General features: G+C 41.6%; 3 protein-coding genes across 13 annotated transcripts; 2 read left to right on the top strand and 1 right to left on the bottom strand.

Moving 5' to 3' along the window:
• The first annotated feature begins 29,061 nt into the window (after positions 1 to 29,061).
• LOC114665265 (eukaryotic translation initiation factor 1b-like) lies at positions 29,062 to 30,586 on the top strand. The gene is made up of 4 exons (XM_028819730.2): positions 29,062 to 29,241; positions 29,816 to 29,979; positions 30,064 to 30,165; positions 30,256 to 30,586. The coding sequence occupies exons 1-4, from the start codon at positions 29,211 to 29,213 to the stop codon at positions 30,298 to 30,300; spliced, it is 342 nt and encodes a 113-aa protein (XP_028675563.1). The 5' UTR covers positions 29,062 to 29,210; the 3' UTR covers positions 30,301 to 30,586.
• Positions 30,587 to 39,079: 8,493 nt separating this feature from the next.
• LOC114665264 (gastrin/cholecystokinin-like peptide) lies at positions 39,080 to 50,389 on the top strand. The gene is made up of 3 exons (XM_051936476.1): positions 39,080 to 39,141; positions 49,501 to 49,736; positions 50,082 to 50,389. The coding sequence occupies exons 2-3, from the start codon at positions 49,502 to 49,504 to the stop codon at positions 50,204 to 50,206; spliced, it is 360 nt and encodes a 119-aa protein (XP_051792436.1). The 5' UTR covers positions 39,080 to 39,141; position 49,501; the 3' UTR covers positions 50,207 to 50,389.
• Positions 50,390 to 51,062: 673 nt separating this feature from the next.
• On the bottom strand, positions 51,063 to 134,551 carry LOC114664492 (trafficking kinesin-binding protein 1-like). Of its 11 annotated transcripts, XM_028818612.2 has the most exons (17): positions 110,902 to 111,109; positions 90,724 to 91,166; positions 89,725 to 89,919; positions 60,653 to 60,729; positions 60,400 to 60,516; positions 60,193 to 60,293; positions 59,970 to 60,078; positions 59,631 to 59,709; positions 58,967 to 59,097; positions 58,739 to 58,813; positions 58,425 to 58,633; positions 58,053 to 58,283; positions 56,501 to 56,823; positions 55,875 to 56,093; positions 55,625 to 55,715; positions 54,348 to 54,406; positions 52,463 to 52,610 (listed from the first exon to the last, which is right to left on the bottom strand). In XM_028818612.2, the coding sequence occupies exons 1-16, from the start codon at positions 110,919 to 110,921 to the stop codon at positions 54,367 to 54,369; spliced, it is 2,460 nt and encodes an 819-aa protein (XP_028674445.1). In that variant the 5' UTR covers positions 110,922 to 111,109; the 3' UTR covers positions 52,463 to 52,610; positions 54,348 to 54,366. The 11 variants fall into 11 exon arrangements, with proteins under 11 accessions (XP_028674446.1, XP_051792419.1, XP_051792420.1 ...); XM_028818613.2 differs by lacking the exons at positions 54,348 to 54,406; positions 110,902 to 111,109 and adding an exon at positions 134,425 to 134,551 and having other exon boundaries at positions 51,063 to 52,610; XM_051936459.1 differs by lacking the exons at positions 54,348 to 54,406; positions 110,902 to 111,109 and adding an exon at positions 134,295 to 134,527 and having other exon boundaries at positions 51,063 to 52,610.
• Between the last annotated feature and the right edge of the window lie 9,628 nt (positions 134,552 to 144,179).

The following is a 144,179-nucleotide window of genomic DNA, read 5'->3' as shown; positions in this document are numbered from 1 at the left end:
ATAAAAACGACATTGGAGCGAACATCTGAGCCGTCTCCTCGCACTGAGCGAGATGGGCCCACCATTGAGATCTGCGCTCGGCGCGCTACAGAATGTCGTATTATATTACGTTACCTTATGTTACACTACGTTATCTTATACGTTACTTTACGTTATGTCATGTTATGTTACTTTATGTTACTTAATGTTATGTTGTGTTACGTTACTTTATGTTATGTTATGTCATTTTATGTTATGTTATTTTATGTTACTTAATGTTACTTTATGTTATGTTACGTTACATTACGTCATGTTATGTTATGTGAAGTTTTGTTATATTACATTACGTTACATTAGGTTATGTTTTGTTACGTTACTTTATCTTATGTTATGTTACTTTATGTTACGTTACGTTATGTTATGTTGCGTTACATTATTTTGTGTCATGTTACTTAATGTTATGTTATGTTAAGTTTTGTTATGTTACATTATATTACGTTAGGTTATGTTGTGTTACATTGTTTTATGTTATGTTATGTTACGTTACGTCACATCATGTCACGTTATGTCATGTTATGTTATGTCATGTCATGTTATGTTACATTACGTTAGGTTATGTTTTGTTACGTTACTTTATGTTATGTTATGTCATGTTATGTTATGTTACGTTACTTTATGTTACTTAATGTTACTTTATGTTATGTTATGTTACATTACGTCATGTTATGTTATGTTAAGTTTTGTTATGTTACATTACATTATGTTAGGTTATGTTGTGTTACGTCACGTTACATCATGTTATGTTATGTCATGTCATGTTATGATATGTTATGTTACTTTATGTTACTTTATGTTATGTTACGTTACATTACGTCATGTTATGTTATGGTAAGTTTTGTTATGTTACATTACGTTATGTTAGGTTATGTTGTGTTACGTTGTTTTATGTTATGTTACGTTACGTCACATCACGTTACGTCATGTTATGTTATGTCATGTCATGTCATGTTATGTTATGTTACATTACATTACATTAGGTTATGTTGTGTTACGTTACTTTATGTTATGTTACGTTATGTCATGTTATGTTATGTTACTTTGTGTCTCTGTATGCGGCGCTACCACTGATGTCTGACTAATGTCTCCCAGTAACATCGGGTGACCTCTAATCGCAAGTGTCAGGAATGAGAAGCACAAGACAACATGCAGCTCCTGCTTGACTTGATCATCCCGGACTCACCTGACAGAGCCATCCGGCTGTTTATCCAGTCAGGCCTCTCCGACATCAGCGCTGTTTCTTTTCAGTTTTGACAGGCTGGATTGCCAGCAAATTCTACAGCTGTGGACAGCCCCTGGCGACAAGAAAACATGGTTTCAGGTTGTTGTGGCTTTAGGCAGCATGAGGTATGTCAAAGAAATAAGAAACTTGACATTTGTATCTAAATTGTTACCATTTTATTTCATTTTAATTTATGCTCCGACACACCCGCACCTCTCTGAGGCCTGGACAGACTGGTTTTTTGACATTTCACTCATAGCTTTGCAAACAAAATGAAAATTCCAGATTGTTACAAAGGTCCCTAGAAACTTAAAATAAAGGAATACCAGTAAGTGTACATGTTAGTCTTTTTTAAAGAACAATAAAGTGATGGAGTGGCACCTCATCCAGGGCTGGTAAGTGACTGGTGCCCGATGCTGCCCAGTGCAGCCAGGACAGACTCTGAATTGGATTAAGCGGGACTGACAATGTAATGTTATGTCATATTGTGTTACATTACGTTATATCATAATAGATTACGTTACTTTACACAAGGTTAAGTTATGTTACAGTATGTTACTTTATTATGTTAATTACAATATGTTACTTTACATTTAAATGTTACATTACAATATGTTGTTATGTTTCATTACGTTATGTTATGTCATTTTACATTGTATTATGTTACTTTACTTTTCATTTTTGTCACAAGAGTACAGTGGCATTCTCACTGGCATGTACTGAACAGCATGTGGCACCGTGCCACCGTAAAACGTGGGGCTTCCTCACCTGACAAATCTCAGAGCACATTTTAACTTTAGTTGCTCTGCTGGTAATATTTGTGGAATGTAGCTGAGAATGTTCTGTTCTGCCATCTCTTAAGCACAATGACACATCGCTGCCCCCCTTACACGACTTAGCTGACATATCTCGCCCCCCTCTTCCATTGCCCTTCTCTCTCGGGCAGAGCCTTGCAGCTTATAAACCTTTGGAGCTTCACAGGGTTTTCAAGCAGACACCTAACCCCCAAAACAATCCCCCCACCCACCATCAGTGTTTTATCAGACGCCTCAGAGGGGCTCAAAAGCTGGCACCACCCCCACCATCCCTCAGCTCAGCCCTTTCTCTCCTCCACCAGCTTGGCTGCACCAGCAACACCTTGATGCTGATTGTGCCCACCCTGAGGTGTCTGTAACCAACTTCTTATGACTTGGGCCGCTGATTCCAAGAATCCCCAACACTCCCCAGAGTGACTGACCTAGAGAACCCCCCCCCCCCAACCAAACCTCTACGGGGAGGTTCCAGACTCTCAGTCCCCTCTGCTGGATCTCCTGGATGAGGGTCTGGTGTTTTCAAGGCTTACAGCTGCGAGTCTCCTCTGTCCTTTCTTTGCAGGACCACCTACTTCACTGCTCTCAACCAAAAGATTAGATCAAGCTGGGAGCCCGAGTTGGCGGTCTCTTCTGGAAATTTTAGTTGTCTACCAAGATCCCCCAAGTCATTTGCTGTTGTCATAATCTTTGTCACCCCAGCCTTCTTATTTGCCTTCTGGTCTGAGGAAGCAGATGAAGTGGGGGTCCCTGAACTGGAGTTTGGTGGGCTCTCGCCTTCTTTCCTTCTCCAGACCCTCGGCCAGCTTGGCCTGAACCTGATCACAGCACCATCTACACCTTCTGTCCACCAGACCTGCCTGGTATGTTGATAAGATGTCCTCCAGTTTGGTGGTCTTGCACACAAAGCACAACAGGAGCTGGAAAGAGGATGTCAGAGGTGTGAATCTGCTAGAGTAGGCCAATCTCAAACACTGAAGAAGACGAATGAGGGAGACCACCTGAAGGAGTGACAAGCTACAGTGCATGAGACTAAAGAGACCCTAAGCATAAAGCCAACGGTACAAAGGAATGGCTTCAAAGCATCAATATGAGTGACACGGAGTGGCCAAACTCTCAGTCCACTGGCTGGACGTGACTATTTACTCCTGATCCCAATGACACCCACCAGAGCCACCAGGAGACCCTCTGAGAGCCCTGAAGGAGTTACAAGCAACAGTGGCTCAGATAGGGAGCGGCCATGGAGACAACAACTGTGCCCGGGTGCTTCACCGGTTTAGGGGAGAGTGAAGATTTGTTAGAAGACCACAGGGGGAGGCTCAGCTGAAGAAGATTCTGTGGTCTGATGAGATGAAGATGGAGCTTCATACTAAATGACATGTCTGAACACTGCACATCATCCAACACACCATCCTCACAGTGAAGCATGGTGGGGGTCCTGAAGGGAAAATGAATGAAGGAGGAAAACCTGCTGGGGTCTGCAAGAAATTTTGGGCCTTGGGAGAAGAAGACCAGCAAGACAACGAGGCCAAGAATGAGGCCAGAGCTACACAGGCATGGCCTCCACACAACAAAGTGAATGTCCTGCAGTGCAGATCTGAACGCAATCAAGAGTTTGTTACAAAGGCTCTTCATTCACAGCCACTATGACACCCGACACCCACTGCTAGAGAAGGAGGAGGCTGGAGCTGTCATGGCTGCCATCTACTAAGCACTGGCGTGACGGGGCACAATGCTTCTGTGATCCATTAGTTTGTGACTTGTATTTGTAATTAATTCAGACCACTTTGCAGAGTTTGGCTTTCACGTTGGCATTAAAGCTGCAGAGAAAGCCAAATGAACTCCCCTGTGATTCAATGTGGTGTTGTAAACACTTCCCGGGGGCGAGTCCTCTTGATTGGCACACATTGTTGGTCACCAGCCTTAATTATGCAACTCAGATGCCCCCTCATTCTTCAGTCCTTTCATGTCAGGGTGCAGGTTTTGTACTAAGCGGAGATTCTGTGATCAAAGACCCTCGCAGCGGCACAATGCAGACCCAAATGTAACCCAGTGTGGTCCTGGTGGTCCAACCCTCATAAAGAGCCACCCAGTGTGGCACAAAGTAGACAGAAGGGCCCATTGTGGTATCATCTAGGACCTGGAATGGCATGGTATGGAACAATTTAAATCAAAAATCATGTGGCACATGAGAGAGTCTAACTTGGCACAATCCTGTGCAAAGCAGCACCAGTGTGGCATAATTGAAATCCTAGTGGCACAAGAATCTAGTGTGGTATAATCTGGGACCAGGAGCAGCAGAGTGTGGCACAAATTAAATCTGAAGGCAGTGCCCTTTGCTACAGTATAGATGTGAGGTTCCTGTGTGGCACAGTGTCAGTTGCAGAGTAAAACAGCCTGGCACGGTTTAATTCAGAAAGCAGTGTAGAGTGGCACGGTTTAGAGAGGAGAATATTGGAGGGCACAATCCTATGCAGAGCTGCGGAGTGTGGCAGAATTTCAATTTTGTTGCATGGCGGTGGACAGCACAGTGTGGCAACATTTAACTGCCAAAGCAGAGACATGTGGCACAGTATAAATTCAAGAATCTGGTGGGGCACAGCATGGGGCCAAATGCAGCACAGTGTGGCACAACGTGACCCCCATAGACATCCAAAGAGGAAGACTGAGAATATAATAGGATGACACTCTGACCCCCATGCCATACATATGAGTGGGCATAGCAGTGTGTGGAACAACATGAACCCAACCAGAGTGCCATGGGGCACAATGCGGACACCAGGACAACCCAGTGTGACCCAACATGAAGCCAAAAGCAGTGCGGTGTGGCACAACGGGAACCCCAAAGCAGACTGGCGAGGACCCCGACCTGCACATCTTCTTCACAGCAGCCCTGCTCTCCCCAAGTGTCTTTCATGTTCTCCTTTTTAGCACTTTGTCCATTCGCTCTCATGAATTGTCATCAGGTGAGTAATGGAGGTGGTGGGGCCGCCATGTTACGCCACGAGCTCCTGTCTGCTCCCAGCTCCAGCTTTGCATTATCTGGAGACTCCACCATGACCAGTCCAGTCTCAAGCTCCCCGGGACCCTGAAGATGACTGGATGTTTGAATTTTACACAAGTGTACGTCTCCTCTTTTGCCTGAACATTCCCCTCCTTATCTGTTGGCGCCATCTCATTAGATTATGGCGGGCGCTGCTTTACTAGTAGTGCAGGGTCATCCCAGATGGACACCATGGCACGTGAGGTGACACCTCCTTCTGAGCCTAACCCTTGGTGGGTGCAAAGCTGGCCACTGTCAGGCAGGATGTGCACCCAGGAGGTGACAGAAACTGGGAGGAATGGAATTCCAATGGAATTGGTGTTTGGTGTAGGGGGTCCCGCTTGTTCACTGTGAGGTCTCAGAAGCCCACATTTTTAATTCTGGACTTCTGACATCTCCAAAGTTTGTAGTTTCAAACCTGAAGGAGCCCAGATGTCTCCCCAGCCCCATCAGCCAGGCCCGCACATTTCTTCCTCTTTGTCTCCCCCCTGCTCCCCCCCAAGGCCAGCTGCACTTTCATCTCCTGCTATCTGTTCATTCAGCAGTAATTCCTCTGCCTGAAGGGACTTGCTAAGAATGCAGCTCGTCTGTTTTCCCATGCAGTCATCGGCCGCTCCTTGATGGCCCCGGGCGTGGAGCAGCCGGGCGGAGCTCCGTCCTCAACAGGCCGTGAAAAGAAGAGCAGAGGTGGGGGGGAGTCACATTCCAGGGCCGGACCACCTCCACCTGAGACATTAGCTTATCTGATCTGGTTTAGGGCGTGAAGGGGCTTGTGTGGTCGGCGCTCACCTTGGAGCTGTCCACCTCCTCTGAATGTGTGTGTGTGTGTGTGTGTGTGTGTGAGAGAGAGACAGCAAAGAGAGGCCCTGCAGCTGCCTGACAGCACAAATTCAACACCGGCAAGACCCCAAAAGTGTGCAGCTCTAAAGCCCACCATGTCTGAGTCTGAATCCACCCTGCATCTTTCAACGCTGCCCTCAAGAGATCTCAAATCTAAAGGCGTCTGGACCTGGGAGGTCTCACGTGCCGGTGGTCCATAGCTCCACTGGCGTTTGAGCCCCTGAGATATCAGAAGTTTGCAGTTGTGAAATCTGGGAAGCCTGAACCTGTGAGATCTCAGAGTGAACTCCATGGAGGTGATGTTTGTCTGACCTTAACAGGCGGGCAGTTTTGAGCCTCTTTAAGATCTCAGAGGTCTGCTCATTTGAAGCGTTAGCCTCAGAGACCTCAGACACCCACAGTTTTAAATCGAATGGGTTCAGGATCGGTGACGTCTCAGACACATGTGGTATATTACTCCACTGGGCATCAGAGGCTTGAAACTGTGAAAGCTTTGTGGTCTGACCCTGGGAGATCCGAGAGGCCTACACCTCCGTTAGCCAAGGAGACTGCAGATGCCAGCAGTTTGATATGTAATGGAGTCTGAGGCCCTTGAGGTCCCACAGGGATGTGGCTTATAACTCCAGTGGCGTTTGAACCCTGGAGAAGTTTGCAGTTGTGAACCTGTCAGCTCTTAGAGGCCTGCAGTGCTGAGGCAACATTCGTGTGAGACTTCAGTAAGCCTGAACCTGTGAGGACACCAAGGCCTGCACCTTCAAGCGTTAGTTAGCCTCTGAGGTCTTAAAGGCCTGTAAGTTCAAACTCAACACATTCTGGACCCCTGAGATCTCGGAAGGAATGAGAGAAGAAAGGGCAGAGCAGGCTCTTCTTCCTGAGGAGACTGTGAGCTTTTAACGTGGGCCGTGACATCCTTCACATCTTCTACAGCTCTGTGATGGCCGGTCTGTGGTGTGGTGGGCCGCTAACCTCACTGAATCCACAAGTTAATTAAAAGGGTGGCCTCAGTTATGGGATGCACTCTGAAGGTAGTGGAGGAGTATATAGTGCCTTTCATTTCTATCAATCTGCTGTTTTCCAGTCTTCACGAATGTCCCCGGTTTGCAGTGACTTTTGAGGGTTTCTGTCTGCACTCACTAACCTCCTTACGCACTCTTAGATAAATGTTCTCTCCTGGGGATTTGTTAGATTTTAGCGTATTTAATCACAGCAGCACTTCTCTCTCTTCGATTTCCAAATCACTCAGTTGTACTGCTAGGAGATCATCGACTTCTTCACTATAAACAATTAATAAGATGTCAGATCAGCGCATTCGCCATTTCACGGTCAGGCTTCAAAGACCCAGGCAAGGTGGCCCCCCGGGGGTTTGTCAGGCTCATCTTCTAAGGAGTTAAAATTCCTAGCACCTGAGATGACAGCCAATCCATCTTCATAGCCTGGCACCGAGGGGCCCACAGCGTGAGGTGTCTGCTTGGAATGCACGGCTCCCCCTCGTTCTCATTCATAAAACACACAGAGAGCCCCCCGGCCCAGGAGCCCTACAGGACCCCTTTAAGACTGCAAAAGCATCTCAGCAAACATAGCCAACCTCATGATGTTAGAAATGTGAGAAATTCTGAGGAGTTTTCAATGTTGATAACGAGCCATTGGACATTTTAAAACTTCGATATCCCACATGGACACGTGTTTAATGTTCTGAAATCTCACAGGTTCAGACTCCCTGACCTCACAGGCCAGTTCAATAGTGTAGAGCTTTGAGAGCTCACGGGCTCGGGCTTCATAGCTGGTCAGAGCTGCAGGACCCCTGGTGGGGTTGGGGGCTGCAGGCCTCTGAGATCTCATAGGTTCAGTCCACACAGTGCTCACCCTGGTAGGCTTTAGTGTATTGTATAGCAAGTTCATGTTCCATGCAACCCAACTTCGCGTGGCCACTGCGGTTACCCATTTTCACACTTCAAAGACGCACATCTCTAAATCTTCACGGGGTCAGACGCCCAGCATTTCAAAGCTGTTGAGATTTCCCAGATTCTCCTTCCCTGACAAGGTGCTGACATGACAGCGTCCAGAACTACGGGTTACAGGCCGTAGAGTTCACGTTTTACGATCTCAACGCATACCTCAAAGCTGCAGACCCCTTTTATCACTAGCAGGGTTAGACTATTTAGTGTTCTAGAACTGCAAACGCCCAGCGACGTTCGGGTTCAGACTGCTTTCAGTTCCAGACTACAGACTTCAGGGTCAGGTGCTGGCCTGTGAGACATCATAAGGTTACCATTTGAGGGGTGCACAGTTGGTACCCCTACAATATCTCGGGCTCACCCCTCCATAGAGGTCTACATCCGCTGCAGGCCCCTGAGATCTCAGATGGTCAGGCGCCACGGAGGCCTAACAGGTTTAGATTCTAGACACCCATAGATGTCATTTTTGAAATCTCATGGGTTACGTCTCCAAGACGTTCAAGGCTGATGGGATCTCTCAGGTTCAGGCTCAGGAGGGTCTCTTAATTCTCTTCGCTGGTGAAGAACTGCAGGACTGTGGGTGCATCAAGCAGCCCCGTTAATTTCAAAGCTTCTCAGATTCCACAGGATCGGACTGCGCATTCGATTTCCATCTTCTGAGATCTCATACATTGAGGTTCAATCCGGTTTACTGCTGTGTTCATCTGGGATCTCACAGGATCAGATGCCATTAGGTTCAAAACCTGAGATGGCAGTTTCAGTGCCAGTCTTCAAGGTCTGTAAACGCTAAAAGGATTAGAGGTTAGTGGGGGTCTCAGACTCCATACTGAAAGCACTTTCAACTTTCTGACACGACTAGATGAATAACCATAGGCCGTCGGAAATATCAGCGAGTCGGGCTCTCCAGAAACTTCACAGATTTGGACGTCATGACGTTTCACGCCACACACAGGATCAGACCCATTAAGTTCAAAAGTGCAGCCTCTGCGATTACAGTCTCCATCTCCTCAGCCTGAGGCCCCGAGATGTAATATGGTGAGCCTCCTCAACGTACACCACACCACAGTTCAAAGCCTCCAATGTTTAAGACTCCGGCAGTTTCAAACCTTTTAAGTGTGAAGGTGTAGGCATCTCAGATCTCACCTGTTCAGGCGCCTGAATGGGGTCTCGCAGGTTCGCATTTCATAACGTTCATAGCCTCCGAGGTTTCACACAATGAGACGGTGTGAGGTTCAAGACTGCGGGCTGCTGTCATGTCAAGGGTTCAGACAACATGAAAAGAAAAGTGGCCCGTCCCCTTATCTATACACCCCATAAGTGCCGAGCCACCTGAGAACTTCTGCAGGTGACGTGACCTGCTGTTATTTTGGGGAGTTTAGGTAGAACTTGTTGGGCTGAATGGCCCGTTCCCACCCCAACTGTTCTCATCTTCTGCTGTAAGCTCTCAGTGGGGTGCCGTTTTATAACTGTTGAGACTGGACCTGTGTGGCACTGGTGAGACCCCCATCGAGATCTCTGCCTTATAGGTGAGCCTGGAGTGCCATGGACGCTGATCCTACAAGTCTGATGCTAAACATTTACTGAGGCCTGCAGCTTTCATCCCGTTTCTTCTCCACGTTCACAGTTTCGCCCCTTTAACCCCACGGTGAGTTTTTGATGGCAGCAAATTAAACTTCACAGAGTCTGACCTTGTAGACCCTCGATGTCTCGTCCATGACGTCTCACAGGCTCCTTAGCCTTTTAAGCAACTAATGCTGACTTTGCAGCTTCTCAGAGCTCTGGGCAGCCATTCATGTTAATGTACACGTCGCTCAGTGGCACTTCATTGGCAGCCATGCAAACAGACTTTGGTTTGGTGGAGGACAGGCAGTGGAGGGTCCTACATTTGGGTGGGTGGCCATCTCATGGCGTACAGTGTGAGTCCCAGCTTTAATCTACCAAACATGGAGATGACAGGAGCCAAGAGCGCGCCTGAGTCACCCGACATAATCTCTGTTATTACTGTAAGTGATTATACAGAAGGATAGGAAGAAAAGAAAGTGTGTGCACAAAAGGCAAATGCAAGCGGGGGACATGCCAGAGGGCCCACTGGGGATAATTGTACCTCTCTGGCACGGCTGTGGGATTCTTCAGGGAAGCGTATCATTTGCTTTGAAACTTGATGACAGCTCTGCCGTTTGCTTCAGTTGGTGCTTGTCACCCGCCACACCCACCGCCTCGGGCACCATTCCTTCCATTGTCTTTGAGTTCAAAGGTCAATCCTCCAAAGTGCACTCACCTGGACGGATCAGGTCCACCCTGACCTCTGACCACCGGGAGAGGCAAACACCCTGTTTGCTTTAGATAACAAAAAAAAAAATCCTTTCAGTGGTCCGGTTGTTATTTGCCCAATGGCGGATTGAGAAAGCGGGATAGGCAGGGGTCTCAAGAGGAGAGAGGGGCACCCCAAAGAACACCCGTTCACAGCTCAGCTAAAACACACCAAATAAACAGAAAATATAAGAAGGGTAAGAGCAGGGCGAGCGACTGTCTATAAAACAGAGGATAGAAAGGTCTGAAAGGCACTATATATAATAGATAGATAGATAGATAGATAGATAGATAGATAGATAGATAGATAGATAGATAGATAGATAGATATGAAAGGCACTATATAATAAATAGATAGATAGATAGATAGATAGATAGATAGATAGATAGATAGATAGATAGATATGAAAGGCACTATATAATAAATAGATAGATAGATAGATAGATAGATAGATAGATAGATAGATAGATAGATAGATAGATAGATATGAAAGGCACTATATAATAAATAGATAGATAGATAGATAGATAGATAGATAGATAGATAGATAGATAGATAGATAGATAGATAGATATGAAAGGAAATAAATAATAGATAGATAGATAGATAGATAGATAGATAGATAGATAGATAGATAGATGAAAGTAATAATTTCCTTCACACACCCCATGCCTGCCTGATGCTCCCTTGACGTCTCTCCTGTCCTCTCCTGTCCAGCACACACAGATGGTGGGACCTGCCCGAGGGGTCAGACGTGGCCCATCTGGGCGCGGTGCCAATGATGCCTAATTCAGAGGGGGTGGTCAGGAGGGTCTGATGTTTGACTTTGAAGGTGGAGTGCAGATCGTGGAGGATGAGGATGGATGACGTGGTGGTAGCGTTAGGCAGATATAAAGACGTTTCATGAAGTGACACCACAGCCTGTGCCGGGTGGGAGTGCACATTAAAGATGCTGAGTTTATGTTTTCCACCGAGTGCGGACCCTCACTAGCGCAGGTCTGCACACGCGGCACTCTTGGCTTCTGTTTCAGGCAGGCAGGATTCTCACTTTCAGCTTTTTATTTGAAGATCTTTTGATCTTTGCCTGAACCCCCCTGACTGCCCCTGTCATCCACCGATCTGTGGGTTTTCCTCAACTTCTCATAATGTAAGGCACTATACAGCAGCATCACTCATGTTTCAGACCCTGTCCTTATCAATCCAAGTGATGATATAAAGGGAGAGCAGTTCGGGAGCGATGGTAGCACAGAGACCACCTCACAGACCCCTAATTCTGGGCTCAAGTCCTGCTCACTGCGCCCAGGGGGTCTTCCTGAGTTTTTCTCTTCACGCTCACTGGTTTTATGGAGGTCAGGTGGTCGATAAGACTGAAGGGTCTCAGTGGCGCTCGTCCAGATGGTTTTAACTCCAACTTTCATCATTCATTTTGAACATTCCTACAATATAATTTGGGGGATTCAACACTGGAATGTCCCCCTCCCCACACCCCCTATGCCTCCAGGGTCGGCTCCTGCTTTGTGCCTAAAGCTACTGGGTGAGTATTGAGGGCCTCAGAACCCGAAACTAAATTAAGAAAGCGCACGGCTGAGAGTGGGGAGGGTGGGATGGTTTGGTGGTCCCGCTGGCCTGATGGTGCTCATGTGTTTTATGTTGATTCACGAGATAATTTGGCATCCCACCTACAGTTGGTTCCTCCCTCATGTCCAGTGCTGCTGGTGGTGACCAGCCTCAAACTGAGTGACAGTGGCCATGTGAGCTCTTCAGAGCGCTATATAATAGGAATTATGAGATGCTAAGGCTACATGACCGCTACAAACGCTGCACTTCACTATGAATGGTGGGCATTGTGGCGAGACGGTTAGGGCTGTGGGTTCAGATCTCACTACTGACAGAAGAAATGTAACCAATGGGGTCTCAGATGTCATCTTGGCTAAAGTTGTCAGCTAAGTAATAACATGTAACTGATTAAGACCACCTGCTTATTCTGAAAAAGGCTTTATTATGGTGAAAGGCGCTATAAAGTATAACACAAACAACTAAGGCGCCATGTTCAAATTCTCTTGCGGTTGCTATGTATGATTATGAAGCATGTCCTGTGGACCCCCACAGACACTCAGTGGCAGCTCTAGCATTTTCCCACCGCCGAGAATTTCCACTGAGCGTGCAGCGCGATGACTCCGAGGTCAGGCGTGACACCATCATTACCGTGAGCCGACAAATTAGGCTTCTGTTCCGACGCGTTGTGCGCCCCTCGGGCACATCAAAGATTTGCTTCTCTCGCTGGCAGGGCGCAGCCGTCACACGCGCCAACGATTTGAAGATCTCTGTGTGCTTCAGTGAGGCGCAGCCGCTGTCAAAATGGAGAAGATGGGGATTCATCTGGGACCCTTGGCCTGCTCTTTGCAGCTGTTAAACCCCCCCTATCCCCCCCACTGGGATCAGGTCGTCCCACTTCCACAGTAAGCAGAAGGATGGCACAGGACATTAACCACGAAGAATGAAGGCACCGTGGCGAGTGCCACCAGGCACCTCACACCCACCTGCAGCGGGACACACTCAGGCCCAGGCGGCTGATTGGTGAACTCGAGGCCACTCCCTCTTATTGGCTAATGTTGTCACATGACTGGGCCGCTGGTGTTTGCTTCGCACTCCCTGTCAACTGGCAGAGGAAGCGAGGAGCTGGAGGGGCAGCTGGCACAAGTATGCCATCTGTCTCATCCGTGGAGACCCCCCCACCGCTGCTGTTGCTCTTCTAAACCCAGTGAGTCTTCACAAACCCGTCAGCCTCCATTCATGGAACTTGTCAGCCATCTAAAAAATGAGAAGTTCAGAAGGACCCTTCACGTGGACCCCCCTACAGCAGAAACACTCAACTACGATATGGAGGTCCGCGGTGGCTGTGGCTTTAGAACCCATTTATTGACTAATAAAGCAACACGGGGGGCTTTCTGGGCTCAGCTTTCTTGCCCTCACTTGTTACGATGTTAGTTGCCCCACTTGGGCTTTAATGGTCACCTGTTTTCTGAAGCAGCAATCAGTTATTAATGAGGTGCAAATGACAAAGGGACCACCAGCTCTCCAACTTAGGCCAATGTCACATTACGTGACTTTTTGTTGTGGGGGATCGCAGTGGCCGTCACGCTCGCCCCTTTATCTGACAGCCATCGTAGCTGTGTGCCCACAAACGGACCCCCTAGGGACAGCAGTCTACTACGTGATCACTTTGGACGCCGCGTCCAATGAGGGGTTTTTGTATTTCAGGCCCAGGTGAAGAGACCCCTCTCACTGGTTCAAGCTTGTGACTTATATAGTGCCTTTCTGCCATGAGCGTTATGCTGAGGCACTTTATTGGTATGGGGGGATTGTTTCAGTACGTCTGTGGTTTGAGAGCTGGAGGGCTCACTCACAGATTCAGGGTTCAGATTTTTATATAGCGTCTTTCAACAGTGACCACCCTCACAAGGTGCTTCACAAGCTGGGCACAGCTGGCACCCCATCATTTTTTTTGGAACCATACAGTGATTGACCCCACAGTTCATTTCATTTCGGTAGATGTGAGCACACAACCTGCACTCTGGGCCAAGACCCTGTAGAGATGGTGGTCCGGCGAACCTTGGAGCAGTCCCTGCAAAGCATGAATGTGTCCTGATGGGGCTAATGCTGTAGCTAAAGGCTGTACGCCATTACACAAAAGTAAACGCACCCAAAATCATGCCCATTAAACAGTGGGCACAGGTATAAGACCACAATCGGCCGACACAAAGCCCCCCCATTTCAATGATTCAGGGAGCAGCTGATCAAGTTAAACAAAATGTAAAGTCCCTGGAGTGCAGGGGGATCTGACGGATTGGATTAAATGGATTAAACCCCCCTGATCAGCACGAGTGGTGGGCGCCCCCTCGGTGTGGCAGTGCTTCAGAGATGATGCAGACACAGGGGGGCTCATGAACTGTGACACCATGTAGTGAATGTTAGTCAAACAAAATAAACTATAGGAGCACGGACAGCATTTACAGGAGTAACGCCAGCTGACACGAGTTGAAATGAACTAAATGGCGCCCACCCGTCCGTCCATTTTCACAGCCCACTCATGCAGCGCACGAGCGCCAGGCAGAAGGAGCCAAACCCTGCGACCTCACTCGCCCAAATGGATTTTTCAACAGGCAGAAATTCTTTCTGTCCAACAAATGAAGTCCACGACACGCCCACGGCGGGGGGATTAGGGGGCAATCGTAACAGTCTCAATCGCTTCATAGTTTGCCGAGTGAACTGAAGATTAAAACAAAGTGCTGATTCGGCACAAAGCCCACCGCCTTGGACTGGGATGGCGCCTTTTAAACGTCCACGCCGTCAGGTGGAGTCAATCGACCGGTGCGGTTTGAAACTTCAACCTATTAGCCCCCTCGATCACATTGCATAACAAACACACACCTCCGTGGCTCTGAATCGTGAGGAAAGCAAACCCATACGGCCTCCGATACAAAAGACAGCGAAGGCACAAAGCAGCCGCCATGTCGGGGTGTGCCGGCCCGGCGATGCACAGGAGAAGCGGCTGCCTTGAGCGTCGAGGAGTGCTGGCGCCATCTGCTGCTCGCTTTTAGTATTGAGTCCATTTTTTCAAATAAGGCGCCATCTGCTGCCCGCTTTTATGTTCGTTAGAATTATAATCGCTTTAAAATCACTTCAATTCGAGAAAACCCCCAACGTTGTGATACGCCGTTCGACTCGTCTTGACGAATTCTACTTATGCAAAACGTCGAGCTTTTTTAGGGGGTATTCCTCTATTTTTTCCTGTCTATATCCGAAAAATATTCATATCTGGTCATTTTTGGACAATACTTTGTGCAGGAAATTACATCCTTATTATAAGGGGTAAACTAATTGGTGTCGTCGGCAAAAAATGATCAGAAGCAGCATCTGCCGACTCCAGGGATTCACCCCCTAATGGGATACGAGGTGTCAAACTTACTGCTTTTCACAAAACGTGGAAAAACATCGGCATGCGCAGTGTCGTTTTTGATAAATGATTCTTTACTGGTGGTCTTAGCCAGCCAGAGTTAAAAATGACTAATTTCCAACATAAGTATGTGGCTATCGTTTATGACTATTTGATGGTCAATGATTACGAATATAATGTTATTTTTGATCCTTATCCTTTACAAGGGGGGTCTTAGCCCTCTACGGACCTCTATCAGAGGATGAAATGTGACACATTTCTCTTGAATTGAGAATATTTAGACTTTAAACATTTACATTGGAGTACACATTTTAATATTTTTATGTATTTCTACTTCAAGAAGTAAATCGTTACATTTCTTAAGACCACTCCGAATTAGGGCGCCTTACGCTAATTCTGACATTTGGTATTGTTGCCTGTTTTCTAATGCGGCGCCATCTGCTGCTCAGTTTTAGTGTTGCTGCCTGTTTTCTATTTAGTCGCCATCTGCTGCCCAACCTTTAGTATTGCACATCGTTTCCCATTTCCTCATACTGACACCGGGCGGCGCGGCGCAGCGCCGTCCTACGGATCCCGCATCATAATCTCGAATCCCTTGCTCGCTCGTTGTCCGTATGGACCTTACATTTTCCTCCTATTGGTCTTCCCATTGTGGCACGGTGGCGCAGTGGGTAGCGCTGCTGCCTCGCAGTTGGGAGACCTGGGGACCTGGGTTCGCTTCCCGGGTCCTCCCTGCGTGGAGTTTGCATGTTCTCCCTGTGTCTGCGTGGGTTTCCTCCGGGCGCTCCGGTTTCCTCCCACAGTCCAAAGACATGCTGGTTAGGTGGATTGGCGATTCTAAATTGACCCTAGTGTGTGCTTGGTGTGTGGGTGTGTTTGTGTGTGTCCTGCGGTGGGTTGGCACCCTGCCCGGGATTGTTTCCTGCCTTGTGCCCTGTGTTGGCTGGGATTGGCTCCAGCAGACCCCCGTGACCCTGTGTTCGGATTCAGCGGGTTGGAAAATGAATGGATGGATGGTCTTCCCATGTTAAGTTGAGGTTCCAGGTTGAGCTTGTGTGTGTGTGTTTATCATTTTTTAATTGATTTTAATTAGAAGCAGATAACATTCCATACAATCAAGTCAAACGTAATAAAGTAAAAGAAAATTTCAAATCAGTTTTTAACTGGACTGGCATAACCCGCCCCGTAATCCCAGGCCCTGAATTGGTGTTAAGAGAACGTTATGTGATGTTATGACAATTAATGCAGTCCACCAGCATGATCGTATACAGACAAAAATTAAATAAATGCGCAAATAAATATAAGTAATAATAATAATAATATTAAATTTTATTTATATACCGCCCTAATGTACCGTGAAATTTGATAATAGATAGATAGATACTTTATTAATCCCAAGGAGAAATTCACAAATATAAATTATTAAAATATTAAATATAAATTAATTAAAATATTAAATATTAATTAAAATATTAAATATAAATTAATTTTTATAAATAAATTAATAATAATAACACGAAATGTGATTATGATTTAGTAAATGTGGTAGAAAAATATATTTTGTCGCTCATTTCTTACTTAATTAACTATTTTTTGTATTTATTAATGTATTATTTACTTCAGTAACACACGCGGAACTTGAGCGGTCACTTTCACTCGGCGTTGTGAGGGCGGGCTTTTCCGAGTGCTGCGTTTTGATTGGTGAATCTCAAGCAGATGGACGTATGCGCTTGATTGATTTCAGAAGCTTGTGTTTCTTGCGCATGCTCAGACTTGTGCCCGCGCGCGTCGAATACGAGTGCAAGAAAACGTACCCCAGAATGACTGTGCGAAATGGTGACTTTAATTCAACAAACTCTAAATTCCTCACCAGGACTTTACATCTGAAGTGTAAGTTGCAAATCAAAACACACTACTCGTTAGAGGCCGCCCACTCATCTTTCATGACTGAAAGTGACAGTTCATGTTGGCGTGCGTGTCACTGAAATAAAATAACTATTTAAATAAATACATTAAGAAATAAGCAGCACAAATTTCTTGACAGGTTTCCTTATTTATGCTCACATTTCATGCTGTTATTGTGCATGTATTGTCGGATTTTACAGTACGCTAGGCATGTATTTAATGTGCGCATGTCACAGTTTCCTCCGCTCCTTTGTTACCAGCCCGTCAAACTGAACACTAAAGATGAGCTGTTCACGTTGATGGCTGTCGCTTTTATTTGTCTGAAAGCAAGTTGAGATTATCTGAGCGTTAGGATTATACTTACAGTTAACACGATGCCTAAGGAGCTGCCTAATATTGTCAGATTTGCTGTTATTTCCAGCTGTTTAGGGGCCCTTCTAAGAACATTAACCTAACAGCACCTCGAAATGTCGCAGCGTTAATGACAGTCGGCCGAGGCGCTGCTTCAACTCTCATCGTGCTTACACAAATAGATAGATAGATAGATAGATAGATAGATAGATAGATAGATAGATAGATAGATAGATAGATATGAAAGGCGCTATATAATAGCTCAATCAGGTCCTCTGCGACGTTTGCGCAGTTTCACGAAGGGTTTGTTTCGTTTCGCCCCTGCACTTAATTTTGTTGCACTGTAGAGGGCAGTAAAGCTCCACTCTATATAAATATTTTCTTTGTTTTTTTCTTTTTTTTTACTTCTTTTCTATTAGATAGATAGATAGATAGATAGATAGATAGATAGATAGATAGATAGATAGATAGATAGATAGATACTTTATTAATCCCAAGGGGAAATTCACATACTTCAGCAGCACCTTACTGATACAAAAAACAATATTAAATTAAAGATTGATAACAATGCAGGTATACAGACAGACAATAACTTTATATAATGTTAATGTTTACCCCCCCGGGTGGAACTGAAGAGTCGCATAGTTTGGGGGAGGAACGATCTTCTCAGTCTGTCAGTGGAGCAGGACAGTGACAGCAGTCTGTCACTGAAGCTGCTCTTCTGTCTGGAGATGACACTGTTTAGTGGATGCAGTGGATTCTCTATGATTGACAGGAGCCTGCTGAGCGCCCGTCGCTCTGCCACAGATGTCAAACTGTCCAGCTCCATGCCAACAATAGAGCCTGCCTTCCTCACCAGTTTGTCCAGGCGTGAGGCGTCTTTCCTCTTAATGCTGCCTCCCCAGCACACCACTGCATAGAAGAGGGCGCTCGCCACAACCATCTGATAGAACATCTGTAGCATCTTATTGCAGATGTTGAAGGACGCCAGCCTTCTAAGGAAGTATAACCGGCTCTGTCCTCTCTTGCACAGAGCATCAGTATTGGCAGTCCAGTCCAATTTATCATCCAGCTGCACTCCCAGGTGTTTATAGGTCTGCACCATCTGCACACAGACACCTCTGATGATCACGGGGTCCATGAGGGGTCTGGGCCTCCTAAAATCCACCACCAGCTCCTTGGTTTTGCTGGTGTTCAGGTGTAGGTGGTTTGAGTCGCACCATTTAACAAAGTCATTGATTAGGTCCCTATACTCCTCCTCCTGCCCACTCCTGATGCAGCCCACAATAACAGTGTCATCAGTGAACTTTTGCACGTGGCAGGACTCCGAGTTGTATTGGAAGTCCGATGTATATAGGCTGAACAGGTTCGGAGAAAGTACAGTCCCTTGTGGCGCTCCTGTGTTGCTGACCACAATGTCAGACCTGCAGTTCCCGAGACGCACATACTGAGGTCTGTTTGTAAGACAGTCCACGATGCATGCCACCAGATATTTCCACCAAGTATGAATCTACTCCCATCTCGGTCAGCTTGTCCCTAAGGAGCAGATGTTGGATGGTGTTAAAGGCGTATTAGTTGAAGTTTTAAAATGTAACCTGACTGAAGAAATAGCAGTTAAACAATTTAGTTAATGAAACACGATGCATGGTCGTTCCAAAAGCAGACAAACACATGACTTCTTTGAAGACGATCTTTGTCATTTGATTCATGATGGATGAAAGGCTGGTGAAGTAGCTGGGGATCATTAGGTGCACCTTAGAAAGGAGCAAGAAATGCCACTAAGAACAGGCCATTGAGAACTTCAGAGAACTTCAAACTTGTTGTTACACCTGATGATACGTTCTTGCTGGTAAGATGTTTCAAAGAAAACAAGCAGTGGTCTACTGAAAAGTGGAAGAGGCCTTGTGGTCTATTACGACCTTCAGTTTATTCTCAAAAAGTAAATGCTTGCTGTTATGGATGTCCTGCTCTCTCTCTCCCTTTTCCTGGTATTACTTAGATCCATGGATTTCTAAGATAAAAAGAGCAAGTCTAACAAAGGCCTGAGAGATGAACTGCTTCATAGGATTTTTCATTTGAAGTACTGTAATCCTGATGTAGGCGGCATCTTCTTGGATGACAAAGTGCCCATCCAGACAGTGCAGGTGGTTGATGAATGATTTGAAGGGTATGATGCCAACGTCAGCCAGGGTCCAAGCACCATGAGGCAGGTCCAAAGCATCAGCGTTGGACTCTGGAGGTCGCTGGTCCCAGTGCTGTTAGCTTTGAGTGCTGCTGGGTACAGCACCCGTATAAAAGAGCACAGCAGGTCCAAATCAGTTTAAGGCCCCCGGACATTCTTAGATTTTTTTTGCTATGTATTAACATGTGAAAAACATTCATTTGTTCTTATAAATAATTGAGTTCATAACTTTCCTTGGACTGTGTGTGCTTGACACGGGATTCATCTTCATGTCAGCTGCTTTAGATGGAGCTCTGTGACTGTTCTAAAAACTGTTTGAATTATTAAAGAGCTCTTCTCATTGTCATTGTCACAGATTCTTTAATTTTCAAAGACACTCAAAAAGAGCTGAAACATCAGGGGTCACTCTGGATGGCCAGGATGTACTCAGTGTGACACTGAAATGCCCCCTTGGTATCAGTGCAGTTCTATTATATAGTGCCTTTCACATCTTTATACCTTACATATGTCCCGTGCCCTGCCATCTACTTGTGCTCTTTTCAGCTGTGAAATAACAGGAAAGGTGCCACGGTGTCTCCTATTTGGCCAACACATCACTTACAAAATGAGGATATCTTAAATCTGGAGACGGAGAGCTGTTTTACATTCGGAGGACAGGCAGGTTAAGGCGTTTAGGGTTTCAAGGCCAGTGCCCTGGACATGGCAGCATACAGAATGGGCTGTGCCAGGGCTGACACTGCTGCCAGGATTCCAGTTCGATTCCCAGTTCGTAGTCTGATCGCCGTCTGTGAGGAGTTTGCACATTTGACCTCACCCTCTGAGCTCCCAATCTGAACGTTCTCTGCTGAACTTCTACTCACTGGCAGCTCCTGTTCAGCTCTTACACGCACACATCTCTGCTTGTGTTTATGAGCCCTAACACTGTTTTGTCATGGCCATCCATTAATGGCGTGGGATACATTCTTATCTTTGTAATCCTATCCATCCATCTTCCAAACCCACTTCATCCTGAGCAGGGTGACAGGGAAGCTGGAGCTCATCCCAACCAGCATCAGGTGTAAGGCAGGAGCGATCCCTGAACAGGCCGCCACTCCATAGCGGGTTGGCATCACCATTCCATCAGGCCCGGTCTTAGGTATTATGGGGCCCTAGGCGAAAGGGGGGTCCAGGGCCCCCCTGGAAGCTCTGCGAAATGCGTGAAAATTAGACCAAGGAGACGTTTTCTTGTAACATTACGAGGTCATCACCCTGCGTCCCTTTTTCGCCTGGAGTAGTTAGCTGCTACAATTTGCTGCCACTGACGAGGTGGAAGGATTTATGAGATCTTGACTTCTTCTTTCTTCTTCGACGAATGATGATGAGGGCTGATTCACTGATGTGAACGTTCGACCCATAGAGATCTTGACTCAAACCGCTCCGCTTTTATAGACAGCCGCCCACGCGGACACGCCCCCGCTGGCCCACGTGATTTTAACATGCGAGGGGAGGGGCGGGCCGGGGGCCTGGCCGCCGTCGATCCGGGGCCCCCCGGACGCCGGGGCCCTAGGCGGTCGCCTACTTCGCCTATGCCTAAGGCCGGACCTGATTCCATCTAACCTGCATGTCTTTGGACTCACATTTGGACTTCAGCACCGATGCCAGCTTTCGCACCTCAGTACCGGAATGTTTCCAAACCAAATAACGGACAACTCCTCTCCTCCTGCAGCTCTCAGGGATGCTCTGCCGTGCTGCCCTCTGCTCACCCGGGCTAAGAAGCAACCTTAGCACTCTGATAGATGCAAATACAGTACCGTTATATCGGGCAACTTCCGACCTGCGCTTAGACATCAGCGGTCCGATCAGCGCACGCGCCCAACGCGCTCGCTCTCTCTCTCTCTCTCTCTCTCTCTCCCCCACAAGAGCTTAGAAATCCCGAACAGATGACGGGACGTGACAGAAGTAACCGGACATAGCGAACACATCACGTGTAGTCCACGTCTCTTATATACAAAGTGACATGCTAGTATTGTACTGCACTTTCTGTTGTTATTGTAATGTGAACTTTCCGTATTTACAAATAAAAAGTTTACCGTATAACAGCGTGTGCTTCACGTATCGCGCGTCTCTGGCGCGTTGCAATTCTGTTAGACGCCCGCACTCTCTTTCTCACTCTTCTTCTTTTTTATTATATGACATATATATAAACTGCTCAAAAAATTAAAGGAACACTTCTTAATCAGAGTATAGCGTCAAGTCAATGAAACCTCTGGGCTATTGATCTGCTCAGGTAAGTAGCACAGGGGCTTGTTAATCAGTTTCAGCTGCTTTGGTGCACTAGAGGGGCAACAATGAGAGACCCCCAAAACAGGAATGAATGGTTTAACAGGTGGAGGCCACTGACATTTTTCCCTCCTCATCTGTTTTTTCACTAGTTTTCCATTTGGCTACGGTCAGTGTCACTACTGGTAGCATGAGGCCATACCTGGATCCTACAGAGGTGGCACAGGTAGTCCAGCTTCTCCAGGATGGCACATCAATACGTGCCTCCCATTGCCAGAATGTTTGCTGTGTCTCCCAGCACAGTCTCAAGGGCATGGAGGAGATTCCAGGAGACAGGCATTTACTCTAGGAGAGCTGGGCGGGGCCGTAGAAGGTCCTTAACCCATCAGCAGAACCCACTGGTATCTTCTCCATTGGGCAAGGAGGAACAGGATGAGCACCACCAGAGCCTACAAAATGACCTCCAGCAGGCCACTGGTGTGAATGTTTCTGACCAAACAAACAATGAGAAACAGACTTCATGAGGGTGGCCTGAGGGCCCTATGTCCTCTAGTGGGCCCTGTGCTCACTGCCTGCCTAGCACCATGGAGCTCGATTGGCATTTGCCATAGAATACCAGAATTGGCAGGTCCACCACTGGCACCCTGTGCTTTTCACAGATGAGAGCAGGTTCACCCTGAGCACATATGACGATGTGAAAGGGTCTGGAGAAGCTGTGGAGAACGTAATGCTGCATGTAACATTGTTCAGCGTGACTGGTTTGGTGGTGGGTCAGTGATGGTCTGGGGAGGCATATCCATGGAGGGACACAGACCTCTACAGGCTAGACGATGGCACCTTGACTGCCATTAGGTATTGGGATGAAATCCTTGGAGCCATTGTCAGACCCTGTGCTGGTGCACTGGGTACTGGGTTTTTCCTGGTGCACGACAAAGCCCGGCCTCATGTGGCAAGAGTATGCAGGCAGTTCCTGGAGGATGAAGGAATCGATACCATTGACTGGCCCCCACACTCACTCGCCAGACCTCAATCCAGTAGGACACCTCTGGGACTGACATTACGTGTCGATCCATCAAACGCTGCCAGGTTGCACCTCAGACTGTCCAGAAGTTCAGTGATGTCCTGGTCCAGATTTGGGAGGAGATCCCCCAGGACACCATCAGTCGTCTCATTAGGAGCATGCACACCCAAAACCACCCACCCCCCCACCCCCCACTGATGTTGTCAGGCATGCATTCAAGCACGTGGGGGTCATACAAACTACTGAGTACGATTTGGAGTTACTGCAATGAAATTTCGGCAAAATGGACGAGCCTGATGCATCATGATTTCTCTTTGATTTTCGCGGTCTCTTTGAATTCGGCCCTCTGTCGGTCGATAATTTTCATTTCCATCAAACGATGTGGCATCCTTTACACACATTACCCAGTCCATATCAGGATAGATATCCAGCAGGATTGTTTTCCCCATTGACATCTGATGTGTTTTCAAAGTGTTCCTTTAATTTTTTTTGAGCAGTTTATATTTATATTTCTTGTAGGTTTAGTTTCCCTATTATAATACCTTGTTTTAAGGGTTGCATAATGGATGGATGGATGGATATTTTTCTTTTGAACGTCTGTAAAGTTTTAATTTCCATTGGAGACAAATAAAGTATATCTATCTACAGAATCTATGACTCTGTATTTAGTCAACACGCTCACACTACAGTACGCCATGAAGTTCTTTATCCAGTATGGTGTTCACACGACGTCCAAATCCTGTTTCGCAGAACGTAACACTGACATTGAGAGCCGCACACCTGTAATTACGAAGAACGTGGTGGGGAATCAGAGCTTCTAGTACGCTATTAAATGTTTATTGTAATGGGGCACGAGGCCCCTGCGCACTGATACACACATAATGAGGAGTTAGGGGGCCACCTTGGAACTTTAAGTGTGCCAATAAAGAAATATTTGAAGAGTGTGAGTGGGAGGGGGTGAGAGGTTTCTTTAGGGGAGGCAGAATACAAAATGATTTACCACTGGTACTGAAATTAGAATAACGCTGGTAACAGAACCATTACAAAAATTTTGTATGTCAGTACTAATAATGATAACATAACATAAATGTGTCCACTGGTCTGTGCTATTAATTTGTTTTGTGTATGATTCCAATTATTTTGATCATTTTTATAGTCAAAATCACTGAATTGGCGCATTTCCTGTTCAAATACTGGGGAGAAACGCGAGGTGCTGCAGCGACGAGCCTCACCTCACCTCGGACTGCGCTCTCCCTCACACATGGGGTTGATGCGTGTGATTGTCGCGTGCCTGTTGCTGTCTCTCTGTATAAGGTTTGCAGACACGTTTATTATACTTCCTGAATTTCCACATTCTGGCTAATATCTTTAATAAATGTGTGTGACATATTTAGTGTTGCTGATCGGACATAAATCCGCAGTGAGAAGGCACAAAGTGAGGCAGACAGTACCGTGCCGCCCTGAAGGGGGCGCATATGAGCCCAACAGGTGCCTGTTGCTGCTGTTCTTCTAAGCAGAGGCACCAATAAGTTAGCGATATCAGAAAGTCAAGTGCACTGCAGCGGTCCGTTTAGTTTTATTTTTTGCTCCAACTGACTGCCAAAATTGAAGATTATATATTTAAGCTTAACAATTTATCAAACCTGGACTTTCAGTCAAAACAGGAAGTGATAAATAATGGAAGACCAACACCGCAGCTAAAAGGTTTGCTTCAAACTAAGGGACAAAAGGCAACTTGCTCTTTTCAAATGGAGTGGTACACCCGAGGGTGGCACGGTGGCGCAGTGGTAGCGCTGCTGCCTCGCAGTTAGGAGACCTGGGTTCACTTCCCGGGTCCTCCCTACGTGGAGTTTGCATGTTCTCCCCGTGTCTGCGTGGGTTTCTTCCTGGCGCTCCGGTTTTCGCCCAAAGACATGCAGGTTAGGTGGATTGACGATTCTAAATTGTCCCAGGTGTGTGCTTGGTGTGTGGGTTGGCACCCTGCCCAGGATTGGTTCCTGCCTTGTGCCTTGTGTTGGCTGGGATTGGCTCCAGCAGACCCCTGTGACCCTGTGTTTGGATTCAGCGGGTTGTAAAATGGATGGATGGATGGTACACCCGAAAAGACTGGCTGTGTGGCTGTCCTACAAGAAACCACCTTTACTGCTTTCCATTGTTCTTTACGTGTGACAATGTCTCGACTAACACGGGTTATTGTGACAAGAAAAAATTACCAAGAAGCCTGCAGTCAGTGAATAAGCTACTCCTTACAGTTCATATATTTGTAACTCTGACTCAGGAGTCCGTGCCTCACCAGCCATGAACCTCACTGCACGTCACTGGACTGGTAAGGGGAGAAGGTTAGCAGATATGATGGAGAGGAGGAAGGTTGATATATTGTGTATGAAAGAAACTAAATGGAAGGGGAGTAAGGCCAAGTGGATCGGAGGTGGATTCAAATTGTTCTATCATGGTGTGGATGGAAGGATAAATGGGGTAGGAGTTATTCTGAAGGACCAGTATGTCAAGAGTGTTTTGGAGGTGAAAAGAGTGTCAGACAGAGTAATGATTATGAAGCTGGAAATTGGAGGTGTGATGATGAATGTTGTTAGTGCATATGCACCGCAAGTTGGGTGTGCAATGGGTGAGAAAGAAGATTTCTGGGGTGAGTTGGATGAAGTGATGAACAGTGTACCCAAGGAACAGAAAGTGGTGATTGGAGCGGATTTCAGTGGGCATGTTGGTGAAGGGAACAGTGGAGACGAGGAGGTGATGGGTAGGTATGGTGTCAAGGAGAGGAATGAAGAAGGTCAGAGGATAGTGGATTTTGCCAAAAGGATGGACATGGCTGTGGTGAATACGTATTTTAAGAAGAGGGAGGATCATAGGGTGACATACAAGAGTGGAGGAAGATGCACACAGGTAGATTACATCCTATGCAGAAGAGTTGATCTGAAGGAGACTGAAGACTGCAAAGTGGTGGCACAGGAAAGTGTAATTAAGCAGCATAGGATGGTGGACTGTAGGATGACGTTGGAGATCAAGAAGAGGAAGAGAGTGAGGGCAGAGCCAAGGATCAAATGGTGGGAGTTGAAAAAGGAAAACTGCAAGGTTGAGTTTAGGGAGGAGGTTAGACTGGCACTGGGTGGTAGTGAAAAATTACCAGACAGCTGGGAAACTACAGCAGATGTAGTAAGGGTGACAGCAAGAATGGTGCTTGGCGTAACATCTGGAAAGAGGAAGGAGGAAAAGGAAACCTGGTGGTGGAATGAGGAAATACAGGAGAGTATACAGAGGAAGAGGATGGCAAAGAAGAAGTGGGATAGTCAGAGAGATACAGAAAGTAGACAAGAGTACAAGGAGATAAGGCACAAGGTGAAGAGAGAGGTGGCGAAGGCTAAAGAAAAGGCGTATGATGAGTTGTATGAGAGGTTGGACACTAAGGAGGGAGAATAGGACCGGTGGGCTACAGAGAGGGGCCGAGCTGAGAAAGATGTGCAGCAGGTTAGGGTGATAAAGGATAAAGATGGAAACATACTCACAAGCGAGGAGAGTGTGTTGAGCAGATGGAAAAAGTACTTTGAGAGGCTGATGAATGAAGAGAACGAGATAGAGAAGAGGTTGGATGATGTGGAGATAGTGAATCAGGAAGTGCAACGGATTAGCAAGGAGGATGTAAGGACAGCTGTGAAGAGGATGAAAAATGGAAAGGCCGTTGGTCCAGATGACATACCTATGGAAGCATGGAGGTTTTCAGGAGAGATGGCAGTGGAGTTTTTAACCAGATTGTTTAATGGAATCTTGGAAAGTGAGAGGATGCCTGAGGAGTGAAGAAGAAGTGTACTGGTGCTGATATTTACGAATAAGGAGGATGTGCAGGACTGCAGTAACTACAGGGGAATAAAATTGATGAGCCACAGCATGAAGTTATGGGAAAGAGTAGTGGAAGCTAGGTTAAGAAGTGAGGTGATGATTAGTTCGCAGCAGTATGGTTTCATGCCAAGAAAGAGCACCACAGATGTGATGTTTGCACTGAGGATGTTGATGGAGAAGTTTAGAGAAGGCCGGAAGGAGTTGCATTGCGTCTTTGTGGACCTGGAAAAGCATATGAGAGGGTGTCTCGAGAGGAGCTGTGGTATTGTATGAGGACGTTGGGAGTGGCAGAGAAGTACGTAAGAGTTGTACAGGATATGTACGAGGGAAGTGTGACCGTGGTGAGATCTGCGGTAGGAGTGACGGATGCATTCAAGTTGGAGGTGGGATTACATCAGGGATCAGCTCTGAGCCCTTTCTTATTTGCAATGGTGATGGACAGGTTGACAGACGAGATTAGACAGGAATCCCCATGGACTATGATGTTTGCTGATGACATTGTGATCTGTAGCGATAGTAGGGAGCAGGTTGAGGAGACCCTGGAGAGGTGGAGATATGAGAGGAGAGGAGAAGAATGAAGTTCAGTAGGAACAAGACAGAATACATGTCTGTGAATGAGAGGGAGGTCAGCGGAATGGTGAGGATGCAGAGAGTAGAGTTGGCGAAGGTGGATGAGTTTAAATACTTGGGATCAACAGTACAGAGTAATGGGGATTGTGGAAGAGAAGTGAAGAAGAGAGTGCAGGCAGAGTGGAATGGGTGGAGAAGAGTGTCAGGAGTGATTTGTGACAGACGGATATCAGCAAGAGTGAAAGGGAAGGTCTACAGGACGGTAGTGAGACCAGCTATGTTATATGGACTGGAGACGGTGGCATTGACAAGAAAGCAGGAGAGAGAGCTGGAGGTGGCAGAGTTAAAGATGCTAAGATTGGCATTGGGTGTGACGAGGATGGACAGGATTAGAAATGAGGACATTAGAGGGTTGACTCAGGTTGGACAGTTGGGAGACAAAGTCAGAGAGGCGAGATTGTATTGGTTTGGACATGTGCAGAGGAGAGATGCTGGCTATATTGGGAGAAGGATGCTAAGGATAGAGCTGCCAGGGAAGAGGAAAAGAGGAAGGTCTAAGAGAAGGTTTATGGATGTGGTGAGAGAGGACATGCAGGTGGTGGGTGTGACAGAGGAAGATGATGAGCACAGGAAGATATGGAACAAGAGGCACCACAATGTGAACCCCGGCTTCCATGTTGCGAGATAGCAGTGCTACCACAGTGCCAGTGCCACGATGCCACCCATCCTTGTAATACTGACCCTTAAAACTCTTTAATTCTGTTTTCCTTCATAGTCCTTCTTTCTTATGCTTATGCAAACATGATGATAATATTCTTCTCTTTCCCATGTTTTATTTTTGTTTGTATTACAGACTCATTTATCAGCATTGTTTTTATTCCTGCATGCACCCTGTGTGGAGCTGGCATGTTCTCCCCATGTCCAAAGGTTTGGTGGATTGGAGATGCTAAATTGGCCCCCCGATGTGTGCGTGTGTTCACCGTATGAAGGGCTGGCACTCTGGCCATGTGTTGCTTCCACCTGGTGCCCACAGATAACCCTCTGCTACCCTGTGGTAGTGCCCTGGATACGCAGGTTAGAAAGATGGACGTTTCTAAGCCACACTTCATTCAGTTTTCATTTTTTAATCATTTGGCTTTTCATTGTTTTGCCCACTTAACTCTTTTTTTGATATTTAAGATTTCACAAGCCTTTTGCGTGTATTTTTATTTCTTACTGAACTTTCTTCTCTTTTCACTACTTCTGTGTAATATAAATGTTTCTTCTTTTGTTGCTCTTTCTTTCAATCGCCCTTTACTATTTTTTCTTTTGAGATCCTGCCCTCTGATTGTACAGTTGACACTTTGTCCTTTAATCGAGTGATGTGGGGCCAATTGGCGTCCTCAGATGCCCGTAATGGACTTTCACCCCGTCCATGTTTGGTTCCTTCCTTTCTTTCTTTCGCATTTAGCTCTAAGACGGTTACATAAATGCTTGATTCTTCTAGAAACTGGTGAATTTTTGTCACATTCCTTTCTATTTTACTCGTTGAACTCCCTGCAGACTGCCAGTGATTAGAACTGCTGAACTCACCACTTGCCTTTGTTTTGTTTTTTTCGGTCAGCTGACGGACTCCATGGAGACCTTGTCTTGGAAACTCTTGGCTTTTCCGGTGCGTGATGGGCGGGCCTAACGTTCACGCGCAGTACGTGACTAAACGTTTGATGACGTCATTGCGCCACGGATGGTATAAAAGAGACGATGTCTGCGTCAGCAGCTTACAGGCGCCATCTTCTCAGCGTTATTCGGGTGTAGCTTCTGGTAGGAAGTGAGGAAGGTGATATCGAGCTCTACAACAATCCACCCTACAAAGGCGTTTAAACCCATTATCTCCCGTAAGGCAAGGGAATCTTATCGTATGTCCGCAATCCAGAACCTCCAAACCTTCGGTGAGTCTCCTTAATATCAGCCATTGTTTAGCATTCGCGTTTCCGCTAGGGCATTTCGTAAGGCGTTTGGCTCGCTTTTATGATGTAAATGTTAAATCAAAACACGCTTATTAATGCTACATTTCATAACTTCAAAGGAATGGTTATGTCGGATTTTTGGCCTTGCCCCTCGAGGCCTACTCGAATGTTCGCCAATCTGTTTTTGTACTTTAATTATTGGCTGTAAGCTAAAGGTGACACTCCATTTAAATGAGTGGTGGTTGATTTCCCCGTATGCGACTATATTTGTATTCTAAATAGATTAGTATTGTGTGGAAAGAAGGCCGCTGGCCTAGACGTTTGTTCTGACTGACTTGAGCCTTGCCCAATAGGTAGTCGGGTTTCGCAGCCATTTTAAATACGTCTGCCAATCGGGCTCGCTGGGGGGCTGGCCTTCACTCTGAGCGTCGAGCTGCTTTTTTAAGGTGTGTGGCACATGCGCGCTCGTCGGTTCCTGTAGGAAATTGTACTGGGGGGTGGGGGTTCATAAATTAGATGTCTCTACTTATTTTTTTTTTTTCTCTTCTATTTAAAGACCCCTTTGCTGATGCAACTAAGGGTGATGACCTGCTCCCGGCTGGGACTGAGGACTACATCCATATAAGAATTCAACAGCGGAACGGAAGAAAAACTCTGACGACCGTCCAGGGAATTGCAGAGGAATATGATAAAAAGAAGCTGGTAAAGGCCTTCAAGAAGGTAAGACATGACACTTTAGTTTTAAGTGAAGGTTGATGTCATTTTAAATAGATAACGGACGATATTTTTTTTTTTCTTCTTTAGAAATTTGCCTGCAACGGAACTGTGATTGAGCACCCGGAGTATGGTGAAGTGATCCAGCTGCAGGGTGACCAGCGCAAGAATATATGCCAGTTCCTTACTGAGGTGGGTTTGACTTGATGCCTCCGTGCCTGCAGATTTGATCTTTAGGCGTCTGAAAAGTATGCAGTCTAAATGTTAATTTTACATTTTCAGATTGGTTTGGCTAAGGAAGAGCAGCTGAAGGTTCACGGATTCTAAACGATGACATTACAGTGCTGACGACGAGCAGTTTCTGCTGATCTCCTGTGCATATTAAGATAATGAAGGCTTGTTATTTAAGACTCTTAACCCCGTCTCCAGTTTGGAAAAGGGGCCTGCATAATGCACTCAAGGACACAAGTAGATAACTGCCTATGAGAGTACCATTCTGGGATGAAACACTGGCATTTCTGTTCAATTTTAAATGCTTTGTCTGATATTTAGATTGTGCTTTTTGGAGCACTAATTTTTTTTGTATGTTTCAAAATAAAAACGTGTCATGCTATGTATGGTCTACTGGGAAAGTAGTGGGTTTATTTTTAAATATGCTCTAAGCTGGGCTGGTTTTCAGGGTCTTTTTGGTAGTTGTATAGGGTATGGAAGTGCTGAATTGAGGTCACTCGCGTCCATCCTGGATGTTTTAATAGTACTAGGCTCATGTGGCCCTCATCTGGAGTGATGGTACATATTGTCGCCTTGCCATGATTTTAGTTCCTCCTGGTTGCTTTGCACAAAGTTGGGGGCTTCACTCGTTTGATTTTATGCACACATTAAGGGCCCTCATCGGACTCCATTGCTTGGAGTAATTGCTAATACAGTAAGGTTGTGCAATTCACTATGAAGCGAGGGTTAATGACTGGACTATATGATCTAGAACATGGGTGAAGTGGGTACTTGCTTGGGGGGGCCATTAGCCATGAAGTTCATCCAGGAGGGCTGTGTTGGCTCATTTAGCATAATGGGACCATCAAGGTGGAGAAATAACAGGTGAACATATCGGGGGTGGACTTCTATTGGAGTTCATTTTCTTGTGTTCGTCAACATATTGAACAGCTGCTCCATTTGAAGACCAAGCAGATGGTTGAGCAGGCTGCAGTTTTAAAGTGAGCATCAAGTGAAAGGAAAGCCTTTCCCTTCCCCATTATGAAAGCGCAGCAGGTATTTTCTTCCCTTTTTGAAGGGTGAAGAGGAGGCAGGTCTTTGTGGGTTTTTAATAATTCTTTGCATTTATATAGCGCTTTTCTCCCTACTCAAAGCGCTCAGCAATTGCAGGTTAAGGACCTTGCTGAAGGGCCCAACAGAGCAGAGTCCCTTTTGGCTTTTACGGGATTCGAACCGTCAACCTTCCGATTGCCAGTGCAGATCCCTAGCCTCAGAGCCACCACTCCGTCCCTTTTAGCATTCTGTTCAGACTTCTGGACCCATATTAAAGGTTCATGTGTTTCTGTGCTCATAACTATCCAAAATGAAAGTTTGTTAAATGATCAATTACACACATTACTGGGTTTGGGTGTTGATTTTCAACAGAAGACCCATTTTTTTATTTTTGCTAGGCAGGCAATGGAAACTCTGGCACCCCTGGGATTGTTTAAAAAGAAACAATGGTGCTGAATGACCCTGTGTGCAAATGTCAGGGCAAATCTCCGTTTTTATCTGAAATCCTGCAAGTCTTGCAAAAACACTGCTGGTCAAAGTCTGTCTGGGTGAAGAGCGCCTCTGGAGAAGTGCTCTAATAAAACTGGATGTTTGATGTGCATAATCAAACATGGGGGCTCCGCCGCAGACGCCAGATAAATAGCAAGCGAAAGGTCTCGGCCGGAGCTCACTTGGCAGTAATATTACAGGGTGGGCCTTCGGGGCCTTTAGCGAACGGCAGTGACGACCACGGTGAGAGGACCGGGGGTCTTAACTAATCGAAGTCACAACCGAATGAGCCCCTGTTCAGGACGACAGTGTCGGCACAAAGATGTGCTTCAGATCGGGGCCATCCTTACGATTTCCATTTCCTTGAAACATTAGCAGGTGCTGTACAGTCAACCGTAACAATCAAATCCGATTAAGGGATACGAAGATCTTTATCTGCAATGCAGGATCGATCACTGGACAGAGGGCCAGTTCTGTAGGTACTCAGTGTGATTCTGTAAACAGGCAAATTTCCCAATGGGAACAAAGTGCTATCATATCGTGTCTTTCATTATCCATTATATAACGTCTAGTGATCTATTAGTAGTGACATTCATATCTATTAGTTTCTTTCATTAATAATAATTCTTTGCATTTATATAGCGCTTTTCTCACTACTCAAAGCGCTCAGCAATTTCAGGTTAAGGGCCCAACAGAGCAGAGACCCAATTGGCATTTACGGGATTCGAACCGGCAACCTTCCGATTGCCAGTGCAGATCCCTAGCCTCAGACCCACCACTATCTTACTTAGTGCCCTTTAAATCTATCATATATTGGCGTTTATATCATATAGTTCCTTTCATCTATTATATGATGACTTTTATGCCTATCATATAATGCCGTTCATTATCTACTATATAGTGCATTTTGTTATTTATCATAAAGTGACTTTCATAATCGAGCTATGTTATATTGTGCCTCTCGCAACGATATGCAGTGCCTTATATACAGTGAATTTTGTAAATTTCCCCTTGGGATTAATAAAGTATCTATCTAGTGGCCTTCATTATCGGGCTCTACCGCTGTATTATATAGTGCCTCTCACAACGATATGCAGTGTCACTCTACCATAAACGGACTTTCATTATCTATTATATAGTGCCTTTCCTATCTACCTATTAACCTCGAGCGCACGTTTTGAGGGATGCAGGAAGAAAACCTCACAATTTTCCAAAACCTCAAAGGTTGTTACCCCGGGATGACTTTGGCAGATCACACGATGCTGATGTGATGCCAGGCAGTGAGAAGTGAATGTCAGTCTCTCTGTTGATGGCAATCGAGTTCTGTTTTTTTTTTTATAGCGCTCATCAGTTGAGAGCTCCGCAGCCCTGAACTGCGTAATTGACGGATGGATTTAAGGACGAAGTCATTTGAACTGCGGGGTAATTGGTAGGATATAATGAGACGAAGAGTAAAGTACAAGGGTTCGCATCCTTATTGAACAGCCCTGGCACTCGCACCTGCTCAAGATCGACTGAACGCCACACCAAGCCTCCCCGCTCCATTATCCTCCCCGTCGCCCGCCGTTTAGTGTCTGTCGTGACGTCACCGCCCATTGACGAGTGCACTCCTGATCCGCACGACGATTTTTTAAATGTCACTGAAAAGGCGGATTGATTTCTTTTATTTAAAAAGTACAGAGTAGTCCATTTAAATATCAATATTAGCTTAGTGTTCTGGCGCGGCTTTTACGCTTGGGCCCCTCTGAGTGTTTTCTTGTCCAGGTGATATCGGAGGGGTTTCTTAGCTGTTTGTTTGTCACGCTCCATCTCCTGAACAGACTGTCAGCTCTGTGCCTGGCGCTTTGATACGTTTACGCATTTCCTGCTCTTACTGACTTTCATTCTAACCGAGCCTCTACTAGTAATAATAATCTGTTATAATAACACTGTTATTAGCATTATTATTGCTTTTGACTGAGTGAATGTCTTCACAGGGCTGCAGCTGGACTGACCTCAGGGGAGCGACAGGGGAGTGCGCAGTTAAGTAACGGGGGTCTCATCACCTTTATAAGTGCTGCTTCAGAGCCATTTTTGATTCTCAAAAGGACCATCCACGTGAACGTTCCAGAAAAGAAAAACACATTTAGAACTGTAGGTTCAGTAAATATGAATCGATGATTTCTGCAATCCCACTGGGTTCCTGATTTTTAAAGGCTGCACACAATAACAGCTAAGTGTGGGTTTTCTAGTCATTGAAGGGTTCTGTTTTGTCCGCGCAACATTTCCAAAGGCCAAACCACCAAAAAAAGCCCCACAGTCCACTAAAGCGCCGATGAAGAGGAGTGCAGGGTCACAGCAGGTACGCTCGGGTCAATTACGAAAAGGAAAAAAATATATCAAGCTGGAAATGTGTGGGGTTGATTTGATTTGAACTTAGTTTTGTAAAATTTGACTTGCTTGTATTGAATGTTATTTGCTTTTAATAAATTCAACAAAATGTTTAAAAAAAAAAGAAATGGAGTTATGCCAACTTGTGTTAAAAGTGAAGCAGGTTGGGCCATGTACTTAATAATTAGTAGTATAAAATATTATTGCCTGACAAAACAGCGTTTCATTATGAGAAGAGTTCTTTGTGCTTTGAAAAACTTCCGAATGTGCAGAATAAAAAACTGAACTCCTTACTGTTTGGACAGGTATAGAAAACCAGGCATATGTCTACAGCGGGGGTCCTTTGAAACTCGGGACCCTTTGGTATTTCCCAAATCTGGCCCTGATTATCTGCTGCATGGCGTCTGTCACAAATCTAAATAAATTAAAGTTCTTTCTCGATTCTTCACATGGGTGGCTCTGCTGGGAACTAAAAATGGCTTCTCTATGGCATCACTCTGGCGCTTTTATTTATTAAGAGTGTATGTAAAAGATTGACTGTTTGATGGGCGACGAAAGAAGCTTAAAAGAGTCCACTTCAAATAAAGAATACGCTATTTTGAAATGTGCCGTCTGGAAAAGTCCAACTATGAGATATAAAGAGCCATCAAAAATAAGGCAATGCTAAATAAAACCTGCAGGAGTCAAATGGAAACTGAATAATAACCGAAAGTGGCGTTTCATGATGTTTAGTATTATGAAATGGTGTCTTCTGTTTTACAGTTATTTTACAAGATTTATTTTATTACAAAAAAAATGACTGCATGTTACTTTGAAATTTGTTTAAAGAATTAGAATGAGAGACAGACCTGCGCTCGGAGTCTCTCGTATGTCTCTGTTTATTTGAACTTTTTCACAACAAACTCTCAATCCAGGGAAATATTTTACAATGAAAAAAAGGGTAAGCTACTTTTTAAAAAGGCCAGTTTATTGGGCAAACAGACCCACCTCACCTGGGGGCTGACCATGTCCCCTGGCTCGAGCTTGAAGTCGTCCTCATCACCCCAGAGGCGCCACAGAGCGATGCCATAGGGGAGCCATTTTGGGTTCCCGAAAGACGCAACGACAGGAAGGTGCCAGAATGATTCTTTCTTTCTTTTTCTTTCTTTCTTTCTTTCTTTCTTTCTTTCTTTCTTTCTTTCGCCCCGTGACAGGCACTCCACAGATGATAACCGCGAACAGAAGGTAACGGACTTGTGAGATGCGGGCGGCTCCTCACCCGACACACAGTAACGCGGCTAAGTTCGGGGTTTCTTCATCTGTTCGTGTCCTGCCATACGTACGTTGCACATTTCTTCCCCTTCACATTTGGAAGTTTTTCAAAGCAGGAAGAACCACCTTCTTGTGCAAATGTCCTGTCCTACAATCAAAGAGCGGCGTTTGGGGGTGGCAAGTGGGGCAACCCCGTCTAAGGGGGTCCCACTTTTGAGGTCAGTGTGTCCCGCTCGAGCGGATTTGTCAAGTTATATTCTTCATATTTGAGATTCTTCTAAGAGGAACCCTTTTAAAATCCCTCTTCAAGGTCAAATCCCGTACATGTACATCTTTGACAACATTTCATAGTCCACCCTCATCGCCCGAAAAGGGTCGCCAGTATAATCTCATCCTAAAATAGTTATCGCCCATTAGTCGCTGGGTTGGCTTCTCCAATCTATAGAAAAAGACATTGCATCCGGATTAGACTACGAAGATGTCATCAACGATTTTTCTAATCGGAAAGCAAGAAAAGTGGATTTTCGTCTCTGAACCTGGAAACCGGTAAGAGATTTCATGATGGTACCTCCACGTTAATTTCACACTTCCTGTCGTAACACTGAAAATCACATTTTATTTGTAGGCCATAAACATGTCCAAATATTAATGAACAAATATCGTTAATGATAACCGGCTGACATGACATCCTGCATATCGAGACTCAGAGTATCCTTGCAATTTGGGTCCTTTTCTAGACGACCTGCTAATTTAAACGCATTTCGCACTGTCGTGGTATTGTCATGAATTACGAATTGCACTTTTTTAATAGATTATATTGTTATATTTTGATATAGTCCTAGTTTTATCTTGCAAAAATTTAGCTGAATACTATAATGACAAAATCCGGTGTATGTTAACATTATTTTTATTAAATTCGCGCGCTCCACACATACCGTTAACAGCGTTTGACGTAACCGGCCGCGCGTGGGGTTGGTCAGCCGTAGGCCCCGCACACCCCTAAGGCCGCCTCCGCCCAGAATGACATGTTGCGTGGTAAAGAATCATAAAATGACACTGAAGAATTCCGATTTTTATGCGTATTAAGTGAGGGCTTCAGCGCCCCTCAGCCCGCTCCCCACAGTGTTGTCCATGGACTCGGGCAGACGTGTAAACGAGACGTCCCGTTTCAAATGAAGGTGGAGAAAGACCGTCTCACCCACCCAACGAAGCCGATGAAGTTACCACTTCTGTTATTTTACAGTATTAGTGAATAAATGACTGCTGTTATTGTGTCCACGCAACGTATTAACGAATGTGCGCAATTCAAAAAGTGTAGCAAAGTCAGAACATTTGAATTTCTGAATCGGCAGCCCTGTATTTACATACGTCTTGGCTAAAAGACCCCTGAATTATTTCTCGGGGTGTACAGAGTATTGTTACTCCGTCAACATGAGGAGACCCCTTTGTCTCCTGGTGCACTAAAGATAATGAGCTGACGGGGATTGTAGACTTTATTAGATAGATAGATAGATAGATAGATAGATAGATAGATAGATAGATAGATAGATAGATAGATAGATAGTCTAATTTAAGTTAATACAACATAACATTATATTTATGTTGACATGGTTCTCTTGGATATTTTTAGTGTTGAAACAAAACCATTAAAAGATTCTTTTAACAGAAGCATAATAATCGGCCTCGAGGACTGAGGTCTTTATTCCCCAATTTTAGGTTAATCTTACACAAAATTAACCATACCTGCTATGACTGTTTTCAGGATACACAGTTGAATCGCGTTGATTAACGACTTTAATGTGTGTGACTATTCGAGATTTGCATAAAGCTCCGCCCCCTGTGTCGCACTGGCGTCCCCCAATCTTCGTGCAGTTGGAAAGAAAGTTCCAGACTTTTATGCCGTGGGCTTTTTGTGTGTGGTTGTAGAATTTGATTTATTATTTTATTAATACACAGAAGTATCTTTTTGTCACCCATACCACTGGATTACGAATGAGAAGATTGGTCAAAAAGTGCAACCATCCAAATGAAATGGTACAAGTCTTCTCTGTGTGTGGTAACACAATGGAGGTCAGAGGAGCAGCGGCGTAGCTCGAGTTCGTGCCGCTCGGGGTGGGGCGAGGCGAGGAGGGGCGGGGCTTCAATTTGCCGCCCTCCAACATATCTGAATATGTTAACCTATTTAAATAGAAAATTAAAATGACGTATAGAGAAAAATTAGGATACATTTTGCATAGATTTATTCATATATAGATAAACACCAATAATTTTTCACATGTAATTATTTACAGTCATCAACTAGACAAGTATATAATATAGATGCACTGATAAGCCGTGTTCTAATTATTAGTTGAATACCAGTAGTGGCGCGCGTGCAGTGAATACACTTGACTTGATCATTCCTAGTCTTCATCCTCTTCCTCTGTACGTTTCCATTCGTTTGCTCAGAGGTTGATGCGCTTGCTGCTTCCTGAGCAGCTCCTCTTTTTGTGAATTTTGTGAATTTCCCCTTTGGATTAATAAAGTATCTATCTATCTATCTGTTCTCCATCCTAGCGGCTCGCTTCTTCTTTTCTTTTGTCGGCATCTCTTCACATTAAAACTGATTAAGTCAGTGTTTGTGTTGCAATTGCTTAGTACTTTTTCTATAATTTTTCACTTACGCTGGCGCTTAAGTTTTCGACCTGCCTCAAGAATGATTTAAGATATGAAGAGGTAGGGGAAGTGACGGCGAAGGTATGAGAACGGCGCCCATACGTATGCGCCACACGGCCGCCCTGCTGGCCGCAGCAGATAGTTGATACTACAATAAAATAAAACAAAAATAAAAAGAGGAATAACCTTGGAGGTCAATCATCACCCCGCAAGCGGATAGTAGACGTCACATAGTATATGTGTACCAAATTTCAGGTCAATAGTTCAAACGGTTTGTGAGCTACAGGTGATTTAAAATCCTGGACAGACAAACGAACAGCCACGGTATCCTATTATATATAAAGATTATTACACTGTGAAAAACAGAACCAGTGTAGTGTACAAGTGATAGAGCAGAGCAAGAACGCATTCGGATTGATAATGAAAATATAAATTGTAAATTGGTTGTTTATCTTCCTAGAAATTATTATCAGTGTAATGTTTAGTGGTAGCGCTGCTGCCTCCTAGTTAGGAGACCAGGGTTCACTTCCCAGGTCCTCCCTGCATGGAGTTTGCATGTTCTCCCCGTGTCTGCGTGGGTTTCCTCCCACAGTCCAAAGACATGCAGGTTAGGTGCATTGGAGATCTTAAATTGTCCCTAGTGTGTGCTTGGTGTGTGTGTGTGTGTGTGCCCTGTGGTGGGTTGGCGCTCTGCCCGGGGTTTGTTTCCTGCTTTGCACCCTGTGTTGGCTGGGATTGGCTCCAGCAGATCCCCGTGACCCTGTAGTTAGGATATAGCGGGTTGGATAATGGATGGATGTTTATGTTTATTTTTGTTATTGCCCCATAAATTTCAACTGCTGTGTCTGATGCCGTCACAGAAGGACAGTCTGAAAATTATTTTTGAAGCATCTGTGGATCAAAATACTTTTTTCATTCATGAGTGATATTTTTCCGAAACCTGCTGCTTACACACAAAGTGTACTGAGCCTTTTGGTCTATAATGCCGCCCCCAAAAATGTGCCGCCCGGGGAGGACCGCCCCATCCGCCCGCCCGTAGCTATGCCACTGTGAAGGAATTGCAGATTTTAGTGATCTGAACCAGCTGGGCTCACATGTGGAGACGGAGGGCTCTCCTTTTGCTGTAATTCTGACTTCAAGGTAAGGCTGTAGTTCTCATAACCCCAAGTAGATTTACGGTGTGTGGTCTGCTGTGGGCTCGTTCCCAGTCCACTGGTTGTTCCTGCCTTGTGCCCGATGTTTGCTGGGATAGGCTCCAGCTTCCATAGTATGGCAGGCGGTTCTAACGTTTAATCCATTTTCCTTGATATCTGATATTGTCAGTTTTAAATTTGATATCAAGCTTTTGAAATGTGAAATTCAGGCTTTAAAATTAAAAAAAAAAAAAAATCAGATTTTAAAAGCGGATATCAAATTTCTTAAACATGATATCAAAATGACAAAATATGATGTGAGAGTTTAAAATGCATATAAATTAGCATTTAAGCTAGCATATCAAATTTCAAACGTACGATAAATTATAAAAAATATCAGATTTTGAAAGCGTGTTACTCAAATTGTATACCCCTGATATCACATTTCTAAGTGCTGATATCAAATTTAAAGCTCATGATATCAATGTTTGGAAAGCAGATATCAAATTAAAGGAATGAAATGTTAAAATAGCTTGCCATACCACGCAGCCCTGGCCTGGATGAGCCGGTTAAGAATACGGGTGGTGGGTGGTGGATGATTGGTGATGTTAAACTGGTCCTTAGTGATTGCAAGTGGCGTCTCTAACGGACTGGCATGGTTTGCTGGGCAGCATGGCCTCTCGCGACCCTGAACTGGATGAACTGGAGTGTTTATTCATGATTGTGGAGATCTCGTGAGTGAACTTTTCTATGACTAATTTTGCCCTTCCACCTTCCCAGACTTGTCTGAACTGGCGACTCTAAATTGCCCGCTGCGGTGTGTCAGGCTGAGCCACTGTATTTGGAGTGACGTCCCGACCAGGATTGGGTCCTGAAACCACCCCACTTAACTCTGAACTGGGTGAAGTGAATTTGAAAGTGGATGGAGCGCTCAGTGCGTCTGTTTTACTTATTTCTTTACAAAGCTGTATGTGCAGCAGAGGGCTCACTGTTATCCACAGCCATCTTCTAGTAGTGGGTGTAGCAGTGATCTGCAGTGCCCTCCATAATGCTTGGGACAACAGCGTATTCCTCCCTGATTGACTCCTCTGCTCCACAATTGAAAATTACAAATCAAATAATTCAGACATTGTGATTAAAGTGCACATTGCAGACTTTCATTTTTGAGTATTTGCTTACATTTTGGTCCCACCATGCAGAAATGACAACACTTTTGCTACAAGGTCCCCATAATGTTTGGGACACAGCAGTGGCAGGTCTATTAAAGCCATCATATTTAGGACTTTGTCGCATATCCCTGGCATGCAATTCATAGATGTCAGCAGGCGATGCTCTGCCAGGCCTCTAATTCAGCCATCTTCAGCTCCTGCTTGTTTTGCTGGTTGTCCCCTTAAGTTTTCTCTTCAGCATATGGAAGGCCTGCTCAATTGGATTTAAATCGGGTGACTGGCTTGGCCATTCAAGAATTTTCCATTTTTACCAGTGTTTCCTCAGCAGTATGTATGGATCATCATCGTGGTGTTGGATGAAGTGCCGTCCTTTTGAGTTTGGAGACATTTACTGGAACTCGAGCAGATCAGATGTTTCTCTGCACCTCAGAATTCATTGTGCTGCTGCAGTCAGCAGTTCATCATCAATGAAGAGATATGTGCCAGGACCTGTGGCAGCCATACATGCCCAAACCATAACACACCCAGCACCATGTTTAACAGATAAGGTGGTCTGCTTTGGCTCTTGGGCAGTTCCTTTTGGTCTCCTCACTTTGCTCTTGCCATCACTCTGATGAGTTTCATCTTCATCACGTCCGTCCACAAGACCTTCTTTCAGAATCCTGCAGGTTCTTTTAAGTCCTTTTTCACAAACTGTAATCTGGCCATCTTGTTTTTTTGGCTAACTAGTGGTCTGCATCTTGCAGTGTGGCATCTGGATTTCTGTTCATGAAGTCTTCTGCTGATTGTCGTCCCTGACACGTCCACATTTGCCCCCTGAAGACTGTCTATGATCTGTCAGGCAGGCGGCTGGGGCTTTTTCTTGACCATAGTGAGAATTCTTCTGTCATCAGCAGTGGTGGTCTTCGTGGGCCTACCAGTCCCTTTGCGATTACTGAGCTCAACAGTGCATTCTTTCTTCTTCATGATATTCCAGACAGTTGATTTGGATCATCCTAAAGTCTTACTGATGTTATTCTTGTTTGTCAGCCTCATGATGTCTTCTTTGACTTTCGATGGCACAGCTCTTGTCCTCATGTTGAACTACAGACTCCAAAGAGTAGAAGCCAGCTGAGGTATGTTATGAAGCAACGAAAACCACCCGAAGAATCACAAACTCCTGTGATGGCCAAACATTATGGTGCCCTGAAATGGGGGGAGACCGTGTCAAAAAAGTGCGGTGTGACCAAAATGTCTGCAAAGCCCTTTGATTGTTAAGTCTGTGATGTGCACTTTCATCACATTTCAGTTGTCTGTTTTGTAATTTGAAACTGTGGTGCAGAGGGGTACATCGTGTATCAATGTGTCTTTGTCCCAGACATTATGGAGGGCATATTATAGATGAAGGGTGGGTGATCTCACGCCATGGGCAACAGGGGGCCGATGTTTGCTCTTCCTGGCCTCGTTTCCTTTGTTACTCTAACATTGCAATTTTATTGTCATCTTGCTGAACATCATGATTTTCTGTCCTGTGGTGAGGACCCCCAAATACACATATTCGCTCACTCCCCCCTCCCCCCACTGTTTTATATTGATGCATCCATGTTTACTCATTCAGGCTTCCTGAATAATAGAAACATTTAATCATTAAGACATGACCTGGAATGCTGCCATTAATAAACAGAACGACAAGGGCTTAAAAAGATTGGGTTTCAATAAACTGGGCTCAAGTGGCGGTGGCTGCAACAGGGCAAAGAGACTGGGGGCCGACATCTGGAGGAAGAATTTCACAAAAGTGCAGGCGACCATTGAAATAACAGAAATGAAGAGTCTCGTCAGACGAGATCAAACACGAGATCAAAGGCTCCGGGGAGCGCCAAGGCCCGGGCTGCATGGCATCGCTTTGGTCCACAAACACAATAAGAATTAGCGGAGACAAAGACACACGATGATGCCATTAATTCTGAATCTCCACGCAGAGTTCCTCCAGAACTGGGAGTCGGGGTCTCAAAATAAATCACAACAATGTGTGGCTGCTATGCCGGCATCGATCTGACGGAGTGCACCATCACGAGTGGATGGCACATGTAGGAGAGGGCACAATAGGGGCTTCAAGTGCACACGACAAAAGACTTCAAGAAGAGGCCAATGGACTGGTCACCAAGGGACGGCGGTATGACAGACGCAGGAGCATTTGAGCTGTACGAATGGAATAAGACGACTCACGTAACATCATCAGAGCTGCTTAGTGCGTCTCAGTGGTGCCCAGGAAGACGAGCAGGGCACAGTCACCCAGTTGGGATGGGCAGCTATTCAAAGCCACACATCTTCAAGCCGGTGGGAAGAAAAGCCACATCCACTATGACAAAAATAAAGGTGCCAATCAGTGCCATAGGAGAACCTTCCACATGAGCCTTCATTCATTTAGATCTGTAGCCTTCTCCTTTAATCTTCTTCTTCTTTCGGCTGCTCCCGTTAGGGGTTGCCACAACGACTCATCTTCTTCCATAAGCCTTCTCCTTTAATAACCACACATTAATGATAATGCCAAGGGGGTCCCTGGTTTTAAAAAGCACTCCCCCCGTGTACAATAAAAGCGGCTCCCTACAGGTTTTCTCCATCTTTTCTATCTTGCTAGGCAGTGTTTGAAGTGGGCCGCTACCCCCCTCACCAGTACTCAGTACTGGCACCTCCACCCATTTCAACTTACAGTACTTAAGCAGTCCTCACCAATATGTTTCATGTGGCCCCCCCAAGATTGGATGCTATTTTCACGGGGGGCTACCATCGTTCGAATGCTCCAGTATTGCCAGAGGCAGAGTGCCGCCAGAAATGTTGGTTCCACTTCAAGCACTGCTGCTAGGTCGCCTACTGTAGTTTACCATTTCTGTTTTCTTCACATATTAGAAACTTTTTCAAAGCCCAAAGAACCAAATTTTATATTCCAAAGAAGCCTTCTGAGAATGAAACAGTCAAGCAATAAATCTTACAAGGAACCACACAACCCAGTAAAGTAAAGGAACTGGCACTTTTAAGAGTGTAGACATGGGCAGATGTGTGAGGTGGCAGTGCTAACCACTGTGCCACCAGACATACAAATGCCACTCCAGTCAAACTGATTTAGACGTAAAGCAGAAGAAGAGTGAAGTAGAGGAGTGGCAGAGTTTGCACCGGGGCAGTGGCACAGTGGTCTCCTCTTCTGCCCCAAGGCCACCATCATGGTCATCATCTGTGTGGAGTTTGCATGTCCACACCCTGTGCATATGTGGGTTTAATAGATGATGTGCCAGTCCGATTAAGAGGTAAGGTGGGTGTAAGCACAGCACGATAGATGGTGCCAACACAGTTGCTTGGCTTCCATCTTGCAGGCAGGTAGTAGAGGGCAAATGCCCCGAATTTGGTTAACCAGGTTTCGTGGAGGAATCTCACATGTTATTTAAAAAACACACAATTCTTATTCCTTGGGAGACTGCGCTCCTTTAATGTGGGAAGTGACATCCTTCACATCTTCTACAGCACTGTGATGCCCAGTGTTGTATGCTGGGCTGATAACATCACTTCATGAGAGGACCACCAAATCAACAAACCAATTAAAAGGGCAGGACACACTCTGGACCTCAGGAGATCGTAGCAAAGCAGGGTATTAAAGCAAAACTGAGTGCCGTTATGAACAACACTGCACACCCCCTGTGTGAAACACCAACACGAGGACTTTCTATCTAATAGATCGATTGATTGATAGATGTGTTAGATAGATGAAAGGCACTATATATCTATCTATCATAGTGCCTTTAACATCTATCTATCTATTATATAGTGCCTTTCATCTATCTATCTATCTATCTATTCTTTATGCTTCTCTAACATGGCAGCTGACCAAACACCAACACTCTTACAAGCATTGGTTCTGTAATAGCACTTTACTGGCTCTGTACACCATTGCTTGACAAAGAACCATTTTATGAAATTAGTACTTTGGGCTTTAAAAGGTTCTCAATATGTGGACAGAACAAACATCCTTAATGTGCAGGAGGCTACCTAGCAGGCTATGAACAGAAAACTTGAACTGGGTTCATGTGATTGTATGCTGAGCCTTTTAAAATCAGGAGCCCATTGGTATTTTACAAACCTGTTATCATGTAAATAAAGTTTCTTTCTGGAACCTTCATGTGGATGGCTCTTTTGGGACCATAAATGGTGCCCTTATGGCATTGTTCTGAAGTGCCACTTTACCACCCTTGCAAGCAGAAGAAGGTAAACTGTATACATGGCCTGACAAGTCCCATTCAGATATTTACTGATTGATGAATTGATTTAAAACATCCATCCATCCAGCCTTTATCCAACCCGCTATATCCTAACTACAGGGTCACAGGGGTCTGCAGGAGCCAATCTCAGCCAACACAGGGCACAAGGCAGGAAACAAACCCCGGGCAGGGCACCAGCCCACTGCAGGGCACACACACACTAGGGACAATTTAGAATCGCCAATGCACCTAACCTGCATGTCTTTTGGACTGTGGGAGGAAATCAGAGCACCCGGAGGAAACCCACGCAGACATGGGGAGAACATGCAAACTCCACACAGGGAAGACCCGGGAAGTACTGTTATTGTCGTATACAGAGAACAATGAAATTCTTAGTTGCAGGTGCCAATCAACGCGTGTCTGCCCGAGAATGTGTCATTTTCACCTCGAAACTTCTCAGCAGTACAAACTCAGTTCTAAGTTCTGTGCCTGTCGGTCATTTGCATTAATTACCAAAAAAATAAAAAAAATGCAACTTTGATTTGCTTTTTATTGAAGACTCGTGTTTTACATTAAGCTGAGCCAGATCGGAAGTACCCGGGTTTGTGAATGTTATTTTGTTTTACGTTATTGGTACGTGCTATAAATTAGGAAGACTTACTATACATATTCTGTTCACCCAAATGTTCTTAAACCAGATTATTAAGGTAAAGTGCCAGCCCGGAGAGCAGGAGGCGCAGGACGTGATGCTGCCCACTACACGGTGCCAGTGTAGAGTGTCCAGTTCATCACACACGCGCGCATGCGCAAACGTCTTTGGGGGTGTCGGGGTGACATTGGAGAGGAAAAGTACAAGAAAACACACAGGGCGGACAGCAGACTCGGGCATGCAGGCAACATTCGGGACCCTGAAGTTGAAAGGCTGCAGTGCCACCCTCCGTGCCACCCTCAAGTACCAGTCTGCAAGGTCTCCCCGAAGTTTTCAGTTCTTCTCCTTGGTTGCCCGCAGGAATCGCCATTAATTGCAAATGTGCTGATATTAAACCTTAGTCGTGTGTGTGTGTGTGTGTGTGTGCAGTTTCCATCAAATGAGTTTATCGTTATTTACTATTTTTATTTTAACGTATTTTTAATAAATAAAAACGAAGTGAAGCTCCCGGGTCCTGATGTCTTATTGAGGGTCTCTGATCGGGTGACAGCCGCACCTGCTTTGGATTTCGAGGTTTTTTTGTGCACCTCACGGGGTACAACTAAAGGGGTTAATCATTTACGGTGATTATCAGAACCCATTAGGATTAATGTCCTAAGAAGAAATGAGGACTGCGACCCCCATCCAAAACGAAGGACAAAAGTTCAGGGATCGTTCATTTAAGTTGACACCCACGCTACACGTAAATCGCCTTGTCAGGTTTTCACTGCAGTAAGGCGCTATATGGGCCGATCGAATTGGTTTTCACTTTTATGCTTTCATTCTGCTTAACAGGTACAGGTTCTGCTCGTGGCCGCGTTGTCCTGTCCAGTTTTCTCGGGACCCGTGAAAGGAGTGTGCGGTGAAACGGTCTCTCGTCTGGGTTTTAATTAATCACTCCATCACCCCGAATAAGAAACCTTAATGTCCAACCATCCTTAAAGTCAACTTTTGAGTGAACCGAACTCATAAAATGTTGTTTTCTCAACTTTCGTTGCATGCCTTTGTGCCCAGTTCTCCCAAATTAACCCCCTTTGCTCCTGGTCTTTAAAACCAGTGAAGATTGCTATCGCAAATGAGTGGCTTTCTCCCCGGCGATGTGCCCTATTAGGATCCCGTCACACACATCAGGCGGGACCATGTGGGGTACCCGGTCGGTCGTTTCATTGCTGCCCTGCGCTCCGCTGACGTAAACCAAACCGGAAAGGTGCTATCCGGTGCCGGCGAGGAGGAGCTACTGGACGGGTCATCAGCGAGGGTATAAGAAGAGCTGGGCAGCGGCTGAGGAGAGCGCACACAAACTCTAGTCGGAGTCTGGGCAGAGAACGCGAGGGCAGACACAGGAAGCTACAGGTAAGGACATGGAGCAATGAAGGTGGGCTTGAGGTGCACCTGCGGGACCGAAGGAGGCGCAGGGTGTTGGGGGTACGGGCTGGCTGAGGAGGCAGTATAACAAGTCTTAAGGTGCCCGGGTGCACGACCACTGCGCATGTGCACACTTAAAAATAACGGGTCCGTATTGGCATTTCACAGGGCTGTGTGCCTCGTAGCCACATTGCTTGACAGAAAAAAACACACATTTAAATCTGAAAAGGCTTCTTTGTATATGAAGTTGGTTCTTTGGGCTTTTAAAAAAAGTTCCTAATATGCGAATAAAACAGAAATCTTTAATAGGCTGCTGAGCAAAGATATGGACATATCAAGAAAAAACGAACTCCCCTTAAATGCTTGGTTATGTATGGATACCATTACTGATCTAAATAAATTAAGGCTCTTTCGGGAACGTTCACGTGGAAGGTTCTTTTGGGAACCAAAAATTCTTCAACCAGATCATTTCTTTATTATGTTGATTTTTGTTTTTAGTCCAATCGGACTCTCCCTATTTTAGGTGATCTTAATTAAAATTCAGTAAAACGCACATCAAAATGAACCTATACTAATTAAAAATAATTAATCGTGAAGCGCCTTTAGTATGGCACTATGAAGTTTACAGTAACAATGTGAGGCTGGGATTTTAAAGTCAATGGATTAAGGATTTCGCACTTTTTATTTACCGTACACAATTTAAACACTCTGATTATCAAATAGATTTTCTCTTATTTTTTCAGATGCTGCAGAAGAAAATAATAGAAAATAATATAATAGAAGTCAAACCTCATTTGACACCCCCGTTACGTGACTGTCAATACCAAGTTCTTCATCTAGTATGCTAATGGGGGACGCCGCGTCTCCGTTGACTTCTTGCACATTTTACGCGAAGTCGGGCCCAGGAGATTTCGTGCTCGTTCAAGTTGTGTGCCAACTTGCGCAGCAGACGTCCCGGGATTTATTTCTACCGATGAGCTTTGGTCCCTTGGTAAAATAAATGGTACACTGCTGAGCAGAAAGCACGCGTTAAAAGCGACCCCTTAACGCGTCTGGCTTGGGCACAGAGAAGCCCATTCTAGGAGTTTTGCATTTGCTCATCAAAATGACAGATATATCACATATCTAAATTGTACATAACGCATTTACAAATCGTAATGCTGAATATTGTAATGACAATGCAAGCTGTTAAATTATGTACAGAATTTAAACATCTACGCACAAATGTCACATGCAGAACACTTCTGCAGACGATTTGTGGCAATCCAGAGAAACGCTCCGTGGACACATAGATAGGACAGACGGTGTTCTGCCATGTTTTGCTGCCTTATCAAATTTTCTCAAAAGCCTGAGTAGGAAACAGGGCAGACATATGTGATATTCCTATCAGATTTTATTGCCCTCATAGACGAAAACAGAAAATATTACACAGAAATGCCTCATTTACATTTTACAAAGGAGGAAAATCAAGTTCTAGTATTTAATAAAAATATAAAAGTGTAGGAATTTATATTATACACTAAATAATTATTTACATCAAATGTGTTCGTAAGAATTACTTACGTGCGCTTTATGAAATCACTTCAGTTGTTTTGTCCGGAGCATCCTGACTCACCGGTTCGAGAATCCCCAACCCATATGACATGGTGTTCAACTCATATTGATGCCCAGTTACGCAACATGTCGACCTTTTTGATTCCCCTCTTTCTGGCCCTAACTAAAAAAAACTAATTTTTTAGGTCATTTTTGGACCATATTTTGTGCAAGAAATTACACCAATACGTTAAAGAGTAAAGCAATAGCAAAAATGACTTGAAGGATTTAAAGTTGTGCAGGTCGTATCGATCGACCCCAGGGTTTCACTCCCTAATGGGATATGAGGTGTCAAAGTTGCTGCTTTTCACAAAACTTTGAAAAAACGGCGATCGGTAATAAATGCATGTGGAGTGTCGTTTTAGGATATTTCGAGGTTACTGATCTTAAAAATGATTACATTTTTGATATTTGTCCTTCACCGGTGCTCCTAGCCCTCGTAGAGACACTCAGTATAAGCTAAAAATTACAAATTTCAAATATAAGCATGTGGGGTATCGTTTTGGACTTTTCGAAGGTCAACGATTATTGATTTCTGATCATTTATATGTACTAATTGAGACTATTTAGACGTTAAACATTTCACTTGAAATACATTTTAATACTTCATATACTTGACGCAACTATAATTCTCGTCTATTATGCACTCCTGCCTGATGACTTCAGTACATTATATTTATTATCAAAACTCCGATTTACGGCGTCTTACACTAATCCAGAAATGATCCCAAAGCGTATTTGTAACCTTGTATTTTATTATTGTGAAAGCGAGGAACCTGTAAAACGACTGGATTTCCATCATAATAGAGTACATTTCCCAAAATCCGGCATTAAATCCGAAAGCAGACTGTTTTATTTAATAGTAAACAGGAATGTTAATATTAAGTTAAAATCAAGTAAACCACTGTGCAAATGCCAGAAGGAACTGTAATAAAGTCTGAATAAAATGAAATAACTATCTACTTGTAGCCTATGCAAGACTTTCAGGTATCAACCCAAATATAAAGAAAAAACACGAAAATATTACAAATAAGAACAGTATGTAGTAAGCACATCAAATAAGATAATATTATAAATACGCAAAATGGCAATTTACAAAGAAATGTACAATAAATGCTGCATAAACTTCTCAAATTCCACCTTCAGACGGTGCTGCTAGCATTATAAACAAAGTAAAAAAGTACAAACCGGATGTGCGTTGACTCGTTGCTCTCTCCAATCAGAAAATGGCAAAAACGGAAGCGCGGGCTTATTTGGTGGGTGGATACATTCGTCGGAACCCTCGTTTGAATGCGGCTCACCTCCTGTTCGCTGCCTTTTCACAGAATGATCAGCAGCAAGGTGTACGCATGTGCGCTGCTCGGCGTGTGCGCGCTTGTCGCCATTTGTGCAGCGCGCCCCCGGGAGGAATCGCTGAGTGCAGTTGGCAAGGCTGTGGCACATAGGACTGGCGGGAAGGACCGGGGGCTGCCAGCGCGTATCGTCCGGAGGGACTGGATGGACTCCCTAACTGAAGAGGAGCGACAGTACATGTCCAAATACATCCCGCAAATGCTTGCAGGTACGTAACACCAATAAGGTTATGTAGTACTTTACACCTGTCAATAGGTAGTACAACAAAGTATTTTCAGTATTAATGGTTGGATGCCTTGGTGTGGTGACATCAAGTAAATCTTTACTGCGTTTTTATTTAACTGCTTCAGGTCGAAAATATTTGAAATTAAGATCCAGCTATACAGTATTGTCATTTTATCATAAGAAGTCCTATAACCAACCTAAAACTGTCACCACCATCTGAACAGCCCATTGATCTTCACAGAGCTTTGCCAAATTGTTATTTTTTTTTTATTCTTTGAGAGATAAAATATTAAGTACAACTCATTTTTACTTTTGCACACTCTTGCAGAGCTCTCCAACAGTGAGGGGTACAATCATGTTATGAACTCTGTCCACCCTATCATTGATCGTGACTACAACGGTTGGATGGACTTTGGTCGTCGCAGCACAGGTGATGGAGAGCAGGACTCCTGAGCAAGACATCTGATCACCCCTCAAAATGGCACTAAGAGAAGGATGATGTGGGAATCAAAGTCCTGTTCCAAAGCCCTAAGTGTGATACTAGAATGAGCCTCCAACCAACCTGCAATATACACTATACACACTTCTGTTTCACTGATGTATTCAAATAAACATGACTTTACATTCTGTACTTCATAGATTTTTCTTGGGTTATTTTTGCCAAACTGAGGTTGCTGCTGAGTCGGCTAGCTCTGTCATGTTATATTTATACTTGAATGTCTGTCAGGGAGTCACATCTTACCCTCATGTCTATCTGTAAGTCATTGGCTGCAGAGCAGAGCCTACTTACTGATCAAGGGAACAGGAAATGTGCAGAGCATGAAGGAGTGTACCATGTTGTGGCTTCAGCAGACTAACTCGGCCAGGGTGCCCATTCACCAGGAGTGAGCAGTTCACCACACCTTTATAAAGGCCAGTTGTCTTACACTGTACTCAAATGGCCCTCAGCTTCTGCATCAGAGAACAGGAGCAAGGGAGATTGGTGGAATTTCTGCACACAGTCTGTGATCCCCTGAACACCAACCACATTGTCAGCTTCAAAGTTTTCAGTTCAGACTAGGTACCATAAAGGTACCTATGTAGTTTTTCAATTCAGGCTTGACACCTAACAGAAAAAAAGTGCACGAGAAGGACAAAGACAGGACCACTCAATCAAGAGATAGCATAACACATCTGAAGTTTAACCCAGGTGATGTCTGATGCAAACTATGAAGATCCAGAAAGATTCAGACATGCCCTCAGAAACAGACTCAGGAAGCACAGATAGACACAAGCAAACATTAATGACATAAAAAGGCTTTAACACAAATGATATTTATACATTTTATTCAGATTGTTGTTTTCAGATGTAAAGGCTCCTAAAATGTTGAGCCCTTGGCCTTTGAGAATAAGTAGTTAAATGGACGGGAGTTCATGCCAGGTAAGAGCCTCCGGATCAGTCTTTATGTGGTATTTAAAAAGTGCAGCTTCAAGGCACTGTACTTTAGGGGTGGCCAGATAAGGGGCAAGAAAATCTCCTATAGTCCACTCTGATCCCCTTATCTGATTCGGACTTGCATGACTTGTGTGATTGCCCATTCGTGCCATTTGTTAAATAAACACACTGTCTCTGCTGTTGGTGATTATTCTTGTTGGCTCCATGGAACAGAAACAAATGACACAACTACCATTTTGTTCCTAAAAGGTTTCGATACTTCAGTGCCAATGGCTTTTATTCCTCAGGAAGTGAACCCAGATCATCTATCTGGCAACCCTATCACGTATTTCCTGCCCCCTGAGTACTCTCTCATTACGTTTTAATATAAAACAAGAAGGGCACAATTGTCACAGATAACAGTTTCTTTAAAAAGTGTGTGGCTCCCCAAGTCCTTCAACAACAGGCAAAATACTTCAAGCCATGCTGTACCAACAGTTCGTGTGGAAATTAACTGTGCCATGTAATAACAGACTGATAACCATCTCAGGATACACGTTACATCAAAACACCCAAAAAGTATTAGTCAATCAATATCATAGACTGATTGACTATGCCAGTCTATCCTTCTTTGGCCCTGAGGTCAAGTGGCATTCCTGATGTAATGAGCTGCAACAAGAGTCTTTGGTGTGTGTGCACATCAGGCAGCATTCAAATGGGTGACAACAGGAGGAGACTCCCTCCTCTAGGTGATTGTAGGCTTTAGGAGTCTGACAAAGCTTCAATAAACCCTATGCCATTCTGTGCCACTTTAATGCATGTCCACACAGTGAACCATCTGCCTTGTACGAATGTAAAACATTATATTCATAGCTCTGTGTATTTCATACACACATTTTTATGTTAAAAGTGTCCACTTGTTAACATTGACAGAAAAAGATACAAAATGGTGCCCTCTAATGGCTGTAGTGTTCTCCTGTAGCTCCTTGTGCAGGTGATTCTTTGGCTCCACTTTTCTTGGTTATCAGTCCCCGGGCTGCCACTTTGTCCAACCCAAGGCTCTTCAGCTTTTCCAACAAGTTAATGCTAAAAATATTTTTATAGCTTTGAGTACGTAAAACAGGGCCTGTGGCAGCAGCTGGCTTTGTTACCCCAGGCTGTGCAAAAGCTCCACCACGTGTCTCATGTTTTCCAGGTGGACTGCAGAAGGAAGTGTTCCATGGGGGCCCAGAAAGCAGCTGGTGCTCCCACCTATGGCCACTGGCTGCCGAGATGCCCTGCTCTTGCAGTAGTCGTGCCAATCCCAGCGAAGTACTCAGTGTCCAGGTGTGCGCCCGTTGGCGTGTGACCGACTCAGAGGGTCTGCACTGATTCAGGAGGCTGCTTTCAGCCTCTCTTAACTTTCCAGAACTCCAACGAGAGGAAAGGCCTTGATTAGGAAGGCTAGGAAGGAAAGAAAGAAAGGCAGAATAAGAAACACATGTGACCATACCAAACATGGAGGAGTATGGATTGATGTGCTGGACATTTCTGAAGAGCAGTTGCGTTTGTAATCCATGTGACACACAACATTAGCCACCAAGCTTATGCCATGTTAAGGCTATAGACTGAGGTTTAGTGAAAGGACTCGGGACATTGTTAGTGTTAGAAGACAGACAGAAGGTGAAGATTAAGACAGCTGATTGGTTAGGGAATGGCATAAAGAGGATTCTAGCAGTCTACTTAGGAGTACAGTGAGCAACCAAAGGGGAATTGATACCACTGTGGACTGGTGAGCAGCAGCTTCTCTCCCAAAGTACCAGTAAGAAAATAAAACTAAAACTGGCTTAACTGCTTGAACACCGAAGTACATAACCTCAGCTTAATAAGTTAATTGACATTCATCGATTCTTTAGGTGTGCTGTGGAATCCATCCTCACAGGATGCATTACATCCTGGTACAGCAGCTGCTCAGTTCAGGATCACAGAGCTCTACAGTTTGTGGTGAAAACAGCACAGCAGATCACAAGCATTCAGCTCCCTGCGATCCATGACATCCACACTACATGCTGCCTTAGAAAGGTAAACCGTATCAGGCAGAACTCCAGCCATCCTGTACTGTCACTTTTTACCCTCCTCCTATCTGGGAAGTGACTAAAATCCATCCGAACACGCACCACCAGATTCAAGAACAGTTTTTACCCAACTGAAGTTAGGCTTATGAACAATCAGTAATCTTGTCACCTTCACTGCTACTACTACTGTTACCTTGCACATACACTTGCTGTCTCTTTTTGTATTTATTATATATTTATTTTTTCTCTGGTGTTTGTTTCCTGTCTGCAGAGGCACACGCAAGTAAGCATTTCATTATACATGGTACTTGTAAACATGACAATAAAGAACTGCATTGAATTGAATCTTACTGATTTTGTAATTGCATACTGCACCTTTTTCAAAACCTTGGATACATATAAAAAAGTAATACTGTCAAAAAAAGAAAATAATGGCAAATTGGTGATACGCGCCCAGAGTCACGCTGTTCAGCTCCTTTTTGGACACTGGATGGAGTTTTCTACATGTCAGTATCTGTTTTTTTCTTTATGAACACATGCAGGATATTTGACTAGGGACTCTAAACTGGCCCAGTTTATTTCAATGCTGCTTCCAACCTGGTAGCTGATGTTGCCCTCACTCTGAATCTCTACTGGAGTACCAAGGTAAAAAAAATAAAATGATGACACAAACCCATAACTGCTTAGAAAATTTAAATTAATTCCTACTACACTCATCTCATAGGCTTCCTTAATCGTGGGCATTTACAGCTGCTGGAGTTGCCAAGGACATCACATCTACAAATGCCCTGCACAAGCAAAGGTTTACCACAGAGGCAGCCACTGTAAACAGCATTTGATCCTCACAAAGCAGCTTCCTGTCTTCCTGCTTCATTACACTACATTTTTCAAGAGTTTCTAAAAAAGCTTCCTCATGCTCATTTATGTACAGGTCATTGAACCAAAAAAACAAAAGGAATATTTTGAAAAAAGAGGTACTCGGAAAACTGCTATTCCCAGCCCTGAACAGTCTCTTGAAAGTGGATCACAGGAACCCCTTGACTGCCTCATGTGTGCACACAAACGAGTTAGTGGTGGGAGTGGAGATCGTGATCATGCTTTGTTAACAAGTCAGTGGAAATCTTACTTTGATAGCAAAAAAACCTTTAGATGTGGAGCAAGCGCCTGTACCAAGGCTTTCTCTGTCTGGTAAAAAGAGAAAAAAAATGTATATATTATATAAAAATGCATTTTAAAAGAACATCAAGGGGAATACATATATAATCCAGTCTCTTCCAGTAGCTTGCAGATTGTTAGATTGACATTAGATGACAGAAGGGTTGATTGAGTTTTTTCCCCAATGATGACATTAAATGGCATAAAGTTTATGCAAGCATTGGGCGGCACTGGTAAATGTCTTTGCTGGTCAGGTGGGTCATAGATGGTTCAACACAGGATGTAATAATAAATTATCATCTCTACTAGGAGGAAACCCCCCTTCCAACATAAGAGATACATCCATTTTTAAAAAAGTTTATACTTGGGACTGAGGACCATTTTTACAAAGGGCACACACCAACATACCCACTAATTTAGATGCAGCAATTACTAAATAACTTAGACATTCACACAGACATGGTGACAACATGCAAACTCAGTACGGACAACAAATGGGCATGAGATTTGAACCTAGGACACTGGATACTTGCAGTAGCAGCAGTGACCACTGCAACACCAACCCTATGACATTAATTATTACAATCTGATCTGGTTGGTTATTTAATGTTTTTTAAACGGTTGAATTCTATTAAAGGCTCAGCATATCACTGGCACCCCTAAGTAGTAGTAGGAGTAGTAGGAGTAGCGATGGACCTGATGGAAGTCCACAGGATTATGCATTACAAGCTTTTCACAGGTTTGTCCATCATAACCTCAACATAGGGCAGATACCTTTGTCATTTAGTGATTTCAAAAAATGCATTTGGCCTTAGGATGTGTGATACTACACTGTTGGCTTCTCATGCTGTTTCACACAGAAAAAGCCCCCCTTGCTGTATAATTGTGAGAAGTTACAGCTTGCTTTCAAAATTCTCAAACAGAAAATGAGATGATGGAGCTATTTTACACTCATTTCCACAAACACATACTTGCATACACATGTACACAACATTATTTCATAATGTACTGTTAGTATAATTCATGCAAATAAATCATAATGTAAAGCAAGGTGATAATCATGGCAAGAAAAAAGCAACAAAGAATGCAGAGCTTGAAAGATACTGTATGTGCTTCAGGCCATCTTCCCCGGCAGGAAGCAGACAGTGAAAACACAGCACCAAATCACAATGGTAGGCAAAAAGCACCGTGTTGAAGTTGAGAGGTCTGTACACAGCACAGCTGGAGGCCTAGCAGCACTATACTCACCCATTCGGCTCAGCCAAGGGGTGCATGATCCGGCACATGGTGATGGTATGAGTGGGCAGGGTCTGGGGAAGATTGTGACCTGACTGACACACTAGAATGAAGGACAGGACAAGGTACGGTTAACAAGACTGAGAAATTGATGAGATCGGCGTGGAATGTCAAATGGACAGCTAGGTGGAGGAATGTAGAACACAAGCACCAGACAGTACAGTCTTTCAGATCAACATCACAGAAGTTGGTGACCACTTACCTCTATTGCCCTGCTTTCCAGTCAGAGAAGAAGCACCAGCCAGAGTGAACGAGGAAGCTGGATCCATCTCATCTTCCTCCAAATCATTGAGGCTGTAAATTTCCTGCATGTCAACATCAAGCTCCATGAAATCCTTGGTGAGCACACCTGGCCGTGGATCCAGTATGCCCCCCAAATTTGGCCTAGCCAGCTGTTGCCAGTGATGAAGAGTGACAGAGCCTATGAGTTCAAGGTGCAATGTTTTGATGAGTGAAACAAAAAAAATACACATAATTATCTAAGAATCATCACTATTCCATTTGTACAACTTTCTATTCACTTGCTTTTACTTTAGGACTTTTCAGGGTGTATAATCATGCTAATCCATAGAAGATGAAACTGGAGTTGCTGATTGGTGAGAGTTGTTAGCTTTAGTCTGTTAGAAATATCTTACAAAGACTCTGGGAAAGATTGCAACTCTACACAAAAGGCACTCCAGCCTCAAATCAAACCAGGCTCCGTGTGAAGTTACCCACTGTTTCACGGTGCTGAAGGTAATATGCATATGATGACCCAGATGATTATGCACATCAATGTCCACCCAATAGAAGAATGAATATACAGTCCGAGGTAGCAATACTACCAACCTTCAAGTGGTTTGACAATCTGCAGCCGATCTGGGTAGTATGAACGTGAACTGTGGGAGATGCTTGAGCCCCCACTGTGCTCAGAGCTGCCAGAGTAGTTGGTTCCAGTGGACAACACACTCTCGTCTGGGGTCAAGAAGCCACTGCTGCATATCTCACTGTCCGCAGCCAGCGTTCGCAGCTTCCTCTCACGTTCAACCTCAAAAAAGGGCCGCTCAGATGAGTGACTCTCCTGCCGTGCTGAGAGTCGCCGCAGGGCTGCCTCCAGGTCGTGGCCCCCAGGGGTGCCCGGCTGGCCAGGTTTTTTGTCCTGTCCTTCAGGCCTGCAGAATGGAAAGCATCAGAGAGGTGACCATCTGCCTACACAGTTGTATAATTAGAATTTACATACTTCCAATTGGTCACACTTCATCATACACTTTTTTGAGGATATGGTACACACTGGGAAGATGCTTTATGTTTCAAAGTGCTCTGTGGGATGTAGCTACCCATCCATCCATTATCCAACCCGCTATATCCTAACTACAGGGTCACGGGGGTCTGCTGGAGCCAATCCCAGCCAACACAGGGCGAAAGGCAGGAAACAAACCCTGGGCAGGGTGCGCGCACACACACACACACACACACACCCACACACCAAGCACACACTAGGAACAATTTAGAATCGCCAATGCACCTAACCTGCACGTCTTTGGACTGTGGGAGGAAACCAGAGCACCTGGAGGAAACTCACACAGACACGGGGAGAACATGCAAACTCCACGCAGGGAGGACCCGGGAAGCGAACCCAGGTCTCGTTACTGCGAGGCAGCAGTGTTACCACTGCGGCACATTGCCACTCATGTAGCTACCCATCAGTCATTAATTCATGGCTTGAAAGTCTCTTAAAGCCATCTACAACTATACATCATTTCCAGCAGCAATAGGCAACTGTTCATAGCTCATCTCCAATACCAAGAGTAGGATGCTTTCAGGCTTCATTAGAAAACATGCAGGGCAACTCTAACAAGACTGCCAGTCATATCCAATGGCTGTAGCCAATGGACACCTTCAAGAACAAGACTGGAAATCTTGAGGAATAAGACAGAGCTACTTATAACACATCTCTGAAGCTGCTAGCAGCTGCCTACAAGTCAACCCCCAATAGGAAGCAAGAGACAACTACCTCCACTATTAGGCAGCTGCACTCCATATGCATTTAACAGTAATCGGCAGCCCCATACATAGCACCTCCAACATTATCAGGCAGATACCTCCAGGCAACTCAAAAACAACAAGAGGCAGTAGCCTGCAAAGTAGCTCCAACAGCAATGGGTACCTGCCAACAGCACAGCTTCAACTGCATTGGCACCTGTGTAAAGGTTTTACGTACGCTGCAGAAAAAAAGGCTTGAATTTAGCCACAGGCCATCCAAAAAGAATCCGACAGTATTCAGCAGCTGTTAAATACAGTATGTTGCCAGTGTTCTGACAAAGCTAGAGAACCACCTTGCCCCTCATGTAGACATGCTGTAATGCAGGTCTCCTTTTAACCTTGTGAATTGACTACTTACTGAGAACTGCCAGGGAGAGTCGGGCTTCCTGGGGGCTTGTCCTCCAATAGCATGCTGGCAGAGTCAGAACCATAGTAGCTGGTACGAGGAGTGCTCAACGGGCTGGGCAGAGTGGAGTGTAAGGTAGAGGACTGACCAGAACCCGGAATTTGTGGAGATGGGCAGAGGGACTTAAACCGGACAACCTGGTTTACTGCCTTGACTGTCTCAAAAACACGTTTCTGATGATTCCTGTAGAAAGTGTGGAGATACAGAAAAATTGATGCAGAGATAAATGATAACAAAATTCCATGAGCAGGCCTCTTGTGAAGTAAAGGGTATTGTAGACAGCTTGTCTTTGAGTTTGTGTGGATTCTTATATGTGGTTCTTACTTGTATTCTGGAGTGGTTGGGCTGTCAAGGCCTTTGCGCATTGTGTCTTCAATCTCAGCTGCCAGGGAGTCCAAAGGAAAGATGTTGAGTGCCCCATAACGGTTGATGGTGCTGTTGGGTAGGGTTTTGTTTCGAAGGTTTTTAATCTCCTCCTGAGCTTCGTGGAGAATGGCTTTGCATTCAGAATATTTCTCACGTACATCTGAAAGCTGTTTGGGATAATAAATGGGTTAGGATATAGACAGTGTTAATAGACTATGAACACCAAACAATCAAGTGTACCAGTGACTCCTGCTGACAACAGGGACTCTCACCTCACATTTCAGCTGTTGTTGCCCCTCTCTGGCAGCCAGTAGGTGCTGGGTTAACTCTTCATTCTCTCTTGACAGCTGAAAAAACAAAACATTAACAGGCTAAATACATGTGACAGTGCAGGCTGAGAACACTGGATTTCAGTCCGTTCTTATTCAGTCATTCATGTTTACAGAATATTTCCAGTATTTTATATAGCCAGTGTCATCACAAGGACTACTAACACTTACTATTTTGTTCCGCTGTTGCTGGTCCACAATTTGGGCTAACAGTTGACTTATCTCCTCCTGCTGCCGCACCGTGTCTTCCACTTTTCGAGCCAAGTCATCTGACAAAACAGACATCTGCTTGTTGGCTGAAGCTGGAGAAGGAAAAGGAGAAATAGGAAGGTCAATGTGAGCAAGCCTAGAGGATTTCTCAAAGTACGCAGTACGGTGTACTGGCAAAGCATTATGCTTAGAAAACACAAGGTTACCATCTCAATTCCCAGCTGTACCTCAACCTCATTTTGTGTCACTTTACCTGCCAATGCTCCTATGGTAAGGACCACCAGTGAACAACTATCATGTAGTCTACTCTTGTAAGTCATATTGGATAAAGACATCAGCTAAATGTACAATAACACAATAAAATAATTGTCCATGCTTCCTTTCATTACAGGTTTCAGGCTAATGTTAATTATATTGTCCTTACTGTACCTTTCAGAGTAGTGACACACAGCAGCAGGTCAACATGAAGAGCAGGTCTAGGCTTCAAAAAGCATACCATGTTCTGCCAAAAACCGACGCTTACATTTTTTCTAAATTCTGTCAGATGTGCAGACCTCAAAAAAGGTAGGTTTCATACCCCTGCCAATCCCCATGATTGTTCTCAGCCACAGTCACAGATACTTACCAAGCTCCTGCATGCAGTCAAGCATTAGCTGCTGCTCCTGTTCCTCATAGGTTGTTGTCTCATTTTCTAAGTCGTTAGCCTGTAGGTATTAAAATAAAGCAGCCAGCAAGAGTGAGCATACAGTCCAAATTTTTGTATTGCAGGTATGTAATGTAATATCTATTTGTCCCTTTAAATATGGCTTTAACAGTTCAATCAGAATTTCTCTCATCTGTGTCAAATAGCCCACTAGTCCTTGGGTAGTTAGTACAGACTAATGGCATAATGTTCTTTGAGCAGATGTACCATGCCATTGTAGTCGGAGTTCCAACAGGTGTACTAGATGTTATTGTTACTTACCTCTGTTCTAAGTTTTAGATTTTCCTCCTCTAATCCTTTCAGTTTCTGCTGCAGGAAGTCAAACTGGAAAGAGCTCTGAAGTGAAGTAGAAGATTCGCTGTGCCGCAAACTGCATGGAAGAAGGCAGATAGGTGTTCCTGTAAATGTACTAAACCACACTATTGACAGAATACACAAACAGCAAGATGGTGTCGGTCAGAGAGGCAGGGTGGTGCAGACTCACGGTGTGGAAAAAGCTGACCATGTGTCACTGTCCTCAACGTTACTGGTATATATGTGAAGAAGATCATCTCTCATGCTGAGTTCATGTCGCAGCTGGGCAATCTGAGGAGGTTATGGATATGTTAACAGACTGTCAATGTCAGAATGGATAAAAACTTTGAAGTAGGCATTGCTACTTTCCTAACATTGGTATGTCAGAAAATCTCACCTCCTCTCTGGCAGCATCTAGCTGCTCCTCCAGAAGTTCATTGGTCTCAGTCAGAGAGCGCTTTGACTTCAGAAGGGACTGTCCTATGCGTGCGGCAAGTTCTAGATCACGCTCTTTCTGCAGGTACACAAATGAGAGTTAGTAGTTGAAAGAAAGCCAAAGAACTGACTTTCTAAGCACCACAGGAAAGACGGCTTTAGTCTTGTTGATATCCTTATAGCTGTAAGCTTAAGTTCAGTAATCTCCATCATACCTCCTCTAGAAGATGTGTCACAGCCTCAATGTCATGGTAAGTCTTTGTCACTTGCCCGACTCTCTCCGAACACAACACTGAAAATGAGAAGACAGAGACTACTATAAAGTATTGATATGGAAGGAAATGTTGGAGCCAGTGATCTTCAGGCCTTTGATCAGAGTTTTGAAATGTAATTTTCTGTCCTATTTCAGGTTTGCACTATATAAAACAATAGCTCAGTTAGTCCCAAAACTTTATTTGATGGCTTAAATACCAGCAACAGACACAAACAGTTCATCTTGCATTTAATATATCTAAAATGACAACACGTTGTTTTATTCACAATTTCTGGGCATACAATATCAGCAAGACACTGTATAACAAAATCTGAAAAAAGACCAAAACACTCTTTAGGGGAGTATGCTAAACAACACTCAAGAGGGGTTTAATGTCTCATAAAAGCAGAAATCACTAAAACCATACAAGCAGTTCCAACTATGTCTTTTAGGTGGGCTATCAGTACCTGAGAAAAGTGGAATGTTATTGCTTTTGAAAACTTAAGGCAATGTCACATTAACCAACTTCCAGTTGTGTATTGCCAGATAGTTTTCAGAAGCTATTAAAAAGGCTAACAGAATGTTAGGTTATATAGCACCCTGATGTGTAGAGTACAAGTCCAAGGAGGTTATGTTCAAGCTTTATAATAAATTGGCGAGGCCTCATCTTAAGTACTGTGTGCAGTTTGGGTCTCTTTGCTATAAAAATGACATAGTAGCCTTGCAGAAAGTCCAGAGATGAGTGACTGGGCTGATTCCAGTACTGCATTAAATGAGTTATGAGGAAAGATTAAATGAGCTGAGCCTTTACAGTTTAAGCAAAAGGAGATTAAGATTTCACATGAAGCGCTTAAAATTATGAAGGGAAATAATCCAGTGGATTGAGACTGTGACATTAAAATGAGTTAATCAAGAACATGGGAACACAATTGGAAACTTGTTAAGGGTAAATTTCGCACAAACATTTGAAGTTTTCTTCACACAGAGAACCACAGACACGTGTAATAAGTGACCAAGTAGTGTGGTAGACCATTGGACTTTAGGGACATTCAAAACTCGACTTGATGTTATTTTGGAGGAGTTAAGTGGATAGGAGTGGTGAGCTTTGTTGGCCAGGATGCCCTGTTCTTGTTTAGCTTGTTTTAATGCTATGTCAAATTTGCTGACTGTAGTTGCTGATCTTGTCACTGGACCATGTCAGTTTGAAAGACTGAAAATCTCTGCCCATGTTGCATATATTGACTAAGAGCAGAAATTCTAGTACAGCTGTGCTGCTCCTTTTTGTGACAGTCAATAGTGTGCTCCCTGATGGAGCCAGTGCTGCATAAAAGATTAACAGTTATGCTAAGCTACCTTTTTTTTTTCTTTTTTCATTTGCACCAGATGAGCATTCGTTGGTTGTCAGCTCTCATACACGCAAAGCCCACCCCCACAACTAAAGAAAAATCAAACCTGTTTGATTTCATCAAAGTGAGTTGCTGAATAGCTGGACTGAGACGCTGGGCATGTGACATTCTGTGATTCGCCAAGATAATGTAAATGAAGGCTACAACTGAAAATCACTGGAAAAGTCGTGTATCGTGACATAGCCTTTAGTGGTTGAGGTTTCATTAGACTTCCAGATAAGCAAATTAAGCAGTGTGGCGAGCGACTGGGGCGGTATCCAGCCGGGACGCCTGGAAGGACCGGAAGAAGGACTATGCCTCCTCCAGACCACGAGAGGGCAGCTATCCTGGTTGGTATGGTGGCCATGGGAACAGAGCATGGAAACTCAACCCTATAGGGGCCCGTGGTCACCGCCAGGGGGCGCCCAAACGCCTGAGAAGCCCTGGACATCAGCACTTCCATCACAACTGGAGGTGCTGGCGGAAGGAAAACCAGGGACACCTGGAGTGCTTCTGGGTGCTCATGCGGCACATCCGCCACATCAGGAAGTGCCGCAGGAAGCTTGTCAGGGTGCACCTGGAGCACGTTCGGGTGGACTTAAAAGGGGCTGCCTCCCTCCATTCATCAGCTGGAGTCAGGTGGAAGAGGGTGAAGAGAGGAGTGGAGGCAGTGAAGGAAGGCCAAGGAGTGAAGAGGCCTGAACTGAGGGTGTGTGGTGCAGGGGCACCAGGTTGTGCATGGTAATACAAATACTTGCAAATATGTATAATAAACGTGTGTTGGTGTTTGAACCATCGGTGTCTGCCTGTCTGTGTCGAGGCTAGTCTTCACAGCAGATAAAGACACCACATAAACAGATCCATCATATCCTCTGAACATCAAATGAGTAGGATAAGATGACCCCTACAGCCCCATAAGACAAATTCCATCACAATCTCTGAGCTTTAAACAAACATCCCCAGCAACTGCATCAGTACTCCAAACCAGTAATCCCAGAATATTCTGACAGCACTAGATAAGTCACAAGACCCTTCGAGAGCTGAACAGCAGGCACAACAAATTGTCATAATGTTTGACAAACAAGTCCAGACTAGCAAAAAAAGATATTATGACATGCTGTTAGTAATAAAATTGTTTAACCTTTAGGGGCAGGAAGCCCTGATTTAACAATTTAATGACAACAGGGTTATGAACTTATGACATGTATAAAGGCTAGAACCTGAACAAATTCTTTTTACAGATGTTAGACATCCATCCATCCATCCATTTTCCAACCCACTGAATCACGAGCACAGGGTCACGGGGGTCTGCTGGAGCCAATCCCAGCCAACACAGGGCACAAGGCAGGAAGCAATCCCAGGCAGGGTGCCAACCCACCACAGGACACACACAAACACACCCACACACCAAGCACACACTAGGGCCAATTTAGAATCGCCAATCCACCTAACCTGCATGTCTTTTGACTGTGGGAGGAAACCCATGCAGACACGGGGAGAACATGCAAACTCCATGCAGGGAGGACCCGGGAAGCGAACCCAGGTCCCCAGGTCTCCAAACTGCGAGGCAGCAGCATTACCCACTGCGCCACCGTGCCGCCCAGATGTTAGACAGTCATAATTAAATAAAAATCTTTATGATTCACAGAAAAAGCCAGAGAGTTGACAGGTATGGACTAGCTGTCCCTAATAACAGTAGGTGCAACTTTTCCTCAGGGGCCAAGTGACAAGTGCTCCTCATGTCCAGCACTCCTTCAGGGCTGCAACTAAATAGCCTCAGTAAAGCTGCTTGGGTAAAATCATGTAACCATTGCTTTACATCTGTTTGTTCTCAGCAGTTCTTTAGACCAACTGACAATAACGTAAAGTACACAAATGATTCAAGATGTGATGCAGAGGAGCAGCACCGGTAGGAAGTCCAGAAAGGAGCAGTCACAGCAATACTTCACAAAACAGGGCGGAACTATTATGTTAACTGAGATGTCTTGAAGAAGCTGATTTAAAAAAAGGTTTTGAAATGAGCAAATGGCATAAAAAGTGTCATTGCTCTCCTTCAGCAAACAATTCAGTGGAGGTTTTGGAAGCATGCAGCTTCAAATCCTGCCAGGAGGTGGCAGAGCTGCTCTGCTCACAGCACTGAGAAGAAGAAGAAAGCATTCCAAGACAGGGCTGCAATTATTAAGGCTATTATGGTGTGTGGCCACAGGAAATAAGCTGACACGCACAGGCCAAGGGATCAACCAGTTGTCTCTGCATGTAACAAACACCCTTTCACGGCTAACCTTAAGCTTCTTATTGACGTCTTGAGGACATGCCAACAGGTTGATAACTAGTTGTGCTTAGGCTGATAAGCCAAATAAAACCAAACTCAAAAAGACTGATTGAGGTAGCAGAGCTACCAGGAAATATTTTAGTACTGGACACATGCCATGCATGTACACTGCTATGCCAAAGTGTTTAAGAAGTTTTCAGACACAAGACATACACATCACCAACAGTTTATTCCACACTTAAAACATATAGTTATTCGAAAGTTAAAACACCATATAGAACAGACTGCATCATCCTGTTTACTGAGGTAAGCACTCATATAGCTAGCTACCTTGTGAGTAAGGCTTAGCAAAAAAGGAGCCATACTTCAAACAATGCTTCTCCCTCAAACTTGTGGCACTGATTTCAACAACTATCAGACTTTTGCATACAGCTTCACTAATTAAGGTTCAGAGTTCCAGGTTCAAAATATTTTTATGCATTTTGTAGTCTCTCCTTTATGGTAAGAAAATAAAGTACTTCTGTTAAAAACTAAACTTCTTTATGAAGATAGATGGACAGTGGCATCTGGGTGGGATGTCACTTGATTCCTGGTCTTCGTCCTCTTCCATTAAGAAGTTAGTGTCTTTCAGCATTATTGTACTTTTATCTATGGGTCAAGTGGGTGTGGGCATATATTTCTCTGTGCTCATTAGCCTTGCTTTTTGATATTATTTCCATACCATTAGGAAAAAAACAGGAGAGGCACTGAGAATATTAGAGCACCTCACAACAGTCAACAATGACCATTGTGACTTCTGTCATTCACTTCCTAAATTGCTTAACCAGTTAAGTGTCATAAAGCACCAGTGCCGACCCTGTTAACATTAAGCACAAGGTTCGAACCAACCCAGGATGGGGCTCCTGTCCATCGCAGAGTATCCAGCACTTAAATTACTCAATGGGGCATTGTTCATTGTGCACTACACAAAAATATCAGAATTAAATTAGATATTAAAGAGAGATAAGAATTAACAAAAAACAATGTCTGGCTGTCTGAGGCTGTTGAAATGAAACCAACACTGAAACCCGCAAAATAAATGAACTACGGTATCCAGAAATGGTGTCTGATTAAGAAAAAGAGTGACCACAGTGGCCTGTCTACCAGCACTATGAAATACATCATTATAACCAGCATATTAATAAGACGCCCTGTTGCCATTTTGTGGACATCTCAGGGCAAAAACAGTTAACCTTCTGGCCATAATTCCAAGTGACGTCTGCTTCAAGATATAGCTGCTTGACTATGAAGGCTGACAGGGCCAGGTGTTCGATTACTATTTTGGTAATCAAGCTCAGAGAAATAAACAAGTAGTGGTGAATCAACAATAAACTTTAGGATACCCCACTAAATCAATCCCCATTCTGGCTTTTACAAACTGTTCGAAACCTTATACAGTACGTTCAATAGGAACAAACCGGCAGAGGTAGAGAACAAGACAGAGAGACTGAAGGCCATCACAACACCAGACCAACAGAAACAGTACCATAAACAGTACAGTTCTGTAAGTGCTTTATCAAAATTTAAATACGCAGCAACTTCCCAAAACATATAGGTATATTTAAAACTATTGATCTTATTGTAAATACCTTTTAAACTCTTGCATATTATGATTTCTGCTTTGGCAAAAGTAATGCAAATTTCTCACGCCAATAAAGTTCATTTGAACTGAATTAAACTGAACTGAAAGACAGAGGGAGAAAAGACAGGCAGATCTAAACAGAGCCTGAGCAGGCCCCACAACCTATCATGCATGGACCATTCAGTCTCTTACCATGGGCTATAAGAAACAAACCTTTATCACGATCCAGGATTTCAGCTGACAGCGCTTCCAGAACACAAGACATAATGAGAGCAGGGGCCCATCTGCCTCTTCTGAGTAGGGCTAGGCGTCTAATGAGGGCAAACCTAAAAGCCCCCCAATCCCCCCTCCCCCTACCCCGTCTGCACACTATTTCTGGGATATTGAGGGTGGAGGCGGGCACACAAAACAACTACAATAACAAAAATATTTCAAAGCAGGTCGAGATCAGGCCATCAACATGTACTATGAAATCCCAGTGAGTAAGGCAGCAGTTTACACTTAACAACCTGCATGCACACTTAAAGGTTACACTGCTCCTTGTAGTAACCAGGCAGTTATTTAAGTGAAGCACACTATCAGTGGAGAGTAGTGGGCATGGAGTTAAAAACACAGATGTCTGCCAAGTCTCCTCTCCCTGTGATCAGCATGAATTACCAAACAGCACAACAACTTTAAAAGAGTGAATGCAATGTATTAAAAATGGGCAGGAGGAGGGAAGTAGAATGGTGTTAATCTTTAGGAAGGCAACATTTCTTTGGGAATAAATCATCAAAGTTTATATATGAGTGGACAAACTTTGATTTAAGAAATCATAAGAACTATAATGTTTGCTAATATTACAATTGGTCTGTGCCCTACGTGTTACCATTTACTGTGAAGCACATTATATAACCTCATCACAGTGAAGTTACACATTATATAGCACATTTCACATTAAACTCTATTCTGATAAACAAACAAATACAGAACACTCACTAACAATCAGATGAAGCTGTATACTTCTGCAATCACTGTGAGTGTAAATCGTCAAGATATATTTTATATAGTCTACTTTGCAGTAATCTCTGTGTTATACCATAAAAGAGGTGGAACTGCCATTTCATACGTATATAACATCTACTAAAAAGACAGACTGAACTTTTTACGGTTCTTTTGAAAATAAGCCTATCATGAAATATAAACAGATTACACTGGTCAACAAGCATTTTGCTACTGGGAGTCTTTCACCTTTACGTTAACAGGTTTCATTTGCTGACTGCAAATCTGAAAACCATTTTCATCGAGCACGTCCTGTTTTTTAGTTATGATGTTCCAGGTCTTGGACAACTAGGGTGACAGGACAGTAAAGGCAGATAACCATCCGTCCATTCATTATCCTACCCGCTATATCCTAACTACAGGGTCACGGGGGTCCACTGGAGCCAATCCCAGCCAACACAGGGCACAAGGCAGGAAACAAACCCCGGGCAGGGCGCCAGCCCACCGCAGGGCACGCACACACACACACACACAAACACACACCAAGCATGCACTAGGGACAATTTAGAATCGCCAATCCACCTAACCTGCATGTCTTTGGACTGTGGGAGGAAACCGGAGCGCCTGGAGGAAACCCACGCAGACACGGGGAGAACATGCAAACTCCACGCAGGGATGACAGGCAGATAACCATTTTGATAAATACAGGGAATTCCACTAGGAATGCCATTGAGATAAAGGATTTCACCACACATTACTAAGAGCCGTGAGTTGTTTACCTTGTCATCATTATTTTTTTTCTTAATTACTAATTTTTAATTAGCAGAAAAAATATTTGTTACTGATTATTTGACTCTAAAGCATAATAACACAACTCAGACATGACGGTACAGTAGGTAGAGGTTTTACTGTTAACATAACATTGCATTTCAGGACATTTTGTTTGTTAAATTCACCATTACTTTGAAAATTCTGTCAAGGCAATGGACAGAAATGCCGATGCATTTAAGAAATAAGTTTGGTCTCGAGAAAAGTGAAGCCAAAATTAAGGAAGGTGTTTTTGTTGTTCCGGAAATCCGTGAACTGATGCTTGGCAATAAGTTCAAAAGGAAACTGAAGCCCACTGAATCAGCAGCATGGGAAGCATTCGTGCGGGTTGTCCAGAATTTTCTTGGCAGTCACAGAGCAGAGAATAACGCTGAGCTTGTGGAGAACCTGCTGAAAGCGTATCAGCTTATGGGACCCCGAATGTCACTGAAGATGCATTTACATTCTCATCTCGACTTTTTTCCACCAAATCTGGGCAATGTCAGCAATTAGCATGGGGAAAGATTTCATCAAGATATAAAGGTGATGGAAAACCAATGTCAGGGAAATTTCACTCCGAGCATGATGGGAGACTAGTATTGGTTCTTGCAAAGAGAGATGGATGTGCAGTACAAGCGAGTGCCTCCAACATTTTTAGGCACGCTGACCTCACTTTTATATTGAGGTAAATTCACATAAATATACTTTAACATGTCCCTGATATCGTCTTCTGGTTTGTTTTCAGAATAAACACATCAAAACAATTTTGGTGGGACATAGTCCAAACTCCAGATATCGTGTTGATATATTATATTGATATTCAAAAGTGTCAAAACGTCAATGATACTGTATGCATTTCAAAAACCTGACATGCTAGCTTAATTCCGATTTCATATATGAAATCAGTGTAAAAAGTGAATAAAGAGCTGCTCTGAAGTTCCCAATAGCAAACAAAAAATATTTTTTGTAGACCAGTGTTATTTATGTTTGCTAAACATTTAAGGTTTTGCTGTATCTAGCATATGTAATTAATGATCTGGATTGTAAAATATAAACAAATACTTAAAAATACCAGGCAATCAGTTTATGCTGTATTTACCACATTTTTATTGTGAAATTCGTTTGGAAATAAAAACAGCCATTAGACAGGTTATACTTCACACACAGACAAATTTCACTATGACCTCCATCTTAAAATATATGTACGTGTATAAAACTCATTAAGCACTCAGGCTGTGGTTAACTTAGATTCATTCATAGTGAATGACATGGTCTAACTTAAATAAATTCAAATTTGTCTCTAAACATTTACACTTTTATTTAGCACCTTAAAGAAGAAACTCATTTTCAAAACTATAAAAATGCACACACTGAGGTTTGTGCTGCTGCCTCTTGATCCTGGTTCTCTCTGTGTCTGCATGGGTATTCCTCCTACATCCAAAGACATACATATTAGTTTACTTGGAGGCTCTGGATTGGCCTGGCATGTGCACGGTGTGTGCCCTTCTGTGGACTGGCACCTTGTCTAGTAATGGTTCTCACCTTATACCCAGTGATGCTGCACTAGGCACTGGCTCTCACAGTCCCTGAACTGAATAAGTGAAGTGGATAATGGATGGATAAGTGGATATAACTGTCACTAAGCAGTAAGATTATGCTTCAAATTGTCCCTGCCATGTGAACCCCACCTAAAAATAAAGAAATGTATAACTATCACTGAACAATTTCAAAAATTCAAATACGTAACCACCAATAAAATTTCAGGCTACCTTCAATCGGGATGTTTCTGAATGAACTTTTTAAAAATATGAATCAATGCATTGCTGTTAAAAGAAAATAATCTTATGCTGTATACTGTAGACTAACTTCTTTTAAACTCCATTCAAAAACATAAATACACATAGTCACTTAACACTCAGAATATTTTTCAATTAGCGCCTTTCACACTGAAATCCTCTCTGAAGTATAAAGAAATATATTATCATCACCAAACAGCTAAGTTAGGCATTGTATAACTCATTTCACAGTGAACACCATTCTAACCTAATGCAACATGGCCAGGGTTGTCTTAAAATGAACCATTCTAGACTACAAACAAATACATTAATATCACTGAACAGAGACACAAAGAATAATGTTAAATGTGTACTAAAAGCTCAAAATGAGTTTTCTTAGTAAATTCAGTAATCAGAAAGGGAAAACACAGCTGGCAAGGTGGGGGCTTCTTGTGATGACAAATGACTGTTGTACTTTCAATCAAATGTAATGAACGTGCTGTGCAGGCCATATACACCCCCTCCAATGCTGTTTACAGAACAGAGAACAACAGATAGAAATGACCCCCCTCCCAACTCTACTGTCTGCAAGCCCCCAGCTGCCAGTGTCCTAGAATAAATCTGTTACGTATTCAAGAGCCAGATAGGAGAAGATGCAATTTAATCCTCTTGTGCGATGCTAAGCTCAGGGATAGTTCCGTTTAAAGTAGATTTTAATGTGTGATGCTTGTAAGGTTGCAGCCAATCACAGTGCAGGATTCTAAGATCAGCCTTCTGGCTGTGGACACTGCGCACCCACAAGGTTCAGAGGACAACGTGTTGGAGAGCACGTCCACAGAGTGTTGTGCCCATGGTGAATTATGCCGGCCGAGGCCCACCATTTTTTCTAATTGTGCCGATCTTCACTGGGGCGTAAATGACAGGCCCATGTACTGACCTGTCTGTCGGCAGGCTTACCCTGCCAGGACTAGAGATAAAGCATTCCCAGACTTCCTGATGGTCTTCCTAGAAAGACTCACTCCATCAGACTTTCCCAAACAACAGGAGGTACAAATACAACCTGTCACAAAGCTGAACCCAATTTGCATTGTTTCTCTGACCTCATTCCTCCCCCATTAATGAAAATAAACACACAGATTTGTGCAGGCCATTCTTTAGTGAAGTATTTTTTGAAAGCACAGGGGGTGGGCATGAACTGAGACATTAGCAAAAAAGTGATGTCAACGGAAAATGGAAATTTGGTGCTGCTCTTCAAGCGACCCTATCAGCAGGGTCCAAGATGTTTACCTCATTCCAGTACAAAGCATTCCTTTACAATATGATGGTACAGTAAATTCCATCACTGTGTGCATAAAATATTCAGTCTGAAGCAAGTAGTAGAGGCAATCTAGTGCTTTTTACCTTATGTGCGATACAAGTGACCAGTGAGAAGGAAGTCAGCCAGGGTCCCAAATAACCAACAAGAGATGGGAGACTTGTGCTACTTAAAGCCAAACAGATGAAGGAAGCAGCCAATAAATACAAACACATGACAAGGAGAGGCAGAACAAGTGATTAAGGAGGAGTAATGAATGTACAGTCACTGGCTAGGTAGACAGAAGCTAATCAAATGGGTTGCGATACTTCAGTCTTTAACAATATGGGCCACCAAGTTGAGGAACAATCCTCTTACCATTGGGTATTAAGCTGAGCTGGCATCTTACAAAAGAAAGGTCAATACGTCTGGGAGCCTGATGCTAAATCTAAGGGTGACAAGAACCAATGATATACAACATAGCACAGAACAGGATGCAGAGGGTCGATCTTGGCACTACAAAGCAACAAGCAGATGGACAACCTTGAAACCAAGAGGCAAAAAGTACAGGAACTACATTGGAACCCTGGAGAAGCAAATACACAAACACAGTAATAACCAGAGTTATGTGGCAAAAAAAGCAGATCAACAGCTCTGACACCTTGGGGCTACAAACACATGGCCATAGGTAACAAGCATAGAATTAGCCTTGGCATTATGGAACAATAACAAAGGGGCAGCACAGAAAGAAGGCAAACAACTCTTCCAAACAGGGGCTATTGAGGAGTAGAACATTAACCCAATTCTTGTAATTCAGCGCCTGAGGTATTAGCTCTATGGATTTTTTCACTCTCTGAACAATTTGGTTTTATATTCCTAATATTCATTTTCAATATTAATTTTCACTGTGTGTGGCTTTCAGACTACAGAAATAAAGCTGGGCACGAGGGGACGTCAACCCAGATATTTTTGTCATGTTCATAACACATTCTAATTTGATTAAATGATACCAGTTTAAGAATAATTTCTTCAACATGTGTTAGCAAAAGGAAAACACAAATCAAAGTTAAGAAGAACTGAAAGAGCAAAAAACACAGAAGCACAACATTTTGGGTGTTGAACTTCCATCACACCTTGTTTTTATTTTTCCAGAAGGACTTTAATTTTCACCTGATTGTTTGCAATGTTTGCTAACTAAGCAATATAACCAACTGACTGACTGATAAAAAGGTAATAACGTAATAAAGTTAGCCGGTCATTTCAAACATTCAGTTAACTCATTGGTTTATTTTACAGAAACATATTAATGTTCACTGTGTAAATGCAATCACTAACCCCTCAATGTTTACACAGGAGTAACGAGGCACAATGAAATGCTCTCCTCTCCATAGCTTTTCACTCCCAAGAAAACTATTTGCATGAAAATGAACAGCACATGCTAATGAATCCTTGTTAACAAAGAAAGGGCAGCCATAGCCAATACCGGCTCAAGTGTCTTGATATCTCCAAAACAACACAAATGATCTGAGACTGGCAGAAAGCATAAGTCTCCTTGCCATCCCATTTGTAAACAATGTGTGTGTGCTCTCTAAACATGTGCAAGACAAACACAAGAAGAACTGCTCTTTCCCAAATTAGATTTATAATGCATTTTACACACACACCTTCACGACCAGTTATACTGGCTTTGGCTCGCTGAACTGGAGGATCCACAGTTGTTGCCAGTTCGCCTAATGAAATTTTACTGAAAGGCTAGATGTGAGCCAGCCTCTTGCATGGACATAATTTTAAATCTGGGCTCTCTCTGCACCCTGTACCTCGAAAACACAGGCCACTTGTTACCTTCAACCATCTCAGTGCACAATCTCTCCTGGCCGTTTGTCAAGTTGTTGCCATTAAGTTCATCATCAGTGGGCAGCAAGGTGTCCCATGTATCCATGATGGCAGATTCCTTGATCCCAGGCTTCTTATTCACAGCTGCAGGTCCCCCAGCGTCTCTCCAGCAAGTAATGTATGCAGGGCCATCTTTCAGCGAAATGCAGGAGAGTTGGCAGGAGAGCACAGCATGGGCGGTCTGGGACCTCCCACAAACAGAAATCAGCAGCTTACTCTACAAGTTGCACTGTGGGATAAAAACAAGCCCCGCCCACCTTATACTGCTCAGCAGTCAGAGTACACCTGCCTGCCCTGAAGCCTACTGTGGACAGATGGAAGAGAGGGGGGCCGCTTAGCAGAAAACTGCGGACTGCACACAACAACAACTTTAAACACACCACTCTAAATGTTTCTGAGGACAAAAAACAGGAACATTAGTATAGGGGGTTTGGGGGGGGAGTGGGAGGCAGAGTCCAGTAACAATCTAAGGACAGGTAGAGTTACTCACCCCCAGGGCGTTTACAGGGGTAGTGAGGATTCACGGCCACTAATAAGAAGTGGCAGGTTGGGTCATGCAGGAAGCCGGAAAGGCGCTCAGCCTCTTAATAAACTATGAAGTCCAGCTTGTTGGCCTGTCACCTGAGGGATCTTTTTTTCCTAGTCATATTTCGCATATGTTAGAAAAAAAAAGCAGGAGTCAATAATTTTTTAATCTAAGCAGCAATAAAAATATGGCTTTCCTTTGGAAATCCATTATCTCTATCAGCATTTCTTGGCAATAGTTGAGCCAAGCGCTCTATTAATGCATTTTTATCATTTGCTTATATCCTTTTTCTGTTCACTGCTGAAAATGATCCCAAGGCAAATTGGAAAGATAAAATCTGCCCAAATTTACAATGCCTTTCTTACATCTCACCTTTTTTGACTGGAAGAGCTAAGACCTCATGATTTCCAACATTTCTTTAGGTATAGCATATATTCAAAAATTTACTCTAAGATGATGACAAACATCAGGGGCATTTCATTGGTATGAAGCTGAATTTGGACACAGTTCCAGGACCCCAACAAGATATATTTAAAAGAAGAGAATTTAACATGAATGTCAGAAGGAGTTTGATGGCAGAAATATTATTATTATTATTATTATTATTCAGCCAATGCCTTTATTCAAGTCAGTAGTGGGATTTGAACCCACAACCTCATGGTTGAGAGTCCAAAGCTTTAACCACACTGCAGTGAAAGTGTGTGATTTTGCAGAGAAAATAAATTACATATAATTTAAAAACTGAGATAATTATAACTAAGAAATATTTTGCCTGCCAGAAATGCTTAATAGCTAGTCTGAACAGGCTTGGGAGACCTTACTTGGTCTTTTCCTGCTAGTATTTTTAGGTTCTTTAAGCTTAAAATGCAGGCATGGTTAGAAGAGTCTGATGGGTTTGCACATCAGTAGCCATGACCTCATTTCACTCTGTCTCTTGGCTCACATTTTCTGTCTGTGAACTGACACCCACAAAACCTCCGCATGTTTCAAGTATAAAAGAATTACAGAACAGACACCCAATTGAGTACACACCAAAGTCAAATCATGTTCAAAACAAAGTGAATCCCCATTTTATTTCATTACAACTGAATCATTCTTCAACCTGCTATATAATGTTTCAGTGTGAAAGATCAGGTGCAACTTCTAAAAAGTTGTTTTGATAATATGAGCCATGCTTTTGAAAGATTGACACACTTAGGTTTGCCACAAAACATTTTCACAGAAATGCATCTGTGAGCTCATGTGAATAAGTGCTCCCTCTATGGATATTATTCTGCTATAATAGAAAATATAACTGCCAGTTTACTGACATTTTGAAGAATCTGAGTACCAGATAACACCATTTATCAGTTTCTATTTAAAATGATTATTATTTAAGGGTAGAACATAGCACATAAGAAGAAAGAGGCAATTCAGTCCATTAAACTTGTTTTTGGAAATCAGAAAGGTACATTCAAAGCAGTGCTGGTTGAAGCCCATTAGGAGCCCTAGGCAGGCAGGACAGACGAAACCCCTTGGTGTCTGGACCACAAGCCCCTTCAGTAGCACAAACAACACCCCTTTGTGCATATGCAGCAGACTTGTGTGTACACATCCATTGTATGCATGCAGTTTTACTTTAATAAACGGTGCCTAGTGAGTAACAGCACCCACTTAGTATCATAAGGCCTGAATGTGGCTTTGGTGTCTCCCTCAGTTTTGGAAAGTGAGCACCTTCAGCAGTACAAATGGTGCCCCTTTGTGAATGTACAGCGGACTTTAAGGAGTGAGAGCCCCTTGGTGTACATGCACTTTTACTTTCATAAATGGCAACCAGTGGGTACTGGTCCCCACTTAGTATCATTATGCCTGAGCGTGGGTTTGGGGTCTCTCTTAGTGTCTGGAGTGCGCGTCCCTTCACTTCATAAATGAAGCCCCTCTGATGATGGTGCCCTAGGCAGCTGTCTAAGTTTCCTAAAGAACTGACCAGCTCTGATTCAGTGTTTAAAGTTGTACATTTATTTATTTTTAGTACACATTTTCTCTTACTATTCAGGGACACATGAAAGCAAGGTAATGGAAAACAGATTTGAACTTTTCTTTGTTTGGATACAGGCCAGTCTCATCAAATACTCACACATTCACTCACTCACGATAAGAAACTATGGGGAGCTGACTAATTTAGAAATATAGGGTGAATCCCACTTGAACACAGAACAAAATTCAGATTCTGCAAAGGAAAATAAAAACCAAAAATGTCTCTGCCTCATCCAGAAGAGGCCATGGACTGAGACTGGCTCAAGGAAAGGTACTGACCCAGTAATTCAGTACACTAACCAGCATCCAAGAATGCCATAAACATATCTGAGCGTTTAAACTACGAAGAAAACTCAAATACTAATGACAGTCTATTGTGACACTTTTCAGTCATGAGCAAGAGGAAATATAAGTCCAAAGCTGTAATAAGGTTACTTGTTTTTATTTTAAATAAAAGGCAGGATTAAAATGACAACTCTGCGGAGTAAACTTCAAGGTTTTAGATCTCAGGCTAATTATTTTAAACAGTTACACATGTCAAACTAACAAACTACAAAAAATGCTACTTTTCAAATTGCTCCCTTACATTTTCCATACATTTAAAAGATTTTTAATGCTATCCATGAAAATGTTTTGTCATTCTTTTTGTCTTCATCTTCACTTAAAATTGAAGTCTACATAATAATTATTTTTCTAAAGTAGATTTGATAAGTATCAGTAACATCAGAACTGCAGTATTCATAATAAATTCTCATGATCTCTCATATGCATGTCAGATTCCTGGACTGATTCTATTTCTTTCTCTCACAAGCTTGACTTTTCCACCAATTTATACACCTTTCTAGGACTTACACACTTCTCTATTATTGTGCTGAAATACTGTTGTTGACCTAAGAGGGCCTGGCACCTTTGGATGACAAAACATGTGGTTATACTGGGCTGATCACTTGCAGTGTAACTAGAGTACTGGGGTGTTATACTGTCTTGGGCCATTATGGATGTAGTGAGAAGTCAAGCAAAATGACCTCTTTTATTGGCTAACTAAAAAGCTTACAATATGCAAGCTTTCGATGCAACTCAGGTCCAAAGCTTGCATATCGTAATCTTTTTAGTTAGCCAATAAAAGGGGTCATTTTGCTTGACTTCTCACTACGTGTAACTAGAAAAAAAGAGTAAAGATGATGACACTTTGCTTATACAATATATACTGTGAACAGGCTAATGGTAAAATACTGTAAGTCTAGACTTGCTAAACAGTGTAGTAGATATGATCATCTGGAGAACATGTTCTGATATAATGTGTTTGTATGGCACACAGATTGCTTACATATATTAGGATATCCACTTAGGATTCATACAGCCTCCTTCTTATAACCCATAAAAATAAATATGAGGTCACTGGGATCAAAAAAAGTACAATAGTTCTGTGCAGGCTATAGAATTATAATATTGATTCAACTGTTTTGTGATCTACCTAAAAGGAAAAGGACTGAAAACACTCAAGATGCATTTCCTTCCTAATATAAAAAGGAGAACATTTAACATCTTAATCATGCCCACAGTGACAGAATGATTCCATCTAGCCATGCTCAGCAAGAAGAAGGTAAACAGGAGGTGATTACTGTGACCTTGTACAAGTGGTTTCACTTCCTGCAATATCACTTTATAAAGAAGGTCTGGAGAGATGTTGCTGCCTTTAAGGTGTTTTACAGGACAGATACAAAGAAAACCTTCTTACTATCTAGTGGGAACAAATATACAACAATGTCTAATTTACTGTAACTTGCTAAGAATGTGATTGATGCAAGAATGTGAGGGGCATTTATACTGAGAGAGAGCTGCAGAGAACAGGTGTTTGCGGTGCACTAAGATGTGACAGTGACCCAGCTTTGAATGGCATGTCTATTTGAAAGAAAGATCATTCTTATTTTTTTCTTTTTCAGTTCATTTTTTGCATAATACCATTCATAAATTGCCTTTCATGATGACAAGTTCAAAATAATAACACACTTTACAAAATGAAAAATAGTACTTGGGTGTTGTACCGTGTTAGGCATTATGAATGTAGTGAGAAGTCAAGAAAAATGACACCTTTTATTGGCTAACTGAAAAGATTACAATATGCAAGCTTTCGTGGCAACTAAGGCCCCTTCTTCAGGCAAGATGTTTACATCTTCAAGTTGCCTCGAAAACTAACATATTGTAATCTTTTTAGTTAGCCAATAAAAGGTGTCATTTTGCTTGACTTCTCACTAAAATGAAAAATGGAATTTTAACTAATATCACATTAAATGTGACTGTTGCTTTAAAAAGTCTGTGATTAATTCCAGGTTAATTCACTCTCTGAATGGAATTTGCATGTTTTCTCTTTGTCTGTGTGGAGTACTCTGCTTTTCTTACAGAGTTCAATGGGATGCATTTCAGGCATACTGTATAGGCCAGGGGTCTGCAACCTTCACTATCAAAAGAGCCATTTTGCTCCCTCTTCCTCCAAAGAAAAATAGTCTGAAGCCGCAAAACATAACACAGCTTATAAACTTTTAAAAGTTTTAATCTTTTTAAAGATTTTACATGTTACAACCACGGAATACAACAAACAGAAGTGCAGTGTGCATGTGTAGGCCTACTTTGAAATAAATTTAACTGAACTCTGCAGGCCTATTTGAGTCCTTCCTATACCTGTATAAAATTAAAATAAAAACTAGCCCACTTTAATATAAATAAAACATTTAGCTGTAGCTTAGCAGCTTTAAAAAAGTAAACATAAAATTCCATTTCAGTGCGCTCTCATCCTCTTCAGGTTTCCCTCTCAGCCAGCAATCAACTGAAGCTCCTGAACATACAAAAAAACCAACATCAGCTCCGGGTCTGAAATAAATGTGTTTTTTTTTTAAATATTAGCCTATTAAATGCTATTGTTCTCACCTGTTTAATGTGACTTCTGTTTCTGAAGTTCGCTGCAGATCATCTCTAGCACTTTGAGCTACTTTTTGTATGAAAATGTGCTATATAAATAAATGTTGTTGTTGTTCTATGTCGGGGCTATACGATGTGACTTTGACCTTCACACAGGACTGCAGGCTCGTGTGAGGTGGGAGAGATATTTGGACTTTATGAAGTTCATTCTTGAGAAAACTTGCTCACATAAGTATGTTGAGCCAAAGATGGACAGGACTCCAAATGCATATTTTTTCATGTTCATATATGTTTCGGGAATGGCACTCCATGTATTGAAAACAAGTTTGTCGGGTTTGGGGAGGTTTTCAATATCAGTCCATTTGTGCTCTTTAGCGAGAGTAGCCTTCTGACGGGCGACTTCTTCAAGATCCGCTGTCAGGCATTTGAACTTGGACACCCATAAATCTTTATCCGCTATGCGGCCAGTTCAATTTCTAGATCGGGCTTACTTACTCCTGTGAATGCGGATGTGTTCAGCAGGGATGGGTCGATGTCCAGGGAAGGAGAGAGTGTTTTTTTTCTTTCTGAACTCACTGAATCTTTCTCTAAATGCAGCTTGCATTGCAATAATTGTACGGTGGAAATAATCACAATTTATGTGAATGTTCACTGCTTTGAACTCTCTCAGGGAGGGGAAGTGAGAGAGTGTACCTTTCTGTACATCTCTGGCAAACACTGTCATCATGCGCTCAAACACCAAAACATTTAAAGTCAGAGAATAGATGCTCTGATATTTTTATGAACGATTCTTTCATGTATTCTCCGTCTGTGAACGGCTTACCCCTCCTTACGATCTCTTGAGCTGCCACAAAACTAGCAGCTGTAGTTGATTGTGGAGAAGTGATCCACTTTTTGAAAGTATGTTTGCTCTGTTCAGCTTTCCGTTGCAGTTCCGAAATTGCTCTCTTTCGCTCATCTTCACTTGGGTATTTTTCAGTGAATGCTGAGTGCTTGTTTCGAAAATGTCTTTCAACGTTACATTTTTTGTTGTTCGATAATTTATCGCCACATATTAAGCACACCGGTAAGCCAGCGTCGTTGGCGGTGAAGGCAAATGCTTCTGTCCACGCAGAATTAAACTCTCTGTTCTCTTCTGGGATTTTTCATTTTTGGGATTTATTCATGGTTAGTGCAGGGGTCGCACACTCCAGAAGCCACCTGCAGGTAAAGGCGAGGGCTATAGACGTAGATGTGACGCATATTTTAGTTGACAAATTATAAATAAAAATAAAAATTAGATGTTAAAGTGTATAACAGTAGTAGTAGTAAATAAACATTATATATATTATATACAAATTAAATTAAGAAATTGCCGTTATTCATTTTCATGTTTTTTTTTTTTTTTTTTTAAGGCCAAAAGGAGCCATTACAAGGAGGCTGAAGAGCCGCATGCGGCTCCAGAGCCGCGGGTTGCCGACCCCTGGTATAGGCAACTCTAAATGATCTTTCTGTAAGTGTGTGTGTGAGGATGCACTTTGATGGACTGGCATCTCATTTACGGCTGGCTCTTGCTCTGTATGCCTGATGCTACCAGGACAGGCTCATGTTCCTTATGACCCTAAAATATGTAAAGAGGGTTCCGAAAACGGTTAGATGAATGTGTAAAAGTATTTATTAGGGGTATTTCTTAGAGGTATATGTCAGGTGAAATGTTAAATAAACATACAAGAACTTGCCATAGCTAGCCACTAGCTTTTAAGTGCCCTTAGAAAAGCATGAGTGATAAACAGAGATTAAAATAGTGACCACAGTACTGTTTTTATACAATTAACTTTATACAGTACTATACACTGCAAAGTACAGAATGGCTTGGGTAAAACTGTGATGGCATTACAAAAAAACACAATGAAAAAGTAAAAAATGCAAAAAAATATGAAATTTTTCTCTTTCTAAACGTTCTTTCTACAAGGAAGGCACAAGGTGCATGACAAGGATAAGGGTCTCTCTCTGCATGTTTTACCATACAAAGAACAAAGTTATATGTGAAATCACAAAAGCAGCATTCATGTGGGCATCTGTATAAAGACTGCACAAGAAAACATGCTCCTTTAGCCTGACATGGAGCAATACATTGCACATATTCCTTAATTGTCTCTTTGATACTTCATCTAGGTTTGCATGTCTGTAGCTGTTCATTTCTAATGAAATAATTTAGGTTGCAAGTATAAAGGTTAAATAAGCAGAGTTAAAGAGACAGAGAGACTACAAAAATGCCTGGACCACACTGTTTAACTTTACACACCATAATGCAGGTCCATTCATTTTTATTCACTGTCATGGTCTCTTCAGGACCTTCTCTCGGTAAATTTACAATGCAACGCAGAACACGTCCAGGAGGAGATAACAATTAATTTCTGTGTAAATTTAAACACACATGCATTCTTGCTCATGATATGTTGATTTATGGTTTTCAATTAATTTAACATACGTGTCTTTAGGATGTGGCTGGAAACTGGAGAAATATTTATATGGACACAGAAAATGGGTATCAGCTCCACACTGACAGTGACTAGTGCTTGGAATTAAAACCAGGTCCACGGAACTGAAATGCAGCAGTGCTGAACAGGGGACACCTAAAGGTATTTTATTTTAATTAACTATTGAAACACATGGTGGGAGCAATGGTGTTAGACTGGCTGTGGACCTTCACCTTCATAGTTTCAACAGACAAATTCACATTTACAATAACCAGTTATTAAGTATTGCTGAATCAAACCCCATTTCCCCTTGCACACCACAATAGCAATTTTAACTGAATAAGAGAACAGGAAACCAATCATAACTTCACTTGGTAAAATTAAACTTACTACTTGTCCCATACACCAGTTCCCAAAATTATAGTATTGAAAAGCTAAATAACTGTTCTGGCAGCACTTATTATAAACATTACCAGCAGATCATTGTTGACCGACACAGTTTCTAATGCACTAAATGCGTAAGACTTAGACTCAGATATGTTAATAATTACAGACCTATTTCAAATTTGTTTTCTTCTGCTTCAGTTGTATCTTACAAATTACAATTTTCAGTCTGGCTTTTGCACAGATTTTGTACAGAAATGGCACAAATTCATAAATGACACTTTGGTATCTTATGATGAAGGAAATGCTTTAATAATAATGTTGTTAGATTTAATGTAGCCTTTGATTAAATGACCGCTCTATTAAATTAAATAGACTTGAAAATTACTGCCAGGTGTCATTCTTGCAAGCTTTAGTTCATATTCATCAAATTGATTTCAGTATGAACAGAAATGTGATAAGAGTACCTCACCATTACCTCCTGAAGTTAGATGTTTTTCAGGACTCAGCATTTAGACCGTTACTGTTTTCACTTTACAGGCTACCACTGGGATATACTGTTAGAAAACATAACAGTTTCCCTTGGCGCAAATATAGTATAATACAGCATGGGAAAGGCGTTATATAAATAAAATTTATTATTATTATTATTGTATTACACCTTTCAGCCACAACATTAAAACCTTTGACAGGTGAAGTGAATCATATTGATTATCGCAATACAATGCCACCTATCAAGGGGTAGGATTTATTAGGCAGCTAGTGCACAGTCAGTCCTTGAAGGTGATGTGCAAGCATGAGGGTCTGAGCAACTTTGACAAAGTCCAGATTGTGGTAACTAGATGACTGGGTCAGAGCATTTCACTGCATGTTCCCAGTATGCAGTGATTAGTATACATCAAAAGAGGACCAGGTGAACCACCAACAGGATCATGGACGCCCAAGGCTCATTGATGCATGTGAGCAGCGAAGGGTAGCCTGTCTATTATAGCATAAATTGCTGAAAAACAATGTTAGCTATGAGAACAGGGAGTCAGAATACACAGTTCATCGCAGCTTGCTGTACAGGGCTGCATAGTCAGAGACCAATAAGAGTACCTATACTTACCCATGGCTACCATTGAAAGCACCTACAATGGTCATGTGAGCATCAGAATTGGACCATGAAGCAATGGAAGAAGGTAGCCTGGTCTGATTAATCACATTTTCCTGTGGATTATTTGGATGGCTGGGTGCATGTGTGTCATTTACCTTGGGGAAGAGATGGCAGCAGGATGCACTATGGAAAGAAGACAAACCGGCAGAGGCAGTGTGATGCTCTGTTCAATGTTCTGCCAGAAAACCTGCCATTAATGTGGATTTTACTTTCACACATACCACCTACTTAAAAGACTGTTGCAGACCATGTGCACCCCTTCATGGCAATGGTACTCCCTGATGACAGCAACCTCTTTCAGTGGGGTAATGAGCCCTGCCACACTGCAAAAGTTGTTCAGGAATGGTTTGAGGAACATGACAAAGAGTTCAAGGTGTTCACCAGATCTCAATGTGATCAAGCATCTGTGAGGTGTGCTGAGAAAACAAGTATGATCCATGGAAGCCCCACCTTGCAACTAAGAGGACTTAAAAGGATCTGCTGCTAACATTTTTCTGCCAGATATCACAGGACACCTTCAGAGACCTTGTAGAGTGCAGGCCTTAATGGGTCAAAGCTGTTTTGTCTGCACGAGGGGGACCTACACAATATTAGGTAGTTGGTTTTAATGCTGTGGCTGATCTGTCTGTCTATTCCCTTTCACTCATATACATGATTCCCAGCTATACGTTTGTTTTACATGGAAAAAAAAAAGTTTCTCTTTTTTTTTTTAGTGTGTCAGAGTTGTAAAGAGAGCATAGGCAATAACTACTTGTGTGAAAACACATAAAAAAGAAATGCTATTAATTGGGGTGAATGATGTAGAATGCAACAGTGCCTTGACCTCTTTAAAACTCATTTGGGCTAAACATTAGTTTTTCCACATCAGCGCAAAACTTAGGTGTTACATTTGACACCTGTCTTTTATATAAACATTACAATACTATATAAACCCTAATTTTTCCAGCTGAACAATATAAGCACAATGTAGATAACTTATAAATATATAGGATACTGGAAAATTACTACATGCATTTACTACTAGTCTGCGGTGGGTTGGCACCCTGCCCGGGATTGGTTCCTGCCTTGTGCCCTGTGTTGGCTGGGATTGGCTCCAGCAGACCTCCGTGACCCTGTGTTTGGATTCAGCGGATTGGAAAATGGATGGATGGATGGATTTACTACTAGTACAATTAATTGATTACTACAATATGTTACTCACAGATTGTTCAAATTCTTATGTTTGTAGCTTTCACTTAGTTCAAAAACTGCTACAGGAATAACTACTAGAACTAAGAAGTACAACCATATAGCTGTTGTCCTTAAGTCTTTACATTGGCTTACATGTAGGTTTAGGGCTGAATTAAAAATCCTTCCTCTTACATGTAAAGGTATATTTAAAATGGCCTAGGCCATACTTACAGGTTTGTATGTAAGCATAATATCTAAAGATACTGAACTAAGAAAGATTCCAAGGATTAATAAGACAACAGTGGAAGGTTATGCTCTTAGCTATAGGGTCCCAAAGGTGTGAAATGATCTGCTTGCTTGTATAAGAGATGCCCCAGCAGTCTCAACTTTTAAATCCATGTTAAAGATTTAGTACTTTAGTCCAGCATAGCCTGATTGGAGCTGCTGATTAGCCATTCTTATTATATCTCTTGCTCGTTAGTCATTTGTACAAAAATATAACTATTACAGTAACTACAAACCATTACTAACCCTTCTCTTTTTTGTTTCTCATCTTTGTATCCTGCTGTTGATCCTGGCAAAGACAAAAGTGATACTGGGATTCGTTAGACTTCCAGCACTAAGTTGTGCAAGACTGTAGGCTGTGGGTTGGTGATCAGTCGATCTAGGAATTGCAGCTGCATATGACTTAGGCCGGGTTTATACTTCACGTGATGTGTGCTCCTGCAGACGCAACTGCTACGCAAGCTGTGTACTGTTTATACTTGTGCACATACTTTATGTAAATCTGGAAGATTCCACTAGGTGGCAGTGCAAGATATCATCACTTTGAGAAAACAATGGTCTTCCTCACTGTGATGTGAATTGCCCGAAACATCCATTAAATTCACAGGACACCTTGTCACAATATCTCTGAAAAGGATGCCAGGAACGCACCCTTTCCAGTAAGCATCGGCTGCGAGGTAGAAACAATCCCTGGACTGGGCATCAGCTCATCACAAGACAAATACAAGCACACACATACACTAGCGTCATTTCAGCATTAAAAAATCCCTAAAACCTGCATGCCCTTGGAAGGAAAACAGAGCACACTGTGAAAACCCACAGGAAAACATGCAAACTCCAGGCAGCGAACACCAGGGAGATTCTGACGTCATGTTCCTACTTGAACACACTGTGCCCCCCAAATTTTTGCTGATACCACAACTTGCACATGTGTCACATTAATTTCTGAGGATGTGCTCAGAGGATGCATCAAATGAACGCTGGAAACACATGGCAGCCATGATGCGTGCACATATGCATTCTGAGTATGGACTATAAACCGACCCTTAGTCTATGACTTTGTATCAACCTTTGCATAATCTGCTGATGGGACTTTTCTCAATTGGCTCTGTCCATAGCATTAATGGACTCTCATTGATCTTATACTAATCAACTTGAAATTGCTCTGTCTTTTCAGAGAAAAGCCAAGCAAAATGACACCTTCTATTGTCTAACTAAAAAGATTACAATATGCAAGCTTTCGAGGCAACTCAGGCCCCTTCTTCAGGCAAGATGTAATCTGTCTTTCCATATATCTATCCAAATTTGTATTTTATGCATATACATCATGTATCATGCAATTTATAAAACTTTACTTGTAAAGTTATTACAGCATTCTGACCGTGAAAAGTACTCCAAAAATATTTCATTGACATGACTTGACCTTTGCAACAGCCATCTGAAGGAATATCTAGGAAAGCACTTGAAATCAAGCAAATCATAAACTGAAAGACACAAATGATTCTAGATAGGCTTGAAGAATTTAATCAAAGTTTTATTGACAAGGATCCATTCAGACTACAGCAAATTTTGCCCACAATGCTGCTATTCAAAATGTCCCTGACTTGACTGGAGTGAAAAATAAGAACTGCCTCCTTATTTCCATAATGAAAATAACAGTGCAAGATTGGCTACAGTAGTAAAGCTAAAAAGACAACATTTAAATAGTTACATGAATGTTGGAAGGCACTGAATTTTAATCATGGTTAAACCTGGATGCCAGAAGATGCCTCCAACCTAACCCAACCATGTAGACCCCAGAAGGGAATATGATGAATTAGTTTCCTTACTCTAAATCATATATGAGCATCAAAGGACATACAATCATTTTTTACCAAATATACAAATGATGCACTGCAGCAGGATGTACTGAATTCTATATACAAACTGGGAAAGCCAATGTTTTCTGTGAGTATGTTTGTGATTCAGAAGCATAAAACAACTCTGAGATAATTTTGTCACAGAAGAGAACAACACCCTAACACGCCAGACCATCAACATTCTTTTGATGTTGCCTATTGTTTCTGGTAGGAAGGCTGCAATTGTTTTATTCTTCCTTATACGTTATCAAAAGGAGAACGTGCCAAGCAACACGTTCACACACCTGAACTCACTTCACCTGCCCTCAGGGAGACTGCACACGTCTTTGCTAACACTTTCCACTGCTAAAAGCCAATTAAAGGAATATTTAGAAAAAAGAAATCAAATTTCCTTCTCAAGTATCTGGACACCATATCTTATCTCCTAGTTAATAAATAGCTTATAGTTCAGTGTTAAACAGATAAAAAATAATGAGAATTGGTTTGTTACACAATTTAATAGTGACTGTTAACTAGAAAGAAACAAAATTAAAAGTTCTGTTCAGCTGAAATTCCCACCCATAGCAAACAACTTTATTGGTGCAGGTGTCATTTTAAAGGCGGAAAATCAGGGGAATTAGTGAAATACACAAAACATGCTTCACTCATTACCTGCACTATCAATATAGAGTTCAAAGGTTTTGATGGATGTATGTTTCAGTACTCGGATATGGGTTATTCAATTCACAAATGATAACCATCTATATCTGAAATTAGAGCAAGTGATCAGAGCAAGTAAAAAGCTCTGCATGCACTCTTTAGTAATCATAGGTTACTGTTAAATCCAATGTTTGAAAGGGAGACTATGGTTAAAAAAAAGTTATAGAACAGATACTAAAATAAATATGCTCTGTTGGATATATTTTAAACTTCTGCAAGTCATAATGAATATCTAGTAGTGTAATGATAACATGTTGAATAAAAATAAAGAACAAAATGTCTGCTTATAGCCATATATACAAAAACTGTTTAAGAAAATAATTAAAGATAATTTTTTTTGCTGTAAACGATGTTGAAATATACTGGTAGAAGATGAGTGCAATATTCATAACCCAAACTCCGGTATCCACATTAAAGAAACTGCTATCTGCAAAGTCCGACAGCTGGCATGCACAGTTAAGACTCTTTTTTAAGTTAGAAGCTGGTTATCCACCTCCATCTATCCATACACCTATCTTACAATTTGCTCTGTCCATTACGGGATCGTGGAGCAGCAGTGCCTATCACACAAGCATTGGGCATAAGGCAGGAAACAACCCACATTCACTCATACCAGGATAATTCAGAGTAGTCAAGCAAGCAAACTGTATGTGTGAACCTTAAGTACTTATACTGTAACACATGAAGAAATCAATGAATATTTTTATCTTATAAAATACAACATAATTGACACATAGTGAGAACATGACACCTACAGCTATGGATCTCTCAAATGATTGTTTACACTGTCATGCTTTATTACTATAATTATCAGTAAAACAATATATGTTTTATGGTCTGTTTAATGTCCTTTGCTTGTTTATGTTTATGCAATGTTGAGTGGTTTATTAATGTATTGTTAGTGCACTATGGGCGGCACAGAAAGGAGACCTGGGTTCGCTTCCCGGGTCCTCCCTGCGTGGAGCTTGCATGTTCTCCCTGTGTCTGCGTGGGTTTCCTCCGAGTGCTCCAGTTTCCTCCCACAGTTCAAACACATGCAGGTTAGGTGGATTGGCGATTCTAAATTGTCCCTAGTGTGTGTGCTTGGTGTGTGTGTCCTGCGCTGGGTTGGCACCCTGCCTGGGATTGGTTCCTGCCTTGCTCCATATGTTGGCTGGGATTGGCTCCAGCAGATCCCTGTGACCCTGTGTTTGGATTCAGCGGGTTGGAAAATGGATGGATGGATGGATGTTAGTGCACTATACAGGATGTCCCATAAATGTAGAATCATAGGGACTGGAGATTAATTCATAGTTTTATCTAAGCAACACCGAGATTTCTCTGTTTCAGGATGAATGGGTCAGATAATAATTGTAAGAAATAAAAGTTAGAAAGTGGCTGATCACAGAATTTAACACAGAGAATTTGAGTCATGAAGCAGCTGTTTTTTATTGTGTTTTATTTGTTTCCCAGTTATTCCAGATTTATGAATTAATTTTTAAATTAATTAATTTAACCATTCAAATAGGAGGTTGTAAGAAAAAAGGAAGGTTTTGGATTGTTTTGGAAAAAGCTGTATTAATTTTTACATTTTGTGAGATTTATTTCAGATTGTATAATATGTTTGAAATGGCACTCAACATAACATGCTCAAACCTGTGTAGTGTGACCAATGACTGTTCTCTGCAATTTGATCCTCCATGCTGCCAAAGTGTCAGCTATCTGCAAAAGCCTACAAAGATTTCTTTTTAACTCTTTTTAACTCAGAGAAGGATTACAGCGCCACCTTGTGTTCAGTGACAAAATGGTCAACTTGTAATTTTTTTATTGTGGTAATCAAATTATTACAGAAAGAAAAACTTCTTATGTGGCAGTCACAGTGAGGCACTATACAGGCATATAAAATATGCTGTAGGTATGAAGGAACTCTTGTATTGTTTCTTGACAAACTTCAACTGAAAAATTCATTGGCTAAAAGTCTTCAGTGTTAGTGTGTTAGAGAGAAGTTGTGCGGCATTGTTCCTAACGGCACTCAGTTTTGTTTGCATTCTATTCTTTGCTACAACATTCAGGGGTCCAGAGTACATCCCATAACTGACCCTGCCCTTTTAATTAGTTTGTTGATTTAGTGGGCCTTTCCTGAAGTGATGTTACCAGCCTAGCACACCACTGCGTAGAAAATCACACTGGCCATTACAAAGTTGTAAAATTTTTGAAGGATGTCACTACCGACATTAAAGGAACACAGTCTCCTTCTCATCCTCATTTATCAATACATTCCATAACTGCAGAATCATCTGAGAATATCTGCAAGTGACACAACCTGCTCTTACAGTATATTTATAGTCTGAGGTGCGCAGAGTAAGGAGAAAAGGAGTCTGGACTGTTTTTTGTGTGCTCCAGTATTGCTCACTTCCATATCAGAGACATCGTCCTTGAGTCTCACAAACTGTGGTCTGCCTGACAGATATTCCAAATCCAGGACACCATAGGCTCAACCACCTGCATATCTCTTAACAGGGATGGTGGAAGGTATTTGAAGAGATATCAAAAAACATCATCCACACAGTTCTGGCAGCTTTGTCCAGGTGAGAATAAGCCTTGTGGAGCAGACAGATACAGTAATTGCATCCTCCACTCCAATCTTTGTTCAATAGGCAAACTGCAGATGGTTCTAGTTATCTACCACAAAAGGACTCACATAGTACAGGACCAGACTCTCAAAGGTCTTCATAATGTGAGACATAAGTGCCACTGGTCTGTAGTCATTGGGTGACGAGGCGCAAGCCTTTTATGGAACAGGCACAATGCAGGATACTTTATTACTTAGCAATATTTAACAATAAAATTAAAAACGGATGTTATCTTATGAGGTAAATTTGTGTACAACATTGCAACTTGTGTGCTTCTGCGGGTCCCTTCTGCATAATCAAGAGGATATGCCCATATGTAACTTCATCCTCAGTGCAGCACCAAGGAAAAAAGCTCAGTTGGATTGCCCTACGTCTTTTTATTTTTCCTCAGTTTTGGTCCACATTACATTTAAAACCCTATTTTTCATCTGATAGGATTTTAAAAAGTCAAGTTGTTTTTACTTTTAAACTTCTGTCTCAAAGTATGTAACAGTCAGGTTTCTGTGGGGAGCTTCCACTGGTCTGCTGATGAAGACATTGCCACAGGATAGCAAATTTGCTGCACACTATTTCTCAGTCTTGGTCCCGATGTGTTGGAAAAGTCTCCTTTATCACAGTTAGGACCACTGAATCCTTGTCAGTTTTCAAAAAGGAACCTGATTTAAATTTTTGCCTCACCAAGCCTGACATTGTGATGCCTTTGAACACTCAAATTTGTGTCTTCAGTTACAAATGTGGTCACGTCTTATAATTTTAAGTTCTTAATGTCACTACTGCATATATGAAATCCATTTTTAACATAGCAAAGATTGTTTTAAAATAGCACCCTTCACAGCACATCAGCATAGAACACACATTTGATGGTCAAGTACAAAGTAGTACAAATTTTATTAAAAACAGTATTTTCTGAATGTAGATACTCACAGAAATATTTGAGGGTTTCCTCAATCTGCTCTGGGGTCAGATTGATGTTGACCTCTGGGGGGATGAGTGGGGTGTGAAGCCAGTCATCATGGTCATAGCCAAAGACACAGTCTGCTCGCAAAGTATAACTGGGAAGCTGTTCTTCCAGTAGGCTGATGATTTCCACTTCTGGAACATTTCCAGTGTTGCACACATCTGGTTGGGAGATAAAAAGAAGAGTAATGCTGCACTGTGGGAAAGACCATAAAGCTCTTGCACACACATTTAGGCAAAACTGGAAAGTGATGCCGGACAAAGTAATAACAGCGAGGCACAGACAGATAAAGGAAATGTGCACTGATATGTAGAGAAGATAGAATACAGGTGGGATTTACAAAGTAGAGAAGAAGAGATGGAATACTATAAGGAGAGTGAAGTGAGAATTTATGGATAAAAGATGCCCAAATGCTTTAAGATTTCCAGCTAGAATTCTTTATAACATCAGAGAATCGTGAATGTAGAACAATAAGTACATACAGTAAATAAACATGTTCTGGCGCCGCCGAGAGTGGCAGCCTTTTCATCAGCTCCGTGTATGACTGTATGTGTATGTGAACTTTTCTACTTTTATTTTTCTATTTTTATTTATTGATCACTGTGAATTTCCCCTTGGGATTAATAAAGTATCTATCTATCTATCTATCTATCTATCTATCTATCTATCTATCTATCTATCTATCTATCTATCTATCTATCTATCTATCTATCTATCTATCTATCTAAATAGTCTCTGACAGATGCAAAATATAGTGTTACCAAAAGCCTCTCTGATGCTCCATTCATAAAAAACAACTTCACTGTTCAGTGTAGATAATAACTTTCTGACCATGGATTTAGCTGCTGATCCCTTTTTCAAACAAAACTTTCTTGGTGGAAGATGCAAAGAAACAAGCATTTGTTGACATAGTTAACAGACAACCTGCTCCAGAAAAACACAGCAGGCATATTGTAGCCACTCACCAGTGATGGTAGAAACATCACAGTAATTCCCTTGTTCGCAGCATCTCACTGAGGTGGTACTTAGATCCCAGCTTGAGCTTGCCTCCCCACAAATTATGAAATTCACATCATAGTGGGCTTGCTCATCTGGTCTCTTTGGCACAATAAATTCATCCTTTGTCTTTGGTACATTAAAGGTCAGGAAGTCATCTTCCTCTGTCTCCATTTGAGAGATATGGCTTGTTGAGACATCCTGGAGCAGTAGGGGGCTGGTCTTGGGGTCTAAAGCAGGCTCTGGTAACAGCTGAGCAGCAGGTTGGCTCTTTGAGATCCCGGAGGTGGCCAGTTTGGTAGGGTTCACCGGAAAAAGCAGGCTGCCATGTGCTGAGCTATAACTCCCCACCTGGTCAGGTAGACAGCACAAGACACCAATGTGGCTGTCCGAGCATTCATCTGCCAGGGTCCTACAATGAAAGCAAAAAGCAGTAATCAGATGCCTGTTTCTGCTAAAGGAATACCTATTTTATCAGTTCAGATGTGTCACTGCAATAGACCCATTACAGCCTCACCTAAACCTTTCATTCATGCAGTCCTGTCCCTAAAAACAAAATGGATGAGAGTGAGATATCAGCAAGTAATCAATGTCACAGATGTAACAGTGTTTAGACTGCCTGATTGCTATGTGCATGAGCAGTGCATCTGGACATGGCAAACAGCTTGCTTTAAATAATGCCTTGTACAAGTATAAACTTAAAAAGCAAAAAAAAAAAATATATACAAAAATAACATTTAAAATCATAATGATCCACATATTTAGATCTCTAATGCAGTGGATTCAAGAAGAGACCAAGAGAACAAAGCTAACCATCATGCTATCCATTCCTTTATTAAACCTGCTCAGTCCAGTTCAGAGTCCACAAAACTGCATACATTTACTGTTTGTAATACTGTATATTATTTATTTTTTTAATTACATCGTATTGTGTATATTATATATATTAGGGGGCTTCGCCCCCTGCTCACTTTGCTTGCCAACCCCCTGGCCTGCGCAATGTGCTAGTCTCTTTGCAGTTCTGCAATTCGCATATGGGGATGCGGGTGTACAATTTAAACAGATTGTTATTTTCATGGGAATTGTTACATATGCATAATAGAAGTAACTATTTTACATTACAGCGAGTAATTAACTATATTAAAAAATAGTAAAATGTAATAATTTGAAAGTAAATTATGTTTCATGTTGCGTTAGTTATTCATTGTGTAATATGATTTAGTTCTGTTTGGCTTTGAGATTAACACGCAAATCCTTTTTAAATTTACACTTTTACTGTATATCTTCAGCAAAAACAATTTTTTGAATTAAATTTTCATCAATATCGCATTGAATTTTGATTCTGTGTTTAGACTTACATCGTGAAAATGCAACGTATAACTGCCCATGAGTGCATTTCATTTCTTTCTATTAAATAAAATGACTTTTTTGAATATTTGGCTCTGAGATTTGTTAATTGTCTTTGCAAAAGCTATTCTAATGGGAAACTGTAAATGTTTTAATATGAATGGCATATCAAGATCTCCTTTGTTGTCTAATGTTATCCACGGAAGATGTATTACATTACCTTTCTTGAATACATCCTTCTTGCTACACTAATTTGTGTGGTGGAAGACCGGACGGCGTTAATGGTTGTAGATATTCTTCGTGATATTGTAAGTTGATGTTTTCAACTTCCGCACCATCACCACCAACTGTTTCAGCTCAGTCTATTGATACGCATTTAACCAATTTGCCGTGTAACCGATCGTCATTTTTGGTGTAAATTCGTTTGACTTCATCGTTTCTCGGTGCTAGGATTGCCCGTGTACTCATTTTTTCTGTTGATAACCCTTTGTGATGAAATTCTTCAATAAGATTTGGATATAATATGCATTCTTTAACTGGGAACTTAAAGTGAGGACAACGTTAAAATGTATAAGAGCTGAGATCGCAGGACCTGTGTCTGTCAAAAGCATTCACATGAATAAGAAGTGAAGGGGCCATGTGTGTGGTTGAAAATGGTTGAGAGGAGGGTGGGACTTGAAAAAATCTCATGGCCAAAGTCTAGTCTCGCGGGACTTGGAAAAATCTCTTGAAAAAAGTCTTGTCTCATCCCAGGATTTTTTTATATAATAGAGATATAAATATAGAGGGAGGGAGAGAGAGCATGCTTTTTTTTACACATTATCATTATTTTACAGTTGTTAATAACAATAATAATTCAAGGAGACATACAGGAGAAGTACTCCTTACAGCTGAGGACAGGGAGGTTGGTTAACTGACTTAGGGTCACACACTGATTCAGAAGCTGGGACTGGTGGGGCAACTTTGTAGTTTCGAGCACAATGCCTTAACAACTACACTACAGTACACCACTCCTCACCTCAAACACTTTATGTTGCCATGTACTACACACATTTTATATATTATATGCATGATTCTATATTAAGACCATGTTACTTTTATGGTATATACTGAACACATTGATTAGTATTAAACAAGAATTCATTTCCACCATTAAAGAAACATGGCACAATCACAACTGGAAAAAAATATTCAACTTTCATGATATATGTATAAATGTGTTTTGCAGAAGTCTATAAAACTGAAAGATAAAATATTATTTAAACAGCAAAAGCATTAGAATTTCCCGATACTTTCCATAGTACTACCATTGATACCCCAATAGAGGGCACTCTTATCACTATTATATACTTCACATACAGTATAAGAACATTCATTACTTTGTGCGGACACAAACAACATAGAGTTGGAAAGTCCTGCTGCATCAGGGTGATCTTTGTCTTCTCAGTGAATCCCCAGTTTAAAATGGCAGTCCAACTGCTAACACCATGGCACGTGACCGAGAAATTCTTCTCTCCTTTGTAAACCTAACTCTGTAAACCTGAGTAGACTGAAGGAGTGAGCACAACTGAGCATTATTTAAAGAACTGATACTCTTTATAATGATTTTACACTTACATGAGTGAGATTCATTTTTTTAACTGGACGACCGATCACTCAAATAATGCTGGGAAACCCTGTTATATTGAGTCAATGGTGGGATATCCTGTAATATGATGAGACAAAATATAATTATTGGTTAAGACTGCATAGTTTGAAAGTGAGTTGCATTGCTGTCTCACAGTCCCAGTGTCCCAGGCTCAAGTCCTGACTCAGATACTGGTAGCATGTTTCCATGTTCTCTCTGTGTCTGTATGGATTTTTCTACAATTTTCCATCCACATCCCAAAGATGGAGATGTTAGGTTAATTAATTATTTTACATTGGTACCATACAAGTGAGTGGGCGAGTATGTCCTGGGATACAGCGGTGCCACTTACAAGGGTAATTTCTGAATCTGAACCTGTTCTGTCAAAATAGAATTTGATGCCATTCAATCTGGAATTAGATATTAAACTGTGAAAGAAATAAGATAAATTAACAGCTGATGGCTCAAACTGACTGCTAAGTGACATTCATGTCTATCCAATCTATGCAGTGTGTGGAGACACAGGAATCAAGCAAACTGTACTACATTTTAATATTCTTGACGTTCTCAAAACCTCTTAATTCACTTTTGAATCACAGGGGACAAGACTGTTCAAATGATTCTTTATGCAGTTTTCAGTTAGTTCAACACACTGCTGCATAAATCCTTACTAGAACTAGGAAGCATGACAACATAACTCCTGTTCTGAAAGCTGTTACCTTTAGTCGTAGGGTATGTCAGGTTTGCCAACTGCCTGCCGATTTTCCAGCACCGCCATGCTCTGACAACCAATAGCGTGCTGCCTGATGGAGCCAGTGCTATATGAAGGGTTGACAGGTATGGCAAGTTCAGGTGCAATTTCTGCCCTTTTTTCTTTTTTTTTCCCATTTTGTAGTGGTACAAATCCAAATCATATTATGTGATATCATCTACTGTTAAATTCTGCTCCATACTTATAATTTTTTTTATACTGTATTGAGGATTTGTTCTGTTCTGTGTATTGTATTGTATTGACCCCCTTCTTTTTGACACCCACTGCACGCCCAACCTACCTGGAAAGGGGTCTCTTTTTGAACTGCCTTTCCCAAGGTTTCTTCCATTTTTTTTCCTACAAGGGTTTTTTGGGAGTTTTTTCTTTTCTTCTTAGAGAGTCAAGGCTGGGGGCTGACAAAAGGCAGGGCCTGTTAAAGCCCATTGCGTCACTTCTTGTGTGATTTTGGGCTATACAAAAATAAATTGTATTGTAATTGTATAAAACACAAGACAACAGACAGACAAGCTTTTCTTCTGTTTGTGATATCCAAAACATCCAGGTTCCTTCCTCGCTGCATTATATGCATTGCACTGCTGGCTAAGCATTCATTGGTTGTCCGCTGTCATGCATGCAGAGCCGCCTGCCCATATGACTAAAGACACAACCAAATTTGTCAAAAATCTGACAAAACCGAAATGAACCTCACAGATTGTTTGATTTTGTTGGGGTGAATTGTGGACTAGTTGAAGTGAGTCACGATACACGAGTGAATTCATAGGAGTGTGCTGGTGACTGCCACCGATTCATTAAAATTATGTAAATGAAGTCTACGACTTAAAATCACTGGAAACAGTGTCTAATGTGACATGGCCTTTAGTCTGTTATACTGGATCCCAGGTGGGTTTAGGGCTGAATTAAAAATTCTTCTGCTTACATATAAAGTTTTGTTTTAAATGGCCCAGGCCCCACTTACGGATCTGAACTTACCATTACATACAAACCTAAGTGTGTACTATGATCTCAAGATACCAATTTGCTGAAGATTTCAAGGATTAATAAAAAAACTAAAGTCTTTACATTGGTTTAAGGTTAAGCTTAGAGCTAATGTTGAAATCCTCCATCCTACACATACATTTTTAAATGGCTAAGCACCAACGTACCCACCAGAACGTATAGATCTCTAGATGCCACATTACTAAAGATTCCAAGGATTAATAAAACAACAGTGGGTGACCATTACTTTACAGTAGCACCAGAGTTGTGGAATGATCTGCCTGCTTTTAGAAGAGATGCCTTTCAATCTCAAATTTTAAATCCAGGTTGAAAACGTATTACTTTAGTTTAGTATACCCTGATCAGAGCTGCTGATTAGCTGTTCTGTTTGTAAGCATTGCAGCAATTCTGAACTGTTACAAGGCTGTTTCTCTTCTTGGTATTCTGTTTTAGGAATTTGTGCCACGGCTTTTCTTTCAAAGGATAGACACCAAAGATAATAGGAACCTTAGAATCCAAGGTTGAAAAGGATCTTGTCATCTTATTAGAATGCTCAGTACAAACTTTCATAATACTGTAGAATCAACAGGATGGGGTGGGCGTCCAAGACAGTGATTGTCTGACTTTGTATTTTAACTGACTGTGCACCCTTCAGAAGTTTATTTTCTCCAGAGATAATCTTGACTGGACTTTTTACTTTCCTCTTTTCCATTGTCAACTATGTCATATCTCGACAACAATATTAACAGACAATAATGTTAAGATCCTTATGTAGTAATTAGTTTGATGTTGCTTTGTTTACTGCATGTTTAAAGTTGTTTGTATTTTTGTGTGTATACCTCATGTAATTTATAAAATTTGGGAATTTGCATTTTACCTGTAAACCTGTTACCGCACCCTGAGCCTGCACTCAGTGAAGAGCACTAGACAAAAGCAAAATTAACTTGACTTGGCGTGACTTGTTAAGATTCAGAAAATATAATGGCTTCTTTTAGTCTTGAACAGATTACTTTAGTTGATATTTTTTCCATAAGCAGCCACTGATTAAGCTGGAGCTGCAAACAACAAACAATCCAAAAAATAAGCAGGTTGGTGTGTTTATCATAAGAATCTTCTTTTAAAAAATACTCAGGGAAAAACAGATACAAAATGAAGGACTAAGAGGTTTTAATTATCCAAGATTCATAAGCATAATAATGACATTGTTAGAAAAGGAAAATCAATAATATATGTCTGACAAGGTATTATGACAGCAGTAACAAGTCATTCCATTAAATAATATTTCTAATTAACAGTAAGATGATTAAGAAACTGGATGGAGCAAAAAACTTCCAGAAGAATTACATCAACTTAGATGGCCAATTTAGATTATTGAAAAAAACAAAAACAATATCCACCTCTTCCATTTCAAAGTTGTGGGGGTGCTGCTCAGGCAGTGAACCATCCTTTGAAGGGGTGCCAGTCCACACAGTACACTCACACACACAACACGCTTCGGCCAAGGTCAATTAAGAGTTCAAAGTTAACCTATAGTAACACATGTTTGTTTGTGATATTAAAGGAAAAATTGGAGTACCTGGAAACAAGCAAATGAGACATGTCGAAAATATATAAGCTCTGCACCGTGACCATACTTGGAAGTAAAGAAGATTCCCTACAGTTGTGAAGCAGTAAGACTAAGCATGATTTCACTTTGTTATCACAGTTAAAAACACCCACCAGAGTTAAATGCATGGTAGTGACTTGCTCAGAAGGGCTGAACCCAGGAACTTTATGTCCAATCACTAAACCACTTAGGTGTGCTTTTCACAAATGAAATAACCCATGCTCAGATGTGCTCATATTTCAACTGTTCACTTGTCTTATTATCTTGAATGGACAGATGCTCCATCACAGCGTGCACTCACTCATACCATGCCAGTTAACTAAAGAAATGTTTTTGCAATAGGGGACAAAACCTATGCAGAAGCAATGAGAAACACAGACAGTGCCCAGCCCAGAATATCTGAGACAGCAGTGTTACCACTATGCCATACCATGTAATCCTTTACAGCCTGTGGTTGAGACGCTGGAAGAGATATCACCAGATTGCAGGTTCAAATCCCATCATAATCCTTCTGTTTGATCCTTAGTAAGTCACTTAACCTTCCCATGCTCGTACAATATCTAAATGTTTGTCATGTTTATTAGCTGCTAATAGCAAAGGCCTTCAGGATGGTGTTCACCTGTAAACCACAAAAGTAAATACACATAAAGGCTAAGGTGCTGCCATGGAAACATTAAAAAGATGACACACCCATAATATTTTGGTTGTCTGATGCCAGTAGGTTTCATATTTCTCCAGTCAGATGTCTTTTCAGCATCACCCAGCCCACATGACTCAGCTAAAAAAATGCTTTTTTTATACTTCCAACATGAAAAAAAATAATCAACCTTGTAGGCAAAATATATCTAATTACCATTTCCCAAGTTAATAAATAAATATACTCCATTCCAGCACCTGCCTGACAACACGTACTCTGTGGATGACCTCCTAGTGAGATTCAAATGTGCAATGCTGACACCGAATTTTCCAATATACAATTCACTGTGACAGGAGATGTGCACTTCCTCAAAGGAGAGCTGAATTAGCATCTGCTTTCAACAAAACATAAAGAAGTCAACTGTCAAAACAATATCATAAAACATGTGCACGTGACTGCAACTCCTCTGTAGGCGCCCTTAATGATGTTATGCTCCACTGGCATGTCCAGCTCCGATACACCTGGCAATACATATGCGTTGTCAAGCACCACAAAACAGGTATGATGTGTAAACAAGGCCTTTAGTATCTGAAAAGCAGCAGTGTTTACTGAGTGTGCATGGGTTAAATACAAAAAGTACAGCAGACACCATCTAGTCTGCATTAAAGAGACTCAGGTGGTCTCCTCCTCACAGTGGGGTGATCTATATTTTATCATGATATGTTTAATTATTAATATTATTATTATTCAGCTACCTGACGTACAAGGCATTGCCCAGGTATATTTGTATAATGGGGTAAGGTAAGAAAGCAAATATTTGTGTGTGTTCCAGGTTGTCACTTTTGTCATTGCTGGCTGAAATGCAAGTGTCCCATCTGTCAGCTACACTACCTGTCTGAATCATTAATTTTTCTACTCTCATGAGTATAGAATTTGTTCTTTTTCAATCTGATTAGAATCTATAATTTAGTTAACTTCCTGCTAGATTTGGAACTATTGCACTACGTCTTTTTCTTTCCTGGTCTACTGTGGTTTTAAAAATTGATGTTTAATCCCACATTAAGAAATTGGATGGCTTATTGAATAACAGAATCATTATTAATATGACACATAAGTAAAGTAAAACTATTGTTTTTTGTGTTGTTCCCACTACTGAACTCTTATTCATGATAAAACTCTAGAACCTCCATAAACTCTGTACATTACGTTGAGTAAACTGTAATATACTTGCAAATTTACATGAATGTTCACACAGCTGTTTTGCAGTGCGGCATGGTTTTTCTGGGATTCGTCCTCCTGTTATGACTCCCCATTGAAATTTTACTTTGCAGGAATAATAATGTAATACAAAATTTTGTGAAAGCAGACATAGCAGTTTTTGAGTGATGCATATTTTTTGTCAGTCTCACTCCCCACTCACTGTTGTTTCCATTGAATTGCTGTTGTGGGAGCCTTCACTGTAAGCAGTGCCAAACCTGAAGAGTATGCTAAATTCAATTCCATTTGCTGAACCATATTGGCATGATAACATAGTTTTGGTTTGGGCGAGCCATTCCAACCCCAGTACAACCCTGTTTCTTGGTGGAACTTTTGGACGGTCCTAAAGACTAGTCTAGATATCAAGTATCAACAGTAAAAGGCATGCAAAATTTCATGAGCTTCAACTCATTTGATCTGCATCCCACCCCCATTACAACCACCCTTCCTGATGAAAAATGTGAAACACCACATGGACTCAATTTTAGGTTGGTTCATCTTTATTATACATGAATAGTTTCATTAATATTGACTAAGCTGTTTTGGAAAATGCAGTTTTTGGGTTGCCTTCAAGCTTCATTAGTTTCATAGTAGGTCTGCCCCTGCATACAGCCTGCATTTTAACTTGGACCAACAGCATCCTACATGCAGAACTTCATGAAAATCTGTTCAGAGGCAATATGTAATTGGTGAACAAAGAATCAGACCAGATTATGTCTGAGGGTTGAAATTAAATTGTTAGTTTGTGAAATGGATACATAGCATCAAACAAAGACAGGCAGAAGGTAGTACGATTTTATTTAAATAGTTTAGGGAATTTTAATTTCATAATTTTCAACAGATTAGGAAGAAGCATTAACGTCTTGGGTTGAATAATGTTTTCTTGTTTGAAAGTCCATTATTAGAATGATTTTCTTTTGATGGGGAAAAAAGACAATTTTGTTTGCCAATTATTTATTTGGTTAACGTTTATTTTATATTAAGCAACATGTTAGAGCATAAAGATTCTCGTGTCTAACTGTAGTGGGTGAAGCGATTTGCTGAGTATGCACTAACAGGTAATGGGTTCAACACACAGCCTTTATCCTCATCAGAATTCATCACTATAGCATTCAGTCAGAGTGGGGGCATAGTGCTGGGGTGCTAAGGTGATCTGAAACTGACTTAGGTCAGCGGTTTTCAAACTATGTGGAAGTAACAAAAAAGTGGGTGTGAATGTTGCCATATGTGGCATAATTTCGCTATTCGTAGGAAAATTTTAAACTTGTAGCAGTGTATCAACAGCAAAAAATATAGGAATATATTTTATTAGGGTTTCAAAAAAAAGTTGGGGGGGGGGTGCGCGATTAAAACTGTTATGAAAACTCGGGTCTCATATACTTAAAGGTTGAGAAACGCTGACTTAAGTAATCAGGTTCAAAAAACACCTTCTTCAAGGGGACTTTCTATCTCATTCCTCACTGATTTTTACACAGAAGGCGTAAACACAAGTGGTTTAGTGCTTAGTTGGCTTTAGTTTAGTCAAATGTGTAAGTACAACAGAGGAGTGAATAATTTACAGTTTGAGAATATCTGCCTACAAGAAGCACATTTTACAAGCCAAAGTCATTGAAAGAAGTGAAGACGATGTCTCCAGGAAAGCTACACGTGATTTCATTAGTCTGATTTTCAATGCTTAGTTGAAAAGAAGGTATCCTAGCAAGCTAGAAAGTATATATTTGGAATTGACAAAAAAGGAGTACCAAACCAAATAAAAGGAAGCCCAAAAAAAAACCCAACAAATCTTTAATATTCCACTTTTCCAGGGCTGAGATACAGTTCTTTGAGAAAACATTCAAACATTTTCCTGAAATCAATGATTGTTGTCGAGAAGTGTTGAAGGCGGGCTACATTCGAGACTTTGAACAATGATAAGCATATTACTAGGATTTATTTATTTCTTTGAAACACTGTAAACAGTATTATTTTTTCTCCTTCAGGTTTGGCCATTCTGACAAATGGTGTATGTAGGTTGTTGAAATCAGAAGGATTGCTTGTCACCAGAAGCTTTTCTTTGCCAGATGCCATTGAACACTGGGTGAAACAGCTGACCTTCTTGGGGTCATAAAACTGAAACCTGTATCTTTCCCTAACTAGAAAATCACCTACAAGAATGGCAGATTTACTCACATTCATGTGTGGACATTGACCTCTCTGTAGACAAGCTATCTTAATCAGATGTTGTCAAAGCTCATGGCTTAATCTAGGCTAGCAGTAATATTACCTCAGTTGAGATACTCCACATACTATAGACAAAATGCCACCTCAACCTTAGAACATAAGAACATAAGAAATTTGACAAATATGAGGAGACCATTCAGCACATCAAGTCTGTTTGTTTAGCTTAATAGCTCAGGTTTCCTTCAATAATCCATTCAAGCGTTAATTTTTCCTTTTTCTCTTTATGGTAATTGGTAGCCAGGGCCTAATCCTGACAGCAATGAGCGTTAAGACAGTAACCTCAGAGTAAACTAGTGATATTTTTTGTAAGTTTACACCATAGCAAGGTTATTATAGTTAACGAAAACTAAAATCAAAACTGAAACTATTATTAAAAAAACATTTTCGTAAACTGAAATAAAATACTTAACAAAGCCAAAATGAAAAAGTAAAACTAAACAAAACTAATAAAGTAGCTGGAAAGACTAACTGAAATAAAATAATAATATACAGTACTAAAAATATTTTTACTTTTCGTTTTTGAATTAATACTCTTGCCATTAAAATTTAAAGATTGTAACTTTTAACTCTAAAACAGAAAGTATTCCACCACAAGCTGTCCACATATATTCATCCAGTGATTGGCGGCTGGTGACAGAGGGCGGGTGTTTACACAGGAGTTGTGGTGACAGAGCATGCCGAATACGGGCATCGAAAAGCGTGTGAAATAGAAAACGATTTAAAATGCCTTTCTTTGTACTGGTTGTATATTAAGATTTAATTCAAAAGCCTTAAATCAGAATGTGCTGGTCAACAAAACCTTTACCGTATGGACAGAAAAATCATAAGTGAGTAACGTTTCAGTTTATTTCTCAGGTGTATGCGTTTTGTTGACAATAATTCACCTGCCACTTTGCAAAGGAGAAATTCGTTCTGAAAATAAAATGTGCTGATTGAGAGACTGACTAGGCCATCATACATGATCAGCATACTGTTACTGACCAATCACCTTTGCTTTAAAGAAGTCATTTAACAATGAATATGATACAAACGTAAAATTCCTGAGCTGGCAATGTCTTTACTGAACTACAGGTAGGTAGGCGAAGAGAGTCTGCCAACTGGCGAAAAACTAAACATACTAATGTGTTTTTGTATTTATTCTATATTTATTAATTTATCTTTTTTTAGTTTATATTCACAGCTGAAAATACCTGATATTGTGAAAATAATCCAGAAACAGAATTATTTTTTAAAATATTTGTCACCCTTTTTTCTCCCTCTCTCAAAATAGATAGTTGAAATATCATATTCTTTTTGTTCTTAACATCAGCCATATCATACATATTGCATTCCAGGGATTTTTCCTGGTTTCCTGGCCAGATTTCCTGCCATCCTGCTCTGAATAAACAGGTTTAGATAATGTATATATTGCTCCTAATCTCAGATGCTGTCACTGTCGTTTTGTGCCCGTCCATACACCTATTACCTACTCTTGCTCTCCTCATTAAGGGTTTACTGTTCTTATGCATGGGCTATTCAAGTCTTATCACCCCTAACCTTGACACTAAATACTTGTTTTTTCTTTGTGTCCCTCAAAACAGCTAGGTGGGGTCTACACACTGATTCAAGCCAAAGAGCCCTGTTGCCTGTGGCAAAATTCTGTCTATAACTTGTATGTGCCTGAGATGGAATCAGAGATCAATATGGCTGGTAGAAAATAAAAAGCCCAGTATGGGATATTTTTGAATGTAATATTGAAGGCATTCATTATAAGCACATTGTCTTGGAGCGAAATATGCTGTGTGGTATAGACGTTTATAGAGTAAAATTCATCTACATTTCATTACAAATTGGCCTATCTTGGCCAATAAAAGGAAAAGATAAAAAGTGCCAACAATCAGCACACATTTGTTCAGAACAAATGGAATAGAATTATATTTTAAAATATAATAAAAGTGTAGAAAATGGTTCATATTCAGTATCTGGTTTTGATAATGCTGGTTTTTATCAGACAAAAACAAAACCAGATAGTAAACCATGTAGTGCAGTAAGCTTCCACTAACATATCCAAATCCATTAAGTCTACAGTTCTGTCTGATTGTGAAACAAAACTAAGCTCCATAGTAGTTCTTTATCCATACCACCTCTATATATATAAAATCCAACATCTGTCTGTTTAACCCTTTTTCATGAGAGAACTACTTAATGAATTAAGATCGGGTTTTTTCTATAATTTGCTTGAACATTCCGGTTGATTTTGTGACTTCTCTCATTGTGCTAAGTATCATAGATCGCTTGTGGCACCGATTTATTTGCACAAATCCAAGAGAGATGCTGCAGGCTGAGGACAGGGGGAGGTTGGACCTAAGGAGTAGGGAGCCGGATGGGGCCCTCCTCACTTATGCACCAGCCTTTATTTGAGTTGCTCTACCCACGTGTTTGTTCATCATACATTATCACCTAGAGATTGTTAAAGAGTAATGTTTGACGTTTTTGAGAGAGAGATCAGAGCTACGTGTGTTTTAGAGGATAGCTGCTCATTGGCAGAGATATCACAACCACGTGCTGTTCTTCCCACGCGGGGGACACTCTCCTGTCAGAGCTGAACAAGATCGGATACAGTGGCAATGTTTGATGATGGAGTGTACTTACCTTCTGCTTGGCCAGAGATTCCTTGCCAACTTTGTACATTTCTGGCAAAGAGATCACAGCTACAATCTTACCCCAACAGCAAAACCAAAAATATTGTATATCAAGAGGCCCTCAGATACAAAAGCTATCAATATAAATTCTTTTCAATGCAAATTACATTTTTAAAATTTTTTTTTACTGATTTTTAAAGTTTGTCCTGTTTCACGACTACACTGGCAGAGCCGCAGGGAACAGCTAGTAATTACTAAAACTAAAACTGAAACTAATAGATATAAAAAGAAAACAGAAATGTCTTTGTGAAATAAAAACTAAATTAAAACTAAAAATGCAAGATAAAGGAAAACTAAAACTAAACTGAATTTAAAAGTAAGGTCATAAAAAATCTAGAATTAAAAACTAACATAGAAAGGCAAAACTATAATAATGTTGCACCATAGCTACTGTATATTCAATATATAAAGCTCCTACACTTGCTCTGTCAAATCTGTCAGGCATATTTCCGGATCCCGCTGGGGTCTATCTATTGTGCACTTCTTATGTCTGCTATGTCTGTGTTTATATCTACTATAATATAGCTTGATTGTTAACTTTAATATTGCATGATAAAGTACCTTGTGATGGTGCATGCTGTTAATGATACTATATGAAATAAAAACTAATTGCATGATCACAGGGCATAATTACATACACATAATAAAACAGTTTTATAATTTCAATGATTAAAGTCCTCATTAAGCAATGCTGGGGAAAATACTGTTCAGTGTAAATGTTAGCCGTTACTTCATCATGTCACACACTCCTCCAATATTACAAACGGGAAAAAAACATAACATTTTATACAGTACGTTATACTGGCCAACACTTGCCCATCTCCAAAAACTAATCAGTGAATTAAAACAGATTATTTTACATCATTAGCTATGTTAAATAATTTTTTAAAGTTGAATTCATTTTTTTTATGTACCCTAATGAAAATTTTAAAAGAATTATTATGTTTCCCTTTTAACTGCTTATTACTCTACACTGTTGATGCATCAGGCCACATAAACGAAGGACCAGACTCTCATCAGTCAGAAGCATCATGCAGTTTGCTTAAGCTTTTTAATTGGGCAAAAATAGCTGCCCATTAAGGTTACTTCCACCCTACCTACTACATTTTCATTTAAAAACGCAGACATTAGTCTCTGTTTTCACCTGATGTCTATGCTACACCAGCATTTTAAATATCGAACATGAAGACTTTTGAAAATGCTCTCCAGAGCCTTATAACTCTGGAAGCACCTCAGCATTACAAACTGAAGGGGTAAAAGTATAAACTTTTAAAAACGCAGACTCTAATTGTGCTCTGATATGCTCACACTTATTATATAGCCCTTCCTTGATTATGTTTTTCTCATTACAACGTTTCATTTCCTAACTGGTCACCCTTTACATTCTAACATAGTGGCTACAGAAAAGGTGCTTTCCATGGTGCTTGTTGTGTTGCTTACCTCTATATATCTAAATTGCACTTTGTACAGTTTAAATGCTCTATACATGCACAACAGGAAAATAATTTACCAGTCTCGCTATTTTTGCGATAAATTCTGTGGCTAGTGGCATTACCATCTCTTCAAGGATTTTTACGCATGCCCAGTGTAGGCAAAAGTCATGTAGAGGTTCAGTCATTTTAATGGTGATGGAGATATTTCCATTAACAGTATGCAAACACTAGTATGGCTGGAGATTGTTTTCATTTAAAAATGTCATTATAATATTAGAGACGTAACCTAAGAGATGCCAAACTTCAGCAATTCATTAAATCTGGTTAGTTAAAACAAACCCAACTCTCTGCTCAGATTTTACTAGCAGCTTCAAAACAGGGGCACTGACAGCTTACTGTATAAGTTTGTTTAGATAAAAAAAATCTCAACTACTGTAAATAATAAAAATAAATGGAAAGTACAACAGTTTATCCATATTACTAACCGAGAATGCTAAACCGGATGATGGACGCAGGCACATCCGGCCATGGGCCGTAGCTGCAAAAAGACGTACTGCGCAGGCGCAAAAAGAGTCCGCGAGAGTCGGCTGAGGAGCCGAGAAAGGCGGACAAAAGAGGGCGAGAGAGGCGGATGAGGGTCCGCGAGAGGCGCAGGCGCAAAAAGAGTCCGCGAGAGTCGGAGAAAGGTGGACAAAAGAGGGCGACAAAGGCGGATGAGGGGCCGCGAGAGGCGGACAAGACCACAGAAACAAGGAGTGAGCACGCACCGAAAAAAGGAAAAGGCACATATAAAAGTAGTCAAACGCGGGGAAAGCACGAAACACATTGCACACGAAACTAGACACACCAAAAAAAAAGAACATACGAGCGCACAACAGCAAGGCATGACCACACACCCCCCCCCACCCTACAGGCACGGGACGGGACGGGACACACACCAAGAGGGGGATTCAACAAGCCCATGGAAGACAAAAAAAAACAACACAAAACCACCCCACAGACCCTACAAGCAAGGGACGGGACACACACAAAGAGGGGGATTCAAACAAGACACAGGAACACAAAAAGAAAGAAGACGCTCGCGCAACAACAATCCCCCCCACACATCCATAAGAAGTGACACCCAAAGCCACATATTCTAAAGTGAAAGTCGACACCTTCACACTAGGCAGCATAGGTGTCGGCATAGGTGTCAGCATAGGTGGATGTCCTTTCAATAAAGCACTATTAACCGTTCAACTGCAGAAAAGGATACATATTAACAGTGAGTGCGATCCTCCTTATTACTTATCCATATTTCGCATGCTGAGAAAGAAACAAGTCATGAATACACGGTCACGGGTACAAAACGATTCGGAAAGGATAACGGGAACGTGCCCAAATGGACCGACACAATGCACGTAGACGCATTCAGCGCGCATGTCAAAGTGCTGCATCGAAAGAAGCACGATTTCAAACCGAAAAGAGCTCGCGTGTCAGACATACAAAAAAGGGAGCGAAGAGACAGAATAAATGAACGGAGACGTGAACAACGCGCAAATGAACTGACAGAAAAAAAAAGGAAGACGCGAAAAGCACCAAGCTCAAATGACTGACATACAAAAACGGACAAGGCTCGATACAAACAATGCACGGCGTAGACTGAAACGGACTTTGCGCAAAGCGGAGGCGAATAAAAAAAAAGAAAAAAATTGCGCGTCACAAATAATGGACATGCAACAAAAAGGCAATCAAACGCAAAAAGCAAAACATGCCCGTCGCGGACATCAACGCCACACACCTGTTAAACGCTTACGCCAAATGGCTGAAAACGCCTTCAATAAGGAATCCACTATTGAGGAAAATTCTTTGGGATTAATGAATGTCATTTGCAATCATTGTTATTCACTTAACTTCACAGAAGAAACAACTGGCAATACAAATAATGAATTTACACGTTGTTGTCAAAAACGTCAGAGTAGACTGCCTCCTTTACATTCATATCCTGAATATCTAAAGAAGCTTCTAACTAACGATGTGCCTGAAAGTAAACATATCAGGCCACCAAAAGGCAATGGCCCATACTGCTTTCGCATATGTGGACAAATATTGCATCGCATTGGAACAATGCACCCTGACACAAATCAACAACGCAAATATGCACAAATCTACATCCTAGATCCAGATGAGGCAGTCTATCAACGCATGAACCTTCCTGAAAACAAACAATGCACAGAGCTTATAATGAGAAACGTCACTCATGTCATAAACAATCACCCATTAGCTAAGTCTATAAAAATGCTACATGAAGTTGAAAAGGAGGCAAATACAAAAGCAAATGCAGAAGGTATAGCGGCAACTACAATTGCTTTGGTCTTGATAAAGGACAAAGAACAAGATCCAAGACGATACAATCTGCCCGTCTTTAATGAAGTGGCAATTGTCTTTCAAAGTAAAGATGGTGAGCCTCCATTTCACAGAGATATTGTTCTACATTTACGTCCTGATAAAAACAACACACCTACATTCCAACGCAATGTTGCCTTCTCACGTGTTCGACGTTCATCTGACGTTAGAGTTAAAATTATAAATGATCCATGCCAAGGAAGACTCATTCAAGGACAAGACACCATCTTTACTACTAATGTTATATACAAAGAAATATTCCAATAAAACATTAATATATGCCAAACACTCTATTTGTTATTTCTATGCGCAAAATCCAAAGATGCACACTATTCTATATCTAATTCATACATCTCACTCTTTGTCATGTCCCAACGCCAGGGGTTGGCGAGCGAAGCGAGCAGGGGGCGGAGCCCCCTAGTAATATTTCTAAATGGCATGTTGGTCACTATGGCACTCTGTTAAAGTTAATATAATATCCAGCCTCTACTGCTTCTTTTTTTGGAGAGCCTGTGCTAGAAGAAAACTAAATTAACGTGAGTAGAAATGGGAACAAAGGTCTGCAAGGGGATTTCTATCAATTCAGTCTTTTTTTTATTTTTGTGGAAAATTGTCCACTAATTTGCAAAAACTGGAAATGATACACTTTAGGGGGAGCATTCTGAAAATAAAGACTGTTAAAATGACTTCAGAATAAATTGGCTGCACCTCCAGGTCCTAATGTTGCTGTCCAGAATTCTAGGAGCACCAGCAGAAAAACAACCTCTCTCCAGTGCAAAATCATCACTTCGCTGCTGCTCACATCCTACCACCAGTCTTACAAAGGGGTTACACAGGCATACATTATATAAGGGAGAATAAGTGAACGCTGAACTAACCCTTGGTCTCTGAATCCCACCAACCCAAGGAGAATTTAAACTCTGGGGTTGCTGTTTTAATACAACAAACAGCCATCATTAAAGTACCTGTATGCATACAAAGTTACTACAAAATGGGATCAGGGAACAGTCAGAGACACGCGCCACTAATATCCAATGGGAACCAAGCAACAAACAATAAAATGGGCTCCAAAAAATTTACAGAGTCATGAAAAACATTTGATTCAGGACAAAAAAAATAAAAGGTATTCAAAAACATAAATAATGCTTCCTTGTCAAGTATTTCATTGCTATAAAATGACATGCTTGTTTAGAGAAAACACTTTATTGACACTTTTGCAGTATTGTTAAACAAATCTTCCTGATGAGTTTCAGTTCAAACTATTGCTGTTTCCAGTGTGCCTTTCTATTGACATCCACTTAAGAGAATAACAGTTCTCCAAGAATTAGAGTCTCTTTGTTTTCTTATTGACAGCTAGCTTTCTATAGCATTCTCAAAAGCTGAAAATGGAAAAAAAAAACTCTGTATGCATTTGCTCTTATTCTACAATAAACAGGACTACAAACTTTGCTGATTTACAGTAAATATATGGTTTACGTTTTTTTTTGTTTTTTTTAAGAGAATTTGACTGATTGTGTTTGGCCACATTTTTGATATATCAACTGTTATGTGTGGGATTAGATATCAGATTCTGATACAAGGTGACTCAGATGGTGATTACAGATAATGCAAACTGTTGTAGTGATCTGTGCCCAATCTTCAAGAGAACAGAAGAGTATTTGGTGAAGACATTTAAAATCAGGGAAAAACCAATGTTTCTTTGTTCCTCATTCATGAGTGTCAAACAGATTTTGGTAGCTCCCCCAGTACCCAATTGAGCACAGCAAAATCAAACTAAATGTGTTTCTCTTCTAAGAACCCCAGATGCCTGAGACAAGCCCAGCAATGAGCGGCCTGGCGTTCTCTTTTAATGATGTTAATTCTGTGCTTCTTGGGAGATCCTATGAGATCCTGTCCCTAGAAACAGAAGAAGGCAATATAGTTGATGGACAAAAGAATAACAAACAGCCAGGAAGCAACAAAGTAATTGAGGATCTCAGTGTACCCCCTAACCACATGGCCAACAATCAGCAACATAGCTTGCCATAGCAGTGCAAAGTGTGTAAAATACCAAGAAGTACAAATCAGCCTGACTATAAGAACATTTCTGCTAATATTTGTTAACACTCAGTTGTGGCCATGGGGGGAGGGGAGGGGGGGGAGGGCAGAGTGCTGGAGCTCCCCAGACAGTTGCCCCTGGCTGCTGCCTCCAACGCTCATGCTCAAGTTGATGTGCATTTGTATGTAACAAAAGCGATTTTTCAGCTGTGCTCTGGGAGATGCAGTTCTAGGGATGTGTGTCTGTGTCTGTGTGTGTGTGTGCGTACGTGTGGGAGGTGGTGTGGGGCTAGAGGGCGATTCTCAAGGTGGAGTGGAGTGGAGTGCGGTGGAGTGGGGTGGAGTGGGGTGGGGGGTGTGGGTATTTGCAATGGCTCATGAAAAGGATCCACTGGCCATTCTCTCTGACAAGCCCCCCAAACTCCGATCCTCCAGCTCAAAGTAAACATAAAACTGCTTCAGCACAGATTAACTCCTTGCCTTTCACCAAAAAAAGAATAAGAAGCAAAACAATACATTACTAGAAGCCGCCATTCTTTGCTGTCCCAGATGATTGCCACTCTTTGTTTGTAAAACAAATGTTTCAGTTGTTTTTTTAAAAAAAAGAAAAGACACTAAAAATAACAAAAATAAGCCAAAGCAATGATTAAAAGTGATAAGACTTGCCTGTGCTCCTAGGTTGTGTTGTTAGTTGGTTAGATATTAACTTTTCAAAGAATTTGGAAATACTGCTCCATAGCACCCCAGCATTCCAAGCAAAGCCTACTGCAGCTTGTCTATAAGGCTTAACTACCAAAGTCCTCACAGTGGGTGAAACTAGCTAAGCCATCACATTGCCTGGGACCACTGCACATAATGCAAAGAAAACGTTAACCACGGTAATTAAAGAGGACCTGAGTAACAATAGAAATAAAATCCTGCTGCCGCTCTGTCTGCATCTCAAGAGTCAGCTCCAGGCCCCCTGCTCTGGGAGTAACCAGTCATTGAGAACACACAATACCATAGAAGTACTGAGTCAATGCTGCATGCATCAAGTCCTCCAAGATCCCCATATGCAAAGTGAATTTAAAAAAACAAACAGCAAACACAGCATGCAAAAATCACACCACTGATGGACAGTCTCATTTTAATCTACAAAGTGCTACAGTGTGGACAGAGTACAAGACTGACCGTGCAATGTGAACATGCATGGTGTTCAGCTGTGATGAAGGATCCTGCAGCTTTCTGTCCAGGAGTCAGCATGCAGCTTCCTCAGGTGAGGTAACACCATCTCTCCTCTGCTCTGCCAGGTTGTGTGCACACACCCTGCCTGCCAAGGCTGCCAGCATGCACCTCCTTCAGGAGAGGCAGCCCCCTGCTCTGCTCCAGCAGCTCTGAAAGTTCCCACTCCTGTTTGCTCCTCCTGTGAGCTTGAGCTCTATTCATGTGATGTTGGAGGGGGGTGTGATGACCCGCCTACTGCTGAGAAAAAGAGTTTGTGACCTTCAGGGGAAGATGACATGGCACAAACACAGCTAGACCTATATCATTCAATACATCTGGCAGTGCTGACCGTGCTGAAAAAGCTATCATTAAAATGATGCTACCAACACCTGCCCCATCACCTAACAAACATCGATATTAAATATATAACATATGAAATCTATGCTCAATTCTTTTTTTTTTGACTCTGTGCATGAAGCAACACTTTCACAAAGATAATTTCTCCCACACAAAATGAAATTGATACTGCCAAATTTACACTTGCTGGAGGGTCATCCTATGATCTACGCATGAGAAACTAAAGCACTGTTTATTAATTTAAAGCCCTAAATACTATAACTAGAAATGGGCTCACTTTTACTCTTCTACACAGTCTGAAGAAATTAACATGTATCCAGCTAGATGCACTTCCATTTCACCTAAAATACAATTTGAGTCGAATCCAAAGTGACTGAGCTACTCAGCCAGAAATCTGCTCCCCACGTGCCAGCACTGCAAAGTCTGACACAAACTTGTTAAGGACCGCCACAAAGAAGAACCTGACACTAACTCTCTGAAAGTAAAATCTCTCTTACCCAGTATTCAGCCAACCAGCCAAGTCAACCCTGGCACACAAGTGGAAATAATGCCATGACCACAGTATTGTACAACTACAAACATTCAGCCGTTTTCAACATGTGCAAATCTGAAGGCAATACTCCCCAGTTCCTGTCTGTGTAGGTTTTATTTCATGGTACTCAGTTTAAGTCCATCCATCCATTTTCCAACCTGCTGAATCCAAACACAGGGTCATGGGGGTCTGCTGGAGCCAATCCCAGCCAACACAGGGCACAAGGCAGGAACCAATCCCGGGCAGGGTGCCAACCCACCACAGGACACACACAAACACACCCACACACCAAGCACACACTAGGGCCAATTTAGAAATGCCAATCCACCTAACCTGCATGTCTTTGGACTGTGGGAGGAAACCGGAGCGCCCGGAGGAAACCCACGCAGACATGGGGAGAACATGCAAACTCCACGCAGGGAGGACCCGGGAAGCGAACTTGGGTCTCCTAACTGTGAGGCAGCAGCGCTACCACTGCGCCACCGTGCCACCCATGGTACTCAGTTTAAGTCCCACATCCCAAACATAGAAGTGTTAGGATATGTGGTGCCTCTGGATTGGCCCAGTGTCATTTTATGCATGGACATGTCCTGAAATACACCGGTACCCAGTTCTTTGATGATTTCAGATCTCAGCTCCCATAGTCTGAGATTGGATTGAGTCTGAAAATGAATGAATGCCTTTATCACAGAAGGTTGCCGGTTCAAATCCCGTAAATGCCAATAGGGACTCTGCTCTGTTGGGCCCTTGAGCAAGGCCCTTAACCTGCAATTGCTGAGCGCTTTGAGTAGTGAGAAAAGCGCTATATAAATGCAAAGAATTATTATTATCAGTTAAAGTAGGTGATGTTTCTTTCATTGCATCATTAATTAGCTGCTTTAGTAATGTGAAGCAGTGAATAAGTAAAAATGACTTGTTCTTAAATTTAAAAACTTGCAAATGCTTAGACAATTCTTGGACTCTTGAATCAAGAGATTTTAATGTTACTTTGGATGAATCTATCAGAAACACAATTATCACTGACATGAACTTAAACCTTAGTCTTCTTGTATCCATACTTTAAGAATATTTCTGTTTCTAGCTTAGAAAAATTGCAAAATTTGACCAGATTTAAATTGTGCTGGATCTTGATGTTTTTACTCATTCTTTTGTTCCAACCAAAATTGACTCCAGCAACACATTATAGTCAAATCGAATCATTTGCTTAATACTTTGCAGTTAATTCAAAATGGCAACACCATTCATCATCAGAGCTGGAAGAAAAAAGCATATAACTCCAGTTCTTACATCAATGTATTGTACTGCAGTTACATTTAAAGTTGATTTCAAAATCTTCCCTTTGATATATTAAAACTCAAATGAACTAGACTTCCCTTACCTTACACAATTTAATTATGTTATATTTCACAGCATACTATGCATTGCAATCTTAAGTCACAGGTCTGTCCAAAATTTCCAGCATTAATAAAAATACCATGGAAGACACAGCCATTACCTATTGAGCCCCATAAACTCAGAAATAGTTTATCAATATTACAGAAGCTACAGTAGATCAGCCTCTGCATTTCACTCAAGTCTGAGGCCTCATTATTTTATCACAGCATAGTCTGGTAAGGCAAAACATAATGCTTGTCAATAATTGGTAGCAACTGTTTTGACTGACTGCTACTCCATCACGTTCACTGTCTCTTTTCACTGTTCTGTGATAGATACATAGCGTAGGTGTGTCAACACTGATGGACCTACTGTTACATTTTGTGGTATCCTGCTCCATTCCTTCCTCATGATGGATTACAAAATGCCTTATTATGACTGGTTGACTGAATGTCCTATGACAGTTGAAACTCAGGACTATAAATGTTGATGCTTTAAGAAGCTTTTGTTAAAAAAAAATCCTATGAATATGTCTATGTACATATTCAATGGTATGTGCTTTGTTTGCATTGTTGTTGCTTGTCATTTTGCATCTATATTCAATTATACTTTATTTTGTAACTAGCTGAAGTATCCGACATTGCCCAGATTTATTTGCGGAATTGGTTAAGGAAAGAAAGCAGATGTTTATTTGTTTTTGAAATGATCTAGATGAACTGTCCCATCTGTCATCAGCACTGCCTCTCTATAGATGTCTTTGCCCTCGTGAATCGAGAATTTGTTCTTTTTGGATCAAATTGGATTCCATAATTGTGAGAACTCCTTGCTGGGTTGTAACCATCAACGCTGTCATGTCTGTCTCATCCTCTTAGTTCAAGGGTGACAGTTTATACTAATTAAATTATGAAGAAAAGCTGATAAAGCAGGAGTTAAACAACAACCCTTTGAGTCTCCTTTGTGTTGTGATGCACTTTGACTCTCGATCAAACCTCATACAACACCACACCTGAAAAAGCACACAATGCTCTCTGTTATATTACAGTAGATAGAAACACTGCCCAGATAAGTAATGATAAGTCCTGGTCATTTTGTCTGCTACTCTGGCTTTAGTCTGTTCAGACATTTCACTTCCTCTGAGCCAGCTGGTGGCACTGGTGTGCAAAGTGTGGCACACAGAAAAAAAACCCACTGGAGCCACAAGGGTCAAATTTTTTGTTTCCAATATAGTCTGAATCTTGCCTGTATGGTCCTAGAGAGAAGCCTTGAAAAATTTGGTCCAGATCAGTTAATGGGTATACAATAGGGAACATACAGATAGATAGATAGATAGATAGATAGATAGATAGATAGATAGATAGATAGATAGATAGATAGATAGATAGATAGATAGATAGATAGATAGATAGATAGATAGATAGATAGATAGATAGTGACACAGTAGAAGCATCTAGCTTTCTTATTTGAATCTTCCCATATGTCAATCTCTGTGTGGAGTTTGGGTTCTCCTCCCATATCCCCAAAGATGTGTTAATTAGTCTGAATGGCAATTCTGAACCAGCAATGTGTAGGTGTGAGTGGGGTCTGTGATGGACCAGACCCCTGTTCAAGGCTGCCTCAAGCCTTGAATACAGTGTAGCTGATATAGGCCCTCACCTACTGAGAACTTACATGAGAGTAATTGGGTTTCTGAATCTGATACAATATTGATAATAGTTGATTTACCAGTCACTCTACATTCACAGACTTGGCTATAGTCTGGAGTTCTAGATTATGACAGAATGAGATTGTGAGGACAAGAGTTCAAAATAAGGTTCCTGTACAGAGTTGTTATGTTCACTCACGTTTACAGACTGAGGAGCTCAGCAATACCTGAGGACCTTGGAGTAGAGCCACTGCTTTACTAGATCAAGAGGAGACAGTTACAGTAATTTAGTTAATGTAGTTACGATGCCACTAGAATAACAGATCTCAGAAAGAGGACTGATTAGAAGTCCTAGGACACACAGGAGGAATTATTGCTCTCTCAACTGAATTTGGAGCTTCTGGGTATTCCTAAAAGGTCTAGAGTTAATGGGATTAGGGATGCCTGATCGGGCAAGCTCAGAGTATTCCTACTGTGATCTTCACCAGAAAAAAAAATAGAATGAAAATGGCATTTGTAATAGTTTTATATGCTAGACTTATAACTGGAAGTGCAATTTATAAAAATAAATTCAATTTAAACTCAATGAAATTTATTAGACACACTGTCTAGCCTGGAAGTGGAAACTTCAAAAGAAATGAAAACAGGTTTAAAAATATCTAGCAACTGTTTTGACTCTGCACTACAACGGAAATGCGAGTACTCAGTTTCACAAAGAGTCCTGCATCCAGGATGCCAAGACTATCATTGTATATAAAGTCCATCAGAGTTATGAGCTGTGACACACTGCTGCCCTGCAGAGCAGTGCCATCAGGCTATGTGATCCTGGAACACATGAACTTGAACAAACATTGCGCTGGGCAGACCTGAGAGGCTCATCTCTGAGTGTGCGTACGTGAACAGAGTCACACAGCCCCACTGAGGGGAAGGCCACTTGTGCTCTGAGAGGAAAGCATTCAGCTTTGTACTCTGGCCTTTGTTCCCATGGCAACCAGAGGACTCTGTTAGACTTTCCCAGTGTCTCTTACTGAGCCACTGTTTCTTCCTCCAGCATGGAGCAGCCGTCCAATAAAATAACAGCTCATGACACTGTCATTGCTTCTCACTTCAAAGGCACCAAAGCCTATAACAAATAAATCAAAGTAATATATAAAGGTTCAAAGTCAGCCCTAAAATATTCACATAAATCAGGTGCACATGGAGAGTGACAGAAAGAGATGAAAAAGAATACAGCCAGCTGATCTGAAGGTTGCAAAGTCAAATACAGAGCAAAAAGGAACTGATACACATGACAGTGAGGTCCTGGAAACTCGTATATAAAATCACAGACAAGGTTGCCTTAATTCTTCTGGTTTAGAATTGAGTTGTACAAAGGGAACATGGAACTTGCTCATTTTCACTTCTTTCTCACACCTGGGATATTTCATACACACCAAAATACATGTACATATCATGATGTGCTCTGTCAACCGGTAGGGTGGTGGCTTGCTATTCATCCAAGCTGCAAGCATCTGGCTTCCTCTACCATGTTTGTTTTTTTTTTTGCCTCACCTTCAACCTTTTCCCATCAAGTGCTTGGCAGAGCCAGACATTACACCAGACATTAGTACTGTTATAAGTCTGTACAACAAAACAAAGTCTCAGTGCATATAAAATAGTGGCACCCTCAAGTTTATATTTGCTTCCTCTAAGAGGCAGCATCATCTGTGACTTACCTCGATCCTCCTACCCCCACCCATACTCCACCAACTCTTCACAATCCACAAGCTACATCAGAGTAGCTGATTATTTCCAGCATTGAAGAAAGACAATGGAGTCCCCTCTCCTCTCCTCTCCTCTCCCACCCCCTCCATCCAGCTGCTCTAAATACAATACAAGGATTAGCCAAGCGCTGCCCTCCTTCACCCCACAAGCCTTTTTCTCTACTTGACAGGGCAGCCCCATTTATCGTCCTTACTTCAGTGTTCTTCACCATGGACATACTGAATGAAACTTTAGCAATGTCATCTGTCAAGGTTACCTGATAGCTGAGTCAAAGCTGAAATATACTATATGTTATATTACAAACAGATCAACAAATTATGTGAAAACAATATTGTACCTTTAGGAAGAGACGAAAAGGCTGAAACAACAATCGGAAGTCACATTAACATGGCAGTGAGGGCAGCTTGTATATGCCATAGTCTGGAATCAGTCAATGTCTGAAACTGGATAGCAAGGGTGAAACACAATTCTTCCGTAAAAAAGGATTATGCTCCTATAAATTGTTTAAGTAAATACTAAGCTAAGGTCATATCTGACAATTGAGAAGACAATTCCCGATGGCATGTAGGTAATTCAATTATGATCGTCACGCCAATAAGTGCTGGAATGCACGTGTTCAGAGACACCACAGAAAATTACCTTTCTGTGTGATAGGAGAGAACTGTGCAATGAGGTATTAAGGTTATAATTCCAAATAATAAACTAGTTATTAGTATTAACCTTAAGACAAGTCGACATTATTATGAAACTACCAGAATCCTTTACTGCTGGAAACACATACTCAGGCCAATAAGGATTCTTTTGGTATTCTGGGCCTCACATGTGGAGAAACATGGTAATAGATGACTGTATCACATTTCCTAACTGGTTTATTTCTTGTGCTCAATGCAACACTGAACTTACTGTACCTGCTTAGCTGGGTAAAGTGCAATTTTAGACGCAGAGGAGGGGAATTTGAGAGGTGGCAGCAGATTCAAGAGTAGCATGGGGTCATCGAAACAAAAAGGATCAGTCATGATAAAGCAATCATGGTTCTAAACAGAAGGGGAGGCCCATAAGACACCAGAAAAGAATACTGATAAAATTGGGGGCTAAGTCAACAGATCAGAAAAGGATCAGCCACATGGTAGCCTTTGCTTTATCTAGTAAGAAGCAAAAAAGCTTTAAACAAGTTGATATATTACACCAGCTTTGAACCTCTGAAAGAACTGAATGTTATAAAATGGTATTTCATTTCTATTAAACAAAAATGCAAAAATTAGACAACCATAATATCCTTTCATTTGTATTCTATTCTTATTTACGTTTATGGACAGTCATTATTATCTTAGATAAACAGTAATGTCTGAAATGCATTGCAAGATAACAAGGCCTAATGACCATTAATTTCAATTTGCTCACTGACTTGATGTAAGAAAAATGAAGTTCTAATCTCGAAACTGTTCCCAGGTGCAGGAATCCAAATCCAGCTTGGGAGTATTCATTACATCAATGAAAAGAGCGTTTAGGAATAATTTTAACAATTATAGAAACATTAAATACAAATTCCATTGTTTTGAAAATGCACATTTTCTTGCGTGTGTACACTTTTACAACATAATGTTATTTTGCAATCCAATTAACTATTTATTATATATTTTAATATAATGTAAATACTGCATGTGCTGTTAAACTGTACTTGCCCAGGTCAATTATGTTTTCAAATTTTACAAATACAGAGGTTTACATATTTCTTCAGATGACAGAGTACAAAGAGACTTGCAGTGTGTGGAGTGAATCAGCAACCCCGACCTTTACAGTATAATACTCCAGCCACAAGGGGGCCACACTGCCATTTGATTATGTAATACCTAAACAAACAAAATGGTTAAATATGTAGCACATTTCAATATACGTTAATGAGACATCATTCATTTTCCATCCAACTCACACCATAGCCAGCAGTACTTCCAAAAGAACCTGATGTAACTTCATTCTAGGGGAAAAAAGAAGGCAGATGAATGTGTTCAGGTATGTGCCCACTATGTGTTAAAGATGGCAAACTGTGAGGCATGATTGAAGCAAATCCACTCTAATTATAATTTTTTATTTTTAAAATGGACTATGGAGTTTTCGACAAGCTTCTCAGCAGCACTACCCATCATGCTAGGTGAGATAAGTTATGTGCATAAGACACATCTCACTGAGTGATCCTTGAACTTGGGGAGGGCACAGCATACAGTGGGAAAGCTGAGGTCAGGCACCTTTTCTCCCTGCTAAGCACTCAGCCAGCTAATTTCAGTCTAAGCAAGCTAGACCCCTGCTCTACCCGGCCCTTAAAGGAGGGCTTATAATAACAGCATGAAGTTACAAGCAAAATTGTGTTTGTCTGCTGTATCTGGCTTCTCATGGAGTAATTCATCTGTTGGACTAAAACAGAAAGTATATGTTGCTTAACACAGCTCCACACAGTGCTGAAGAAGCAATGCCCGAGAAGTCTAAAGATCCAGTGCTAGAAATCCTGTATTTGGGAGCTCTAAGGATCATTCCTTTCAGATATCAAGAATCATGGGGACAGAACCTATGCCATATTAATCATGCCAGCTTCAGTGATAACAACTGGCGATTTTACCCTCTGCCCTTACCAGTATAGATTATGACCTCGATCTTTAGAACTGGCTGTAAGTGATTGTGCCAGCTCTTCAGCTTAGTACCGCACATAATTAGCCTGTTCTCCAATAAGTTCAAGCCATGAGGCCCCCTAAGTCAACAAGGGATCTTGACAAGAGACACGGCTGGCATCACTACAGCTCTCTGTATTCCACATTGCACTTCAATCACTAGATTCCTTAGCAAGCTGACAGAAAGCACAGGGAATAAAAGGAGCAATGACCGGCTGGCATTATCATGAATCTCATAACTCCAGATGTCTGAAGGATTTAAAGCCCTGTGCTATATTCCAAATGAGACATCAGCACTGTAACTGAGGGACAATAAGGCTGAAGAGAAAGGGCACTGTCAGGACAGCATAAATAACGCATCCCACAAATCTGTCTTCATTTACCCTTGATCTGTCACTCTCCTGGATAAAAGCATCAGCAAAGCAAACAAACATAAATATAAAAGAAGACTACCCAACTGACCAGATGAGAAGCTGCAAGCTCATACAAAACAGAAAATAATGGAGGCCAGAAATGCAGACAGCCAACTGCAGAGACCCTCATGTACATCCATTCGCACCAGAATAACTTAAAGTTGGCAGCGCAGCTAGGCAATTGTTGCTACAACTGAGGTTATCTAAAAAAAAGCATAGTTCCATTCATCCATTTTCCAACCCGCTGAATCCGAACACAGGGTCACAGGGGAAAAAGTATAGTTATTTTAACTATTTTAAGTTAATGTATTTTTCCCTTATTTATTTTTGTTAATGTTATATTCCAGACCACTCTTGTACCTATTTGAAAAAAATAGTTCATTAACATTACATAATGTAACCATGACAGACCCACCTAATCCAATTCAGGGCCTTGGGTCAGAGTTTATCTCTAAGCACCGGTAGCAGTGCATCGTGGGGCCTGCTTATGCACACAATGCCAAAATGTCAAACTTGTACACTTAGAAAACATGCAAACTCCACAAAAGCAGCAACTAGGCATGGGATTCAAACTCAAGATGCTGGACTTATGACAATAACGAATGCACCACCATGCCAGTGTCAGTGCCAGTTTTTTTTTTTTTTTATCTCATTTGATAATCCTTAATTAGGATATTCCTTTGATATGTAATTTTGCCCTGGATATAATGGAAACTATTTTTTTTAAAGAATGACATTGCTCTGTTATTTTCCATATACTGTATAATGCTGAATTTGTATTTCTGCCTTCTTCCAGTGTATAAATCCACACGATTGAACCTGTCTCCAATACATTTTGCACAGATTCTCCATTTGTACAGGGGAAGACAACAGGCTATATTTCATTGTGAATTGTGTCTCCTTGGGAAACTTCATTTAATGACCACAACTGCACTTTACTGGGAAAGTGTCCTGATTTTGTGACTTGGCTAAGGTGAAATTTTGGTTTTCTGACAAAATTTTTCCCTGTGTAGAATTTATTTAGTGACCACACATGCCCTTTATTTCACCTCCGGGCAGCATCAAGTACTCCTGCCAGTTCCTAATTAGTTTAAAATATTTCGCAAAAAAAATCAGTTCAGTGGAACTTATACCAAATAGTAATATAATTTAACATGCTTTTAAAATAGTAAATGTAGGTTACAGAATACTATACAGTTTTGGGTGGTATAAAACACAAAGGCCACCACTGCCGTTTAAATAACAAAATAAGTGATCCATTTACCACGATTAGACTTGTCTGAAAAAACCCTCAGTAAAAAAATAAAACAGACCCACAAGGTACATCAGTATGCCATCCACTAAGACTTGCTTTTAGGCTATCAAAGCCCCCACTCTAACCCTCCAGTGTCTCAAGGTGCGAAGCTTTGTCTGGTGGAGTCTAATACTTATCGCCTAAGGTTGACATCTCTCTTCCTCTCTTCCCATAAATATATTTTGGTAGAGCTGTGGTGTTTGAGAATGCAAACCAGACATTTGGCAACTGACTCCTGAACAAAGCAATAAAAGAAACTGATTAGTGCTTCAGCCTTTCAAACGAACAGGCGTATCAGTTATAGGTAAAGTTCCAAGTAAAGAATTTTATTATAAAATGCAAATAAAAAAGTTCTACCATCATCTCCTTCTAAGGTGGTGCTGACGTCAGTTGCTAGATCAAAGCCCCTGTCTCACTGTATTGTACTCACAGTTACCTACACCAAGATGTAAGAGATAGTTAAAAGCATATCCTCAACAATGCCATTAATCTAAGGAAACTCTGGAGAGGCAGGAAGCAGGAAAACAGAAGGACAAAGAAGAAATGACCCAAGTGACAATATTCGCAGTCTGTAGATGACTGGCCCTGCCAAGACCCTAATTTTAGATCAAAATCAGTACTCTGAACTCCTTGAGAACAGTGCTGTAGAGGTCGCAGCCTGGGTTCAACCATCAGTGGCAATCTGCCAAGGTGTGGTCTGCCTGCTACAATAAGAGGTGCTCCTTCAGGCTCAGGCTTTTAAATCCAGGGTGAAGTCTCCCGGCTTCAGTTTAGCACACCCTGACTAGAGCTGCTGATTACCTGTAATATTATATTTATAAATTGTGACTAACCCTCCTGTATTGTGTTTCCCATCCTCATGTGGCACTTGGTGCCTCTACTCTATTGCCAAGCTGTTTGTCTGTCTATGGAATAGTCAGAAAAAGGAGCACTGCAATCATTGGACCGAAGGGTCCTTTTATCAGATTAGCTGGCCCAGCACTGACTCAGCTGTAGAATGGCCAGTAGTGGGGAGGCAGCTAATTGGCCAAGGTCTCCAGCACTCTGACTGTGTCTGGCTTGTCTGACTCCTATTCTACAATTAGCTGATGGACAGGGCTTGTTGTTTTTAATTTATGTTAATTAGTTTATGCTTTATTTTGGATGTATTTAAACAAATCTGTATATGTATTGTCACGCACATGTGAGTAGGGGCCGTTGTATGGACCAAGTGAAGGTAATTTCACGCCAGGCCAGGGTGTGGCGGGTGCACTAAACCTGCTTCTGTTATCTTAGCAGACCAGCTGTGGGAAAACCCGTCTGACCCATCAATGAAGACGTCAGTTCTGTTTTCCAGCGCCCGAGATGACATCACTTTCGGTTCCAGCACATAGGTTGAGGTCACTTCCGGTTCCGTCCCCTATGATGATGTCAGAAGAAGGGCACTTCTGGTTCCCGTATGTCACTTCCCGTCACCCCACTTAAAACTGCCATCTTCCCAAACCTCAATCAGTTCATGTCTGGACTCCAACCAAGATACCACTGTATGCCAAATCAGCTCATTGCAGCCAGGGATAATATATACGGGTGGCTGCCCCAAACCTTTTAAAGTGTGTCGAGTCTAATCTTTCACAGTATATGTGATAGTTCTGTATTTAGTGAGTGGTATCATCTATTCCTGCATTTTCAGTTAAGAGCTGTTGTGGTGCTCTGCGCTTGCATTTGCTGAGGTGATCTGAACAAGAACAAAATCATTTGTACTGCCGGATTTTATTTCTGTGTGTAGTATTTACCCCGTTTTTTGACACCAATTGCACTCCCAACCTATTTGGATGGGGGTCTCTCTCCGAATTACCTTTCCCAAAATTTCTTTCATTTTTTTCACTACAAGGTTTTTTTTTGGAATTTTATTTTTTATTATTTTCTGAGGGAGTCATGGCCGGTGGGGGTGTCAAAAAATAGGACGTGTTAAAGCTCATAAGCATTAGGCTATACAAAAATACATTTCTGTTGTTGTGTGCCCAAACTCTTTTACTTAATGAAAAACAAGAAAAGCTACAATATAAAAGCATAGAACATTTAAAAGGGACTAAAATCCACACTCTAATACAGCCATCTTGCTATTCACTCAAGTTTCAATACACATAGTCATGAAAATACAAAAGGAGTAAAGTTAAAAAAAACAATCCAAAACACCAGAAAATGTAAATACTGTTGTTTTCAATAATTTCACTAAGAATAAAATGCTCGTTCACCCATGTGAGCCCAAAGGCTGCTTTTCCATCACAATCTCTTTGCTAATTTAACTACTCAGCTACATCTAAGCAGACAGCCCAGTTTTTCTTTGTACATACTCACCACTTCTCTGACGAGCCTGCCTTAACATGGCACACAATCATTCAGTTTTATCACTGCTTGCGGCAGCTATCATAAAGCTGTAGGTAAAATATACACGTGATTCATCTGATATGGCAGCGTGTATACGTGCTATAATGCACCTGCCACTGCAACAGTACACCTTCCATTGCCACCCTGCCATGGAGGTAAAGGGTGAAGGAAAGGACTCCCGCTGTATTCAATGCACCACATCCAGTTCAGTCATAAGAGCAGCTTCCTATTTATGGTTTTAATGGTCACTTCTGGTCAGCTATCACTTGTTTTCACCCAGTTTCCCCTGTAGATTAACTCAGGGTTAAGTGAATGAAGCATGTATCGGAAAAATGAGGCACACGGAATAGGCAGTATTCACCTTTACCACCAGCCCGGATCTCAGGCACTTTGGTTAAAAGCAGTCAAAGCCAAGCTACTTTATAGAACAAGACAGGCCAGGACAAGTAAATAGTCAACACTTAGCCAGGACAAGTAAATAGTCAACACTTAGCCAGGACAAGCAAATAGTCAACACTTAAAAAACTTGCAGCAGTGGCCCTATTTTATAAAACTGCCACAAGAATAATGAATGGAGCATATTCCAGTCAATCCCTTAAATATCTTCATTTTATTTTGTGCAAACATTGCCGAATAAAGCAATAGAAATAATATGAAATAATAAACAGGATTTCAATCGCATGAAAAGAAATGATGACTGCATAGGCAATCTGCTTATCCGTTTTGAAAACCCATTTTGCCATTGACAGAAAGCACATTACACCCACAAATTCACTTGTAACACGCTCACCTAGGGGCACAGATCAACCTCAATACATGTCACTGGACTCCATTTTAAGTGTTTGGATAAAATCAAAAACACATACAATCTCCACAACATTACTAGTGTAGAAACTGTGAGATAGCAACATTACCATTCAACCTGACCCTAAGTGTCCACAGTCACTCTCCTCTTCTGTGGCTTGATGCATAGCCAATTTACTGTCAAACCACCTTTCCCAAGCTACTTTTAAAAATCCAGAAAATTCATCCTACCATTTCAGCATCTTGAGCAGAACTCCTAACTGCAGTTCTTCCTTGATAACAAATGAAGATTATGTGAACATCGTAAACAGAAAATGATAATAACAGCAGTCCACACTTTTTTCTCCTTACAGACTGACAGGAATTAATTTCTCAAACTTCCTTCCCAGGCCTGGACTTTACACTCTGTGGCAGCACCTTTCTCAAAAGCATGGTTGTAAGTAATCCTGTCAGATAATAGTAATTTCTGAAACAAACAATTCTCTTTTGTTTCCTGTTCGGCTTTAACACATTGCATTGTTGGTATTATTTTTTAAATCAAACACAGATAATTCACAAAGCACCTGCTTCCTCAACAAGTCGAGGAGCTTACCTTCTTCCCGAGGCTTGGTCTTTTCATGTGGCTATGGAGACACTAAAGTTAACAGGTTCAATAAGGAAGTAAAGATGTTAACCACTCCTGAGTCCAGCAACTCACATTCCCTGGTCAATAAAGGCAAATTCCCATCAGGAAGAAGTGTTTAAATATCCAAATAAGACAGAGTAGCCAGCTTGAACTGTCAGCTTAATTCCCCTCAAGCCAAGCACAGCTGATTTGCTATTTTCACTTTTGTCCTTTGAAGGCCATAAAGTTCTTGCTGCCCATTAAAAGCTGTAGACTAGCATCACGTATGAAGTGAGGTGAGTTAATAATTACCCATCGACTTTCATTTTAGTATCGTGTGTCTGTAAAAGCTAAAAACATTTCAATATAAGTTAGATTATAGTTGTTTTTGATGCAAGACATACCCTCTTAATAAAGCTGAGTCAGCACTTACTGAAAGATAAGACTACTGGAAATCATTGTTTATTTAATATAGCATCAGGCGCAAGTGTTGCATTCCAGATTTTTTAAAAAATCACTTTATTTTTACATCTTGAACTCGTTGGCATCATATTCCTGCAATGACACTCACAGTTAAATATTCTTTTAAAAATAAGGATTGATTTCTATTTTAGCTCTATAACCATACTTCAGCCATTCCAGAAAAGCAGCTTAGGGCAAGACCAGAAACAATAGGTGCACAAAAGCTGTATAGTCCATGATACCTTTTCCAGAATCCTACTATTCTATCTCTCTTTTCAATAACTGGTTTTCTTTTTGGAAGAACTCTCCTTGAAAGTTACAATACAAAACAAAGATGAATTTAAAAAAGGATCAATGCCTAATGAGTGTTAAGTGCTCCCAGCATTTGCAGTGCCAATGCCTCCAGCATAGCACCCTGCTTAACAATACAAGAAGATGATCTGCAGTGTTTGTAGCAAAAAACAGCTTTGTATTCATAGCACTGAAAATGGCGTCAGAAAACAAAGTGCTGCCTGTGTGGAATTTGCAAGTCTTCCTCAATATCTGAATGGGTTCTTCTCTGTGTACTCGTTTTCTTTCCACATGCCACAGAAAAGTGTGTTGAGTTACCTGGAAACTCTCAACTGGTTCTTTTATGAGTAAGTGTGAAGACATGTCTGAGTGTGTCCTGCAAAGGGCTGACTCCTCATCTAGGGGTGTAATTAGGACTACGAGAATTGTACCCATTTCTTGGCAAATATGAACTAGATGCACATGTTAGGAAAGTTAATGAAGAGTACAGCAATTGCCTTACTAATTTCAACAAGAATACGGAGGCACAATTGGAAACTTGTTAAGGGTAGATTTCACGTAAACATTACAAACGTTTTTCATTACAAAAAAACCACACACACATTAAATAAATTACCAATCTGTGTGGTAAAGTAAGACTTTAGGGCTCTGCAAGTCTCAACTTGATGTTAGTTTGAAAAATCTAGCTGAATAGGATAGACAACATTATTGGACCGGTTCTCATCACAATTGCTCTAATGTTCAATTTGTTTTCGACTCATAACCAGTGGGTAATTTATGCCCATAAATGGAATGGAGCCTGAGTTGCCAGTTTATTAAAAGCATTCACACCTTCACACCAATTCTTCATTTCAGAGAGTCATGTGTCATGTGATAGTAGTGTGTGGTATAAATCAGTAAGACCAGAGTTTCTAGAATCCATGTTTAAATGAGTATTGGAATGGGCTAAACAAGTGAACTTTGCTGACTTGATATTTGGTTCTAGGTGTTTCAGTTCTAGGCAGGCTGCCATGCAGTAAGGAGACCAAGATTTGTGTCCCAGGTCCTCCTAAGTGGAGCTTGCATGTTTTCCCAGTGTCTGCGTGGATTTCCTTGCAGAGTCCAAAGACGTGCAGGTTAGGTGAATTGGCTACACAAAATTGACCCTTGTGTGAACTGGGTGTGTGTTTGCCCTGTGATGGACTGGTAGGGTTTATCCCTGTCTTATGCCCTATGCTAGTTGGGTTAGGCTCCAGCAGACACCTGTGACCCTGTTCAGGATTAAGCGGGTTTGAAAATGGCCGACCGCTTCAGTTATAGTAGTTCCTAAATAGCTGCTGTGATGGGTTTTCACACACAACCAAAATTACCAGTAATAGTTGGTCCTGTGGATGAAAACAGCTTGTGGAACAGAGGGCTCAAAGGAGAAGGATAAAAATTATACAAACAAAGAGACAGGTTGTAAGAAGGCAAATTACTTTTGAATTAAACAAAGGTGTGCAGAATTTCATCCACATCACTTAGTGAACTTGCCTTGAATGATCTACAACAGCTAAAGACCATGTCAGACGGTGACAGTGTTAGTGAGAAACAAGAAAGCTTGTCTACAGTGAGAACTTGACTGTACTAGAGTGGAAAAAAGTTGCTTGGTCAGATGAATCCAGAATTCCTTTGCATCATGCCAATAGAAAGATTAGAATTTAACAAAAGCAACCTGAGTCCATGGAGGCATCCAATTTCTACAAACTAGTATGGTCAAAGTGATGGCATGGTGATTGTTTCCCTAGGAAAAAATAGGGCCCTGGAACCCAAAGATGAATGTCTAAATAGCAAGACTTCAGATGACCAAGTTTAGGCCTTCATTGTTGCAGTTTATCCACACTTGGATGGACACTTACTGCATGATAATACACTATTGTTACTGAATACTTCTTGGAGCATGACAATGAGTTGTGTCAGTGGCCTATGCAGATCTCAACCCTACTGAGCACCTTTGGGAAAAGATAGAAATGGCTGCTTGTAACAAGACTGCACAGCTGTCCGTTTTGCAGGAACTGCACAAGGTAATAATTTCCGCATGGTACACCATTGCTGAACATCTCATCCAGCATCTTACAGAATCCATGCCCAGATGAATGAAAGAACTACCACTAGATACTAGATAACTGGACCTAATAAACTGATACCTCAATGTATAATTCATATTACCAGAATATGAGCATTGCTTTTCCAGGTTTGCAAAGATATGTATCACTCTACTATAAAAGAAAATCTTGAGACGAGACTAATGCCAAGAAGATTTTATCAAGTCCCACCCTCCTCTCAACCATTTACAGTTAACGGCCCATGCCCACGGACCTCTCATTCGTGTGAATGCTTTTGTCAGACACAGTTCCTGCTCTCTCAGCTCTTACAAATTTTTACGTTTTCCTCACTTTAAGTTCCCAATAAAAGAAAGCATATTATGTCCAAATCATATTGAAGAATTTAATCCCGAAGGGTTATCAACAGAAGAAATGATTACACAGGCAATCCTAGCATCGAGAAACGATGAAGTCAAACGAATTAACACGAAAATTGTTGATCAGTTACACTGCAAATTGGTTAAATGCGTATCAATAGACTGAGCTGAAACTGTTGGTGGTGATGGTGCAGAGGATGAAAACATCAACTTACAGTATCCCGAAAGAATTTCTACAACTGTTAACACTGTCCAGTCTTCCACCGGCCAAATTACTGTTGAAAGAAGGGTGCATCGTAATGTTATTGTGTAATTTATGTCTGAGTGATGGGCGATGCAATAGGACAAGATTAGTTGTACTGTATTCAAAATTGGTCAAACAATTCTGACATGTAAAATTTTAACAGGTGACAAGAAAGGTAATGTTGTACATCTTCAGGGGATAACATTACACACCAAAGGAGATCTTGATATGCCATTCGTATTAAAACATTTACAGTTTCCCGTTAGAACAGCTTTTGCAATGACAATTAACAAATCACAGGGACAAACATTCGAAAATGTCAGTTTGTTTATTAGAGACAGTTATATGTTGCGTTGTCACGATGTAGGTCCAAACACGAAATCAAAATTCAATGTGATATTGACAAAAATTTCATTCAAAAAACTGTTTTTACTTAAGTTTTGCAGTAAAAGTGTAAGTTTAAAAAGTTTTTGCGTGTTAATTTAAAAGCCAAACAGAATGAAAACGTGTAACGCAACAAATACTGCTAATGCAACATGAAACATAATTTACTTTCAATTTATTACGTTTTACTATTTTTTAATACAGTATTGTTAATTACTCGCTGTAATGTAAAATAGTTCTATTATGCATATGTAACAATTCCCATGAAAAAAACAATTTGTTTAAGTTGTACATCCGCCTCCCCATATGTGAGCGGCAGAACCACAAAGTGGCTAGCGCGTAGCACCCGCCCAGAGGTTGGCAAGTGAAGCCATTACTAGCTACTAGCTACATTACTAGCTTGTATTCCACCTCTTTATTCTTAAGGTGATTGCATCTGTCTGTCATTTTTGAGTACATACTACAGCCCCAAGACATCCAAGTCCTGGCTGTTATCTGCAATGGCAATTTTCCCAAAACATACCATTCAGTGCCCTACTCTTGCATAATCTCCCCATACAACATGCAAAGTATGAGGCCATACATTGCCACAAACTCACTGCCTCTCCTTGTCTAAATATTAGTTATCTGTTTGCTGGACTAGGAAAACTCTCTTCTGACAAAGCACCCCAACTATGCCATCAGACCTCCTCAGTTCATTTAGGATGTCGCGGTTCACCTGGTCTGTAATCGTTCATCACCTTCTATGACTGCAGCCCACGTTAGATACAGATTGTGGGTCACTGGGTAACCAGGTGATGTGACTCTGTGTGCCTCCATACAATTGTTATGCCACAAGTCACAAGCTTAGAAAACACAGGGCACAGCCAGAGAGATCTGCCACAGGAACCAGACTGGAAGAAAGGCAATGGTACACCAAGCACTGATAGAATTTAAAAGTAATGGACAAATCTTTGGACACGTCATGCTCAATTAAAGAATAAGGAACATAGAAAAAAAAGACTTCCAAAAGAAATCATGCCCATACTGTATGTTCACCTTTCAACTACCGACGGTTTCAATATATGGTGGTCCAGCCCACAATTAACACACAAACATTAGCACTTCACACTAGAGTGCATAATGTATTTCATAAGTGTGGAAAAGCAAGCTAGCAAGCTACAAAAAGCTCATTTGTTGCAGTCCATGATGCAGAAGCCCCTATTAACAAAATCATGAATATTTCTGGAACAGCCCTACAAGTTATAAAAGAGAGCTGAATTAACGGTACTGACACTCACCTGTTACGCTACTGGACGTTCTCCAGTGTAGGCCACACTGCACGCTGAGACGCACAGAGGCTACAGACACAGACATAAGGCAGTACCTCACTCACTGTCAAATACAGCACACTCCCAACAATCTTCCACAACAGCCTTCAGAAGAGAGGTGCACTGGAAAACAGAAGCGCTGTTTATTTATGTAGCGATGGATCCCTCCTCTATGGCTGCTTGCCAATCAGCCAGCGATTACAGCTCTACCATAAATGCCATCAGTACCGCTGCAATACCCATGAGCATGCAGAAAGGGCCCAGTGAAACATGACAAAGTCTGCAAAGAATAGGAGCGTGACAGGCACATAAATGCAGCACCACGGCAGTTTAGACTTTTCAGGAAGGGAATCTTGAAATGGGTGGAGGTGTCATTGGGTTACATGAAGTCGGAAAAATGAAATGAAGCCACCTAAGAACAAAAATGGAATGGACTCCCCGGACCCTTCAAAGCAGTGACAAATGTAACCTTAAGGATTATCAGTCAATCACACTGCATATTTTATAGCGTCTTTGATGTCAAATATTACATTAATTTATATGTAGTAGGTGTTTAAAATGTATTGAGACAGGTGAGGAATACTATAGGAGCATCTGATTACAGGCACAGTGTCACACAATCACAAGGTGTTTTACAAAGTCATCAAGGTATTCTAAAGGAAGGCAAGTTAAACATGATCTAGAGGCACCATAAATGCTGAAGTGGAATGTGGCCACACCACATTTATGCACATATGTAGAAAGCTTGGCGAGACCTCACCATAGTACTAAAGCAGAAGGTTACAAAAGAGTTAAAATCATAATTATGTGCATCTCGTGAACCTTGATCTTGGTCTAATTTGAAACCTTATGCTGCGTTAGGCATAATATAAGCCATGAATTAGATATCCGAGATAGCTTGACAATGAAAGTGGGCTTCAGGTCCTTCTCACAGCAAGACAATGGCACGGACATGCAGCATTGCTGACAGAACTGCGGCGAGCTCTGCTGACAGTGAAGCACATTACACTGGCCAAGTGACTGTTTTCATTGCAAAGCACAACAGGAAGTCATACATGACCAAAGAATTGGAGCGGTGCAGACTGCCTCTGTCACGTTACTGGAGTTGGGTTTTGCACATAGCCAGCCATAGGACATGGCTGACAAGAAAACAACAGCCTTGCAAGCACCCAGTATGTCTATCAGGTAAACAAGCCTCAGCAACACCAGAAGGCCGTGAAGAACACTGCAACAACCTCAAAAGTAAAAAAAAAAAAAAAAAGTCAAAGCGAACTTTTTTATCATCTCAACCATATACAAGTATACAGATAGGCGAAACTGCGAAGCTCAGGGTCCACAGTGTAACAGCATGAAGTGCAAATAATAAATTAAAAATAGAATTAAAATTTACAATTAAAACACAAGACAAGACAAGACATTGTGAAAAGACAAGACAAAGAAGAAGCACCTGGGGTGCTGTGTTACATGAGAGGCACATGGACCACTTTTTTTTCTAAGGACCTGAGGTCTGAGTGTTACTAATAATGTATATTTCTCTCTATTATTAAAAAAAAAATCTTGGAAGGCTTGGAAGGAGACAATACGTGATTTTCTCAGAGACACTTTAACGTTCCGTGAGACAAAAGGACAGCTGCTGCACAGGCTTTTAAATGATCAACGCACAGCGCAAAAAGCCGATACACAGCTCGGCAGCAGCAAGACAGCAGCTGATCCGACCGCATCTCCTTAGCATGCGTTCAGACCCCCTGCCTTCACAATGCGAGCGGCAGAGACGCGTCCATAAAAAGTCCACAGATCCTTTCCAACTGTTTTTGGCCTGCCATTCTGAAGCAAAACAACTTTAAACCAGACGTTTTACTTGCATTTAAAAATTGTGACATACAACCAACAAGTCAGAAATGGGTACTATAAGTTTCTTGATTTCTATTTATAGTTACAGCTTTTAAAAATGAACATAAGGAAATATGAATAAAGCGAAACGAAACCATAGAATCGCCATTCTTTATTAAAAAAGATTACAACTTTAATACCTGCTGCTGTGTGCTGCCACTAAAACACAAGAAACTATGCACTCTTGCCTGACACTTTCAACACTGACTTGCCTCCGTTCTCCAGCCGTAAGAGTGGACCACCACAGAATGTATACCCCATCCTGGAGATGAGATCAGAGGACGCCCTTTACAATAACTCGCCTCGCTGACAACTCTCATTCACTTAAAATGCCAGCCACCAATAATTTTTCCTTGTGTCTTAAGCATGAGCAATAATTGTCTTCCACCCTGTTCAGGGTAGGGGCCTACTAGCGCCTAATGCTTCCCATAATCCTTTAATGATAAAACAATCTATTGTACTTCTGAAAAACAGTACAAAAATGAAAAAGACTCCCTGGTAGACTGTACAGTAATTTGACACTGTGACACAAATTATTTTTGGACACGAGGGAAGGAATTTGCAACATAAAAGCAGAGTATGATAAAAACAATCATTTCACTTATATTTTGTATGTAGAAAGAAAGGACATTGGTGACCCCATCACTAAAGCTATTGCTCCCAGACCAATGAAATCAATTCTTAACAACCTATACAAATCTACGCCAGGCAACAACACACAAAGCTTCAGAATTAAATGGTGGTAATTTTGAAGCCAAGCAGTGCGAAACTAAACACTTGACCTGGCATACAATACTGAACAAGCTACACAGTAAATGAGAAGTTTTAAAAAGAACACCCTGAAGGCAAACATGAACCAACCAGGAGCAGCCAGTACATGTTCACGTATGGCGCCCAATGCCACTCCCAGCTTAGTCCAGCTGTGACTTACACTTTCGTTCTAACAATGAGGGTCCTTGAACAGTTAACAGTAAAAGGGTGAGCTTTACTGCCTGAAGGTACAGTAATTATGTCAGCACAGCAATAACATGATTTTGTTACTAAGCACATCACTCACACCATTTCTCTTCAATATAATGGCTTCATATTTCACTGGCACAGAAAAATATAATGTAAAAAACAATATACATTACCTATTATTTAAACTACTGTGCAAAAAGATGGTAATTCAGCAATTAAAACCATTTTTTATAGCAGTGACAAGATGGGCTTTGGTTAGTTACATCATGAAGTTGTCCTGTAGGATTACTGAATAAATCGATTAACACACTGAAACAGCTGCCACCTGCATGACTGCATAAACATACAATCCATCTGTAAAACAAACTATTGTAATCACAAGTCACTGACACATCACAAAACCTGAAATTACCACCCTTTCCTTCAACACAGCCATCATGACGTTAACCATCAAACAACGGCCTTCGAGTATCAAGAAATGTCTGACAACTATTCCAGCTGAGATCTTTCAGCATTTCCTTAGCAGTTCTGTTCAGTTCAAAAACGGTCCGCTTTTTCAATACGTCTTCAGTCATTGTCCACAACAGGTACAAGTTTGTCGGAACACATTTTGTGACACCGACCCTCTTAGATGCAGTCAAGTGCTTCATCACACCATCCATGACTGTCCATCTCAAACAGAGTCCAGTGTATCAGTGTTTTCTCAGTGATTACCCATTATATTTGCAATCCACCCCTGTTCATCACTGATTCAGTACATTCTGCCAGGGCATGCTATGTGATTGTCCAGACGGGCCTGACAGTAAAACCTTGCTCATCACAATGACAGTTCATTTCCACACCCGACTCTTTATAATTTTCCATCACACATACGTACTTCACACCTATACTGACTGACCATCACATGGATTGTCCAGTCTATCAGAGTTATCTTCAGTACTCGTCTATTACAAATCCTGTCCACTCTGACAGCACATCCTAAATGACTGTCAGTTGTGGGGAAAGATTAGTTCTGTCAACACACATTCATAAAGATTCCATCACTGGTACAGTCCAGTATACTTATCCTAAGGGTCCGTCATAGACACAGTGCAGTCTGACAGGACACAATAAGCAATTATCTGTTACAGAAACGTTCAGGCCAGAGCGTCAGTGGACAGTATGTGATTAAACAACTTTGAAATGCTCTGTTAATTGCCGACCCTATGAACCTATGCTGCCTCCCACAAGAACAGCGCAGTCTGTCAACACACCTTTACTGGTCCTCTGTCACAAGGACACTAACTGATTGTCTATTACAAGAACAGTGTAATCAGTCTCTCCTTCAGTGTTTGTACATCACAGGTACACTTTTTTCTATCAGACTATATTCAATAAATGCCCATCATAACTTTTGTTATTTCAGCGCATCTTCAATGATTATCCATCACGGGGATATATCCAATCTGCCAATACTCCTTATGGGATTATAAGACGGTCCAGTCCGTAAGGACATATAGGTGACTCAACGCTGTTCAACCTGCAATGTTGCACATGACCTTGCCCGATTCCGGTCCTTCAAAACTAACCTCCTTCCGGAGCCAACTCACAATTTCAAGATCTTCGTAAACAGTTAACAACAGCAGAAAGTACAGTAATTCAATTGATCGTGGCCGCGTTCCATTAAGATTATTGGTGTAAGTCAGTATCCAGTCGTACCACTTATATTGCTCACCGCCGTCGTCAGGTCCCGGCGAATGTCTCGTGAAGAAGAAATAGCGAGAGGAGAAAACTTGGCTTCGGCACCGCTGTCAAAAGTAACTCGCCTGCGGGTGCCGCAACAGCGGGCTGCGTCAGGGCAGCGCAATCTGGGACATGTAGTCCAATGGCCGAAGACACCTCGTTACAGGAACCAAGGGACAAAAGGCAAAGGACTTCAACTCCCAAGATGCAAAGCAAGCTGGCCTTATGCCAGTTGTTCAAAGAGGCGTGGGTTACTTGTGTAGAGGAATCACCTACGCGAGGCAAGGCGCGCGTTCATTGTGCGCTTCCTCATACGCGGCTTCAGCTGTACTGGTCATGAATTCCATAACTTTATAATGTTGCTAGGACAACCTCGGAAGACAGTAGTAATAACAAAATTCCTGAGAGCCAAACCTTTCATATATGTTTCTGCTGAACGTGGCCAGGTGTACGCTCGCTAGGTATGAATGCTTTCGCTTTTCTTTACTTTCGACGTTTAGCAGGTGCCACACCGAGGCAGCCCACTTTCCAGATTGTCTTAGTGGCTGCCAGCAGGTGGTGCATATCGCGTTGTTTCTGTCGCTGGCATCCTTCCTGTCCCAGAAAATACCGCGGTTCCCTTGTCGCCGTATGTCGAGTGACAACAGAGTAGTGCTACACCGGTAAGGGTAATGGAAGAACCATCTTTCTATTTTTGTAACCGTCTTACCAGTTTTCAGGGTGTTGGGGTAGCGACGCCTTCCCGTCACCAATACATAATTTTGAAATGCTGATTTAGACTCTCCGGATTACCCAAACCCATCAGGATGTAGGAGGAAAACCGAAGATGGAATATGCAAACTCCGCATAGACCATAATCATTTACCAAAGTAGAGCCACGCATTTGTTGTAGCGACCCCTTCTGGCTACGTAAAGAAAAGCAACGCACACGAGTAAGGATTTTTTAAGGCTGTGTATGCCGTTTATTTTAGCTGGAACTATTTTACAACTATGTATAATCCGAAGCAGTTGTGGCCATTGGTGATCCAGATCTTTCTATTACTTCAACAACTCCTCCAGTATTCAGGTCCCCTAAGGTTGTTGCGCCTGTGGAAATTCATTCCGGTGTTAAACAGGTCAACGGGCAGTCCTCAACGTTATGACCGCACCTCCAACCCTGGGCCTATCTCGACAGCAGTTGCTGCTAAGCAGAAATCAGCGGTACTACCGGAACGTTTTGTTTACCAGTTGACTAAAATCTAAACAAACAAAACAAAAAAAAAAAACAATCTTTGAATTCTGTGAAGAAAGTACTTGTACATTTTGCTCACGTAAGAATTATTTATGAACACTTTTAAAGCTCTTCTGTTTTTTATCCACTGCTTCCTGACTCATCGTTACAAGACAACCCCACATGATACACTCTTCTACTCGTCTTGATGTCTAGTTATGCAAGACGTCACGCTTTTTTTGGGTTCCCCTATTTTTGCCCTTTATTCCAAAAAAAATAGCATTTTGTAGGCCATTTTTGGATCATATTTTGTGCAGGAAATTACACCCTTACTACAGTGTAAAGCCGGGGTGGGCAAAGTCATTCCTAGAACGCCGCAGTGGCTGCAGGTTTTTGTTCCAACCCAATTGCTTAATAAGAAGCACTTATTGCTCAAGTAACACTTCTGCTTCACTTTAGTTGTCTCACACTTTAAGATTTTGAACCCTTATTGCTTATTTTAGTTTTAAACAGCTGTCGTCTTGGTTTTTAATTGCTCCTTATTAGCAATAAGAACCAAATGACAAAAGAAACCAGCATTTCTCCATTTAGCTTGTTTCCATTTACCTGTGTGTGTATTGGTCATGCACTATTGAGTTTAATTAAATACTTGGAAGGAAAGTGAAGAGAAAAAAATGAAGGACTGAGAATTACTCCTCCATTTTAGCCTTCAAATCATTTGCATGGTATCCTTAGAAAGGAAAAAAAAATCTATGATATGAGAATGACCTGACATGCAAGAGTTAAAGCATTAACAAATTATGAAATTAAATTATTGACATGAATTGTTTTTTTAATTAAGTAACTGGGTTGGAACAAAAACCTGCAACCACTGCGGCCCTCCAGGACTGACTTTGCCCACCCCTGGTGTAAACCAAAAGGTGTCTTTGGCAAAAATGGTAAGCTGGATTTGAAGTTCTGCATGTCATGTCAACCAACCCTAGCAATTCATCTCATATGGGATATGAGGGGTCAATATTACAACTTTTAACAAGACTTAGAAATAAAGGGGATTGGTAATACAGTATTGATATGTGGAGTGTTGTTTTATGCCATTTTGAGGTTGCTGATCATGAGTATGATCATATTTTTGATGCTTGATTCCTTACCGGTGATCCTAGCCATCTAAGTGCCACATCCAAAAGATTCAAAATGAGAAATTTCAAACATAAGCATGTGGGTTATCATTTTAAAATACTTCAAGTCATTGATTGTGAACGTTATTTTGATTTTTGATCATTTACTAGGGATCTAGCCCTCAACGAACCTCTACCAGACAGTGACAAAAGACAAATTTCCTTTACAATCAAGAATATTTTGACTTTAAATTGAAGCACACATATTGGTGTAAGTATTTCAAATATTTAACTGTTCTGGTTTATTATGTACTCCTACCTCATGAAGTAAATCATTACATTTCTTATGAACTTATGCTAGTTCAGATGTTTTTACAACTATGTACACTCTGAAGCTGTCACGGCCCTGGGACACACAGACGCTTTCAGCTCTGGCTTCATTAACTCCTGTGGTATTCTGCCACCCTAAGTTTACAATCTTGTGGAAATTAATTTCGGTGTTAAAGGGTCTATCGGTAGTCCTCAGTGTTATGACTGCACCTCTAGTCCTCGACTTATCTCGGTAGCACGGAGTACAAAGCTGGAACCAGCTCTAGACAGGGCATATTATTCTCCTGTTTTCCTAAAATCTAAAATCCAAATCTTGATTTTTGTGAAAAAAATACTTTGGGAATTTTTCATTTTTATGGAGAAAATTATTTTTTTTCCAACATAAGAAAAACCACTTGACAAGTGAATCAAATAGTTTTCTTTTCTTGATCTGAATAGAAGACTGAAACATTATGGCGACTCATGCTCATTCTTTTGAAAAAATAAACTACAAGGAGCAAATGATTATAAACATGAAGCATTTAAGATATGGGCAAAATGTACATTATGTAGATAGAATGTGCATTTTGTGGAGGACAAGTTTATTGTGTTAGCAAAAAATTTATATATTTGCACAGGAAAAATGTGCATTTTGTGAGAACATTTAAAATTCTTTTGACAAAATGCACATTCGGTGTGGGTTCAGAAAATAAACATTGCTCTGTGTGAATAATGTATATATTATGTGGACTTCAATTTCATAAAATACACATTACTTCTAGGATACTCAACTAACATAACAAGAATTTCAATAAATGATACAGTGGAAAAAGGTCAGTAGAATTAAAGACAGATAGGTACTATATAGTATATTAAAGGAGTTTATTCTTCTTCTTTCGACTACTTATCCTGATACTGTAAATAAAACTTAAAACAATAGGAAATGCAATTCACAAACTGTGGTAAAGCTGCCCTATCGTTTTGAAAATGGGTGGATGGATGGTTAAAATGTTATAAAGCAGGGGTAGGCAACGTCGGTCCTGGTGAGCCGCAGTATGTGCAGGTTTTTGTTCCAACCCAGTTCCTTAACGAGAACTCAATTATTGCTGATGATCACATATTGCTTAAGTGACAATTTGATGCTTCATTTTAGTGGTCTCGCTTGTTAAGGTTCTCCAACCTTAATCGCTTATTTCAATCTTAAACTGCTCCAATCAGTGTTTTAATTGCTCCTTATTAGCAATAAGATGTAAAACAGGGGTAGGCAATGTCGGTCCTGGTGAGCCGCAGTGGCTACAGGTTTTCATTCAACCCAATTGCTTAATTAGAAACCAATCATTGCCAATCTCAGACCTTATTTAATTTTATGGCTTGTTAGTCTGTGCAATGTAAGGCTTTTATATCGTAGATTTTTTTTCCTTTCCAAGGATATCATCCAAATGATATGAAGCCTAAAACAGATCATTTTCAGTCTGTCACATTTTTCTATTAAGTGTTTTATTAAATCAAACAGTGCATGATGAACACACACAGATGTAATTGGAAAAAAGCTAGCTGGAGAACTGCTGGCTGCTTTGTCTTTTACATCTTATTGCTAATAAGCAATTAAAACACTGAATGCAGCAGTTTAAGATTGAAATAAGCAATTAAGGTTGGAGAACCTTAACAAGCGAGACCACTAAAATGAAGTATCAAAATGTCACTTAAGCAATATGTGCTTCATCAGCAATAATTGAGTTCTCGTTAAGGAACTGGGTTGGAACAAAAACCTGCACATACTGTGGCACTCCAGGACCGACATTGCCTACCCATGTTATAAAGTATTACATAAATTAACAACAAAGCAAAAGGCTGTTTTAGTAACAATAGGTTTTAAGATGTCTGTTATAATTTAGTTGACTCGTAATTTTCTGGTCTTCAGGGTGTCACAAATTAAAGGCGTAAAATCTGAACACAATCTCCCCATATCATTTTTGATTTATGTTGGTAAACCAAAGGAACCTGAGCACATATCTAAGTGCATGATATGGATAATTCTTGGTAGGTCTTTTTCATTAATTACCATATGCCTGACTACCAAGTGTTTTATAAACCAGCAGGGTGTACCTTAACATTTCTTACAAACATTCACTGTCATCCAGTATATAGTTGAAAAAACTGAGCATATGATGGACAATTACATATATACATATACTGTATATATATATATATATATATATATATATATATAAACTGCTCAAAAAAATTAAAGGAACACTTTGAAAACACATCAGACCTCAATAGGAAAAAAAAATCCTGCTGGCTATCTCCACTGATATGGACTCATCAATGTGTCTAAAGGATGCTACATCGTTTAATGAAAATGAAAATTATCAACCTACAGAGGGCTGAATTCATAGACACCCCGAAAATCAAAATGAAAAAATGATGTGTCAGGCTCGTCCATTTTACCAAAATTTCACTGCAGCAACTCCGTACTCCAAATCGTACTCAGTAGTTTGTATGGCCCCTCATGTGCTAGTATGCATGCCTGACAACGTCGGTGGGGGGTGTGTGCATGCTCCTAATGAGATGATGGATGGTGTCCTGGAGGATCTCCTCCCAGATCTGGGCCAGGGCATCACTGAGCTCCTGGACAGTCTGAGGTGGAACCTGGCAGCAATGGATGTACTGAAACATAATGTCACCCCCAGAGGTGTTCTACTAGATTGAGGTCAGGCGAGTGAGCGTGGGGGCCAGTCAATGGTATCAATTCCTTCATCCTCCAGGAACTGCCTGCATACTCTCACCGTATGAGACTGGGCTTTGTCGTGCACCAAGAGGAACCCAGGACCCATTGCACCAGCATAGGGTCTGACAATGGGTCCAAGGGTTTCATCCTGATACCTAATGGCAGTCAAAGTGCCGTTGTCTAGCCTGTAGAGGTCTGTGTGTCCCTCCATGGATATGCCTCCCCAGACCATCACTGACCCACCATCAAACCGGTCATGCTAGACAGTGTTACTGGCAGCTTAACATTCTCCATGACTTCTCGAGACCCTTTCACGTCTGTCACATGTGCTCAGGGTGAACCTGCTCTCATCTGTGAAAAGCACAGGGTGCCAGTGGTGGACCTGCAAATTCTGGTATTCTATGGCAAATGCCAATCAACCTCCACAGTGCTGGGCAGTGAGCACAGGGCCCACCCTCATGAAGTCTGTTTCTGATTGTTTGCTCAGAGACATTCACACCAGTGGCCTGTTCCTCCTTGCCCAAAGGAGCAGATACCAGTCAGTCCTGCTGATGGGTTAAGGACCTTCTATGAGGGGACCTATCCAGCTCTCCTCGAGATTTCCTGTCTCCTGGGATCTCCTCCATGCCCTTGAGACTGTGCTGGGAGACACAGCAAACCTTCTGGCAATGTCACGTATTGATGTGCCATCCTGGAGAAGCTGGACTACTTGTGCAAGCTCTGTAGGGTCCAGGTATCGCCTCATGCTACCAGTAGTGACACTGACTGTAGCCAAATGCAAAACTAGTGAAAAAACAGATGAGGAGGGAAAAATGTCAGTGGCCTCCACCTGTTAAACCAATCATTCCTGTTTTGGGGGTCATCTCATTGTTGCCCCTCTAGTGCACCAAAGCAGCTGAAACTGATTAACAACCCCCTCTGCAACTTAACTGACGAAATCAATATCCCACAAGTTTCATTGACTTGATGCTATACTCTGATTAAAAATTGTTCCTTTAACTTTTTCGAGTGTGTAGGTAATGGGCTGGCATTCTGCTTGAGATGAAGAGTTGCCCCTTAAAAGGTCAGGAAGCCATTGTGGAAGTATGGCACAGATACATGCACATCCAGGCTGAGATGTTTCCTATTTCCTTTCCTAGTCAGGGAGAATATATAATGGTTAGAATGGTGAAGGCTCCTTGCCAGTTACAGTAGATGGCAGAGCTCTTGTGGTGTAGCTCCAGTTTGGACATCCACAGGGCTGTATGAGACTTGTAGTTTGGGATGGCAGACCTGTTGGGTCTCTCAGTAGTCACAAGGCTGCTCTGCTGGGAGGGGATTACCTTGTTCTGTGGCAGTTCCACTTGACCCACTGACCCAGAAGTGGTTCCTGGGTGCAGTGGTTTGGCATCAGAAGTATTCAAGAGTCTGCCATAATAGCACCCAACTCACCTTGCTCAGGTGTGTTGGGAGTCATATTTGCAAGATGGACAAAGCTCACCTGGAAGGAGTGGATGAGAAATCATTTCCCAGAATAGTTTGATTTTCAGCTGTGCTGCCTTGCACATTGAATTCAATTGTGTTTCCACCAGAGCAGACTCCATGAACACAACCTGCTGGCGATGTAGCCGGCGCCTTATGGCTGGTAACAACCTATCTATCAGGTAAAGCTACTTCTTAGAGAACTAGGTGGATGAAATCAATGGTGGGATCCAACGGCCAGGAAGGCCGTTGTGCAAAAGCAAAGGGCAAGAAACAGCATAGAATGAAGTGAGAAAGTCTCTAGTCTGTTATGTTTCAGGCTTATGTGAATTTTAATGTGTTATTATTGATTTGAATGTTTTTGAAATTATCTTTCATGTTTCCTTATCATTTTTGTTGTGTTTATTTATCGTGTACAATTTGAGTTCTGTATCTTTAAATGTGCAGCCATTTTTTTTTAATGTCTTGTGTGTGTGGAAGCCCAGGAGGAAGGGCTGCCCTGACGTCACTACTGCTGGGCTCTCCCTCTGCCTTCATACAGGCCAGAAGGAAGGATTCAGCAGCAGTTCATTTACTGTCTGAAGTGCATTAGCGAGTATTGATCTTCTTGTTTTCTTGGATTTTTGCTTCTCATTTTGTGGATTCTGTTTATTGGATTGTGCATTGGAAGTTGGTTGTTCTGGATTGCCTTTTTAGCCAAACCCCTTTGCCTTTTTTATTCTTTTCTTACTGAATATTAAATACATTCTTTAATGATAAAGATTTCTTGTTAGATTGGTCTCTCTGGCCAGTGCTTTTTATGCTTTCATTTCCCAAGAGAAGCATTTTTGCGATATTAACAATACATTTTTGAAGTCAAAACCCGTGTTAGGGTCATATTGGCAAAAGCCGGCAAGTACAGTTTGGGTTCAAGCTGCCTTCGGTGAGGCCTTTTCTGGGAGGGTCCCTGGCCAGTTCTATTGGTCTTTTACAGGCCTCACACATGTTCACTATTATGAGTGCACTCAGCTTCACAACAACATTTTGTTATACTGTCATTTTTGTCAATATTGTTAGTTTTTTGTTTTATTTATGGCAACCCTGACATCACCATTGTGGCAGTATTTTTAGTTTTCTGTTATGTTTCATTTCTCATTTGTTCTTGCTGATTTCTGGATTGTCTTGCCTTTGGATTTGCATATTGGGACATGTTCACCTTGGATTGCCTTTTAGCCACATCTTTTTGGCTCTTTTGAGCTTTATGTTCCATTTTTCTATTTTTGCTAATACATTCTTCATTTTTAAAGATTTATGATTTCCTTTTGTTCACAATCCATTGTTTTTCACAGTTTCTCTCTCGTATGTGGCATATTTTGATATTTTGAACTTTAAATTCCAGTTTCTCCATTTTTAGGCCTAGCCAGGCTGAAAGCCTACTGTTAGTAGTTGAAGTAAGCTGAACCAGATGAACTTCTTCTGGGCTGGTCAGTAAAGGTCCTGATCTGCCTTTATGGAATTTTTAGGAGAACTCATACCATTTTTATCATGATTATAACTCCTAAATACAAGAAATACCAGAGGAGGCAATGACTTCAGAAACAGAAATGTGCTACAAGAGAATAATGGCATTGAAAAAATGTACACCAGTGGCCTAATGCTGCTAAGTGTTTTGTGTTGAAATGATCTGATCATCAGCATCACTGTCTTCAGAAAGGCTGACAAATACAATCCAACATGGATACACTTCAGTGTTAAGTGACTGACAGGTGGGATGTTTGTGTTGGGTTAATCGTCAGCTGGCCAGATTCATCCTCATACTGCATATTATCTCAAAGCATTTCAAGAAGCCATAGATCTCATAACACAAGGCAGCTGATGTGTATTCTGTTCAAATCGGTTGTCACACACACACACTCTCTGAAGGGACACCTTAAAGACAAGGTAAAAACTTCCATTCTGGGCTGAGAGAGGCCATGGCCACTAATGGGCTCTTTTTTCTGTCCGCATTTCCATGGGGCAAAGCCCAAAAGACACTTGAACTCACTTCTGAGGTAGTTCTGTAAACCCTGTCCCTTTGGGGGCAATCACAGGAAGTGGTGGCTTAGATAGACGACCAAGACAGACAGAGCTCTTATACACTAGCTGAAGAAGGCAACCTTAAACCACAGAAACAGCAGTTTGTTTTGTTAACTAGTTTTCATTTCAGAATTAAACAGGGTTTACCCGGAGGTACCCTAACCCTCAAACTATTGTCTGTGCAGTTCTGTACTCTGTGGAATTGAGGATGGCGTCCTCAGGTCTGTGTGAGTTCCCACAGGGCCTCTCACCTCTCAAAGATATGACCCGAAGGTTGATTGACAACTTAAATTTAGACCTTGGTCAATGTGGACAATGCAGTAGGCTGGCATCCCATCAGTGCACCCAATTCTTCTGTGATTGGCCTGAGGTCCCTGTGAGGCTGTAAAATGGAGTAATATAATGCTCACAAAACTGATATCTGAATAGGTAATCACAGGACCTGCTGCTCTTAAAATTAATTATTATACTTGCTTAAAAACATTCGCAATAAAAGGGTTTTAAGTTAAAAAAATTAAAAAGGTAAAGAAACAGTTAAAATAATTGAAGTTTAAATAAAATAACAAGGCAAATAGAAGACTGTATTACATTTGCTGAGGCCCAGAATCTCAGATTCAGCTATTGAAGAGTAGCGGTCTCTTCAAGCCAAATTCAAATAAGACATTTTCTCTTTACTGTATACAGTACAAAGAAATTGAGGCAAGCCTTATATAAAGTAAGCAATGCACTATTAATTAGCTCTGAGGTATAAGTTGATTAAAGGCTTAGTAGGTGCTTAGTACTAATCTAATGTATCGTGTCTTTGTCGTTTAATACTCGGAACTCAGTGCTTTCTCTTACTTTGGATACG

This window comes from Erpetoichthys calabaricus, chromosome 14 (assembly GCF_900747795.2).
Source record: "Erpetoichthys calabaricus chromosome 14, fErpCal1.3, whole genome shotgun sequence".
Taxonomy (NCBI): Eukaryota; Metazoa; Chordata; class Cladistia; order Polypteriformes; family Polypteridae; genus Erpetoichthys; species Erpetoichthys calabaricus.
This window is presented reverse-complemented; position numbering and strand designations above follow the sequence as displayed.

Excerpts from the sequence above, each read along its gene's own strand:
- LOC114665265 (XM_028819730.2), top strand. The coding sequence starts at position 29,211 with ATGTCCGCAATCCAGAACCTCCAAACCTTCG. Across the intron at positions 29,242-29,815 it reads CCAGAACCTCCAAACCTTCG|ACCCCTTTGCTGATGCAACT; the intron begins GTGAGTCTCCTT and ends TTCTATTTAAAG. Across the intron at positions 29,980-30,063 it reads TGGTAAAGGCCTTCAAGAAG|AAATTTGCCTGCAACGGAAC; the intron begins GTAAGACATGAC and ends TTTCTTCTTTAG.
- LOC114665264 (XM_051936476.1), top strand. The coding sequence starts at position 49,502 with ATGATCAGCAGCAAGGTGTACGCATGTGCGCTGCTCGGCGTGTGCGCG. Across the intron at positions 49,737-50,081 it reads CATCCCGCAAATGCTTGCAG|AGCTCTCCAACAGTGAGGGG; the intron begins GTACGTAACACC and ends ACACTCTTGCAG.
- LOC114664492 (XM_028818610.2), bottom strand. The coding sequence starts at position 110,921 with ATGCATGTTCACATTGCACG. Across the intron at positions 89,920-90,723 it reads TGATGTTTCTACCATCACTG|ATGTGTGCAACACTGGAAAT; the intron begins GTGAGTGGCTAC and ends TCTCCCAACCAG. Across the intron at positions 59,098-59,630 it reads TGACTGCATGCAGGAGCTTG|CTTCAGCCAACAAGCAGATG; the intron begins GTAAGTATCTGT and ends TTCCTTCTCCAG.